This window comes from Anolis sagrei, chromosome 3 (genome assembly GCF_037176765.1).
Source record: "Anolis sagrei isolate rAnoSag1 chromosome 3, rAnoSag1.mat, whole genome shotgun sequence".
Lineage (NCBI taxonomy): Eukaryota > Metazoa > Chordata > Lepidosauria > Squamata > Dactyloidae > Anolis > Anolis sagrei.
This window is the reverse complement of record NC_090023.1, coordinates 88,813,185-88,957,363: the sequence shown is the minus strand read 5'-3', so window position 1 is coordinate 88,957,363 and position 144,179 is coordinate 88,813,185. Positions and strand designations below refer to the sequence as shown.

Here is a 144,179-nt window from a genome sequence, read left to right as displayed (position 1 = left end):
AAATGCGGGTTTGACTTGTCTTAGTTTCGGCCTTCCTTTGTACCTCAAATTGCAGGAGCACATGGTCACTTGCCCCTAAGGATCCTACCACTTCGACCGCATCGATCAGGTCCTCCGCATTTGTTAGGATGAGATCAAGAGTAGCCAATCCCCTTGTTGCCTCTTCTACCTTCTGGACCATGAAATTGTCTGCAAGGCTGAACTTTTGTTGTAGTTCAGCGTGTTAGTAGCGTTGCTACTCCTGGTAGGAGGGAGAAAAGGTCTGCACAGGAGACGGAGAGGGAACAGCAGCAAAAGCGCATTAGGGAGATAATTACGGCTCCAAATGATTCTGACACGTTTCAAGGCTTCTCTGATTGTTAAATGGGGGGTGGGGAGGAGAGCAGTGGTGTAAAGAGGGCTACTCGCGATCCGGAGTCTGACGAGGAGCTGGAGAGGAAGCGCATCCAGGAAATACTTGACAGAAGACAAGGATTTTATGGGGTTTGAAAAGAGTGATGGGTCTGGGAGTGAAATGGGAGAAGAGGATGAGCTGGATTGGACCCGTGTTCAACAGATTAGGGACATTTGTAACCAACCCACCTCCAGTGATGAATGTGAGGGGTTCACAGGGGATTGGCAGCCAGGGAGCTCTTGGCAAGATCTAAGTCTTAGCAGATGCTGGCAGAGGTGGAGAGATGAGCGCTCGGGTTCAGCTGCGGGACTGGAGGCAGCTGAGAGCGATGAGGAAAGGGTGAGGAGCTCATCAAGCTCTGATGAGGAACTTTGAGATAAAAGTGGGTTTTGTTTGCATGATACTTTGCAGAAGGCAAAGTGTCTTTATGGGACATAAATCTTTGTTACTGCCAACTCTCGAGCTTGGGTCCTTGGGCTGCAGCTTTGTGTTTTCCTGTGTTCCTGTATTGCTGAGATTCCTGCATTCCAGTGTTTGCATTCCAACGGCTTGACTACGGACCGGTTGGACTAGCGCTTTTGGCTTTCTGGACTTCAAACCTTGCTAACTTTGTGCTTGAACATTTCCTTGTTTTGGGACTTCGTTTTTCCATCTTCTGTGACTGAGTTTTTGTGCTGTGCCAATTTTCAAGAGGATTGCTGAACTTTGAGTTTAACCCGGATTTAAAGCAGCGTTATAATCCGGGTTATATTTTTGTTACTGGTATCGCTTTGTTTTTGATGCCAAATTGCTACTCTGACTCTTTGCACTGAAGTTAAGTGCTTTGAAAGACTATTTTTGTACAATAAAGCTGTGTTTGAATTCTCTGTCTTGTGTTTGGCTCTTTTTAAGGCTTCTGAGTCTTGACATCTTTTTTAAAGCAGTATTTGTAAACTTCCCTTCCAGTAGCATGTTTCAGAAGGGTTGATTCTCTTTCTTCAAGTTTTCTTCAAGGTCAATATTACTGATACTGAAGAATCATTATCAAATTATCTGACCACGGTCTGTGCTGGAAAGGGAAATACATTCCTGTGTCCAGAACAATAATTTTCTGGGTAGAGTACCATTGATCTGTGTAAAGAATTCCATTTATTCAATGAGAAACCTTGGTATACATTACTCTGTTGTTGCTGTTATTGTTTTGCACAGGCTTACATGGCAATCAATTGAAAACTGAGGAATACTTGTGCAACACACTAACTTCTGTGATCTCCCCAAAATATAAATAGGTGGCTTCAAAGGAAGAAAGGAATTGTGCATTGTGATTTGGTTACTGAAGAGCTTAAGGCCTTTGTGGGTGTGGTGGAATCAAAACAAATTGCAGACACTCTTCAGGTGGGTATGGCTAATGGAAGTGCTCAGACTTGTCTTGAAAAGGTTCCTGTATGTGTGTGTGCCTTGGCCATAGTCTCCATAGTAACTAACTTATTGTACATAAAGTTATGGTGCAAGCCAGCAGAGCCGTAATGAAGTACATTCCTTAGGATGAGTCAATATTCTTTCAGTGAAACTGAAACACACTTTTGGAGAAAGATATTTTACGATATTGGGGCTTTGGGTAGCAATTAAAAATTACTCAATGTGCCGTTGTTCCTTTGGATGACAACATTATGAATGTCATTTAACCCTGGATGCTTTCCTAATCCTCTTCTTTCTTAACTTGATAATACAGGGTTAGTCAAAATGCATAGGCCAAACATACATACAATTGTATGTATGTTTGGCCTATGCATTTTGACTAACCCTGTATATACAAACGGTATTAAATATAAGTAATCTTCGAGGGTAAATTGCTAAGTTTCATTTGTACAACGCAGTATAATATAACCAAGGATGAAGATTTTGGATGAAAGATTAGTTATTTCTCATCGACTTCTAATGTGTTTTATGAGGGAAATGAAATGAGAGACAATATGTCAGAGACTCCTGGGAACAAAACATTTTGATATCTAGCCTACAAGTTTCTCCTTTCTTCTCAAAAAGCTTAATCTTCACTGGCATTTCAAAAACAATGTCATCACCACATTTAGAAAAGAGCAGAGCAGTTTGCAAAACATTTCAAGTCAATGGGTGTTTGGATTTTGCAACAATTCAACTGCTAAGTGCCTTGCCAGTTTTGGATCTTTTGAACTGTGAGTTGCTAGTTTAAAAAATAGATTTTTTTTAAAAAAAAAGTACAGTTCTTTATCATTGGAAAACAAAGATGACAAAATCCATGTTTTGAATACATAACACCTAATGATTGGAAAATGTATGTTGCTGGCAGTAGCAAAACAGAATAATATAGGCTTAAAGCAAGGGTAGTTGCTAATTTTGAAAGAACCAATCTGAATTTGGAGACCCTCCAAGGACGGCTTTATCTCAATTCCCTCACCCTCCTAGACATATTTGATATCATATAAGAGAGCTTTCGTGATGATTACTCTGAAGACTCCCTCAAGAAGTTAGAGAGATTCTAGCACAGGCATGGGCAAACTTCAGCCCTCCATGTGTTTTGGACCTCAACTCCCACAATTCCTAACAGCTGCTGCTAGGAATTGTGGGAGATGAAATCCAAAACTCCTAAAAAGCTGAAGTTTGCCCATGCCTGCTCTAGAATCAACTCTTTGAGTTGGCAGGCAAAGGGTCCATGTACTCTAGAATTCATGCAATTTAACACCAATTTAACTGCCAAAGCTCAACACTATGGAATCCTAGGACTTGTAGTTTGGTGAAGCACCAGCACTCTCTGGAAGAGAATATTAAAGTCCTTGTAAAATGATACTCTTATGATCTCATAGCGTTGAGCCTAGTGCAGTGATTCCCAACCTGTGGCACATGGACCACCAGTCATCCACAATAACTAAAATATGGTCCGCGGCCTCACCAGAACTGCACCATTACTGCATCATTGCAACGAGAGAGCCAGGTCTCGCGAAATCCTTTTATAGTGTCAAGGCTTATTAAATAAGGTATGCAGATGGCAAATACTGGGTAGCATATGTTCTATATCAGAAACTAGAGCTGATGTGGTTCATCCAATGCAATTTTTTTGAATTAGCATCCCAAATAACCAAACTATATCTAAAGTTGACCAAAAACTGATTCGTAACCCTTTTGTTACTAATGTTGGAGAGTGGTCCCTGGTCAAAGTGGTCCCTGGTGAAGTGGTCCCTGGACAAAAAAGGTTGGTAATTACTAGACTAGTGACATCAAGCTACATTAATGCTACAGTGTAAGGGCACTCAAAGATCTTTCTTTTTATCCAGAATGCTAAGTGCTGTCTATTGCAGATCTTTTAGTTGGTGTATATTGTACCAAAGGTGACGGACATCCATCCAGTCGGTGAAAACGAGACCTGGGGCTGACTGTAGTTCAGATCATGAACTTCTTATTGCTCAATTTAGAATAAAACTAAAGAAATCAGGGAAAACACAGAGATCAGTTAGATATGATCTCACTAACATTCCTAGCGAATATGCAGTGGAAGTGAAAAACAGATTTAAAGCACTAGATTTAGTAAATAGAGTCCCAGAAGAACTATGGACAGAAGTTTGCGACATTGTTCAGGAGGCAGCAACAAAGTATGTCCCAAAGAAAAAGAAAACCAAGAAGGCAAGATGGTTGTCTGCTGAGACACTGGAAATAGCCCATGAAAGGAGGAAAGCAAAAGGAAACAGTGATAGGGGGAGATATGCCTAATTAAATGTGCAATTCCAGAGGTTAGCCAGAAGAGATAAGGAATTATTTTTAAACAAGCAATGCATGGAAGTGGAAGAAGACAACAGAATAGGAAGGAGAAGAGACCTCTTCCAGAAAATTAGAAACATTGGAGGTAAATTTCAGGCAAAAATTGGCATGATGAGAGACAAAATGGCAGGGGCCTAACAGAAGCTAAAGAGATCAAGAGAAGGTGGCGAGACTATACAGAAGATCTGTATAGGAAGGATAATAATATCGAGAATAGTTTTGATGTTGTGGTGAGGGAATTAGAAAAACATCTATTTCTGTCTTATTGACTGTTCTAAAGCCTTTGACTGTGTGGCTCATAATAAATTATGGCAGGTTCCTGGTGGTATGGGCATACCAAGCCACCTTGTCCCTCTCCTGAGGAATCTGTATAAGGACTAAGTAGCAACAGTCAGAACTGAGCAATGAACAACAGACTGGTTCAAGATTGGGAAAGGCATATGGCAGGGTTGTATACTCTCCCCCAACCTATTCAACTTGTATGCAGAACACATCATGCAATGTGCAGGGCTTGAGGAATGCAAGGCTGGGGTGAAAATTGCTGGAAGAAACATTAACAACCTTAGATATGCAGATGACATCACTTTGATGGCCGAAAGCGAGGAGGAGCTGAGGAGCCTTCAAGGTGAAAGAAGAAAGCACAAAAGCTGGGTTGCGGTTAAACATCAAAAAAACCAATATTGTGGCAACAAGAATGACTGACAATTGGGAAATAGAGGGAGAAAATGTGGAGGCAGTGACAGACTTTGTATTTTTAGGTGCAAAGATTACTGCAGATGCAGACTGCAGCCAGGAAATCAGGACACGCATACTTCTTGGGAGGAGAGCAATGACCAATCTTGATAAAATAGTGAAGAGTATACACATCACCCTGGCAACTAAGATCCACATAGTCAAAGCAATGGTATTCCCCATAGTCACCTATGGATGTGAGAGCTGGACCATAGGGAAGGTTGAGCGAAGGAAGATAGATGCTTTTGAACTGTGGTGTTGGAGGAAAGTTCTGAGAGTGCCTTGGACTGCGAAAAGATCCAACTGCTCATTGAAGGGAAGGATAGTAGAGGCCAAGATGAAGTACTTTGGTCACATCATGAGAAGAAAGGAAAGTTTAAAGAAGACAATTATACTGGGGAAAATGGAAGGAAAAAGGAAGAGGGGCCAACCAAGGGCAAGATGGATGGATAGTATCCTTGAAGTGACTGGCTTGACCTTGAAGGAGCTGGGGGTGGTGACGGCCAACAGGAAGCTCTGGTGTGGACTGGTCCATGAAGTCACGAAGAGTCAGAAGCGACTGAATGAATGAACAACAACAACAACATATTGTATAATATTTTGATCATTATTTTTAGATTTTAACAGTCTTTTAAAAACTGTTACTCTTTGGATTTAAACTCCTAGAATTCTCCACCCATCATGGCCAATGGATGTGAAGTTTTGGGAGTTGTCCAAACAAACCTACAGCTTTTCCAAGTTCTGCCATGGGTAGCTGATGTTTCCAAGTGTTGTGTAATCTAATGCAAGACTGTTTGAATGTTTGAATTACCAAGTCACTGAGCCACTGACCCTAGTACTGCACTGTTGCTCTCAGTTACTACAATAAACAAAGACAATCCACAAGAAAAATGAGATTGCTTGATAGTTGTACAGAGTACATGTAGAAATTTGTTGTCAAATTAGTTTTCAGCTTCATTGCCTTACTACATGCAATTTAAACTCTGGTTTTATACAGAATTGTTACTGTGTGAACTATTAAATTTTATTTTCTCTCATATTTTCCTTCATAAAAAATAAGCTGTAAGACTTCAAAAACAAAACCAGATGGTCAAATGTGCTTGCTTTTTATACTAGTCAAAGGCAACGTAAGCATAATTAGGCTTAAATTAGGAGTTTAATAGGAAGACATAAACTAGGCAGCAAGTGTTCTATTTCTGTCTGTGTTTATAACCCCTGGCAAATTTTAATTTATTTTTCTTTTAGTTATGGTAATAACACTTACATTTCCAAATATAACTCACTGGCAAGACTGAAAGCTTAGTTTCTTTCCATTACTAATAGGATTGATATGGATTGCTTGATTTTTGTAGAGGCTTTCAAGAGAACGTTAAAAGATTTTCCCATGGAACCTGGATCTTTGTTGACATTTTAAGGTTAAACAATCAATTAGCACACTAATTTACCTTTTTAATGAGATGGCTCAATCATTTCTGTAACTAAGGCACAGCAGGGGAACATTAAATTGGAGCCTGGCATGGCAAACTTTTTATGCATAGAAAGAGACAAGTTAAGGGCACAGCCTTGGACTAAATGCAATACCAGATGAAGACCTATAGTCAAAGCTTGGGGGTTTCACTATATAAAAAAAGAAAAAAGAAACTGCAATAAATCTGGCTTTATGGAAAGTAGGGTATTTCTGGTATTCTATAGGTGATCACTCGTGGCTGAGTATGATTGTCTTCCAGAAGTAGAGTCTTGCTGGTGGGTCCATAAGTAACTGTGGAGACCAATTCTTTTTCTGGATGGTTTGTCACACTGATGGTGTAAGTTTCCAAGTGAAAGGAGGTCATGACAAGGGTTTGTTTGATGCAACTTCCTCTTGACATGTTTTTCCCTTTTGCCTTCTATTCGTGTCTCCTCAAAATCCATTGCACTGCTAGTAACAGCTGGTCTCCAGTTAGAATGCTCCAGTGCCAGGGCTTCCCAGTTCTTGGTTTTTATGCCACATTTTTAAAGGTTAGCTTTGAGCCCATCTTTAAATTTGTTTTAGTAACATAAATAGTGATCCAACATGTTGTGAGATTCAGCATATAGATACTTTTCCAAGTTCTTTTTTGAAGTTTTGTCATTTGGGTGGTAAACATAGTAGATTACATAAAAATAAGTTCAACATTCAACAAAATAGGATATACAAACAGAATACATGAACTTCTTTCAGAAACAAGTTCTTTTTGCAACACAAATATTGTATGTCACTTCTGAGCCCAGCTCAACATTTTTGTATAACTTCACTTAGGTTAAAAAAAAAGTAATAGCATAATGACATATGTAGGATCGGCTTATATGACAGCAGTGTAGGCATATGCCAGACATTTTTGATAGTAACTCCATTGAAACATTGTATATTGCCCTCTACACATGGGAAGCAACAGATATATAGTGGAGAGCCTCTATTATCTTTCGAAGCTCTCCACATGAAATGTCAGTGTTCCTGTTCTTCAAGGCCCATTTACACTGCTATATAATGCAGATAGTAGTTGCATTGAGCCACATTATGAATCTACATTATGAATCCCTGGGCAAAATCAACTATGCTGCAAATGCTTACTTTGCGTAATGGGTTGAGCCGCCCCTGGGTGCATGTAAACATTACCCAGGTCTAGACCCAGTTCATATGTTTGATGTGTGATCAGATGCACATTCAAATCCCACCCTCCTCTGCAACTTTCATTCCAAATTAAGTGGTCAGTGTAAATGTGCCCACAATTCCTTTATCCTATAATGCTCAGAAAAGTGAATATAATGTCAAATCTCTATCATGGTTAAAAAGTTCAGTGGGCACATTATCAATAATAGTCAAGAAACTGCTATTAAACAGCAGACTTAGGGTGCATTCACGCTGTAGAATTAATGCAGTTTGGCACCACTTTAACTGCCATAGTTCGATGCTATGGAATCATGGGAGTTGTAGGTTTATAGGTTCTTTAGCCTCCGCTGCCACCAAACCGTAACTCCAGGATTCCATTGCATTGAGCCATGGCAGTTGAAGAGGTGTCAAACTGCATGAATAGAGGACCTCATCAGACAGGGCTTGGGAAGTGTCCTAGGATGCTTCTCCACCAGTCCAGTGGTGGATGGGCACACTGACCATCTCATGACGTCGCTGGACTTCTGGCAGAGGCACAGCACACAACTGGAGTGGAAGTGTCAGATGACTCTTTCCTCCCAACACAGGAGCCTGCCTGTGTTGTGCTGGCTCCAATGGCTCCATGGAGCCAGGATTGATCCTTGGCACTCAGAAAACACTTTCCCCATGCAGTGGGGGAAGTGTCGCCATAAGGGAGCAGCACACAAGATGACAGATTCACCCTGCTGCCCCTCTATTCGGCAACAAAGCAGGATGCTTTGTCTGGCTTATGTAATAAAGTCATCAGTAGTGTAGGTGCACCTATAGACATTGAATATTTCCTATAAAGATATTTTCCCTCTTAGAGCTGTATGGAAATCAAAACTTCCTTTTGAAAATGCAGCAGCATGATGAAAGCAATCAGAAGACAACTATCTATTTTTATACAACCCTCAAAGCTATCGGAAGCCAACAGCATGTGCACCACTCCGGGCAGACCAATGTAGCAGAATATTTATTAGCAACCATGGTATGAAATTCTGCTGAAGTAAGTCAACCAGGCTTTAAGCAGTGAATAATCACTTCCGTGGGCGAGAGCTGGGTTTTCCTCTCTGCGTGTCTTTTGGGTTAGTCCTGATGGACATGTTTCAAAAGGGGCAAGACTTAGCTAGAAACTGTCCCTTATTTTAACCAAATGAATAATTTATTCCTAGTATAATGTCTGGGAAAACTGTGGATCTGGAGGTAATTGGTTGAGTAATATATTCCAGACTTCTTGCAGGAATAATTTATACTCCTGAATTTTCTCAGATGTATATCCAAATGGAAGCTGTTTTCAGTGTGTTTTTTATATTATAAATCTTTCAGTTTTAGTGTAATATAAATAGTAACATTAGGAGCATTATCCAGATCATCATTGAAGATCTTGGCACCAAAAGATTTACTGCAGTACATAATTCAAGACAGCAATGAAAGCAACGCTTGCCTAAATCATAGAATATGAAACGGCTTTGAATTTGACATCTAGCCATTTCTGCGAATGTAAAATTATCCTACCCACTGTTGTCACATAAATCAATTTTTGTCTCAGGTTGACAATAATTCTATAGATGATATACAATCCCTCTCCCAATGTCTCACACACATGAAAAGGAGAGGAGGCATATTATATTGTACAGCTAGACTGCCACATTCATAGATTCTGCATCCATGCCTTGAAAATGTTTTTTTTTAACTGCAAAAAGAAAACCTTCATTTTACCTTTGTATTTAGGGGATACAGTTGTGCTACACTATGCCATTGCATACAAGAGAATGAGTATCTGTGGAGGATCTTGAAACCAAAGCCCAGGGGATACCACTGGCCCACTTTATATTATACTAGCTTGGGGACCCGGCGCTGCCCGGGTCATTCGAGAAAGTGGGTAATGGCGGTTCTGTATGCCAAGTTTGGTCTTTATTGGTCATTGGATAATGGCTGCATTGTTTTCAGGAAGTGAGTGAAGGAACTTGAAGTCCCATCATCCTTGGTCCACCCTCCTCCAAACAGCAGCAGGATATAGAGTGGGTCATGGGGGCTCTGTGTGCCAAATTTGGTCTTTATCAGTCATTGGATGAGGGTCGCACTGGTTTCAGTAAGTGAGTGAAGGTACTGCAAGTCCCATCATCCATCTCCAAATTTTTCCAAACGACACCAGGACATAAAGTGGGTCATGATGTTATTGAGCTCTTTTAGGGGGGCCCTCCAGGGAGGAAAGCCCAAGGACCGCACCAAAAAGGGCCCTGGATACCTTGGTGAGATTTTTCTGGAAGCCAATCCAAGAGAGCATTTAAAATCAAATAAGCTCACCAGAGGCAAAAGGAGTCCAGGATCGAGGCGTTTATTTGCGATTCAGCTGAATGGATGCGTTGCAGGAATCGTTCCACTGCAAGCATACAGCAGAAAGATTTTCTGGCATTTTTATACAGTTAGAACAAAGGAAAAACAGGTTGAAAATCCCGCCCACCCCCTGGCAGCCGGCTTCACGCTGATTGGCTGGCCCTGGAACAGCTGGGAGGAGGCTTGGCTGCATGCCCCGCCTCTCAACCAACCAGCAGGCGCTGCTGCCTCCAGGGGGCCAATCGGAGCCTTCCTAGCGCCTCCGGAGATGGTCCAATCAGAGGCCAGGAGGCGGGACGAAGTTTGACAGGGCAGGGGGAGCGGAGTGTCCAGGGGGCACTCGCCAGCTGATTTCCGAGCCTTTGTGTTTGCCAGCGGGGTGGCAGACAGGAGGAACAAAGAGCTTCCTGGTCCGATGATTGGATTTGTGAGGAAATATGAAAAGGGGCTGTTGATGGCATTTGGATCTCAAAACTCTGTAAACAAGGGGGCCCTGTAGACAAAGGAGCTTCACAAACACCAAAAGTTGAGTTAATCAGTCTTTTACCGGAGTTTCTGTTGACCTATCTCTCATCTCATTGTCTGCTCTGAAAATGAGCCTCGAGATAGGATCAATCATGGATCCATGCAGATGTAAATATGGACTGGTTTACTTGGAGGAAATAGGATTTCCTCTTGACAGTAACCTCAGGTCACATTCCTTTCTGAGGCGAAGTTCAGAGGGAAAAGGTGGGGAGGGGAATCAGGGTACATTTTATATGATATCCCACTATATACATCTTATATGCTTCATACACTCCATACATTTCATGAATGAATTCCCATCCCCATGCCAGAAAGGTTTATTAAAAACAATAAATGTATTTTGCTTTTTGTAGAAACCGTAGTCTTCTTGGTGAAGGCGCACGTAGGCTGGGGCTGCTTGTCCTTCCAGGCGAGCCTGGCTTGAGGCTTGTGTCCAAAAGTATGACAGGGAAACAGTCCAAGACAATAAGGCAGAAAGTCAATAAGAGAAGGCAGAAGAGTCCGAAGAGAATTTCCAAACTGCAAGTGGTGGGGCAATGTCCTTTGGGAAACTACATCTCCCTGATCAGGGGCCAGGGTCCATGCCTGGCCGCCTTTCCAGTACTCCTGCGAGTGGCCGCAGCGAGTCCCTGGCTGCTGGATCCAAACGGAGCGAGCGCTGCCAAAAAGAAGCGGAAAGCCTGGCTGGTTTGACAATCAGGAACTGCGGAACTCTCCGCTGCAGTGCAGGCCAGTCAATGGCGGGTCCCCCCCCCCCCGCCATCAATGAGAGGTCTATGTGCCAAGTTTGGTCTTGATCAGTCATTGGATGAGGTTCGCAGAGGTCTCAGAATGTGAGTGAAGGTACTGAAAGTCCCATGATCCATGGTCAACCCTCCTCCAAAACTGCAGCAATATGTAGAGTAGGTCATGGGGGCTCTGTGTGCCAAGTTTGGTTTTGATTGGTCATTAGATGAGGGTTGCAGCAGTTTTGGGGAGTGGAGGTACTTGAAGTCCCATCATCCATGGTCCATCCTCCTCGAAAGTGCACCAGGATGTAGAGTGGGTTATGGGGGCTTTGTGTGCCAATTTGGCCTTGATTGGTCATTGGATGAGGGTCGCAGTTGTTTCAGTAAATGAGTAAAGATACTGCAAATCCCATCATACATGGTCCATCCCCCTTAGAACTGCATCAGGATGTAGAGTGGGCCATGAGTACTCTGTGTGCCAAGTTTGGGCCTGGTCTGTGATTTGTAAGGGCTACAATGTTCTGTGGGAAGTGAATCGGGTGAAGGTACTGCAAATCCCATCATTAGTGGCCCATCCTGCCCTGAACTGCACTGGAAGTCCCATCATCCATCGTCCGTCCTTCTCCAAACAGCATCGGGATGTAGAGTGGGTCAAGGTGGCTCTGTGTGCCAAATTTGGTCTTGATCAGACATTAGTAAGGGTTGCAGCAGTCTTGGGAAGGGAGTGGAGGTACTTGAAGTCCCATCATCCATGGTCTGTCCTCCTCGAAAGTGCACCAGGATGTAGAGTGGGTCATGGGGACTCTGTGTGCCAAGTTTGGTCTTGATCAGTCATTGGCGAGGGTCTCAGTGGTCTCAGGAAGTGAGTGAAGTGACTGCAAGTCCCATCATCCATAGTCAAATTCTTCCAAACCGCACCAGGATGTAGAGTGGGTCATGCGGGCTCTCTGTGTAAATTGTGGTCCTGATCCATCATTGTTGGCAGTTGTATTGGTCTTAGGAAGGGAGTGCAGGTATTGCAAGTCCCATCATCCATGGTGCATCCTCCTCCAAACCGCACCAAGATGTAGAGTGCGTCATGGAGACTCAGTATGCCAAGTTTGGTCTTTATCGGTAATTGGATGAGGATTGCAGTGGTCTCAAGAATTGAGCAAAGGTACTGCAAGTCCCATAATCCATGGTCCATCCCCGGCCAAACCACACCAGGACGTAAAGTTGTTCATGAGAGGTCTATGTGCCAAGTTTGGTCCTGATCAGTCACTGGATGAGGTTAACAGCGGTCTCAGAATGTGAGTGATGGTACTGCAAGTCCCATCATCCATGGTTCATCCTCCTCCAAACTACAGTAGGATGTCGAGTGGGTCATGGGGGCTCTGTGTGCCAAGTCTGGTCTGTATTGGTAATTGTCTGACTCAGCCCCCTCTGGCCTTTCCTTTCCTCTGTTTGTCATCTCGGAATCTTGGAATTGAGGCTGGCCAATCAGAGACCATATGCAAATTTCCTTCTCATGTCCCCATTTCTGCCATGAACTCTTTTCTCCACCAGGGGCTCCTATTGAAGCTGGCCAATCAGAGACCATATGCAAATAGAACCACTGCGGCAGCCAATCAGAATGTTGGAACGTTCAGGCTGGCCAATCAAAACGCTGGCAAATACTCCTCCCGTCACACCGCCACACTTTTGTCCGCCGCATACAAACTTTCACCTTTTTTATATACATAGATTATATGATAATATCATCTTTTTCCTGTTTACAATCACAGGCAGACCCCAGTCACAAACATCTGACTTACAAACAACTCATAGTTAAGAACAGTGCTGAGACAGCAAGAGAGAAATCTAGCATTAGGAAGGGAAATTCACTCCTGAAAGAGTTATCATGGGGAAAAGGTGTCTCCACTGAAGCTTTCTCACCAATCCTGGTTTCCACAATAAGCTACTTTTTTTTTTCAAAATTCAATTCTCACAGGGACAGAAAGTGAGGTGAAATCTGGACACAGGCACATCAAAAGAAACACAGCAGGGTGTCAACTCTTCTCTATGTGATCCAAGTATGTGTGTGTGTGTGTGTGTGTGTATGACTGGAGATACACTTTAAAATGTATTTGTTCTGACTTTTACATACACATTCAACTTAAGAACAAACCTCCAGAACCTATCTTGTTCACAACTTTATGCCTTCCTGTACTATGAAATTATAAATCTTTAAGGTTTCCCTTGCTTTATATCAAATGATTCAAGATTAATCTGTACTAATCAGAAACACCTTCATATTTGCAAATTAATTGCATGGATGGTTATGCCATTAGATTGTATCTGCTGCTTTTTTGGGGGTTTGTAAACTGTGTCAAGGTCCAAGACGACTTGGGCCTCATCTACACTGTCATATACTGCAGTTTGAAACTGCATTATATGGCCAGTGTCAACTGATACGATACAGTTCAATGCCATTTAACTTTATTGTATAAGTCTGAACCAATAGTTCCCAAACTGTGCTCCTCAGAGGCATTAGGGCTCCGTGAAGTAAATTAAGGGGTTCCGTACTTTCCTCTTCTCCCCCCTCTTTCCCCCTCCAAGCCCCCATTGCCACCTAGACTCTTATTATTATTACAAAGGCTGGGTGGCCATCTGTTGGGGGTGCTTTGATTGTGCTTTTATTGCACGACAGAAGGGGGTTGGGTTGGATGGCTCCTGGGGTCTTCCACCATAATGCTGTAAAGCAGGGGTCCACAAACTTTTTAAACAGAGGGCAAGGTCATAGTCCCTCAAACGATTGGGAGGGCCGGATTATAATTTGAAAAAAAAAACATGAATTCCTATGCACTCTGCAAATATCTTATTTGTAGTGTAAAAAACACTTTAAAACAATACAATAATTAAAATGAGGGACAATGTTAACAAATATAAACTTATTAGTATTTTAATGGGAAGCATGGGCCTGCTTTTGGGTGATGATATAAGATTGATGTTGTTGTGTGCTTTCAAGCCATTTCAGACTTAGGTTCACCCTGAGCAAGGGCCGGATAAATGACCTTGGAGGGCTGCATCCAACCCTCAGGCCTCAGTTTGAGGACCCCTGCTGTAAAGTTTATATTGGTTAAAATTGTTCTTCATTTTAAATATTGTATTGTTCGTTCTTTCTTGCAGTACAAATAAGATAGGTATACATGTCCCAGTTTTCAGCAGTGAAATGTTGGAGTGTCAAATATTATCCAATCACAGATTTAAGACTGAAACCTGAGAGCTTACATTGCAAAAAATGTTTGGGGTTTGCTGTCATAGTTAAATATTGAAAATATGTAGGAAATATCAATTTGGATAAAATCTTATTAGGTACCCTCCAATAATGCCAACTAAAAGACACAACAGACTTATAAGGCTCCTGTATTAAAACCAAATATTGTTTTCATATTCACATTGTTCATTTTTCATACAGATATTCATATCGTGGATTAATTTTAAGGCCTCATCTTTCACCTGCCAGCTCTTTCTGTTAATATGTGTTTACTTTGCAACAATTATCTTCTAGTGTTTTAAAAACTGATATTTTTGAATCAATTATCAGCAGTCGACACATAAACTTTAACTAAATGAAATGGAAGGATGTCCACTCAAGGTACACCCACTCTAACACTTAACACTAAGAAATATATTAATAACATCTCTCCAAAAAACTGGGACAATCTTTTATTGTGCAATTATTAGAAAATAGGACGTGGCTCTGGTACATAAGGATGCTTGGACTGAATCGTATTTAGTTTTCCTGACTTACTTTTGTTTACCTCCCTTGAGCCTTCAAAGTGGGTGGAGAAGTTTCGATCTAAATCTTGATCTAATCTTACTGTGAAGGCTAGTCATTCCATTGTGCATAGTTTCCCATGTCTCTCTCAGCCTATGCTGAATTTTAGGATTCCTCCTCTCCCCAGAAGACACTACTGATCAAGCTACATGGCAAATCTGCTTCTCAATGTATTTGTCATGATCAAAATATAAACCATTATTTAGTCTGTGGTATAAGTCAGGATTATTTCCTTAAAGTCTACTTATTTACATTATATAACTTCCTTAAAGTTTTAACTACATTTTTAGTTCTTGTCTTTATATTGGTCTTCAAATTCAGCTAATTGTGTTGTCGTTTATAAGTGGGGGCTGCCTCAGTGATGGACAATGAATGTGAATTCCTAGGCCATATTTTCCTACAGTCTTTGATTCTGCTCTGTTACCTACTTTTCATTACAACCACACATGATGACCAACATGTTGGTATAGTGATAGATTGACTACCTCATCTCATGGATAAATTTGCCCATCCTATGACACTTTCACCTTAGTTTAGGAACTGAGCTGCAGGATCTCATCAAATGATGTACATCTACGTCCCGTGGGGCTCTGTCCCTGAACTGAGGTGAAAGTGTTGTAAGAAGGAAGGTTCCGGTGTTCTCATTGAGAAGAATGGGAAGAAGCTGGGTGGTGCCACTTCCCCATGTGGGATAGATAAGGGGCAATGCAGCATGCAGGGTGATGGGTTCCCTATGCTGCCTGCCGGATTTGCAACAAAGCATAGTGCAGTGGTTCTCAACCTGTGGGTCCCCAGGTGTTTTGGCCTACAACTCCCAGAAATCCCAGCTAGTTTACCAGCTGTTAGGATTCCTGGGAGTTGAAGGCCAAAACATCTGGGGACCCACAGGTTGAGAGCCAATGACACAGTGAATTCCCCCGCTATCACCCACCATGTGGGCCTCAATGTGATGAGGTGCTTAGTGTTCTTCCATGTTGTTGTTGTTGTTCATTCGTTCAGTAGTTTCCGATCCTTTGTGACTTCATGGACTAGCCCACGCCAGAGCTCCCTGTCGGCCGTCACCACCCCCAGCTCCTTCAAGGTCAAGCCAGTCACTTCAAGGATGCCATCCATCCATCTTGACCTTGGTCGGCCCCTCTTCCTTTTTCCTTTCATTTTCCCCAGCATCATTGTCTTCTCTAAGCTTTCCTTTCTTCTCATGATGTGACCAAAGTACTTCATCTTGGCCTCTAATATCCTTCCCTTCAATGAGCAGTCGGGCTTTATTTCCTGAAGTATGGACTGGTTGGATCTTTTCGCTGTCCAAGGCACTCTCAGAACTTTCCTCCAACACCACAGTTTGAAAGCATCTATCTTCCTTCGCTCAGCCTTCCCTATGGTCCAGCTCTCACATCCGTAGGTGACTATGCGGAATACCATTGCTTTAAGTATGCGGATCTTCATTGCCGATGTGATGTCTATACTCTTCAATATTTTATCGAGATTGGTCATTGCTCTCCTCCAAAGGTTCTTCCATACCGTTTCTCTAATATTTTATATTAACAGTCCATGGTTTGTGTCATAATTTACTTCTGATCTTATTTTGGCAAAATAATGGAGCTTCTCTATCTTTTGCTTTCAGTTATGTTGTTTAGTTGTCATTTTTGAAATTTTATTACTTTATCAATTGAATTTATTCGTAGGCGTAACCTATAAACAATGAGAGAAATATAACATGTCACACCCTTCAATTCACCAGACACTCCAAATTTTAGATAACGGTGATACAAAAAGCCACAAAAAAATCCATAGGAATTACCTCCTTGTGCCCATTCCTGGAAAGCTGGCACTTGGGGGCATGTTCTAGAACACAGAGGTTTGGCCCCGATTCCTGTGATTTCTTTTTCTGTCTTATTGCATCATCCCTATTTATTCTTCTGTAACCGATGAATTTGGTAAGAAATCTGAAATGTTATTATGGGCTGTTTTCCAAAACACAGATGTTTTGCAGGAAGGGGAAGTAGAACATTATTTTGAAGCAATTTCTGTGACTTTGTGGCATCAATCTCTTTTAATTTTGTTCATCTGCTGAATTTGGTGTCCTTGGCTTCCAGAAAAGTTGGCATCACTGGTTATTTTCTGAATGTTTTTACTGGAATGGGTTGAAAAAAGAAATATCTGAAAATTTTGTGGCATCTTTCTTAGATAGCTTTGCATGACTTGTGAATCTGCTGGGCAAGGACTATCTGGGAATGGTGTCATCAGTGTCAGATAATGTTAAATAACATTTCAATCTTTAAGCAACCACAAAACTTGTCATTTCATCCTGCAAAAGACTAACGTGACTAAGGCCCTGAAAAGTTATTTTCCTTTGTGCAAGAATGCATGTGTTCGCATACATACACACTCAGAGCAAGTAACAATCTAATGTGGCACATCTAATCCTATACTCCTATAGCTTCTGTTTCATTTTCTTGCTACGGAATATTTAAATAAGAGTTTCACGTTTCTGAGAAAAGGGGTCAAGCAACCATACCATACACCAAAGGCAAGGAAATGTGCAATTAGCCCTTCCCAAAAACTTCATTTATCATTTAAAACATCAGTATGATGGCACGCCCAAACCTTTGGGAAAACTATAGTGTCTGGCTTTACTCGGGGGCTATCATAAGGTAACTTAAAACAGTACATTACAAAAGGAGCCTTTGCTGGGTGAAGTCATTTCTCTGGGGTCTTCTGCCTCTGGTGCAAAGTGATAGTTATAAACTGTTGCTTATAAGCTGTCTCAATTTTCTTTCTTGTGAAGCTTAAGCTGATCAAAAACTTCTGTTGTCCTTTGGACTGATGTATGGATACTGCTGAATGCAGGTGCTAAGGACGTCTGTTTTTGAATTGCTTCGGCCTAGGATTTCCAGATAACGTCCCGAGCCTCCAGTGACTGTAGAAAAAGGAGGAGTCCAACAAGAGAGCTCTACACAGGGAAATGGAATAGACCAACTAAGGATGGCCTCGGGGGGGGGGGGGGGTGTTATGTACCATCCAAATACTAATACAAAGGAAAATATCTACCCTATGGTGAAAACCTATAAACTGGGGAAACTAAAGCAGTGAAGAGGAAAAGGGCAAAGCCAAGACTTCACAATCAGAATTAACAGGAATGAAACTACTATAGCTTTGATTCCAAAAGGAGTCATGGATATCACATTATTTCAAAACTATAGACCAATTTCATTGTTAAATGCAGATTACAGACTTTAAAAGATATTAAAAATCTGGATTCATGAAGATCAATCAGGATTTCTTCCTGATAGACAAATTAAATATAACATGAAAATAATTGAAAATGTAATTGAATATTTACATATTCATAAAGAACAACAAGGTGTGTTGATGTAATTGGACACAGAGAAAGCCTTTAATAACATTTATTGAACTTTTATAAATGAATTACTACTGGCAATAAACTGTGGAGGAAATTTTAGAAATGGAGTAAAGGCAATCTCTTCTCAACAACTTGCAAAAATACAAATAAATGATGACTTCACTAAAAAAAATAGAAATCCAACCATGGGTCAGACAAGGATGCCCATTCTTGCCTCTACTTTTTATACTAGCAGTGGAAGTATTGGTGAGGCAAATTCAATCAAACACCAATATGGAAGGCTTAACAATTAAGAAAGATAACTACAAGAGTCTTTGTAGATGACATTGTGATTTTGACACAAAATCCTCTACAGTATATTCCAAAAGCATTAGAAATAATAATGGAATTTGGAAATGTGGTGGAACTATCAATCAATTGAGACAAAACAAAACTCACAACTCATAATATGAATAAAGAGAACCAAGAGATGCTGAAATAAAAGACAAAAATCGATACTGCAACTAAAGTAAAATATCTGTAAATTCAACTGACAAATAATAACTGTGAACTATTCAAATATAATTATGGAAAATCATGGAAAGAAATAGAAAAAAAATTGCAAAGATGGAATAATTTGGACTTGGAAGAATATCAACAATTGAAATGACTGTATTTCCCAAAATGATATATCTGTTTCAAACAATTTCAATTTTGACAAATGATGCATATAGTTAGGAATAAGGATTTGGCAAAGATTATTTGGAAAAATATAAAACCTAAAATAAAAATGAAACACCTAAAAGATGTGAAATATAGAGGAGGGACTGCATTACCAAACATGAGATTGTATTATGTAGCAGCAGTATGGACACAGATTAAAGAACTGATTTATTTTTTAAAAAAACTCCAAAAGATTATTAACAATTGAAGGGATGGATTTAAAGTATAGTTGGCATGCATATTTGATGTATGACAAAATGAAATCGGACTTCGACTTTAATAAACACCAGATAATATGTTATAATATAATATATAATATATTGTGTATACATATAATATTTATAATATTGTAATGTAATGCAATATAATACTACTAATAATAATATGATATTATAATTATATATTTATAATACATGTAATATTACTAGTATAATTGATATAGTGCAATATAGCAATATTTAAAACTGATATTGTACTATGTTAATAATATATTGTATGTATATATACCTTGTAAGCCGCTCTGAGTCCCCTTCGGGGTGAGAAGGGCGGCATATAAATGTCGTAAATAAATAAATAATAAAGAACTCATGGATGAGAATATGGAATAAATATAAAATACTTTTAAATAATAAAATAGCGGAATGAACAAAACTACAAGAGGTGTTTCCACAATTAAGAACACCAAGAAGAGAATATTTATCTTATAAGGCTTAGCACAGTGGGCTAAACTGCTGTGCTGCAGAAAAATCCTGCTGGTGGGAAGGTCAGCAGTTTGAGCCCTGGTGGGGTGAGCATCAGCCATTAGCCTCAACTCACCTGTCCACCTAACAGGTCGAAAGCAGAAATGCAAGTAGATAAAATAGGTAGTGCTTTTAGTGGGGAGGTAATACAGGCGCCTCAAAAGGATATGATCGGAGGAAGCTCTTTGTCATGGAAGATGGAGTGACAGTCTCCCCCCCCCCCTCCCCCAGTGGCTGGACTCGAGCATAGCTTCCAAGATGCCAGAAATAAGATGGGAAAATCTGCCTTTATCTCTGTTGTGTTGTCTGTCCTTGTTAATTGTATTGTATAATTAGCACTGAATGTTTGCCGTACGTGTGTTCTGCAAGCCATTCAGAGTTCCCTAAAACATAAATCAGTTTTAAGGGTGTTCCTAGATTCTTGTTTGTATTCCTCTCCTCCAGGTTTTTTTAATTTTGAAAGGAAGGTGCAACCATCTCTGCTTCATCCCTCATCCTCTCCATCCTTTTCTGTCTTATTTGAGGAAATTTAGGAGTACAGGACTGACTTGAGGTGGATTGTAAGTGTTTCTCATGCTCTGATCATATTCTTAGCAGCTGAACACTGGCACCTTGGGAAGATGGGGAGCTGCCATTTCATCCCTTTATTTTGTGCATTCACTCCCACAAATAGCATTCTTTTTCCCAAGTGGAAGGCTCACCCTCTGCCACCCTTATTAGAATGGTATTGCATGTATTTATTATATAAATCAAAATTATATGGTTTTGAATGTCTAATGCTAACATAATAGATTCAATCTGAGGTGCATAATTAGCAACACATTGAACAGATTACATAGGGCACAATACACAAGTAACTGTTCATATATAGACCTCATTACACTTAATGAGAAGTTTCCAGCAGACTCTGCCTCTGGCCATCTGTTTGAATCATTCAGAATTTCTAAAAAGCCTCAATTTCTTTCCATATTCTATTTTTTTCCTCACCAAGAACGTTTGCTGCAACACAGATGCAAAGAGTTGCCCTTGTCCATTAAAGCTTCCCAAACATCTTTTTTTCCCTTTTGACAGGCATGTAGCCGGGTTCAGCCCCCCCCCCCCTCCCGAAATTCTCATGGTGGTTAGCGAAAAGGCCTTACTGGTGCATTATTTAAACTGTTATGTTTATTCATATCATGATCTGATCACCATACTCAATATATCCCATATGCATGGGGGTATTGGGGTAACGATACAAAAGGTTTGCTAGGGTAGATCCTCTCTCACTCAGACTCAGCCCCCCCCCCCCCCCCCCCCGAATCGAAATCCTGGCTACAGGCCTGCCTTTTGATTTCCCTTCTAAGAAACTTGAATGAAAACAATTTGATCTTTCTATGTGGAAGCAGTTCTGCTCTCTGTTTGCAGAAAATTCTTTTACCAATCCACAGGAACTTTAATATCAAGAGTCTCTGTAAAAGAAATACAGTATGAAATAAAGTATGAAAGTAGAAGTGTGTGAAAAGGGATATCTCCTCTCTCTCTCTCTCTCTCTCTCACGCACACACACACACACACACACTCAAATCAAGATTCTGCTTGTGCAATGATTTTGCTGAATCTAAACAAAAAGGGGGTCATTATGGAACAAATAATGCAGAAATCATACTCGCAAGATGTAATTTCTGATTTATGCATTGGCAGATTCCTCTTTTTTCCATTTTCTCAGCATTTAATAAGCTTGTTTCTCCTAGTTATGCAGAAATCTCAAAAATAAATTTCTCCAAACATACAATCGTTTGCCTATAAATATTTAACAGTGGAAAAAGACTGGGGTGTATGAACTTGCTTCCTGCTATCTCTCTCCAGCAAGTTAAGAAGGCCATTGCTTCGGTTGCTTTCCATTTCTGGATTTCTGAGCATGCCATCCTAATAAAATCTTTACAATAGTATATACTTCAAGTTTCCAGCCTTCACTTTTAAAGTTGTCTCTGCCTTTTTCCAGGTCTTTACTACCAAGAAAATCCCATAATAGGGTCACCTTAGGATCCCATTACTTGACTTGAAGGTACACAACAGCTATTAATTGTCTTTCTTTCATCCCACATCTGCTTCCAAATGTTTTGCTTTCTCTCACTCCCACCAATGATACTCCTTTTCCAGAGCAAAGACTGTAGTTTGTTCACTGCCGTATTTGTTTACCTGTTTGAAAAGTTGGAAGACAGTAAATGAGATCTGCAGTCAAAGGCTATTAATTTTCAGATAATGTAACTATTGTGAGCTATCTCATCTCTTAATAAGCCAAGACTTTGGACACCTGGAATACCCTGGAATCTCCTATTCTTTCAATAGTATTTGTGATCTTAAATTACCAACCTTGCATCAGTGTTGGATGAAATTCAAAATAACAATTTTCTCAAAGGCAAAGTATGACTCCTGTCAGTCTGTATTCATTTCCTCGTAAGTAATGAGTTCAGGGCACTTCATATTGCATGAAAAAGAAAGAAAACAGCAAACAAACAACATATTTCAATTGAAATCCTATACAAGCAGTCCTCGACTTACAAACAAACAACTTAAAAACAACTCATAGTTAAGGAAAAGGGTAAGACAACAGGTAGTGAAAGAAATCTACCCCTTGGGACATAAATTCACTCTTGAAAGAATTATCATTGGGAAAAGGTGTCTCTACTGAAGCTTTTCACCAATCCTTGTTTCCACAACAAGCTAAATTTTTAAAATCCAATTATCATATGGACAGAAAGTAAGATGAAATCTGCAGTCAGAGGCGCAGATAGCAAAACAAACACCACAAGGGTGTCAACACTTCTCTAAGTTATATATATGTGTGTGTGTGTGTGTGTATATGTGTGTGTGTATATATACATGTATACACACACGCACACACACATGGGGGTGACCGGTGGCACAGGAGATTAAAACACTGAGCTCCTAAACTGGCTAACCAAAAGGTCAATGGTTCGAATCTGGGGAGCGAGGAGCTCCCGTTGTTAGGTCCAGGTTCTGCCAACCTAGCAGTTTGAAAACATACAAATGTGTGTTGATCATTAGGTACCGCTCCAGCAGGAGGGCAGTGGAGCTCCATGCAGTCATGCTGGCCACATGTCCTTGGAAATGTCTATGGACAATGCTGGTTCTTCAGCTTAGAAATGGATTTGAGCACCATCCCCCAGAGCCGAACACAACTAGACTTAATGTCAGGGGAAACCTTTACCTTTATATGTATCTTGAGCTACACTCAATGTACCTACAGAACCTATGATTTTTGTAACTTGCAGACTACCTGTATACACCTCTTGTGGGCAAGTCTCATATTAGTGGACTTACAGCCAAGTAGTTACATATTACCTGCATGATTAATCTGCATTTATGGCAATGTATGTATGCACAGTCAGACTACTACAAATGGACTTAGATTGTCCCTGAAAGTTGTCATAAATTATAGTTTACTGATTATACATGTTTATTAGCCATGCAAAAGGTTATAGTTGACATTTCATCCTAGAGCTAGAGGATACCTCGAACCTGTGCTGATTAATTGTGACCCTGGATTTGGTAAACTGAATTGCTGAATTGCTGTATTTGAGGCTGAGTTAGGGGGTCATATCCAACGCAAATTAGGAGGCAAACTCCATATGCTAATAGATGTTTCATTTATTCTAAAACGTTGGCCTTCTTCTAGGATCACACTTTTCACAGACATTTCTGGAATTGTATAATGTACTGTCCAATGAAATGGACCATTAGGCAAAGAGAACTAGAATGTCAAACAATAGTATCATTCTCCATTTAAAAATAACAATAGAATACTAGGAATATTTTGAGTAGAATACTGCATTATGAGTATTCTTTGCAACTCTATTGCAAGTGAGTTGAGTCACCAGTTCAGTAAGCTATTGTGAGACCATTAACCTTTTTTTCCGGGGAGAACATAAGGCAGCTTTCCCAAATTTGATGTCTTCTAGACATGTTGAACTTCAGCTCCTACCATTCTGACTTGAGGTCATGGCAATTGTAGTGCAACACCTAGCATACAGGGACAGGTGGTTTTAGATGTAAGATGAAAATGCTCATTGCTGTTTGAATGCTCACCCATTGTGTATTTAAACAACACAGTTTAAAAGGTCAATATTTACAGATTCAATTGAATTAAAAAAGATGCAGTATGTTAAATAAAAACCACTTCATCTTTCATATGTACCAAACTATGTACAGCATGGAGACAAAATGCATTTTCCAGCATACTTGTGTATCAGGGATCACAATGGCAAAATAAATGTGTCAGAGGCAAGCTATCATATAATTAAATTTATTACCACAAAATGACTCATTACTCAAGAGAGGCTACATCTGGAGCAATTTATAATAGTCAGCGCCTCCTATTTACAAATAAAACAAGTTTGTTATATATTTTGAATATTTTTAAGGACACTTTGTTATTTTATTATGTAAACTAAATTGTAGGTCCCCCTCCTCTTCAGTTAAACCCTTTAATAAATATTTTTAAAATATTAATATTATGATATGACATACAATCTACACCCTCCCTCTTGCTTTCTTTTGTCCATATCCATGTTTATGCCATTGCTCAGACTGCTTTCCAGCATTTTTTAACATGACACTCTTCTCCATCGCTGCATCTTCAAAATATATTCATATGACACAAGTTACTCCTTTTAAACATAAACAAAATGAAATCAAGTCTTAGTATCAAGCTGCTCCTGTTTCTACCCAAATAACTGGGACTGTCTTTATATCTTGCTTTACAAAATATTGAAAAGGAGAAACAATCCTAGGTCCTTTGGTGCATGCCTGATAGAGTTATAGATAGCAAGATGCTAAGTGAAAAGGAGACAGGTGTTGATGAGAGTTCAGAATGCATGCCACTCCCCAGGCCTTTGGGCTTTCTCCATCCTCCCAGGCAGCTGGACGATTTGGCACATTGCTGTTTGATAGCTTCCTGCTTCTGCAAGCCTCTCCTCTCTTGGCCCACCCTACCTTCTCCCTACGCCAGGGCTAAGAGTTGCACAACAGTGACAGGGAGACAGGGATGAGGGCTATCAAAAAGGTAGATCTGAGGTCTGAGAAAGCCTGCTGTCGATTAGGTGTCAGCACTGGTATGACAAAGTGTCCAGACATGACCCACAAACCGCTCCGCTCCCTTGGTGTGGACCTTGGATTTCAAGTACTGTTTAGATGTGCATTTTGCACATGGGGACCCAATTGATAGCCTTCAGCCTTTTCTCGGTGTCACTGGCATAGGGAGAAGGCAGGCTTGTTAAGCAGCCACACACCACAATCTGTTATTAGCTCACAAACTCTGTTTCTCAGTTAACAAGCCATAGATAACATCGTTGTTATTTTTGCAGTGCTTCTTCAAATTGTCAAGTTTTCTTGGCAAGATTGTTTACAGAGGGGTTGCCACTGTCGTCCTATGAGGCTGAGAGAGTGTGACTTGCCCAAGGTCACCCAGTGGGTTTCCATGGCCAACCAAGAGTTCAAGCCCTAGTCTTCTAAATCATAGTCCAACACACAAAGCACTACACTATGCTGACTGTTGTAGGACCTCACAAGACCAAGTTCCATAGCTGGAGGACAGTGGGGGAATCCGTGGGGCAGCAGGAGAAAATGGGGCAGCACATTATTTTTTCCCCTTACCTTCACACAATGTTTTCCAGCTGCCACCGGCTTTCTCCCATGCTATCCCCAGATTGGTGAATGAGAACATGGGTAGTCACCTGTGTATTCAGGGCTGCCTATGACCACACTGCTGTCAGAGTTTTATATCAATTGAGTCATTTCTTAAGTGAAAAGGTGAGTAAGTATTTGTAAGGACCATGTCCAAGCATTGCATGGAGAGCAACTGTTAAGCCACCTGTGATAGATTAGATGCTACAAATTGGGACTAAGCACTGTGTGTTGTAGAGAAGAGAATGGAGAGAAGTGAATGCTGCTTTTATCTACTGCTGCTTTTATCTACTGCTGCTTTTTGCCCATATTTTACTGTTGCTCATGCGTGGGATTTTATTATTTGAATGTATCTCCAATAATACTTTAAATCACTAAGACAAATTGCAACCTATGCATTGGATAGCCTACAAGAGCACCAATTGTTGCTGCACAATCCACATAGCCCTGAATCTCCATCCTAACAATTAGATATTGCAGTTGGCACTGCATGACAGGAATGAAATGCAAATCTACTTAGCGACTGGATCTCCAGAAAAGAGAAATAAAACTAGTTTTACTATTTAACTATACTTCCCTGTGCCAAGAGGAAAACACACACACATATAACAGTAAATGGTCACTTCAGCTAAATGGCCACACCCTTTGTACTGAAACAAGTTTATTTTCTTATGGTCTAATTAATAATTCTGTAATAGCAGTTTTTCAAGTAACCAAGCAACATACAGCACATATACCACTGCTTTTACGATTAGCTGGTCTTGAAGAGAAATTCCTACTGGTGGAAGGAAAACTGTATTCCTTAAATCATAGCTCCCCCTTATGGCGTTCTTGATATGTTGTGTTCTCTGTGTGGATAGGGACTTTGTTTTTGGTTTTTTAAGGGGGAAAAAGATAAAAGATGTAGCATCTGAAGAATTTTTAGAACTCATGAAAGTTACTTCTTTTGGACTAGAGCTTGCCATAGCTATTATGACTAAAAATGTAACATTCTCAAGTTCCCATAATTTCTTCTGTGCAATTGGGCATGTCACCGTAATCCTTTCCTAATGTCGGTGTGTGAATGAATACTACATTCTTGTAATGAGGGATATTTGTTTTCCTCCCAACAAGCTGTTCACCAGACAGAACAATCCTGAACAACAAGCACAGGGCCACCCACAACAGTGAGCATAGGATTTGACCTTTGGTTAGAACAGGACAGAAGCTTTAAGGGACTTTGTTTTCAAAATCTGATGCAACTATTTCTGTGGACATGCCAAGATCTTTAGTAGTGTGTTTTTTAAAAAGACAGATTGTTTTATAATGAGGGCCAAGGGAAATCCGATCCCTTAAAAAAAAAGAAAGAAGAAGAATGAGGAATGAATTTTATGTTATTATGTGACAAGAAAATTAGGAGTCATACGGTCATCCAAAACATGATGATATTTTAAGTTCCCACCCAGGATTATTGAAAACATAGTCCTTTGGGTCTGTTAATTCCAAACTAACACAATGCAGATCTTATTACTCAATAATTAGATAATACACACAGAAATTAGATAAATTAGGGGAATTGTGAGGGACTCTTTGAAAAATATTCTACTGACAGTTTTTATTTCTCATTAACATTATATTCCTGGTTATTGGTAGTTAACACATATTTTTCAGTGTTTTGTTAAATGTTTCGGTAGTGATGACTGAATTTGAATATGGATATATATATATATATATACATATATATATATATACACATACATACACATACATACATACACACACATACATACATACATACCTTTTCCTGGCAGCTTCAGTCCTTTGAAGTGCCAGGTTAGGAACTAACGTGTAATTTAGAGCATTAATCCAGGACATGTTTATTGGAAAACTCACTCTTGACTTTGAAGGAGCTGGGGGTGACCACGGCCGACAGGGAGCTCTGGTGTGGGCTGGTCCATGAGTTCACAAAGAGTCAGAAGCGACTGAACGAATAAACAACAAATTCATAGGGGTAGCCTTGTTAGTCTGTTTTTCAGAAAACAACTAATAGATCAATTATTTCCCATCAAAGGGTCTTCAGAAAGATAGTAGGATGGTAGAGTGGGATGAGTCCAGCTATGCCCCAATACATTTCTGTGGGTGTAATTCTGTGTTCCTCCTTTCTAGTGCAGGAAATTAGGACTTGCGATTGGGGCATTTTGGTGAATAAGACAGCAATGAGCTTGGAAACAGCAGCTTGAAAGCCCTTTTGTCCACTGGGAATACGTTCACTGAGTTCTTCATAGAGAACCAGAGTTCATTTGAACCATTCCTAAGCGGATAGTATATTTTGTATATGCAGGTTGAATATCATTTATCCAGAAATCTATAATGTTCCAAAATCTGAAATTGTCCACATGGATGACTGAGATTGTATCACCTTTGTTTTCCAATGGCTCAATGTATATCAACTTGGTTTCATGCATTATTTAAAATATTTTGTATAAAATTATTTTCAGGCTATGTGCATAAAGTGTCTAAGAAGCATAAATGAATGTTGCTTTTAGGCAACATATCGCCAAGATATCTCATTAGTAGTAGTAGTAGTAGCAGTAGTAGTAAAGCAATAATAATCATACACCAATACTAAAAAAAAATAAAGTTAAAATTCATAGTTTAAAATTGACCGGATGGGCCTACCAGAAGAGAAAGGGCTTATTTAGTTGTCAGATTTAGTCCAACACTCAAAATATAACACAATGCTGACTTTCTCCTTATCTGCTACACTGACTGGTAAATGGGCCTAAGATAATCCCATAGAGCTGGGAAGGGGGTGGGGAGCATTTTTAATGGCCAGGCCAGCTACACAATGCACTCAGCAGCAGTTTCCCTAAGGCTCACATCCCATATGGCCATGCCTATAGAACACATGTACAGACTGGCCCAAAATTGCAGTATATTCTTCATCTGTATCCCATTAAATAACACATCAATTTGATGAATCTGTGATCAAAAACATGGACTTGTGCAACATAAGCAACGGATGAACCATAATTTCAAGTCATAACAGACAGGTTCTACTGCATTTGATGTTGGAAGTGTTACATTGTGTACTTCTGGGTGACTTCAGCATCCATTTCAGGGCTTTGGGGCCAGGTCTCCACAATCATCACAGGGTGTCTCAGATTATCATCTTTTGAGAATAAGCAATGTCATAAAACTGATCCTTATCTCAAGCCATTAGAGGTGTGATATGAAGCTTGCTGTTAGGAACAATCCATATTTCCAATCCTTTTCACTATTTGCAGACTCATACCCACTTTTTCTCTCCCATCAGTATGCAAATATACATATTTTCTGTTAAACAGAGGTGATATATTGATGTGTAAGTTCCTATGCACACACATCTTCTTTTTAAAAAATAGCTTGGGAAAGGACCACTTGTTGACGTGAATGCTCATCTCCTACTAACCAGTTTCACCCAGCACTAACTCTTCACCATTATAGTGTAGCAATGCTGCCTGGAGGGCTGGTTCCATGCTTTAAAGTAAAACGTTGGGGTAAAAGGCCAGGACTTTTAAAACAGATTAAAACCCAAAGAACCACATTGTAAAAGACATGGATGTTGTGTGCCAGCATGGGAATACGTTTTTTTTTTAGATGGTGTAGATGAGCTCCAGGATTTGGAAGGGCGGCTAAGAAGGAATTACCCAAGCTCCTGAAGTTTAAAGAATACTAAAGTGAAACTGATCCATGCCACTGTATTTCCAATTTCTATGTGCGGTTTGTGAAAGCTGGGCAGTGAGGGAAGCTAATAGGGAGAAAATCAACTCATTTGAAATGTGATGCTGGTGATAAGTTCTATGGATACCATGGGCTGCTAAAAATAAAAATAAATGGATCCTAGAACAAATCACGCCTCTCTAGAAGCCAAGCTGACTAAATTAAGACTGTTATACTTTGACCATTTCAGAAGAAGACATGACTCTCTAGAAAAAGAAAATAGTGCTTAGTGTAAGGCAGAAGCCACTAGGAAAAGAGGAAGATTTGAGAGGTACAGACTGAGCCCCCATCTACATTCATCATTTAACCAATTTCAAACTAGTATTGAAGAAAATGGTTTCACTGTGAGGATTACAGAGGAAATCCTGGTATCAGTTTTGAGACCAAGCGCGGAGCTCCCTGCCTTCAAGCTAATCTGACCTGCAGCAGGGAGTTCCACAGATCTACAATGCCCTGCTTGGGCCAACTGCATGAACGTGGCCACAGCAGCAGCTCCAACTCAGAAGCCTTCTCATTTATTTGCTTTTCCCCCTTCCTAACATTGTAACTAATCCCTCCAATAAAATGTATCAATTATTTGGAACTTTCCCCTCTCCATAGTGTTACATTGTGTCCTTTTACTGCCTCAAACTCTCTTTCCAATAAATCGTTCTTCTCCCAGGCTGCAGACGGCTACCAGCCCTCCTGGGATGTGATTTTCACATCCCAGGAAGGCCGAAACTGCGTTCCCTTAAACCGCAGGTACAGAAACCCTTCGGGCCCAAGTATCCGTGAGTTAACATATTGCTTCAAAAACGGTGCCAATCTTCTCTTGGGAGAATTCTAAGACTAATGGCTATCTCGGCTTCACTCCACTGCCCTTTCCACCCCGGGAATAACCCTTGTTGTCCCCCAAAACCATGCCATGGAGTCCAGATGTTTTTCCAAAGACGCTGCCTCACTGCCACCATTTTGTGGATATCTGAGGAGCCTGCTGATTCTGGGGGACTGTCGCGGTCAACCCATGGAACCCCTAAGATGTCGTTGGGCCACCTTGGTATGAAGGGATCTGTAGTTCTCCTCCAGATTTTGACCTTCTGCATTGGTGGACAGTTATAAGGACTCCATGGACACTTGGACATCTTTTCCACTTGCCCTTTTTCTGGATTTTACAACTTTGGACAACTTCCTTAAACTTTCAAGGAACTTTGCAAACTTCATGGAACTTTTCCCAAGCCCTATGGACTCCCTTCTCATGATCAAGGGATATTATGATTTTATGCTTATGGACTTTCTTTTCCCTTTGGACTCTGGTGGGTGGATGGGTATATGGAATTCCCTTTATATCGTATTATTCCCTATGTATCTCCTTGACCCCTGTGCATATGTCAACATATACAAATATAAGAAAGCCACCTTCTGTGATCTTCAGCATATCAATGACCTTGGGTAACCTTTTTCCAAGGCACTTCCCTATTGACTCTGGATCTAAACAAAGAACTAATTGCATGATAATACCTGGCCCACTTCAGTATCGGAGCAGGACCACTGAAGGGGACCATTTGGAAAGACAAGTCATTTTTAAAACAAAGGACACCCTGCTTTCAAAGGAGGCCAGGACGTTCCCATTTCCTTCCCTTTTGTCATTTCCCCCATGGACTGAGAGAACCATACGATTTCACAAAGGACTCATATCTGTGACCAGGAAAAACCGGGGCTGGCCATCATGCCAGCCACATCTGCATATCACATCCTTTCAAAAGATCAGGCCGCCTTTTGAGGAATCTTTTCATAGATTTATCGCCGGTCGTCTGGACAATAGAAATCAACCTAACTCAATCATCTGGACATTCTTTTCATTGTTCAGTCCAAAGACCGCCTCCTCCGCTCTCATTGGCTGCAGGCTGGAAGCAGTGCTGGCTTTCTAATTGGCAGGGGCGCAGTCAAGCCGGTCGTGCCTCCTCTCCAGCTGATGACACCAACCAATCAGGAATAAGCCGGCTGAAGGGCGGGGGCGGGAAATTTGAACTTTGAAAGCTCTGTTTCTCTATAAAAATGTATCTAAATGTACTGCATACATGTCTCTCCTGAATAACTATCGTGGTTTAACATCCTTTCCAGCTGGATCGCAATAAAGAACAACTCGGTGGCTTTTCTTCAACCTTGGTGAGATTTATTTGGGAAAAATCAGGGAAAATTCTGGGCTTCTTCCTCTTCACTTGCCAAGGGTTTGGATCCTTTTTAGTGGGTCTGAGGGCTCCTCTCTCCTGGGCAGGAGCCTCTAAATTCAAGCTCAATATCAGTTTGAGACATGGATGGTAAGGACACAAACCGTGGAGTACTGGTTTGCATAGAGAGTTTTCTTCTGCATGCTTTTGTGAGTTTGTTGTTTGGCCATCACAGTTTTGAAGGGCTGTTGACAATAGTAAGAACTGGGGTCCCCGTGCATAGAAATGGGCTTAGTTACAATAATAAAGAGTTGACCTTTTAACAGATGCGTAGAAAGGCAATAACATCCCCTTAGCCCCAACACCATTCAGCCTCCTCAAATAACCCTCCTGGATGACGATTTGATTGATATTGGAACCAAAGAGAGTGCCAAATGAATGACATTTAATGCGAGAATACCCTGACAAAGAGAAATAAATAACCACCCTCCCAGATCCCAAAAGAAAATTCACAACTATAACAAAATCAAAAATTATCAAAGTTAAACAAAATTAAGTGATAATACAATTAAATAAATAAATAACATAGGTGGGTATATAGATAAAATGATAGATAGATAGATAGATAGATAGATAGATAGATAGATAGATAGATGATAGATAGAATGATAGATAGATAGATAGATAGATAGTTGGGGTGGGTGGGTGGGTGGGTAGATAGAAGGGTGTCTGGATAGATGGATGGATAGAAAGATAGATTGGTAGGTGGGTGGATAGATAGAGAGAGAGAGAGAGAGATAGTGGGTGGGTAGATGGATGGATAGACAGATTAAATAGAGAGAGAGGGTGGGTGGGTGGGTAGATGGATGGATAGATTAGATAGAGAGGGTGGGTAGATGGATGGATAGGTAGATAGACTCCCTTTATTCAGCCCACTCAGCTCCCTTGATGTCTCATTATCTACCTCAACATTAGAATCACCCCCACCTAACGCCCAAGGGAGACTATTCCCCAGCCCAACTTCCTCCTCTGAGAGCTGACTAGATCACGGCCATGTAGGGGGGGGGGAGTTCCAGAGGAAGGGGGGGCATCCAAGACGTGTGGGGGAGGAGACTTGTGGGTCACAAACATCCCAGGGAGAAGCGCAACAGAGTCCTTGCGACCCTGGAAAAGGTGGGTAGTGGTAGGCTCCTTGGCAGCCCCCTTGGTCTTAAGGTCCTGCTGATTAATGCCAGATCCGTTAATGGTAAGACCGCGGCCATTCAAGACTTGATCCTGGATGAGAGGGCGGATCTGGCATGCATCACCGAGACCTGGCTGGACGAGCTGGGGGGTGTAAATCTCTCTCAGTTATGCCCACCAGGTTTTGGAGTGCATCAGCAGGCCAGACAAGGGGGGCGGGGAGGAGGGGTCGCAGTAGTCTTTCGGCAATCCATCGCCGTGATCAGATGCGCTGTCCCGCAGGCTTCCGGGTTTGAGTGTGTCCACTTGAAAGTGGGGAGCCGTGACAGTGTGGGGTTCCTGCTGGTGTACCGCCCACCCCGCGACCCAGCAGCTTCCCTGTCTGAGCTAGCGGAGGTGGTCTCTAATTCGGCCTTGGTCTCCCAACGCCTGGTGGTGCTGGGAGATTTTAACATTCACGCTGAGACCACCTTATCTGGCGCAGCTCAGGACTTTATGGCCACCATGACGACCATAGGACTGTCACAGATAATATCTGGCCCCACTCACCAAGCTGGACATACTCTTGACCTTGTCTTTGTGATGGACAACGAATTGATCAGAGTGGAAGATCAAAACATCCTTCCTGTGTCATGGTCTGACCATTATCTGATCACTTTTAGACTTGCTGCGACTCTTAACCTCCGCAGGGGTGGAGGACAAATTAAAATGGTCCGCCCTAGGAGACTGATGGATCCGGATGGATTCCTGAGGAATCTTGGGGTTCCTCCTGCCCTGGAGCTTGGCGATTCTATCGACGCCTTGGTAACTCTCTATAATGGGGAGATGTCCAGGGCATTAGATATGATCGCACCCGAACGTCCCATCTCGTTGCGTCGTGACAGGCCATCTCCTTGGTTCACCGAGGAGCTGGCTGTGATGAAGCATACGAGAAGGGGGCTAGAGCGCAAATGGAGGAAATCTCGAGCCGTCTCTGATCGAGCACGGGCTAAAGCCTCTCTTAAGGCATACTCCGTGGCTATATGGGGGGCCAGGAAATCGTTCACGACCTCCCGTATAGCGTCTGCTGCAAATAGATCATCGGAGCTGTTTCGGGTCGTGGGGGAACTCCTCCATCCTCCTGTGGTGGAGGAGGTCACTGATGACCCAGCAGCTAGGTGTCGCGATTTCGCACACCATTTTGCAGGTAAAGTCGCCCAGATACGCCTTGAGCTCGACTCCAATTCCATCGCAGTGCCAGAAGAGGTGACGGAGGCATCTGCTTGTCTGACTTTGTGGGATTCTTTTAGGCCTGTTCTTCCTGAAACCGTAGAGGAGATTCTTGGGGCTGTGAGGGCGACCACCTCATCTCTAGACCCATGCCCATCTTGGCTCATCAAATCAGCCAGGGAGGGGTTGCTTGATTGGTTTGTATTGATTATCAATGCATCGTTGGAGCAAGGGATTTTTCCATCTAATCTGAAGCAGGCTGTGGTTCAGCCACTCCTCAAAAAAGCTTCCCTTGACTCCACGGTGCTGAGTAACTACAGGCCAATCTCCAACCTCCCTTTTCTGGGTAAGGTGCTGGAGCGGGTGGTCGCCTCGCAGCTCCAGAGCTTCTTAGACGATACCAACTACCTAGATCGGTCACAGTCTGGCTTCAGGCCTGGTCATGGTACCGAGACAGCCTTGGTCGCCTTGGTGGATGACCTCCGCAGAGAACTGGACAGGGGGAGTGTGACTCTGCTGGTTCTCTTGGACATCTCAGCGGCTTTCGATACCATCGATCATGGTATCCTTCTGGGTCGTCTCTCTGGGATGGGCCTCGGGGGCGCGGTTCTGTCGTGGCTCCGGTCCTTCCTGGAGGGACGGACCCAGATGGTGAAGCTGGGAGACGCCTGCTCTGACCCCTGGCCTTTGACCTGTGGGGTCCCGCAAGGCTCCATTTTGTCGCCCATGCTTTTCAACATCTATGTGAAACCGCTGGGAGAGGTCATCCAGGGTTTTGGAGTTGGGTGCCATCTTTATGCGGATGACACACAACTCTACTACTCCTTTCCACCTAACTCCAAGGAGGCTTCTCGGGTGCTAGACGAGTGCCTGGCCGCTGTGTTGATCTGGATGAGGAAGAACAAGCTGAAGATCAATCCCGACAAGACAGAGGTCCTCCTGGTCGATCGTAAACCGGATCGGGGTATAGGATGGTTACCTGTGTTGGACGGGGTTACACTCCCCCTAAAGCCACAGGTCCGCAGTTTGGGTGTCCTCCTGGATTCTTCGCTCACACTTGAGGCTCAGGTGTCGGCGGTATCCGGGAGGGCCTTTGCGCAACTGAGACTTGTGCGCCAACTGCGACCATACCTCGTGAAGGCTGATCTGGCCGGCGTGGTCCACGCCTTGGTCACCTCTAGAATGGACTACTGCAATGCGCTCTACATGGGGCTGCCCCTGAAGATGGCTCGGAAACTTCAATTGGTCCAGCGGGCAGCTAGGATCCTAACTGGGGCTCCTTATCAAGAGAGGTCTACCCCTCTGTTTAAGGAGCTCCACTGGCTGCCATTTATTTTCCGAGCCCAATTCAAGGTGTAGGTGCTCACCTACAAAGCCCTAAACGGTTTGGGACCACCCTACCTGCGTGACCGCATCTCCATCTACGAACCCACACGCTCGCTTCGATCATCTGGGGAGACCCTACTCGTGATCCCACCTACGTCGCAAGCGCGCTTGGTGGGGACACAGGACAGGGCTTTCTCTGTGGCGGCCCCCCGACTTTGGAACGCCCTTCCAAAAGATCTCCGACAGGCCCCTACTCTAGCTGTTTTCAGAAGGAATTTAAAAACTTGGCTATTCCGTTGTGCCTTCTCAGACTAGGAATCCCCACCCCAAGTCCTAGTAGCACCTTAGCATAACTAATCGTCGCTGCACACCGCACTTCTAATCCTACGTGCCTCCTGCCATTTCAGCACTTTTAACCCTTGTACCCCATTGCGCCGGCCGAACCAGTTTTAATAATGTCTTGATGTACTGCCATTGTCGTTATTTTGCTTATTGTTTTGATTTGCTTTGTTATTGTTGTGCTATGTTTTCTATTGTATTGTGTTTTGAGGCTTCGGCCTGTGTAAGCCGCATCGAGTCCTTCGGGAGATGCTAGCGGGGTACAAATAAAGTTAATAATAATAATAATAATAATAATAATAATAGATAGAGATAGATGTATAGATGGTGGGTTAGGTAGACAGACAGACAGATAGTGGGTAGGTAGATGGATGGATGGATGGATAGATAGATTAGATAGAGAGAGGGGTGGGTAGATGAATGGATGGATAGATGGATGGATGTATAGATGATGGGTTAGGTAGACAGACAGATAGTTGGTAGGTAGATGGATGGATGGATACATTAGAGAGAGAGAGGGTGGGTAGATGGATGGATGGATGTATAGATGGATGTATAGGTGGTGGGTTAGGTAGACAGACAGACAGATAGTGGGTGGGTAGATGGATGGGTGGGTGGTGGATAGATAGATCGGTGGGTGGGTAGATGGATGGATGTGTGGGTGAATGGATGGATAGATAGATAAATAGATAGGTAGATAGACAGATAAATCGGTGGGTGGATAGATAGATGAATGGGTGGGTGGATGGATAGACAGACAGATCAGTGGAGGGAGGGAGGGAAGGAGAGAAAGAGAGAGAGCTATCTCGTCTCCAGAGGAGTCAGTCATTGTCGGCGGGCTCCGCCAGGGGGCAGTAGAGCGAGAGAGAGCGAGCGGAAGAGCGCCGCTGCCGACACTTCCTCCGCTGTCCTTCTGAGCGGAGCTCCTCGTCGGCCGGGTTTCCGCGGAGGAGGAGGAGGAGGAGGAGGAGGAGGAGGGGAGGAGGGAGGGAAGAAGAGGTTGAAGGAGACTCGGCGGCCTTGCCTTCCTTCCTTCCTCCGGTGCGCGGCGGGGCTGGGAGCAGCCGAGGGTAGAGCAGGCCGCGGCGTGTGTATGTGGCGGTGAGCGCCCTGCCCTCCATGCGCAAGATGCTGGCCGCCCTTTCCCGCCTGCTGCTGCTGCCCAAGGGCTCGGCTGCCCACAAACCGGTGAGTGAGCGGGGGGAGGCGGAGGGCAGAGGGCTCCCCGTGACTGACTGACTGACTGACTGACTGACTGCCTGCCTGCTTCCCAAGGCCACGTGCCAGGGGCGCGAGGCGAGGGGGAAACGGGCACTCCCGAGGGGGCGCGTGGCTGACAGCTGGGGTCGCGCGCACAACAACGGGGGGAGGGGCGACGCGGGGAGGTGAGGAGGGAGGAGGCCGCGCCCTGTAGAAGAGTTCTCTCCCTCAAGAGCTCTCTGCCCTCCTCTGAGGCAGGCTTGGGCCTTCAGTCGTTTCTGACCTATGGCGAGCGAACCCTCTCCTCCACCTTCCCCTCCTCCTCCTCCTTGGCAGAAAGGGGTTTGCCCTTGCCTGTCTCTGAGGCTGAGAGAGTGCGGCTTGCCCGAGGTCACCCGGTGTCTTTCCTTGGCTCCTCAGAGTGCCCTTGAGGTTTCTGCTTACACTGTCAGCGCTGTGGAGCCACGGGAGTTTTGGCTTGCGCTTTTTGAAAGGCAAGGCTCAAGGCCATGCAAAACGACCACCCCCAAGACGCCAGGGCAGTTAGGAATGGGGCCCAACTGGATTGGTTCTACAGTGAAGATGCACCTGTAGTCCAGCGCTCAAACTGGCGCCCATTTATTTATTTATTTGTCGTGTCAGGGCAACTGGTGCCCATAAGAACACACAGTCCCCTGGAAAAACCAACAATGCTTGGTTATTTAGAAAGCTGTACAGAAAAAAGGCAGATGCTGCAGACAGATAGATTGTTACTGCATAGAGTTACGACCGTGTTGGCTTCCCATCCAGCTACTAGCAGGGCCAACCCTGCTTACCTTCCAGTGGCTGCTGGATTTTTGTCATTATCTCCCATTAGGTTGTGTTGTCCAAAGCTTTCATAATCACTGGGTTGCTGTGAGTAAATGCCCAGTAGAGTTTTTTCTGCCAGCCATAAGTCAACCTAGTGGCAGGGTTGCTGCAAGTTTTCCGGGCTGTATGATCATGTTCAAGGAACATTCTCTCCTGATGTTTCACCCACATTATGGCAGGCATCCTCAGGGGTTTGAGGAGTCTGTTGGAAATGAGAATGCCTGCCATAGATGTGGGCGAAATGTCAGGAGATAATGCTTCTGGAAAATGGCCATACAACCTGGAAAACTCTCAGCAACCCTGCCATTAGGTTGACTTATGGCTGGCAGAAAAACTCTACTGGGCATTTACTGCTTAAGACATACTAAATATTTATAGACTTATTGTAAATCAACAGGTGACTAAAAGCACACAGAAATTACAGAATGGGAATGGAAGAAACAATATTCCTTCAACAATACATTGAGATTATTAAGAATAGTTTTGGCCATAACTTCATAACCACAGATGTATTAAGAATATTCTCCTTTCTAAAGCACAATAAGACCCTAAGCTCTTACAAAGAGCAGTACAAAATAAAACATTATACTAACACAATACAGATATGCCTACTTTGTACTATGCTTCTTGCAACACATTAATATTGCTTTGTGTCTGAGTCTCCAGTTTGTGCCAAAGGACATGGAAGTGGCTTTCTGGATAATCAGGCTGCCATATGGCATCACATGTTTAAGGGTAAAATAAAGGCAAACATTCCACACTACAGGAATAGTATTTCTTGTCTCAGAAAACCCTATGAAATTAATGGGGTTGCCATAAGTTGACAGACGGAGGCATACACACAGGTGACCAATATAAAGAGAGCACAGGTGTCTTCCCACTCCTTTCCATATTTGTGGAGAGGAAGCTGTCTCTTTTCAGGTATGTCTTTTTGCCCAGTTTCTGTTTTGATATAGTTGCAACACTGCTGCCCTACTTGTGTCTGTCTTATTTCAATGCAGTGGTTCACAACCTTTTTTTGACCACTCTCCAACAGTAGTACCAAATGGGTTACAAATCGGGTTTGGGTCAAGTGTAGATTTGGTTTGGTTATTTGGGGTACTAATTCAGAAAATTGCATTGGGCAGACCACATCAGCTCTAGCTTCTGATGCAAAACATATGTCATCCAGTAGTCACCATTTGCTTGCCCACAGAAAACCATATTTAATAATTTATTTATTTATTTATTATTTACTTTGCTTCTATACCGCTGTTCTCAGCCCGAAGGCGACTCACAGCGGTTCACAGTCAGTAAAAACAGCAATAATTCAATGCAACATATAACAACAATTAACAACTTAACACATTACCCGCTCAGTACACAATTACTACCATAACCAAACCCAATCGTCTTATCGTCAAAAACATAATCCAGATTCGTCATCCATTGTTCATTCCTATGTTCATTACCAATCATTGTACTAGTTATTCGAATGCCTGCACACACAGCCAGGTCTTCAGTTTTTAGGGAATACCATGAGAGATGGGGCCGATCTAATGTCCATGGGAAGGGCGTTCCACAGCCGAGGGGCCACCACCGAGAAGGCCCTATTTCTCGTCCCCACCAACCGTGCTTGAGAAGCCAGCGGGATCGAGAGCAGGGCCTCCCCAGAAGATCTCGAAGTCCTGGTGGGTTCATAGGCAGAGATGCGGTCGGAAAGGTATCTTGGGCCGGAACCGTTTAAGGCTTTATAGGCCAATGCCAGCACCTTGAATTGAGCCCGGTAGCTCATCTAGAGCTCATCTAGAGCTGATGTGGTAATAATAATCTTTCATGGGTAGTCAGCCTCTCCCCTCCCCATATCCCTGTTGCCTCTGCACTATAAGAGAGTTTCGCAGGACCAGTCACTCTCATTGTTGCGTGGCTTCGAGGCAACAGTGTAGTAAGTGAGACCACAGACCATATTTTCGTTCATGGGGACCACTGGTGGTTCATGGACCATAAATTAGGAATCGCTGCTCTAAGGTAATAATATTGGTAAGATGTAATAATGGCCACAAACCATATTTTCATTGTTGGGGACCATTGGTGGTCCATGGACCACAGGTTGGGAACCACTGTTCTAAAGAAATAATATAAGGTGAAATGTTGGCCACTATTTTTTTGTTTTTTATTGGGGGGTTTTGGGGGGGGGGGGCTGGGTGGTGGTGGTTGTAACCTAAACCATCAGGGAAAGAAAACAGTAACCCAAAACCTAGCATCAGAACCTAACATCAGGAATTTACACATTTACAGAGCACATTCACTCAGACAGAAACATGGCATTCCATGAAAACCCAAGGGCAGAATTAACATCGACTAAATGTTGAGTGAATACATTCAGCAAATGTGTAAATACCCCTTACTGTCAGATGACATTGGCTTTATGATAAAGCCTGACCAGTTTCAAAGAGCTCTGTGTGGCACACTGCACTTCTGACCCTTGATTGGAAAATAGGATAACCTTGCACACACAGACATTAGCCAGCCCCAATCCAATTTATAAGTGTGGTGGTGTGGTGGTTACATTGTATGCAATCTCATCTTTGTGGCAGAGCTATACAAGGTCATATCTTCTTTTCTTGAAGCAATTGTCCTAAGAGTGTATACTAAAAACATATTTTGTGAGTTCTGAATGGTGATTATTGTTTCCAACACTTAAATATACTAATTTATGGACAAAAAGAATTAAAAAGAGTAATGGTTCAATATATACATGTCTGTACATTGACTTGAGTGGGTTTTAATCCCAGATAGAATTTAAGTGAATTAATAACAGAGGGAAAAAGAGAAAGAAAGGCAAGTTTTTTAGTCATTCTCAATTAAGTTTCTGACAAATTTAATAGATTGCTCAGTAATCAGCCTATAGTGTTCTCTTTCTCTGCTTTTTGTCTGATCTATTTTCTTACTACAGTTGCCTCTCCATATACACAGATTCTGTATCCATAGTTGGAACCATCCAAGGCTTGAATGGTTGGATCTATAGAGAAGGTTGAAAGGAAACATTATTTCATTAGGAAGAAGGAGCAGGCTTGTTTTCTGCTGCTCTCGAGACTAGGACTCGGAGCAGTAGGTTTAAATTACAGAAAAGGAGTTTTTATCTGAACATTCGGAACAACTTCCTGACTGTAAGAGCTGTTTAGCAGTGGAACTCTCCATCTTGGAGTGTGGTGGAAGCTCCTTTCTTGGTACATTTTAAACAGTGGCTGGATGGCCATCTGTCGGGGGTGCTCTGATAGTGATTTTCCTGCATGCCATGGGGTTGGGCTAGATGGCTTATGTGGTCTCTTCCAACTCTGTTATTCTATTATTTATTCTATATACTACAAAATGAGAATTATTCATGTTACAGTTTCTCATGAACACACAAAGATTTCAAGATTAATACGTTATTACCATGCTAATTAAAAGTAGTCATAACATTCGGTTTATACTATTTATGAAGCAATTCAAAATTTAAACGACAGTTGATTTTCCTTTCTATCTTTTCCTCCCAATTTGCCTTCTGCAGGGAGCTGTTAGTGAGGTAAGGTCTTTGTTCATATATTGCATAATCTTTCCTTACTGCAAGTAATAATTCATAATTTGATGAAAAGACAGGCCTTGCCTATTTGTTTTCTTCTTATTACCAGTCACTTCATTTAGTTTTGCAAAACATATGGTATGTGGTTTCTTTGGAGAAAGTAAACTGTGGAATATCTTAAATTACTCAAGTCCTGTGTGTCTACACACACACACATGCTATCTTAAACATGACTTTATAGAAGTAACAATTTGGTCTTGTTCAAATAAAGATGGGAAAAGAGCTCATGTGACTACCGATAAATTGCAGCTTGAATAAGTTATTTTTGGATCATATTTTCCAGAATTTCCCAGCTATAAGTGCTGGTGGATTCTGGAGGTTGTGATCCCAAAGAGTAATTTTCCATGGTTGGGAGATGTTATTCCTTTCAGTTCTACTTAGCCAGAAAATTATGTCTTACGAAACATGAAATATATGGGCTAATGAGCATTTCCAATTTTTGTGTAAAATAAAGCAAGGCATTGCATGCTGTCTGATGTGGGAGGACCAGTAGTTGATTTCCTCTCCTCCAGATATAACTGGGACTATATTTGTGCACATTGGTTGCAATTGCTTCTTTTGATCTTGGAAACTGACCAGAAACAGGCAGCTGATGGCTTGGGAAGGGGCACCAATCCACGGATGACCACTCTTGAGGCTCCTTCCACACTGCCCTTATATCCCAGAATCTGATCCTAGATTATCTGCTTATCTCAGATTATATGGCAATGGAGACTCATATAATCCAGTTCAAAGCAGATAACCTAGGATCAGATCCTGAGATAGAAGGGTAGTGTAGAAGGGGCCTGATCTAAAGTAGTAACATTTTGGGAATCCTGAAGCACATTATCCTAATCATTTGTCAATTTAAGTAACATCATTTCTTTCCCCAGGATGTGTGATCCTGTTGCTTGCTCTGCTGTCATTTAATTCTACTGATGTAACTAAATGTAAATACTCTATTCCTTGCTTACCCAGTGTACTTAGCACATGATCCGAAGATGTCCAGTAACAACTATTTGCTTTTATATGTTGCATCACAATCATAATTGGTGGGAGCACTGGTGATACACAGAAAATTTTATCATTCTCTGAACTTTGTACAAGATTTAAAGTGATGCAGAGGTGGGAAGAATATTGATTGTTTTAGTATGTATGCCTTTGCTTCCTAATTATTTCTATATTACCCTAACTATTCAAATTGGACAATGACTTCTTTATTTGCATTTTAAAATACATTAAACGATATGCAGTAGATATTACGATGAGCGCCAGCATGGTGCAGTCATTTGAGTGTTGAAAATGAGCACACAAGTTTTAAAAATACAGGCAACCCATCCCATTTGCGGATTTAACTTTCACAGATTTGATTAGTCACAGATTTGATTAATATGGCTCCCTAAGTATCACTAGGTCCTCCATTGTGACTCCATGGTTGCCACAGAGTCTCACAGGAGAAACTAGAAATTCTCAAAGAGATGTTCTCTCCAATAAAAATAAAGGCTGTTTTTATTAGTGTTTTTTCCACTTACATGGTGGTTCTGCACCTCTAACCTCATTGCATGGATAGATTGACTCAGAATTTTGTGTTCTTTTCTATTGACTGAAAAGTGTGGTTGAAAGACAGTGACAAGGATCTTCATGTCTGAGCAAGGATTTGAAACTAGGATAATCAAATCTGTGAACTACTACATCATCCTGACACATTTTCCCTAACCCACAAGTTCTAACAATTAGTTGGAGGTATATTAAGAAACTGCTAGTGTTAAGTAATCTTCAGTATGTCCCTTATTCCACAAAGATTTATATAATTGCTTTAGTACGTTAATTCTTCCTTATCTGACCAATGACCATACTTTTTATTTGCCTTGTCAACCTATAACAGGACTGTCCCTTATGAAAAGCTTAATCCTGGCACTTGTTTTCTGTGAAGGTATTGCACACATTAGTAGTCTCTGTCCTTCACTTAGGATTTCTAAATTAGATTTTTTTTAAAAATTGAGGCACTGATACAGATGTTACTTGAAAAGTATATTTATTTATTTATTTATTTATTTACAGTATTTGTATACCGCTTTTCTCACCCCAAGGGGGACTCAAAGCGGTTTACACATAAGTAATGGCAAAAATTCAATGCCAGTACAAACAATTACAATTATACACTACAATTAGACACAAATTAAATTAAAAAATACATCCATGAGAAATAAAACAATCATTAAAACAATAAAACAGTCTCGTCCATCAAATCACCATTCCAGTCATTGTCTTTCTGAAATGCTGCATACATTTACTTCTACTGCCCAAAGGCCTGGTCCCAAAACCATGATTTTAGTTTTTTTCTAAAAGCCAGGAGGGAGGGAGTGGATCTTACCTCATTTGGGAGTGTGTTCCATAGGCGGGGGGCCACAGCCGAGAAGGCCCTGTCTCTCGTCCTCGCCAGGCGCATCTCTGCGGTTGACAGAAGCGAGAGCAGGGCCTCCCCGAATGATCTTAGATTACGAGGTGGGACGTAGGGGTGGATGCGTTCGGACAAGTAAGCTGGGCCATTTTTACTAAGTAGCCATTTTTACTGAGGAAGGTAGATCTGAAATCCACAGGTGCAACAAGATCTGGTATTCTGAATGGGCAATAGATAAGTAGTAGTTATGAGAGTCAGTGTAGTATAATAGTTCAGGTGTGACGTGCTCCTCACAAGAGCCATGACAGATGCTGACGACAGCTGGACAGACCACAGGCTAATCTGATCCATAATGGCTGTCAAGATTGCTCACAAGCGCAGACTCCAAGGAAGAAAGATAAGGCGCAAAATGAACACCCAAGCCCTTTAGGGAACCCTCCACACGAGCCTTTCTCCAAACAGCACTCAAGGACCATCTAGTGGTGGATAAATAACGTATAATACCATGAGCAGCATTCACTGGTTTTAAATTGTTGGGATGATGGTGGAATTTCCCTTCTCTCCTTTTTTCCCAAAAGGTTACCCGTGTGGTTGTTGCTTCTCGTAATTATGCAGATTTTGCAACAGAGGCTACATTCGAAGTTAAGGTAAGCACATCAATTTCTTCCAGGAAGGTAATGTTTGTTTATAGTGGATTTTGATACCATCGTATTCAAATAGAGCAAAAAATATTGTCTCCAGTATGCCTAGCCTAGATCTCCAGTGTGCAGATTTCAGAAAAAAGCATATACCTCTGATTGAAAAGTGCATGTAGTAAAGGCTGGGCTTTAGGTAATCATGAAATAGATATTCTCACAGCTTAATCTGGTACTTTTTTTTGTTGCTTTTTTGCACTTTCTTTCTGTGGAAATGGCCTTCAGTAATTCTGTGCTACCATGTTTAGCCAGGTATTCAGCTCACTGTTTTCTTAGCTGAAATGTTATACTTCCCTTGAACATAGAAGTTCCATTCACTCATTCATTCATTTAGGTCATATCACATCTTTCTTTGATGAATTTGGACACATGGACTCATATGTGTTGTGGGATTCCATTTAGCTGATAAATGGGACTGTGACTATTAAATATTTAAAGATAGCTAAATAAGTGGTTGTATTATCGGGAAAATTACTAATAAAATATCAATTAATTTTGTCTGTGCTACTGGTCAGCTTGTTTGGTTATACCATACTGCATTCACTTGTACAGACGTTTCTAACTAGTCTCTCTTGTTCTATGCACTGTCATGCCTATTTCATAACCCATTTCATTTTCTCCATTAGTATTTTCTTCAAAGATAACAGAAGGAGTGTTAGACTTTCTTTGTATTGCCCCCATGTGCACAGTAACTGAAGTTTATATTCTTTAAGAAAACCAGCCAAGGCAGCTATCAGCTAGATTGTATAGTGTGGACTGTTCACTCCCTGTGTTAGGGAGTGAACAGATTTTCTTAAGGATTATTCTACTACTTCAGTGCAGTCAAGTTTAAAGGACCACCTTGGTATGAACAAAGATACATGGCTATGTGACCTTGTTTCTTCAGAAACATGATATCCATCGTTTGGAGGAGGGCCCACCCACAACAGCTGTAATGACCCGAGAGGAGGGTCTGCAGTACTACAAGACTATGCAGACAATTCGGCGCATGGAGTTGAAAGCAGACCAGTTGTATAAACAGAAGATTATTCGAGGATTCTGTCATTTATATGATGGCCAGGTGGGTGGCTAACTTAAGAGACTATAATCTGAATTCTTTTGACTTCTGGTTCAATTTAATCAACTTGTTTTGAAAGCACATCTCTGAAAGGTCCATGTCCCTACTCTATGTATATAGATCAATAAAAGGATTCCCAAGGGAATAGGTAATTCTTCACTGCAGTGGACAACTTCAGTGGGTCTAGTGGGTAATTTTCTGCCTTTTGGAATTTTTGAGGGCCACGTGAAATTCTTAATGTAAAAGAATATGCTTTAGCACATTGTTTTACAGCTATTAAATGACACATGTACAAAAGAAAAGATAAGGAGACTAGTCTTGATCAAAAAAATCTATTTCTAATACTTAGTACTGTATTACTTAATACTCTGTGATAGATTTTTTTCAATTAATTTAAATTGTACAGATCTTTCACAGGTTGTTTTCCCTCTATTATTTGTATGAACATTCTTATGTCAACTCCATAACATTCCAAAATGTGATGAAGATAGCCATTTATGGCGTATGTATAAGTAGGATGGTAAATATCACACAAATCCCTCAATTGTCAGCATTTTGCTTTGCAATCATGTGATTGTGGTCTTCTCAATACAGATAACTTTTCTATTTCCTTTGTAAACATTGAGTATTTGGATTTTGCACACCATAAATTTCTTATTTCATGACATTTATATACCATTTTTGTTAACTGCATATCATAGGAAGCTTGCTGTGTTGGACTTGAGGCAGCCATAAACCAAACAGACCATTTGATCACGGCTTACCGGGCTCATGGCTTTACATACACGCGTGGTGTTTCAGTTCGTGAAATTCTTGCTGAGCTGACAGGTCTGTGCTTCATAAAAATAATGTGTATAATATTACAACAAATAGTACCACAATGGATAGGAACAGGATCAAATCTCTTCTCAGCTATGAAACCTCATGTAGTTTTTCTGTTAAATTTTCATTGAATCTGTTACATATATATTCTACCTGTATTCAGGGTCTTTGTTATCTAAATCTGGAGTTTCTCTATACCTTATTGCAGTAATGCCATGGTTTTAACATTTTTTGTTGACATGTAAACCAGTGACACTAGCATGCATGTTTTATCCTATATGTCCCCTTTTAAGAATGTTTGCTGTCAAAATTGATTTTAAGAATATATTTATTGTCCCTGAATCCTATTTAAATTAATGCATTTAGTTGGTAGACCACAAGCTTCATAACTATCTTTGGTATATGCCATATCAGATATAAAATATCAATTTTTAATTATTTCAGGTCGAATAGGTGGATGTGCTAAAGGCAAAGGAGGCTCAATGCATATGTATGCCAAAAATTTCTATGGTGGTAATGGTATTGTTGGTGCCCAGGTAAGAAAGACCCATACATAAAAACAGTCTTTTTTTCTTAGTGAAAGGGGTAAATAGTATAGATTACAATTTCATTATGCTCAGTGGATTAACACATCTACAGTTTTTGATCAGTACTGGTTTGTAGTCCAATAGTTAAGTAGTTTTTGCCATTTCACCTCAGTATAACCTAAATTGAATATAGCTGTGTGCTTTCCTTAATATAGCTAGTTATTTCAGTAAGTCGTTTGCCCTGGATTTGGGACTGAAAAATCCGAATAGTCCAGGAGCTTTGATGAGGGAGAGTCTAGCAAATATAATTTTGTTTATTCGTCTGAACCTCTGAGCACCTTTCAGTTTCATTGACTTTGTTATCTTTCTGAGCTGTTTGTCTAAATGGGATTCAGGTGTTAATAGTCTCTAAGAAACCTCATCTGTTAACTGAAGTCATAGTTTATTATTGCCAACTGTCTGTCATTGTTTTTCATAAAATGCTGGTGCTTGACTTATTTTGCATACAATCTGTTTAGGTTCCTTTGGGAGCTGGCATTGCATTGGCATGCAAATACTTTGGGAAAGATGAGATCTGTGTGACATTGTATGGCGATGGTGCTGCCAACCAAGTAAGCTTTCAAGGTTTATTCTGTGTAACCCAAATATATATATATTTAATTAGGCCCAGAGAAACTACAGGGAAAAAATGTATTGGGTATAATATTCTCTTAAATTCATTGTGTTTCTGAATATGGGTAGTGAGAATTCATATTCCGTGGACTGTCCTGCAAATATGTCACATTCTTTTCCCTGTGGGCAAGAAACACAGCTATGTTGTCCATGAGCAAAATCCAAAAACAAGGTTTTACAATGCCTTTATAGAATACTATAAAAGGGCACACTTTTGAGTCCTCCGGGATTATTTATCAGGTTGTGAAGTGGGGAGAATAGAGTAACCCAAAAATCATCCTGACTAGGTGATGAGGTGTCAAGTTCTTCAGTTAGACTAAAGCCCTAAAATTGAATTTGCAAAAGTAAAGAATTTATTTGAGGTGTGTTGCTCCCAATTTTCACCTATTGATGCAGAAACAATTGGCTTTTTCCATTTCCTTAGAGAAAGTCATGCCAGTCATTCAGTGAACTCCACATTGTCTTTTTTTGAAGCACGTGGCTCCTGTGTTGATTGGGATGAAAAGCACCAAGAAACATGGCAAGCTTCATATCAAAACAGCTGGGCACTAAATTTAGGTGGGCCAATAAACACAGTCAGCTGAAGCATGGCTAGAAGAAAGTGTCTTAACTATGGATTCTATATCTTCTACATCTAGTCAAGATGATATTTGGATCTTTCAGTTCTTCCTCATGCCTGGTGAAATCTTTGGGGGATCTCAAAAGCTTACCTCTTAATGATATCTTAGTTGCACAATATGAGTATCATTGAATCCTGTTTTTGGACTTACCTGTATAAAAACACACCAATGTACCAGTGTGATGAATAGCTGTAGTGAGGTTGACACTGGGATGCAGGAATAGAAGCTATAAGTCTTTGCTTTATGTAGATCAGGCATGGTCAAACATCAGCCCTCCGGGTGTTTTGGGCTTCAACTTCCACAATTCCTATGCCTGATCTAGATAAAAAGATTGTGTTTTGGTGTATCAACAATATGCAAGCAATAGATGTGATGAGTGAAGATTTCTGATCTCACTGTTCTTCTTTTGCATTTTATTTTCTCCTTTCTTCTTTTCATGATAATACTAATATCTTTAGCCTATCAAGTAAGACATTGCTATGAGGGACAAATATACACTTAGGACCTCACCACATTACAGAATTTTAGCATTCCAGGATGCTGGAAGGATAGAGCCTGCCAGAGCCCATCAGTTGGCATAGGGCTACTTCTGGCGGGCTCTGTGCTTCCAGCGTTCTGCAAGCATCATAGGATGCTTCCCAGAGAACATGAGAGGCAAGCATGGGGGGAAGTCAGGCAACGAATCTTCCCCCAATGGGATGGGTAAGGGACGCTGTGGAGCAACAGTTTCCCCTGCTGCTTGTCAGATCCCCCCACTATTGCGTACAAATTGGACATCAATGTAATGAGGTCCTAATTGAAGAAACAAGGAACACAGCAACTTCCCTTCATCTTACAAGTATACCCACTCAGCTCAAACGTCACAGGTTGGAATGCTTGTATTGTAAGCAGTTGGATTGTACTAATTTAGTAATCCACAGTGGCACCAGAACAGAGATGACAATAACGAGAGTATGGTGGCTTTGAGAAATCCTAGAGTAAGACAATGAATCTAATTGTAATCAAGGTTGGAAAGGATATATTCTCAGCTGTACCTTGCTTTACATTAGTTAAATGTGCCAACAGTAAGTGTATATATGTGTGCAGTTCAAATTCTATAGCCAAATGTCAGTACTCAAAACATACTAACCTTTTATTAATATTTTAGGGTCAAATATTTGAAACATTTAACATGGCAGCCTTGTGGAAATTGCCTTGCATTTTCATCTGTGAGAACAACCGATATGGAATGGGTACTTCTGTAGAAAGAGCTGCAGCCAGTACAGACTACTTTAAAAGGGGAGATTTTATTCCAGGTCTTAGGGTAAGAATAATTTGATTTTATATCTTTAAAAAAATAAAATAAGGGTTGATAAATTTGAAACAAGCCTTATACTTTTACCAACAGGTTGATGGTATGGATGTTCTTGCTGTCAGAGAAGCAGCAAAATTTGCTGCTGCCCACTGCAGATCAGGAAAAGTAAGTTGCAGTTTGCATGCATGTGTTTTGAATTTGTATTGCATAATGAACCAGATTAAGTACAGTGGAGAGTTTTAAAGTTGGAGTTTTGTTTTGTTTTTAAAAGAAGCATGGTTACTTGCACAGTGTGTGGGTGGTGCTCCTATTTCAGAAGCTACATGTGAATTACAAAATGAGCTTCCCGTATGCCTGTGCTTGGGTGAAAGAAAAAGCACAGTCTAATGACATGCAGAATTCAATACAGCCATTAAAGGGATCTTTGGTTTTTTCAAAACCACTTCATGCTTCTTTAGGACAATGATTTCAGTCCAGTTATCTTGGTGCCTACTTTCTCTTTTCTTTTTCTTGGGCATTTATTACATTCCTGCCAAGGTTTATTAATTTAGTTTCCCATTACAGCTGTAGTGAGAACCTTTTGTAAGAAACACTACTTTGTGAGCTAGTATTTGATTGGAATACTAGCTTGCAAGCTGTGATTGTATTAGGCCTTTAAGCACCGATTAATACATAATGGGAGACAGTGGATTAGCTAACCAAGAAATATTGCATTAAGTATTCCTTTCTTCAGTATTACTGAAGAAAGGAATATGGACGCAAAAAGCATTCCAACTTTACTTTAAGCCATGCCTGGTATAGGAACTGGACAAGAATAGGTCTCGAACTAAGTAGTAGAGGGCTGTTAAGAAGCTCAAGTTGCAAACAGAGAACTTGCTTCTCCTTTAAAGTATTTCCTGTTGCAACACAAATGTATATAAAAACAAGTGTGTCATCATATTCAAAAGTATGTATTTTATGCATAAGAAAGCTCACATAGATCTCACTAATTGATCAACTATATTTTATTGAAAAGCTCTAGGAGCCCCCGGTGGTGCAGTGGGTTAAACCCCTGTGCCGGCAGGACTGAAGACCGACAGGTTGCAGGTTCGAATCTGGGGAAAGGCGGATGAGCTCCCTCTATCAGCTCCAGCTCTTCATGCGGGGACATGAGAGAAGCCTCCCACAAGGATAATAAAAACATCCATTCATCCGGGCGTCCCCTGGGCAACGTCCTTGCAGACGGCCAATTCTCTCACACCACAAGCGACTTGCAATTTCTCAAGTCGCTCCTGACACGACAAAAAAAATATTGAAAAGCTCTTACAGCTACCAGATCACTTTATTTCTTCTTTTGTAATAAATTTACTGCAAAATATTTAAGTGCTTGAGGACAAGTGCAGATACCTGTATAGAAAAATGTTCAGAAGAGGAAGGATGGAGTTGCTTTAATCTAGCTATAGGTATATTAAATCAGCTGAAGTGCACGAGATGCATTGCATTAAATTAGACTCAGTTATGAATATTTACATTCTACAGTAGGTTAGACTTGAGCAATTTCTTTTCATAAGGAGAGAAGAGGCTAAATATTAATATCTGAAAATTAACCAAATGCCTGAAAAGAAATGGCTCATATCTCCCCAGTAACCTCAAATTTTGCTTCTCCTTATTAATCATAAACATTACAGATTATATGCTACTTTGTTTTTTGTTAGGACTGAGCTAAGGCAAAATATTGCAGGATGCAGACAAAAACAGTCCAGTGCACAGGTTATCATTCTACTGCATCTACATCACATCTACGTCAGTTAATGTAGTAAATATAATCCTAAATTGCAGACACATTTGTCATGACAACTTTATTAGTAAAATATAGTGAAAGCTATTAAAGCCTGTGACTTTTCGTTTTTCTAGGGTCCTATTGTGATGGAGCTACAAACATATCGTTATCATGGCCACAGTATGAGTGATCCTGGAGTCAGGTATACTCCTCTCCATATTTCAGACTGTTCTTAAGATAGAGGAAGAAAGGAATTTATTGTGCCTTTTGGTGTTTCAAAATACACTGGGACAAATGCCTACATTTTCATGCATTCCTGCCTTATTGCTTTTAGGCTTATGTATTATAAGCAGTTTTCAGTAAATCTCTGCCGTAAACCTTACAGTAAGTAGAAAAAAATGGCATTCGAAAGAAAAACTGAAGTTTCTTACTATGAATATATTTAGAGAGGTTGTAAAGTTCTAATCAAAAGTAATCTACCCTAACCCTAAGACTAACCCTTGCATTACTATTTTTCTGCTCATTGTCCTTTGGAGCAAGGATTATTACACGTCCTATTTATTAATTTGCACAGAGCAGTATGGAAGCAACAACAGAGTTCAGATGTTAGAATATGGCCAATTTCATGCTTTCACTTTCCCCCTTTCTCTACAAAAGAGAGAAGCCTCCTGTCCTGGAGGACTGAAGATCATAATTTGCAATTACCTGAATGTGAGAAAGCATTTTTGCCTTAAACCAGAACCCAAAACCAGTTTTCTGCTCAGCCAAGGAGAGGAGGAGGTCCTAACATGTATTTGGATCAGTGTTTATGGGATTGTCAATGCTAAGCATAATCCCCTGATGTTAGTGGAGGCAAGCCCAGAAATGTGAGTCACACAGAAACACAGAACATATGCTCTCTGATGGTGGGTGAGCCTTACTCCAAAATCAAGTAGGTTTAGGCAAGAGTGAAACGTGCCTTTTGTTGCTGTGGTGGCGCTTGTCATCATCATAATTTATTTATATAGTACAAGAAAAAAAAGCAACAAAAAGCAGTTGTCTGCTCTCAGACTTACAATCTAAAGAGACAAAACACAGGAAAACAGGGTGGCAGTGGAGGCGTAAATTGGGTCCAGCCTCTTCTCTCTCTCTTTGCTTTTTCAGTTCTGAATAAAATTGGTTGATGGCCTGAAGTTGATTCAATAACATTAATCCAGCTGTTTTTAGTCTTTGCTGGCACCGTAGAAACAGAAGAGGTACATTTGCCCCTCTTTGAGGGCAATACTAACTGTGGCACAGGAAATAATTTAAAACCTTTATTTGTAACTGGATTGTGTCACTAAACATCCGGAGCACATCATAATTCTGATATTCCAAATCTACAGGGTGAGGGTTTCATTAATTTTATTGGCATAGTGGACAATGCACATACCAAAAGACACTTAGCGGGAAAAGAAAGAATGGTCATTACATGTAAGCAACAACAACAAAAAATCACAGTTTCCACCTTTTGGACTAGTCAAATGGATTCAGTTCCAGCCTTTCCTTTTATTAATTACTGGAATAAGTACAGCTCTATTGCTGGATATCCTGGCCATTTGTCTTCATGTAAAGGGAGTGCTTGAGACACCTTTTCTAGAAGTGTGTGTGTTTCTAAATTTTTAAAACAAGTCCACCTGGAATTACCCAATTGCAGCAATAAGAGAAATATGAGTGTTGTCATTGGAGTACATATTCTTAAGAAAAACTGTCTGTTACACTGTTTATCATAGGCTTCCCTTTTTTGCAGTTACCGGACAAGAGAAGAGATTCAAGAAGTGAGAAGCAAGAGTGATCCTATTACTCTCCTGAAGGACAGAATGGTGAACAATAACTTAGCCAGCGTGGAAGAACTGAAGGTAGTAAGCCTTCATTCTGAATGTAGCAGTACAAATAGTTTAGCACATCTTAACTGAATCATTAGAATTCATTTGCCTTAAATAGTGTTCAGTTACACTAAGGGTGCTTCTACAGAGACTTTATAATGCAGTTCAAGGATAGGATGTCCATAAAACATACACTTCCAATATGTGCTGCAGGGCTCAACACTGAAGCACTTTAAAAACATCAAAATGCAGCTGGTCAGAAGGTCGACAGCTGTGAAGCCTTTGTTTCCCAAAGGGTACCATTTCCATCTGAACATATTTTACAGGAATAAAAAAAGAAGGCTGAGGGTATGTATTCTTTGGCCATGAAATGCAGTTTCCCAAGCCCTGTACCAAAACAATTTGATACAGTTTGATAGTTTCGATCTGTACACAATATTCTACTCCTAGCCAACAATGTGCTGCCAGCTATAACAGACTACCTCCAATTATCACAGAGCCCTCAGTGGTGCAATGTCATTCTTCTGTCCTGCCAGCCAATCAGACTGCATTTCTGCCTATGAATCTGCATGTTTGCTCCACCCACCTTTCTCCTTAACTTTTGCAAGCTGGGTCTATCTTTTACAACAACCCTTTAAGGTAGTCCAATCCATTACACCAGTTATAACCTTTTTTTCTAATTTTTCATGGGATTTGGTACTTTTTGGAAACAAACTCGATTGCTCCCCCCAGGAGAGGAAACTACATAATTCCTATGGAAACGCTGCACCTTTGTTCTTGTTTCCTTTGCCTTGGCACAGCCTTTCACTGATCCTGAACAAACATGGATATCAGCTCATCTCAGCTGATTGGATAAGGAAAAATACTCTGCTTTTTCTGGCGTCTGTGTAGATAAAGATACTGTGCTTCTTGGGTTTGGTTCTGAGCCACTTTTAGCAGATATTATAGCCACTGTCCCAGCTTCAAACTGGTTCCTGGAGAGTTTGTACCAAAATAGGTTTGTTTTAATCCACTTCCAAAATGGATTGTAGTGACCTCATGGAATTGCGTTAAACCAGAACTCATTTAATCACATTTTGGCATAGCATAAAATGGTCAGAATTGCCTATCAGAAGGCAATATCCATTTCTGAGTGCTATTTTTGTGTTGTCATTGATTTATTTGTGGAATTTGATCTTGTTTTTCCCCCTTGCTATGCCCAGGAATTGCCTGAGTTGTTCCTCACACCAACCCTTATATAAGGCTTGGGAGAATTTAGAATTGGTTTTTTAAATTAACTTCAAGGAGAGGAATGTGTGTCTCTGCACACAATTGGCTCTCTTGGCTAGGAGTGATAGGGGTTGGGTGCTGATGGAGGCCCACCAAATTGCCAGTAATGTTGTCACTGCAATGCTTGAATCTGTTGTTTGTGGTGTTCTGTCAGAAATAGCTACTCTGATATCACAGCTACTTTGGAGGTATTCATTTCAAACCTGAAAGAGGTTGCATATGAACAGTATGCTTGTAAATTGGGATTTCATCTTGGAAAGTTAGGACTTGATTTTTCCATGGCTGTATTACCAGCCTGAATACTCAAGTAATAAACAGTTTATTTGTATTGTGTGTACCAAAACACTAGGTGCTAAAGTAGTGGTGTGCAGATTTAGAGGGAGTCTGCCTTCTTGATCTGATGTTTTTTTTTCTCTTTTGTCTTGTAGGAAATTGATGTAGAAGTAAGGAAGGAGATAGAAGATGCCGCACAATTTGCCACAACTGACCCTGAACCACCTCTGGAAGACCTAGGCAATCATATCTATTATAAAGAACCACCCTTTGAGGTGCGTGGCCCAAATCAGTGGATTAGGTACAAATCTGTGGGCTAAATAATTTTGTACTCCAGTTACCATTTAAATTGGTGCTTTTTATAGTGAAGTTTAATTCTTCTCTTTATTTGAAGGCGTAAAAGTCCATTTGCCAGCAACATAGGCATTGTATTGTGGAGAAGACAGGGGAGAGGAGGGGGAAATATAATTCTGAAAGACACTTGTACAAGAAAGAACTAAATTTATTAATGTATATCAAAGCTTCAGTCTTTTTGGATTGCTGTATTTATGAAAGCTGTTCATCTAAAATCATATATGTATATTAAAAATGGCACATTAAAACTTCCTGAGTATTTCCCATGGAGTCTGTGTCTATCTTTCTCTACCTTTTCCCCAAGGAAAAGAAACTTGTTTTCAGCATGCCTATTTTTAACCTTAACCTTTCAAATGTGTTCTTCAGTTCAGTAGTTAATCCTTTTTTCCCCCAGAAGGCTTACACAAAGGTAGATACTTTGAGGGTTTTTCTTTAAAACTACATGTTGTACTGGCTTATATTAATCAGAAGGTGGCAGAAAGTTAGCAAAATGTGTTCAAGAGCCTTTGCTATTCATGAAACAGCTACTGTATTTGTAGTTAAATATTAGTAGTTAAAGTGCACAGGCTGATTTTCAATTCTAGATCTAAATCATTTTCCCCAGCTACTATAGCATATACCTATCAAAAATATATGATTAGGAGCAGTGTGTATTCTACTACATTTCAATATAATACAATATGGCTAACTTCAGAAGAGAAATTACAGCGCTATTTACAACAACATTGTGGTCCTTCTGTGTTTTAAATATAATACTTTCGTAGAAAGTCTGTTTAACATATATTTTGTGCAAAATATACAGGACCTCTATAAGACATATATACAAAAATAATAACTTAGTTGGAATGTGTCCCCATTTTTTTCTTTGGATTACCAGCCTTTGTCATTCAAGCGCTAACCTTCCACTTCCAGGGCTTTATTATAAAATTTTCTGTGCTTTAATACTGCATTCCAAATTCGGCAGAGAAGACCACCACTGTAGAAAAGGAACGTAATAATAATTTTAGTTTCAAAGTATATTGGAAAGCACCAACTTCTATAGTTATGCATGCAATAATTTTCTTACCGAAGTCTGAGGAATCTTAAATCATCCCTTGTAATATGGTTTAGAACATCACTGAGTGTATAATCTTCTTGAAGAAACTGAAAAACAAATCATTTCAGCTTTTTAAAATACTATCCAGAGAATAGTATCTGTGAGTTTTTCATCTATTTAATAATACCTTATCAATTGCTTCTGAATCAGCACTTTGTTCTTTTAACCATTCAATAAGTTCTTCGTCTACACTGTGGTCAAGAGAAGAAGGGGGTGGCTTCAGTCCTGAAACAATCCAATAAATAATTCCATTATAAAAAACCATACTATCTAAGCATCCTGTTTTCTTTTACCTCCTAAAACAAATAGAAGTCAAGGCATATTGCTTTGACTTCACAACCCAAAAATAAATATAAAGCACCTTTTTCATACCTACCAGTGGTTTTCAACTGTAACTGAAGGAGATGCAAGTCCTGAATTTTTTGGTCCAATGTTTGCCGTAAGAGTGTCTGATATTCGGCCTCTTTTTGTACCAGGCTTTCCAAGAGTCTGTACAATAAAACAGAGGTCAGTGTTGTATCTGATGGACTTTTTCCTTCTAGAAATCCTTATACTATAGATAGATATGATCCCTGTTTCAAATCATGTATCTCATGAATGTGCAATCGGGAATTAAATGCTTATAGTTCTCCCTACATATCCCTACCTTAGAAGCTATGTGTGGGCCATGAAGTCCACCAGTTTCCACTAATCTAGAGCAGCTGCTGCAATCGACAGGTCATTGTCTGCTCTATGCCACTCCTGAAAATGTTCAACATCTCTACCTAGTCTTGGCCTACCTAAAATGTTTAGGATTTATTTTTAATTTTACTTTTTAAACTTGCTGCTTCACTAGTAATTGGAAACTCATGTGTTCAAGCTTTCATAGCAGAGGCCAATTTCTATACAAAGTGCTATTTGTCATATAACCAGAGGTTTCTCTGCATGTCTCTAATGTGTCAACTCCTAAGGCTAAAAGAAAGGTTACAGTGCTAAGATGTAAATATTCAGAAGGGCAGAAGAAGTAATGCCAATGATAAATTAATATTGAATAAACAAACTAACTTAATGACAAATAACAACAAGCTAAGCAGCCACAATGCTTGGTAGTTTTGTAATTCCAGCTCCCAAGCAGTGCAAGCTCATCTGGTTGTAGCATACATATAAGAAAGACAGGAAAATCGATTAATAGTATTTCGAGCATAATTAAAATGCATATACAGACAAATTATGGGAGACCTGTTTACCTAATGGTTTCATGCTTCAGCTTGCTTAACTGCAAGCTGAGCTGCTGTTGAGTATCAAGAGGTGCAGAAGAAGGGGGCAGGGATGCTCCAGGTGCTACAACTGGTTCATGTTTTTTTTGCTCTGCTTCTGCTTGGTGGAAATCCTCCTCCACATCATCGGCATCTTTATCAACTCCTTCCGTTTCCGATGCTGGTTCAAAGTGAGCTTGGAGTTCTATGCAAAGGAGAATCACAAAGATTATGCTTTTACTATCATGCACCTTGCACCAAAACAGTGTTTTCTTTCTTGGTACCTCTATCTATATATTTTAAAATATTTGCAATGGCTTCCAAAATAACTACTGCACACTTTTCTCCACATTCTGCTAAAAAGTGAAATTGTTCATCTAAAGAATTAATGACAGCACCTGGTGGATGGTGATTTATGTAAAGAAGACATGGAAGGGTGGACTCTTCTCAAGCTCAACAAAATAAAATATTGAGTGATCTGATTGTAAACAGTAGGCCTGGGTAACAACGCAAAAATTTGTTTCTAAAATCGATTCATTTTTGGGGGGTTTTTGCATTTCGTTATTTAAAAGAATTACAAAATTTTCCTTTAAAAAAGTTCGGTATTTACGAAATTTCGTTAATATTAACGAATTGATTCGTTAAGATGGCGGCATGCGCAAATCACTTCCGAAACTTCGTTATTGATGCGGGGTCGATTCGTTAAGGTGGTAACGAATCGATTCGTTAAAATGGCGGACGCGATTTGCGCATGCGCAAAAATGACTTCCTAATTTCGTTATTAAATACAAATCGATTTTTTATTAATATAACGAATCGATTCGTTAAAATGGCGGATGCGATTGCGCAATGCTAAATGCTCTATAAACAAAATCATTTCATAAAATAAATCAAAAAAATCAAATAGAACAAGATATTAAGATAAAGATATTAAATAAAAAAGTAATAAGATAAAGTAGCCAAAACTGAGTCAATAATGAAAAAAACAATAATATAATAATAAAATTTAAATAAATAAAATATAAATAATAATAAATAATAATTTATAAATAATAAGAAATATAATAAATAATATAAAATTATATAATATATACAATATAAAATAAAATTATATAATATAATAATATATTATTATATATATTATATAAATGAAATAAATAATAATATAAATATTTAAATAAAATATAATTAAATTTACAAAATATTTATAAAATATAATTATAAATAATAATAAAAATAATATATAAAATTAAATTATAAATTATTAATATATAAAAAATAATGTTATTATAAAAACTTAGAAAGTAAATATAAGAAATAAATAAAGAAAAAGTAACAAAAAGTAACCAAAATTGCACTTTGAAAAATCTCTGAAAATTATCTGGGAAGTATTACATACTAAGGACCGCACTGGAACTACACAAATAATGAGCGAGCACTGTCTTATAGCACTTTGTGTTGGCCAAAGGAGCGCACTGGAACTACACAAATAATGAGCGAGCACTGTCTTATAGCACTTTGTGTTGGCCAAAGGAGCGCACTGGAACTACACAAATAATGAGCGAGCACTGTATTATAGCACTTTGTGTTGGCAAAAGGAGCGCACTGGAACTACACAAATAATGAGCGAGCACTGTCTTATAGCACTTTGTGTTGGCAAAAGGAGCGCACTGGAACTACACAAATAATGAGCGAGCACTGTCTTATAGCACTTTGTGTTGGCAAAAGGAGCGCACTGGAACTACACAAATAATGAGCGAGCACTGTATTATAGCACTTTGTGTTGGCAAAAGGAGCGCACTGGAACTACACAAATAATGAGCGAGCACTGTCTTATAGCACTTTCTGTTGGCAAAAGGACCGCACTGGTTGGAACTACACAAATGAAATGCTTGCCCTGTTGTGGAGCGAACACAGCCACAGGACAGGGACAAACGCACACGCAGGCACACAAGTTTCTTTTCTTTTTTTAGAATATTTTTTGAATTTTTTGAAGAATAAAAATATATTTTTCAGAAATATTTAAAAATGGAAAAATAGGGCGAAAACAGGGCAAAGCCTCCCCGCTGCTCCCAGCCCAGGGAATGAATGCAAGCAATGAATGAATGCAAGCAAGCCAAGCCTCCCTCCCGAACCTCCCGTCTCCTCGCCTTCCCCAGCAATGAGCAATGCGGCCACGCGGAGCCGCTTTTAAAGGGCAGCCCGCCCAATCACAATGAGCCACGGTGCTTGGGAGCACCGGATTGGCTCCCGGCGCACCCAGCATCCTCCATCCCTAAAACATCATTTCCGAAACGGGCGGAAGCTCGTAAAAAAGATGGAGGATGCCGTTTCAATATTTAAAAACACTTCCGGGTTTGAAAATAAGTTTTGTAATCGTTTTGTAATTGTTAAAAATAACGAATATTTAACGAATTACAAAATTAACGAACGAAACCGCCCAGGCCTAGTAAACAGACTGTTAACATGTAGCTTTCCCCACAACCATGGTCACCGGAATAGAAAACAGAAGGGAATACAAGCAGTCCCCAACTTACAAACAAGATAGGTTATGTTGGTTTGTTTTTAAGTTGAAGTTGTTTGTAAGTCAGAATAGGTACATTTTAAGTGTTACTCCAGCCTATCATCTGTCTGTCTGTCTGCCTATTGTTTTAGCTTTGGATAGCATAGGTGGTGTTTGTTTTGTTGTCTGTTCAGAAGATTTCACTGCACTTTCTGTTCCTGTGTATTTGGATTTTGAAAAAAAAAACTGGCTTGTGGAAACAAGGATTGATGATAAAGCTTCAGAAGAGACACATTTTCCCCATGACCTCTTTTCCAGAAGTGAATTTCCCTTCTTAGGAAGGTAGATTTCTGTCACTTCCTGTTGTTTCACCCCTTTTCTTAACCATTCGTTGTTTGCTTAAATACACTGCATTTCCTTTTATAGATTAAAGTGAGCAGCATAGATGTAAACATTACATGTATTTTAAAGCTAAACAAGCAGGCCAACCAAGCAGCCTATCAGATTTCAGAGTGATAAGAATAGTTTACTGACAGCAACATGACTTCTCCTCTGTCCAGTATGGCAAGGGCTGTCAGCAGCATTGGCACATAGATTTCACAGTGGTGTCACCATCTAGTTCTTTCCTTATTACCCAGGTCAGCAGGGATTCTAAAGTTTTAAGAATTAGAGGACAGGCACAATGCAGTTTTAAAACTGTTATCTTAGAGCAGAGGTTCCTAGCGTTTGGTCCTCCAGGTTTTGGACTTCAGTCTGCCAAGCTGGCTGGGGATGAAGTCCCAAACACCTGGAGGACAAAAGTTTGGGAACCACTATCTTAGCATACCTAAGCTTTAAGGGCTGTTTGCTCTTAGGAAGCCCACCTCCGACATATCAGTATCAGTCTGAGAACACATAAACTCTCTCGTTTCTTCATTTCAAGCCCCCAATGGCACAATGGGTTAAACCCCTGTGCCCGCAGGACTGAAGACTGATAGGTCACAGGTTTGAATCCAGGGAGAGTGTGGATGAGCCCCCTCTGTCAGCTCCAGTTCTTCATGCGGGGACATGAGAGAAGCCTCCCATAAGGATGGTAAAACGTCAAAAACATCCGAGCGTCTCCTGGGCAACATCCTTGCAGACAGCCAATTCTCTCACACCAGAAGTGACTTGCAGTTTCTCAAGTCACTCCTGACACGAAAAAAGAAATTCAAGACTGACCAAACACAGGGATGTAATAGCATTACTTATATCCAATGGAGGCTCCCTGGAAGGAGGCAAGGCTAGGGGAAAAAATAAAGCAAATAGCCTCCTCTACCTACAGATATTCAGGCTCAACCCTTTTAAAAATGAATCCCTTCACAACATATACTAACAATTGTCTTGTAAAACAGTTGCGTGTCTTGTCCCACCATTCCATGCATACCATATTTAACCATAACACTGAACTGTTCATTATTTTACTTTGACTTACCCGGAATAAGAATAGTGACAGCAGCTTGAACGGCACGTCGTATTATATTATCCATAGCAAACATCCAATGAGGCCTGATCAAATGGTTTCTTAATACTTTGTTCACCTGTAAGGAAAAATCAGACAGATTTGGATCAATCGTGATTTTCCATAGCTGGTAAATAGTACAGTATACAATTCTGTATTTCTCAATTTTCTAAGAAATACTATCGTTATTTACAGTGACATCACAGCACAGGCAAAGAAGACTGAATAATATATTTATATCAGAAATGCAGAAGAACCAGAGTCTTCCTTTCCTTTAGGTCTATACTGGATTTTGTTACATAGTACTGATATAACTCATTTTTGTGCTTTGGTGGGAATAAATCGTGTCTGGAGATTTGATTTTATCCATTCTGCCAGGTAACTTTGATTTTCTGCTATGAAAATGATGAGTGATGGGATTGCCAGGCAAGTCAGCAGCACTGCATGATGATCTCCTGTTCTGTTTTTTTCCTCCCCTGCCAACACTGAAATGTTGGTGTTACTTCACTGAACAGCAGCCAATTATTTAAAAAAGCATTCTCTAGCTCTAGAGTAGTGAATGATCCAGAGGAAGACTACTTCACAGGACTAAAACACATGTCTTTTCAACATTATAAAAATCCTTTATAGAACATACTGCATCTTGAAATCCAAACAACACTAGATGAATCTGATTGATGGAAGTACTGTCAAAATCAAGGTCCACTTTCAATTTGGATATTGTTGATGCCATCACTCTGGGTTCAGGAGAGCGTATGAAATCCCTCAGAATTCCAATTATCTGCTTGATGTGAGCAACTGAAAGATGGAGTTCTTCGGAGCTCTAGGGGGGAAAAGACACATGTGAAAAATTAAAAACAAGACAACCGTACATGAGTGAACCATATATTCCATGGATATAGTGCCAGTACCACCTACTTAGTTAACAAGATGACTAATTATTAATTACCACTATTTGGTCACAATTGTGACTATTTCCACATCTGCACGTGCCCCCTCCCCCATCCCCAAACTTCTTAATCAACCACCAGCTACATGGGTAGAAAAGCACAGTTTAAAAACACTTCTGTTAGAAGAGGTTATTTGAAGTATGCAGAGTCATCATCATGGTTGAGTATGATTGCCTTCTAAGTGTAGGGTCTTGGTGGTGCTCCGTAGCTAAGTAGTTATTATACAACACTAGCTAAGAACCTCTGCTTATCAGACAACCAGTAAACTTGAATCCCAGCATTGCGCCAAACTATCTGGAAACAGGGTATTTTACTTTTTACTCTTTGGAATCTCTTTGGTCATTTTTAATTTAAAGGAAGAGCTTTGTATATTTCGGCTTCCCAGACACCACCAGGTTCCTCAGATAAATCTCGAGCAGTGAAATCCTTCAAAACGTGGTCATTCTCAGGACAAAATTCAGTATTAGCTTCCTATTAATTGCAGTCAAGTTTGAAAGCTAGTTTTGGAAACATGTCTATTTTCCTTCCAAAGATTTTTCTACCAGTTTGAAATCTGGCCCGCCCTTTGTGTTTGATTTTTATTATGTTGTTTTGCACTGTTCATTTTATTTTGTTACTTCATGTATTTTGTTGTGATGTAATTTTTTTGTTTTTTTAGGTTTAACTGTGCTGTATTACTTTCGGACTTGGCCTCATGTTAGCCGCCCCAAGTCCCCTTCGGGGAGATGGTGGCGGGGTATATTATTATATAATATACTATATTATTATTATTATTATTATTATTATTATTATTATTATCGGGTTAGCCCTCATTACTCACTAAAATACCTGCCAAAAAGAATAGACAGTGTGGATGCAAAGATGACAACAACTGGCATAATCCAAGAAACTACATTAATGCTTCTTATCAATCTAGAACAGAGGTCCTCAAACTTTTTGAACAGAGGGCCAGGTCACGGTCCCTCAAACTATTGGAGGGCCGGATTATAATTTGAAAAAACCATGAATCATTTCCTATGCACATTGCACATATCTTATTTGTAGTGCAAAAAACAATATAATAATTAAAATGAAGAACATTTTTAACAAAAATTGGTGGAGGCTCCTTCTTTGGAAGCTTTTAAACAGAAGCTGGATAGCCATCTGTCAGGGGTGCTTTGAATGCAATTTTCCTGCTTCTTGGCAGGGGCTTGGACTGGATGGCCCATGGGGTCTCTTCCAATTCTATGAAATATAAATTTATTAGTATTTCAATGGGAAGTGTGGCATGCTTTTGGCTGATGAGATAGGATTGTTGTCATTGTTGTTGTGTGCTTTCAAGTCATTTCAGACTTAGGTTGACCTTGAGCGAGGGCCAGGTAAATGACCTTGGAGGGCCGTATCCAGCCCTTGGGCCTTAGTTTGAGGACCCCTGATCTAGAAGAACCCTAATCACAGGGTTTTTTTTTTTCTTTCAAACTTTTCTGGAAGACTTCTTTGCCATTTTGTCAGCTCGTGGTATGAACAACAGATGGCAGTCTTCCATTAAGCATGTCACAACTACTTTGATTCATGGATTAAATCAACCAAGAAGTAAATAGGCAGAGTAGAAGCGAAATTCAACAATTATGCAATCAAGCTCCAAGACTAAGTTTCAAGCAAAGTGTTTAAATTCATTTCAATTTCTTTGGTGTGGCTCGAACTGAACATGATGCCTTCCCACGTAAGAGCACCACCGTATTAAGCCTTTTAAAACAACTCAGAATTTCAGAGTTCCTAATATCAGAAAAGAGTATGGACAAAACAGAAATACATTCTATAGGCCAGGAGAATTAAAAGCTTATTTTGGGAATATTGGGGAAGCAGCTAATTGTTAAAATGTTGGTGTTACTAAGGAATGACATTCTCTGAAATCTGAGGAATTGATGTCTTAGAGCTGAAAATTGGCACACATAAATATTTAGTGCTCCTCCTCAACAATTTCCCTCACCAATGTAGCTTACAACATGAAAAATGTCCCAGAGAATAGAGGACAAATGTGGAGGAACTTCTATTCACAATATTGTAGCAAAGTGAAGAAACAAAGAACAACTGCCATCCTGTTATGATGTTATGAATTAGACTTCCAACCCCACTTACAGCTATGATCTTGGTATCATTGCTATGAAACCCATATTGAAAACAAGTCACCCCTCCCATACAACAGAATTCTGCAGCACTGGTGAGCACGATGCTACAGAAGGACATTTCATGACCTCCCCCAGAAGTGAATGAGGAACAGAAGAAGGGAGCTGTTGCAACTCTTCCCTATCCCATCTCTCGCATGATTAGGAGGCTGGTCATGTCACCTTGCAGTCCCCTGCTCACCAGAAGCACAGGACCTCAGGACAGCTCACTGGATATTAAAGTGGGGTTTAGGGATCATAGAAGGCAAGCCTCTGATTAAGGATCCAATACAGTCAATCCTACATATCCATTAATTCTGTAATCCATTGATATGTAGGACTGAAAATATTTTTTTAAAAAAAAATCAAACCTTCACTTTCCTGTTTTGCTATACCATTGTACAATGGGACCTGAGCATCCAAGGATTGTCATGTCTTCACGGGGTCCTGGAACAAACTCTAGCAGATACCAAGGGCTCACTGTATATTGCAAGAACTGGGAAACATGCATAATCCAAACTTAATGTATTGATGCATTATCGATTTTCATGGCCAGAATCACTGGGTTGTTGTAGGTTTTTCGGGCTATATAGCCATGTTTTAGAAGCATTCTCTCCTGACGTTTTGCCTGCATCTATGGCAGGCATCCTCAGAGGTTGTGAGGTCACCTACAACAACCCAGTTTCTGAGTATTTAACAAAAATCAGGAGCTGTAGTGGCACAATGGCTTAAACCCTTGTGCAGGCTGAACTGCTGAAGGTCAGCGGTTCGAATCTACGAGACAAGGTGAGCTCCTGTTTGTCAGCTCCAGCTTCCCACATGGGACATGACAGTAGTCTCCCACAGGCGTTTCCCTGGGCAATGTCTCTGCAGACAGTCAATTTTCTCACATCAGAAGTGACTTGCAGTTTCTCAAGGCGCTTCTGACACAATAAAAAAATTAACACAAGCATTTAATAATGCCGTTTGGTTTTACTAGCTGTAAGAAGAACTGCTGTGGCAAAACCACAGAAAGCCTTGACTGTTAATAAGACTCACTAGGGCATATGCAACAGTTATTTGGTATTAAAACCGAGCCTTTACATAAGTGTCTCACTTCCCCTTTCATTTTACATAGCACGCAGCATCCAGAGGGAACACTTGAGAACAACAGCAGGATGACATATTGACAGGGAAAAGTAGGAACAATAACAAAGAAGAAAAAGGTTGTCATCACAGGGCTCCAATTGGCAATCACACAAGACATCTCTGCTGCTGTGGCTGCATTTGGGGACTGCTCATATCCTGTGTTTGCCATGATCCTTTTTAATTAATCATATCAGGTATTGACTTCTTCCTGCTTCTTATATAGTCTCTTGCAGAAAGCTATTGGCACTGGGAATGGAAACAGCCTGTTACCATTAGACATTTATGTAGCTAGAAACACTAGCAAATGCTGCTTTCATTTGATTTCCAATGATCCTACTTGAGTTTTTGTTCCACAATGAATTACTTGGCTCATATTTTTCTATAAAAAAAAGTTATATTCTGTCTTACATTTGAATACCTCTCAACCAGTGGTTCCCAAACTTTTTTTGACCAAGAACCACTTGACTTGGGACCACTCACATTATTACCAAAAGGGTTACAAATCAGTTGTTGGTTAACTTTAAATTTGGTTTGGGTATTTGAGGTGCCGATTCAGAAAATTATAATGGATAGACCACATCAGCTCTAGTTCCTGATACAGAACATATGCCATCCAGTAGTCACCATCTGATCACCCACAGAAAACCATACTTAATAATCTGGAGCTGATGTGTTCTCTATCCAATGCAATTTTCTGAATCAGCACCCCAAATAACCCCAGGAACAGGCCTAAAAATGAAGACATAAAGGCTCTCCCACTTCCAGGTGTCACATGGAGAGGCACCTCCCTCCACTCAGAAGGAGGGAGAAGGAGTAGAAGCTGCAGTCAGGAGCCTTGTTGTCATGCCTTTTGTGGGTAGTCAGCCTCTCCCCTCCTAACATCTCTATTGCCTCAGCACTATAAGAGAGTTTCACGAGACCAGTCGCTCTCGTTGCAATGGTGTACTGGCAGTGAGTCCGCGGACCATATTTCAGTTGTTGGGGACCACTGGTACTCAATGGACCATAGGCTGGGAACCACTGCTCTAGAACCATCTGAATGGTCAGAAATGCCCCGGCTATGCATAATCTTATTTATGTTTATGTCTATGGGTAAAGAAGTCAATGCTGCTTCATTCACATATATGTGTGGCGTCTCCAAATGTAGCCATCGTCCACATAAAAGCATTTTATGTAGGTGAAAAATATATACTACCCTTTAGATCTTCACTTACAGCCACATCTCCAGAAGGAAACTTGATGAAGAAAGTGTTTTTTGGTCCAAAATAGTTTTGTTGGGGGAGGGGGGAGCACAGTTAACCCCCTAAATGCTATTTCTGGAATCCACACCAGTATATGGCAAGGAATTAGATTCAAAAGTGAGCATAATGGAATGTATGAAACACATGCTGGGCTAGAACAATGTGAATATTGCCTTCAGACCTTGAGTGAGTGTCCAGCCCGGTTCTAGAATAATAGAGCTGGAAGAGACCTCATGGGCTATCCATCCAACCCCATGCCAAAAAGAGGAAAACAGCATGCAAGGCACCCCTGACAGATGGCCACCCAGCTTCTGTTTAAAACCCTCCAAAGAAGAAGCCTCCTAAATTGTTAATATACTGCATATTCTATAAATTTCATTCTAACAATTATAAAAATATTCTATATGCTAAAATCTACATTCTAAACACACACACCAGACAAGAGCAAAATCCCAAAATAGGATCACCTGTGCTACACACTCTTGCAAATTGGAAGCAACTTGGTTCTGTTCTTCCTTGAGGATTTTGTAGAGAATTGCACGACGTTCACTGTCCTTTCGCAGTAAGAAAAGGCCAGAATCTCTTTCCTCAAGGGAAGGGGAAGAACTTCGCTCATCTGAAACTGAACTGTCATCAGGAATGCTAGAACAAAAAGTGGTAAAACAATTAGAATATGCAAATCACCTGCTTGGACTCACAAGGGCTCTTGCTTTCAGAGTCCTATACAAGCTTGAGTATACCTTATCCAAAGTGGTTTGGTTATCAGATTATATTTGGATTTTTGAATATCTATATTTGCATAAATGAACATAACAAGGTATCTTGGAGTGGGGCTCAAGCCTAAACAAAATTAATTTAGGTTTCATATACACCTTATGCTTATAGCCTGAAGGTAATTTTATGCAATATGTTTAATAATAATGCACACGAAAACACCTTTGAGTGTACTGAACTGTCAGAAAGCAAAGGTGTCACTATCTCTGTTACCCATGTGAGTGATTTTGAAGTATCTCAGGTTTTAAAATTCTGAATAAGGGATCTTCCACCTGTATGAACAATGAAAGCAACTGATACTTATATAGCACAACAAATTTAGCCTTTTAGAACATTACCATGAAGTGTAAATAGAATATGTTTTTGCTCTAAGATCTAAATAAGTAATTCTGCGTAAGTCAAGTTTTACCTTAGTAAAGGAGAAATGGGATTCTTGGCCTGGACCTCTGATACAGAGCGCTTTGCCTTTTCAAAGAACATGTCAGGCTGCATATCAGAGTCTGGGGAGACAGAGCCGTGTTCGCTGCTGCTGCTGCCAGCCTGCTCCCCTTGGACTGGCAGAGGGAGAGATGTGCTGCGGTTGTAATCTGGGACGCAAGATAAAAAAAGAGAATGAATAATCATGTCTGCCCATGTCTTAAGCAAATAAACTATAATCGATGTTGAATCAATGCTAACAACTAAAATGAAACTGCCAGACAAATGTAATTTTTTTTAGCATGTAACATTTTTCTCAAATGAATTAACCTTGCTAGTGAGCTAAAAGTGACTTTGTATCTGATATGCAGACACTGAAAGAATTACTTGTGATAAGCCATCTCCTGTTGTAACCTTGCTTGTTCCAGAATGGGGATTTGTGGAAGATTTCTCCTCTAATGAAGAAACATTCGTACTTTCTCTGCAGTGGTTTTTTAAATTAATGTTTGTGTTTTTTATATATGTATGTCTTCAAGTCACTTGTCAATTCATGATGACTTCAATAACTTCATACTTTTTTAAGGCAAGAAATGAACCATATTGGACATTAAATTGTCTGGGGAGGCCCTGCTCTCAATCCCACCCGTTGCTGGTGGGGACAAGAGACAGGGCCTTCTCATTGGTGGCCCCTCGGCTATGGTACTCCCTCCCCAGTGAAATTAGATCAGCCCCTCCCTCCTGACTTTCAGGAAAGAAGTTTAATCCTGGTTGTGGGACCAAGTGTTTGCACAGTGGCTCCAAGTGCAAAATTTGATATCTCATCGCAAAAATGAACAATACATTACATGGAAGGGCTCCTACATATGTTTTTGGATTCTGTGATTTTAACTAATTGTTTTGATATGCTTTAGTTAAGTGATTTTAATGTATATGTTGTTTTTATGATGATATGTGTTCAAGGCATCCATTCGTGTCTTTGTTGTGAACCACCATGAGTCCCCTCGAGTGAAATATAAATAAAATAAATAAACAAATAAATGGTCAGAGCTGCTTTTGCCAGTTCCATTCTCTCAGATATAGCCTACAGCACCTGGTATTCTTTGGCAGTCTCTCATCCAATTATTAAGCAGGACTAAAACTGCCTATCTTCCAAGATCAGACAGGATCTGGTGCCTTTAGATATTTGCCACATAGCCTAATATATTTTATGGGGTTTACGATGCACAGTATGTGACAACATATACTCAAAATATTATTTTATGGTAAAGCTGGACAGCTTGTTTTCAATCCCATCTTAGCTTGGGTTGATGGGAACTAGAGTCTAATTGTTATCCATAGGTTGCCACGCCTGTTTTATGTTTTCTGAAGTAAAAGTATTGGGAAATCTGGCCTCTAATTTTGTTATTTCTTTATTTAAAAAAAAGAAAAATATACTCAATTTCCCAGTTTGTTATTTCTTGAATTAACATTAGCATAAACATTCAGAAACTGTGTGGACTATTTGGCAAGTTGAAGGCCTGGCTTCTGATTTTCTTGGCATACTAAGCACCCAGAATTACAGAGAAGAATAATGATTAAAACCTCTTTACATAACCTTGGTTACAAGGTGTAGATATTTAGCCTGATAATTCCTTACCTGAAGGCTTGAATGCAATTTTGTTTTTCTTGCCCTTGTTCAGCTGTTTCAGGAATGGGTCTTTCAGTAAATCAGATGCCGTAACCCGCTTGTTTGGATCAGGTTCAAAGCAGAGCAAAATTAAAGCCCTGGCTTCAGCTGACAGTGATTCAGGGACTTCAGGGTGAATTTTAAACATACCAACCTGCAAGCAAGGAGATAGGTCACCATTATGTGAACAAGGAAGGTTAATTTGAAGTTCAATATCTCCAGTCTAAGAGGAAATATAACACCTCACAACTAAAACTATACGGCACAGTGCTGATGTACTTCTTTAACAAGAGAAGTAGGCATGCCGAGTCAAAAAGTCATTTTGGAGCACACCTGCCTCTATCTTAAACTGCAATCAACATTTTAGTTATTTCCAGTCATGTTTTACATTTATTTTTAGTTGTTCAAAGATGTAGAGACTACAGAAACAACTTTCAGGGGACTTTTTGGCAAATGCCTAGATCTAATTTTTGACAGAAAATAGCATTTTTCCCAATCATTTTTCTTGATATCTTGACAGATGGAATGGGTGCCTGGTTCTCTGTAATCATTTGTGCTCCAGGTTCAGGAGGATCCATTGGGCTCCACTGTTACAACCCTTAAAAGAAGTAAACGAAGGGAGAGACAGAGGGAGATATTTCATGGGCTAACAATCTATCGGAACATTGAGATAGTTTGTAGGTTCTCAACTTAGTCATAAGTAAAGGTAAAGGTTTCCCTTTGACATTAAGTCTAATTGAGTGGTGGGGGGTGGTGCTCATCTTCATTTCTAAGCCGAAAAGCCAGGATTATCCATCAACACCTCTTAGGTCATGTAGCCAACATGACTGTATGGAGCGCCATTACCTTCCCATTGGAGTGGTACCTATTGATCTACTCATATTTACATGTTTTCAAATTGCTAAGTTGGCAGAAGCTGGGGCTATCAATGGGAGCTCACCCTGCCCCGTGGATTCGAACCGTCGACCTTCTGGTCATCAAGTTCAGCAGCTCAGCGGTTTAACCCACTGTGACACCATGGCCCCTAACTTAATCATACATAGTATAATTATATTGAAATTGGTTGAGATCTTAAGTTAGCTATGATTAATGTTATTTATATTAAATTCATTTCATCATAATTCCTGCTAATAAAAAAAATCCTTGTATTTCTGCTCTGTGAACCCTGATTCTACTACAACATGGGAAGCATGTTGGAATTAGATTACATTTCATAAGATTAGGTATTATTATTTTACAAAGTTCATATTAAAACTTTTCATAAGCTTCTACTCTTTTCAGTCCTCTGTTGTTGTTCTATCTTATTTTTACAATGCCATGCTTTACTGTGACTGGTATGTTAAGAGTATTTGAAACTGTACCTAGATAAGCTGATTATATATTTTTAATTATAACTAAGCACTTTACAGGAATTTATTAAGATTCTGAACTTTCCTGTTCTGTCTTGATTACCATTTCTCGAGTAAAGATTGCATAAAAATTCTAAAACATAATCTCTTTTGTACATTCAATTCAGTATGCAAAAATAAAATATCATTTGGAAAACAAACAGAATTGTCCCAAAGCTGAAACTGACCAATGGGCCATGCTGATGCTACTTTTGTTATGTGCCTTCAATTATTTATCTATTTCCAGTATATATACCCCGCCCTTCTCACCCCGAAGGGGACTTAGATCGGCTTACAGAACACACATATGGCAAATATTCAATGCTGATTATACAAGTAACAAGGACAGACAAACAAAACAGAGGTAAAGGCAGTTTTCCTCATCTTATTTCCTGCATCTTGGAGGCTGTGCTCAACTCTGGCCACCGGGTGTGTGTGTGTGCTATCGCTCCATCTTCCATGCCTCCAACCGAAGTCTTTTTAAAGGCGACTTTATTATCTCCTCACTACATAATGGAACCTTTTTTATCTACTCACATTTCTGCTTTCGATCTGCTAGGTGGACAGGTGAGATGGGATGAACAGCAGGTGCTCACCTTGCCCAGGCTCAAACTGATGACCTTCCAATTGGCAGGATTTTTCTGCAGCACAGAGGTTTAGCCTGCTGTGCTAAGCCTGGCAATTTTGACCAATGGAAATTTGAAGGTGAACCTATCACTTGTTTTCTTGGGAAAATTTATTCAGAGGGGGTTTACCTTCGTCTGAATCTTAGAGAGTGTGGCAATGGATTTCCATGGCTGAGTGAAGATTTGGACCTTAGTCTACAGAATCATAGTCTAATACTCAGACCTCAAGACTAGGCTGGTTCCTACCAGTGGATTACAAGAGTAGCTAAGTGAATAAACAGGTGAAAAGAGCTTGCCAAAAATGATCAAGCATTTTGACTAGCATTGAGGCTGCTTGGAGCATTATACATCTACAACTCCAATTTTGCTTTCATCAACAAACAATCTGCTGTTTTTGTTGGCTGACAGAAAAATCATCAGATACTTCTATTGTTAAATGCTTAACAACAGAAGTATCTGAGTCACAACACCAGCTATTCGTTCATTAACTGTTACTAAACCGGGACTTTGACATAAATCCAGATTCCCATTTTCACTAGAAAGGGTTTCTACTTCCTGCAGTAGAGGAAGGGTCATACAGTTATACTAGATTAACAACTTTCTACCTACATCCTTATGGAAAAAGAAAAAAGGCAGCCTTTGGTTTCTGGCAAAGGTGTTAATAGTTATGCTTCACCAAATACTACACAGCAACTTAGTTACGGCTGCTCTTATCACTGGGATTGTTTAATTATCTATATGGAGCAGCTGGCTGACATTATTCCTGGTTTGGGAGTAAAGTGTCTTCAATATCCTGATGATGCCCAGATCTACATTTCAGGTACTGAACATCTGTGTAATGAAGTCCCTTCCTACATTTGGGCCATAAAAGCTGCAACCAGGGAGACAAGAACTAGCTGAGCTGATGCTTTTGGAGTTTGTTAGAATAAAGATTTGTTGAAATTGTATCCCCATTAGGATAGAGTCGCAACACAACTTTTTCTGAAAAGGACATTGCTACTGTAGCAACAGGTTCCTTCCATAGTAATGCAGGGCTTGTGTGATGACCTATGTGATTTAAAGAAGACTATGTCACAATCACTTTCTGGACTCCCCCTGTTCTCTCTAAATTGACTTGCAAACCATTCAATAGCTTTAACAGAAATTAGACTACAGCGCATTGTTATGCATTATGCTTTTGTGCAATGTAGGTTGATCTTAAATTATCAAAACACATTAACTTCACAAAAATAAGCACTCTTGGTAAGCAGTTTCTGCCCCTTTGGATCCTCCTTGAAGATGTTGTCATAGGAATTGCCACAATAAGAGTAGACTTCAAAATGTACCATTATACTAGAACTTTCACTCTGGGTTGTTGTAAGTTTTTCAGGCTGCATGGCCATGTCCTAGAAGCATTCTCTCCTGACATTTTGCCTGCATCTTTGGCAGGAATCCTCAGAGGTTGTAAGGTCATAACCTCTGAGAATGCCTGTCATAGATGCAGGCGAAACATCAGGAGAGAATGCTTCTAGAACATGGCCATACAGCCCGAAAAACCTACAACAACCCAGTGATTCCAGCCTTGGAAGCCTTCGACAAAACTTTCATTCTGCTTCATAATTGTATGGACAAAGGAGCTCTGGTAACATTAAGTCATGCTTTTGTAACCATCAGGCTTGTGTTTTGGTCTCTCCATGAACACAATTTAGAAGCTGCACCCCATTATATATGTCCAATGAGATCAAGGTGAGGTTATGGCCCACCTTCATCATACTCTATCCTCTCAAAGCCCCAAGCTGAGAGAGTGTCAGCCCAAGGCGATCCAGTGAGCATGCCGCAAATTGGTACTGGGCCGGGGGGGGGGGGGGATATTTTTTGTGTTTGTTTTTGCAGGAAGAAAGGTATGGCTCTCCAAGGTCTCCAGGTAGGAGTTAATGCAGGTCCCCACCCTCTGACATTTGTGCCCACCTAATGCAGAAAACTGTGTAGACTGTGGACAGTAGCCCTGTTCCCATCTTAACCCAAGGTACCACTCCTCTCCTTGCCACTTCTGAACTTCTACTTTGAGTGGAAAGGTCTATAATCTAAGGTCTCTCCAAAATCAACATTCCCAATTATGAAGAGTATTTTAATTCATTCTGCCAGATTCATATAATCAACAAGTTGTGTTGGAGGACATAAGGATGGAGGCATGGTACACACAGCTTGTGCATGTGCAACCCAAATACATTAAAAGACAGCATTTAAGCATATAGTTTATTAGACTACTGAAATCAGTGAACTAGGATTATAGCAATGAGTTTTATGTTTAAAAGTGCTCTATGTAGCTAACAACTTACTTTGAACATAGCTGCTTGTGGCTCCCCCAGTTCATGAAATGGCGGCTTCCCCGTTGCCATTTCGATGATTGTGCAGCCCAATGACCAAATGTCAGCTGGTGCACCATAACCTCGAGGCCCCTTATCAATGATCTCTGGTGCCATATACTGCAACGTACCTAAAAAAGAATGGGTAACAAAGTTACTTCTTTCCCCTACACTTGACCTGTCAGACTTCTCATGATGTGTTTTGCAACACATCATTAACTATGCAGATGGACTTAACAGATGGATACATGTCAATGCCACAAATTCACCACTGATAGAGTGCATTTCATCACTTTTTTCTAGATGGCTTCCTCTGCTTTTTTTTTCTAGACAACTGCCTCTGCTTATGCAATGGGTTTCATTTTTAAAAAAATGCATTTAGTGTATTTAACGAGATTGAAAAGATTACCTTTGACAATATTTTCCATTTTTTTTACACATGTGAAGGCTTGATTGTACAGATAGCAAGCTAGATATGATCTAATGATCATATGACACTAGGGTTCTTGGTATAACTAACTAATAAATAACTAGGTACTGGCTGTATGAAACAAACACGAAAAAGCTTGGTAAATGAGTATCTTGATTAAATAGAGAGCTACCAGGGGAGTCCCAAACCACTTTGTTGACCAGTTTTCAGAAGTATATAAGACTGGATGCCTCAATTTGTTGTTTGGAGGTACACATCCATTTTTACTTATTTACGCATAATTTAACTGTTATTTATTTGAATATTATTGGCACAAGGGATCCATACATAACGTTAGACTGGCCAATGCCTAGAAAACACTCTTTTGGAGATATGTGCATAAGATCAGTGGTGGCTAAAAATACTGTGGAAAGGGCACCACCAGTTGCTTAATATTTTTGAAATATACTATGTGCTGTCAATATGGGAGTGCTTTACAGTAGTGTTCTCAAGTGCCCACAGCCATTTCCCGTTTGGTTGCAGCTGAAGAGAAAAAAATAGAGAAAAAATCCACTTAAAATCTGGTTTCTGCCTCCTGCAGAATTCTGGGGTTTGTAGTTTAGGGAGGAGCCTTTAACAGCCTCACTAAACGTTTTTTTCATGTCAGGAGCGATTTCAGAAACTGCAAGTCACTTCTAGTGTGAGAGAATTGGCCATCTGCAAGGATACAGCCCAGGGGCTGCCCAGATGTTTTACCATCCTTTTGGAAGGCTTCTCTCATGTCTCCACATGGGGGGCTAGAGCTGACAGAGAGAACTCATCCGCACTCTCCCCGGATTTGAACCTGTGGCCTGTTGGTCTTCAGTCCTGCCAGCACAAGTTTAACCCAATGCGCCACCAGGGGCTTCCCTCACTAAACTACAACCCCCAGAATTTTGCAGGAGGCCGAAATCGGATTTTAAGTGGTTTTTTCTCTCTCTAGTGTGATAAAGTTAGAAAAAGAGGGCCTCACTAAACACAAGAACCCTTTGAAAATCTTAGATTAAAAAAGAACGCACGTTATGACAACCAGGGATGAACTTCACCTCAAAAAATATACCTCTCCATCTTCTCTCTCACACAAAAATCATTATAACAGTTAGTGTTTTCTTATGCTAAATTAAACTGATGATTTACAGATTATTTTGCAGGACCTGTAAAGTTCAAGCTAATTTTTAATAGGGTAGAAAGTGTTTCCAAAGCTTTTAACATTTCTCAGATTACAAACAGGAAATGTGCAGCCAAGCAACATCAGAATGTGGTCAAAAGGGTAAGACCAGTCAACAAGACCACAAACGTCATTAAAGAGTAAAACTACAATTTTAATAAGAGAAACCCTGGAGATTATGAACAAAGTTTAGCAAAGTCTGAGTCCTCTGAGAAGGGCAAGACTCCAGCCTTTTCTTCCTAGTAAGTTAACTGAAACTCCTTTGTACTTTGAAGCTAGTTTTCAACAGCTGAACTAAACAAGGAGAAAGAAGGGAAATAAGAGAAGAGTAAGAAGGCATTTTAAAAGCAGCTGAGAAAATGGGATGATAAGGGATTAACTGGGGTTGTTCCTGCCATAGTTGGAAGGTATGTGTTTCTAAAGCCTCCTTATACAAGTCAGGTCTGTGGCAGAAACAATCCATCCTAGGACATCAAAGAGGAATATATCATGTAGTTCTGACACTGTATCACTATCCTAGCAATCAAAAGTCTCCTATCGATTTTTTCTAGATCTCCAAAGAAATGAGAAAACAATAAAGACTCCAATAATAAGCTTCAACCACAGCAACTTTTTAACATTTTCTCGATTTACCTGTAAATGTCTCTGTACATGGATTGACTCCTGCAAGCCGTTTGGAGGTTCCAAAATCAGAAATTTTTACTACTCCACTGTATGTATTCACTAAGACATTGTCTCCCTAAAGAAAGACAAAATGAAGACATATGGGCAAGTACGCAAATCATGATAAATTTTGCCAAGCTTTGCCTGAATTTTACAGTTTATATTTGTTAATGGTTTTTAGAAGGGATTTTATTAAGAATCCATGAAAGAGTTCTTTGCATTTGAGATAGACTTTGCATTTCTGAAATGCACACATAGTATAACAAAGCATAGAAAATTCACCTTTATGTCTCTATGGACAATCTGGTTCTCATGGAGATACTTCAGGCCTTCCAAGATCTGTTTGGTATAAAACTTAATTGTGGGTTCTTTCATTGGGCCCCACTTTGATCTTAGGAGGGCAGAAAGACTTCCTGTGTTTAGGCAAAAAACAACAACAACATTATTTGATCTGGTTTATCCAGGGCCATGAAAATTAATCTCCACATATACAGTACTTCAAAATAAGAGTTGGAATCATCAAGCTGCCTAGATATCGGACTGCATGTCCCAGCAGTCTTAGCTAGCATAGCTAATTATAAGGAATGCTAAGAGATACTTCTGAGTCGACATACTGTGCTGCACTCTTTTCTTTACCAAAACTACTGTGTCCCACCTATCTCACATGCAGGTTATAGAACTAGAATACATAATTGTATGCACAGCGGGTTAAACCACTGAGCTCCTGAACTTGCTGATCGAAAGGTTGGTGGTTCGAATCTGGGGAACGGGGTGAACACCCGATGTTACGCCCAGCTTCAGCAAATCTAGCAGTTCGAAATCATGCAAGTGTGAGTAGATCAATAGGTACCGCTTTTGTGGGAAGGTAACGGCACTCCATGCAGCCATGCTGGCCACATGACCTTCGAGGTGTCTACGGACAACACTGGCTCTTTGGCTTAGAAATGGAGATTAGCACCACCCCCCAGAGTCAGATACAACTAGACTTAGTGTCAGGAGAAAGCTTTAACTTTATTATGCATATCACAAAAAAGATAATGTTGAACAGTTATGATAGGTTAATGTAGACATCACTCTGCCAGTCTAATAAGAGATTCCAGTTTGTTCTCTTAAAAGTGCAGAAAACCTTTGCTTGCATATGCAGAAAGTTGCATATACCCTATACTGAGTAAGCTCCCTGATCCACTTTCACTGATCACTGTGTCTTGCCAGGATTTCAGGAAAGAGATGTTTTGCATATGGCAAAAGAAAAGCATCACGTTTGCTTTGCTGCTTTACCAGGCATTTCCAGGGACTGAACTCTTGAGCTTTAACATGCCAGACTGATATCCTATCACTGTGATAAGGGCCCACCCACAGACACAGGCTACTACAACAAATTTCTTTAATCAAACTCTCGTGTTTGCTTGCTGCTATGTTTGATATTGGCAAATCCTAAGTCATAATTCTTGATACTCATATTCCTCATGATGGAGTTTATTGGATTATTTAAAAAACTGAAATGAGGACAGAATTATGAAGAAAATTTTGCCAAAAGTGCCTTTTAATGTGAGGTCAATTTGAGTTAAGACTCAAGGTATTGTCACGATCTGAATTCCTAGAAGAATTATCATTTTAGGGCAGTGAACGTCTTCTCTCAAACAACTGGGCTTCATTAAAATGTTGTAGGCCTGTAGCCTTCTGATCTGACTATCTAAATTTGAAATTGCAGTTTCTCTATTTTCCTTTGACATCCCTTTTTGCTTGTAGTTTCCTGCTTCTGGAATATCCTTCCATCTGTCATCTGACTCTAAGGAAGCACTTAAATTCAAGTGCCCCCTTAAGAAACATCTGTTTCTTGCAGTTTTCCTCAGTTAATTCTTCTCCCCCATTTTTTCCTCTTCTACCCCTTCTTGCCATGTGTGTGTGTGTGTGTTGTTGTTGTTGTTGTTGTAAAACTCAGGTTTAAAACCCTCAAAGAAAACCATGTGCTTTTGTTTTACATTTTGGTATAATTCCTTGCAATTTTATGCTTTCCTAAATTAATTATGATTAAAGGAATGGTGTGTGAGCATGGGGATGGGGGGGGGGGAGGTGAATGTTCCCAATACAGACCGCTCCCTCCAGAAAATTAATACGAGGGTGAAAAGAAATAGATGCCTTGTGTCTGAGCATTTAAGTCTAGCACCATGATCTAATTATCACCACATCTAAAAATAGCATTCATCTGATACTAGTTACACCAGAATGTGGATATACATGCTTGCTTCAACAAGTAATATATGTGTGAATTCCTTATCTGGATTATGTACATATTGATTTAAGTATAATAAGTTTAAAATAGTGGACCGATTTGAGAAATTATTCTCCATGACTCTTACATAAAGCAATGCCAGCATAATACAAACCTCCTGGGACCTGTTCCATGAAGATTTTAATGTATCCGTCTTCTGAAACCGAACCAAGATACTGAACAATGTTTCGATGTTTTAGATATTTGTGGAGAGCAATTTCTTCATGCAGCGGCTGAGAATACCTATCATAAACATATACAATGAAAAGTAGATGAAACTTGCAGTAGGAGAAATACCTACTACTCCAAAATATCTGTGTAGCTCACAGAAGGGCTGCATATATCTGGAATAATGTCACCAGATGGCTATGCAAAGGCCCTACAAAAATCCACACTTCCTCAGTGACAGCTCCAGTAATGAAAATATGTCATTAACTACTGCTGGGAGATAGAAAACTACAATAGCACATGCTACTCGTCACAGCAATGTACCAGGGTAGCTACAGTTGTTTCTTTGTCCCAACACCCAGGGAGGAAGTCACAAAATACATAATGCAGATTGTATAAAGGACCATAATTGTGCAGCAACTGATCCACAATTCATGTAACTAGTTAAATAGCTATAGCTGAGCATATAAATAGCATTTTTTTCACATATTCAATCAGTATGGATGTACCTGCAGCTAAGTCTTAGTGTCCCCTCCACCTACCTTGGTCAGATATCTGTGGTTCAAGCACTGAGAAAACTGTGATCTCATGCTTTGTCCCCCAATGTTACACCCTCTAAGACAAAGAGACAAGAGGCACATCCTGCAGGTTGCCTACAACCCCCCAAATTCTTTTGTGCTCTCCAGGGCATCCCTACAAGTTTAAAGAACTCTTATATTCTTTTTGAAGAACACCAACAGGGGCCAAAACACTGCAATTTCGTCTCCATTCTTCAACTATCCAAACACCCCCAAAAGACTGAAAAACAGAAATAGAGATGTGATACCATTTCCCTTCAAGTTTTAGAAGGGAATGGGGATTGGTAGACTGCCCAAATGATGAGCCCATGAAGGTGGGCTCTATAACCACAGTTCTTAAGTTGGTAAACTATTGCAGCTTAGCCATTTCGGTGCCTGAAAATACACAGCAATGAATCTTTAACTCTTCTTCACCTGCTAGTTGTTACTCTCTGACAAATATATGGCACCAAATTATACTGATTCTTTCTTTGTAGAGAGCAGAAGAGATTCCTACCCATTGATCATCACAGAAGGAGTTGCCCAGAAGACATAGTAGTACAATATGGGATCTCATTAAATGGACACATGTATGATTGAATCCTACTAGTTATTTCAATAAGTCCAATGCACCTTCTCTAATCTGGTGCTTGATTCTTACTCCTTTAACAGGACAGCAATGAAAGTTTTGCAAGTTGGCTTGTATTGTTTATTTGAGAAATCCTGTTCCTTTGTATTTAGCACAAAATATAAACAATGGGGATAAGTAGTGACAAAAGTCAGTAACTTCCTCAACTTCAGATAGCCTAATATAAATAGGCCTTTTATCTCTACCATTAAGACAAATTCCAAATACCATAGAGTTATTGAAGCAATCCACTATGGAAGCCCTGTGGGTAACTTTGGGCATGTCTCTGAGCCTCAGAGGAAGGCAAGGGACTTACCATTCCAGCAAATAATTTAATGGGTGACCTCTAGCTAGCTCTGACTGGGAACTAGATTTAGGCTTTAGCCATTGTGGAAGGTTCGTTACTTAAAGTTTTTAAAAAAGTATCTCTCTACTACATTAATTCATCTTTTCTCTACTCACTTTCTCTTCAAAACATTAAAAATAATACCAAAAGTGTTGTAAGACATTATCAATTAATATGCATGCCAAACATTTTTGGAAAGCTCTTCTGCACTTCTAATACCACAAAGTGTTTGGATAAGATTTATTGGAAACGAATTTTCCTTAAACTGAATCACAAATATACTTCCTGAATGCATTACAGAACTATGAAAGAAGATGGTTATATCTAACACCATAGAAATGAGATGCACATCAGGCCTTATAGGTAAGAAGGAGCAAAGATACGTGTCTGAAAAAAGAGGTGGGAATCATGTGCTTCCCAAAGCTGTTTCTGTACTCACAGGCTGTTCTGTGGCACCTGAGAGTGCATGCCTCAAATATATTTCTGACACATACCCCAAAATATATTCTGAAGTATAAAAAACTGTAAAAGAATCACACATCACAGAACTCTCTCCTAAAACAAAAAACAAAAAAGAATGAAAAGCCTCCTACAATTAACTTTCAGCTTCCCTAGAAGAGGTTGTTGTGGATTTTTTTTCTGTGTCAGAAGCGACTTAAGAAACTGCAAGTTGCTTCTGCTGTGAGAGAATTGGCCGTCTGCAGGGACGTTGGCCAGGGGATGCCCGGATGTTTTACCACCCTATGGGAGGCTTCTCTCATGTCCCTGCATGGGAAGCTGGAGCTGACAAATAGGAGCTCACCACATGTCACAGATTCGAAAGTGTCCCCAGCCTTTGCAAAGCCACCTGTACCTGCTGTCTCAAAGATTACAAGGAGTTACTTACTATTCAGCAATGTGTGGGAGAATAAAATATCAAGACTTACCTGCTGTCTCTCTCAGGTATCTCTTTGATGGCTATTCGGACCTGATTGCTAAGATCTCTTCCAGCATAAACTATTCCATAGGTTCCTTTGCCTAACACCACTCTTTCTCCATTTTCATCATAATCATATTCATACTGAAAGCAAAAAGGTGAAGGGGATAAAGAAGTGCACCAAACTGATCTTTCAGAAAGGAAGAATGAACACTGTCAAAGCATAAACACACCTGTAACATATAATATTAGTAATTTTTATCTTCTTGTATTGAAATGGGAAATTGGCCCAAAACCCTATTTTTGTCTGATAAAAGCAATAGTTATAAGCAGTCAGGTAGAATCAATGCAGCAAATAGTATTCATTTTTTACACTACATCAGCAGTTGCCCCTAATCATCGTACAGAATGTAAATGGAATCAGTTTCAGTTTCAGGTTTACTGATTATATGTTTTTATGGTTGTAAACCGGGCTGAGTCCCTCTAAGAGGTGAGAAGCTCGGTATAGAAAACTTTGAAATAAATAAATAAATAAATAATATATTATAGTAGAAGAGGAGGAGCTTTGATTGAGCGAAGAATGCAAGATAAGAACAGGTAGAGTAATACAAGAGCTAATATCAGTGGGCATAGAATGCCAAATGAAATAAGTTCTTTTAAAACAGTGGTTCTCAACCTTCCTAATGCTGCAACCCCTTATAGCACAGTCCCTCATGTTGTGGTGACCCCCCAACCATTATATTATTTTCGTTGCTACTTCATAACTGTCATTTTGCTACTGTTATGAATTGTAATGTAAATATCTGATATGCATGATGTACTTTCCTTCACTGAACCAAATTTGGTACAAAATACCAGATATGCCCAATTTTGAATAGTGGTGGGGTTGGGAGGGATTGATTTTGACATTTGGGAGTTGTAGTTGCTGGGATTTATAGTTAACTGACAATCAAATAGCATTCTGAACTCCACCAATGATAGAACTGAACCAAACTTGGCACACAGCACTCCCAAGACCAATGTAAAATACTGGAAGGGCATTGATCTTGAGTTTTGTAGCTCACCTATATCCAGAGAGCACTGTGGACTCAAAAAATGATGGATCTGGACCAAACTTGGCATGAATACTCAATAAGCCCAAATGTGAACACCGGTGGAGTTTGGGGAAAATAGACTTGACATTTGGGAGTTGTCGTTCCTGGAATTTATAGTTCACCTATAAAGAGCATTCTGAACCTCCCCAATGATAGAATTGGGCCAAACTTCCCACACAGAACCCCTATGACCAACAGAAAATACTGTGTTTTCTAATGGGCTTTGGCGACCCCACTGATAATCTCTTGCGACCCCCCCCCCCCCAGGGGTCCCAACCCCTAGGTTGGGAAACAGTGTTTTAAAACAACCTGGATTATAATGTGAACACATTCCAAAACATAGTTACTAAACAGACAGCTGTATAATTTCATAACATGCAAGACATTGGTTGTCACCACCTTATTTCTCAATATGCTTTTCTGCATCTCTTCATTGAGTAGTGAAAACCAGGCACCTACAAGTACCTCTCACTTCTGTGTAAATCTTCTGTCAGTATGTCCTTGAAATTTTCTCTAGTTCATTTTGAAAGTGATTGCCAGGCTCTCTGTTTTCATATAGTATGTATCAAGGCACACTTTGTATACCCTAACATGACCTCCTCAGCAAATGAGTTCACCTTTCAAACAGTTTCATTTTTCATGCTTCAGAACTTCACAGTCCATCGCACAGAGCTGTTATGTGATATGTCCTATTACCTAAATGACACAACACGGTAATGTTTCTCCAGCACACCCATATTTCATGGCTACAATGCTGCAGAAAACAGTGCCCAGAGAACAGCAACTGGGTTTAGTAAATGCCAACTCAGATATAATTTCAGTGTATTTCTATATAGAGCAAACCTCCAGATATCCTACTGAGTTCAATGGCTGACTCTCAAGGAAGTGTTCAAACAACGGCATTCTCATTATATGTAAAATATTACTGCTTTACATGTTAAAACCAGCACCATGAATTCAGATTGGAAACAAAATGGAAGTTTGACACAAGATTGGTAACAGGCAGTCCCAAAAATACACTTTGTAAAAATGGGGTTCCTACTATATTACAATCTGATTCGTGTTCTTCTTATAACACTATCTATATTATATGCATAGTTCTTACACATTTAAATGTTTTTGTTTCCTCAAAAAAATTACTTACTTCTAATGTGTCCCCATCAATCTCTCCTTCAAGTTCTAGGGAATTTCCCACACCATCCGTTAAAATCTCTTTAACCAAAGTGCAGAATCTGAAAACAATACATATCCCACATGAAATCAAGACCTGCTGTTGTGTTTTAATAATAAATGAATATAACAACAAACGTGCTTTCACTATTTCCTTTTTTAAATTGTTATTGCTTCAGTTTTCCATTTACTCCTTTCTGATAGACATCAAAATGCTCTGTACTTCAAAGTATTCACTAATCTATAAACCTGTCTGTGAAACAGTTTTGTTTGATTGGTATAATCACCTTAAATCAGTACTAGCCCCAGACATTTTCCTGTGTGAATCAAAGCCCAAATAGCAGCATAAAGACCTTGTGTGCATGCAGAGAGGAAGAGGCAGGTTGCTAGCTCTAAGGCAAACAATTTCAAACTCATGCTGAAAATAAAAGAGTCTCAGATAGGTGATTGAAATATGTACCTTCAAAATCAGATAATTTTTTTTAAAATGTTTGAGTGGGCACAGCTATCATTTTAATGCATGGAAAAATGATCCATTACTCATTGGCAAACCATGAAACTTTCAGAAATGTACAAAAATGAATTTATCAAGGTGATATGAATTTAAAGAATTTGGCTTGTGTAATGAATTTGAGTTATGAAATTAAAGTATCAGATAAATACATCCAGAAATAATATTCTGCTTCTTACACAAAAATAAACCAAAGTTTATAGAATACTCTTAGAGTGCTGTGTGATTTCTGAGTTATATGGCCATATGCTAACAGCATTTTCTGCTGACGTTTCACCTGCATCTGTGAAATGTTTCACCTGCATCTATTCTCTGATGATTCCAGCCACAGATGCAGGCAAAACATCAGAGCAGAAAATGCTGCTAGAACACGGCCATGCAACATGGAAACCACAGCACCCCAGTGATTCCAGCCATGAAAGCCCTCGACAATACACATAATACTTTTAATTTATATATGGTTTTAGCATTTGTGATAAAGAAAGTAAAATGGGTATCTTACCTACTACACTGGTTTTCTGTAGAAAAGTAGATTTGAAAATCATCAGAGTTGTCATGGACATACAGAAAACAACATCGTTCATCGAATTTAGATATACTACAAAAAGGCAAGTAAAAGCAAAGTTACGCAAGGCATGAACAGAGAGAGGTCCTATGAAAGTGGAGATGTTACATATTCACAGCCGTTTGAGATGACTTTAACAACTGTGGTCCCAACTTGGGAATCCTGGGATGTGTAGCTTAATGTAATATAATGATTACTTATATGAATGGGTTTCCTACTATGAATATGAAGAAAAAGGAAGAATGGAAGGAAAACTGCATAGTACAGAATGGCCATCCACATCTGCGGGACTGAAGTCATGGTTTCATTTATTAATATCTGACAAAGTATGTCCTTTCTAGGCATTTTCTTGGTCCCCCAAACTAACTTCATGGTATTTTTGGTCAGAAGGGGTTTTTTTTAATGCAATAGGTTCACTATTATCTGCAGTTTCACATATTCACATAAAGTTTGGGAATGTACGTGACGGTAGCAAAGGAAACCATAAAAACTTGCATGGTGGAATTCTGGAAAAGGAGAAGGATCTAAACACACTACACAGATTGAATAATCAGATACCCAAAATAATTCCCATGCTTTCATCCTAAGCCATCCTGCGATTTGTAGTTTGGTAAAGTATTTACAACCCTCTATTAGTCAGATGTCTCCTAGATTCTACTTTCCTGAACCACCACAGTTCTAACAGTTTTCCAATAATTGAGTCAAAGCATCTCAGTGAACTACAAATCCCAGGATTCCTTAGCATATCAGATTGCTATAATTGTACAGCACAGATACATTTCTTTGATATGTGACCTTCAAAGAAGAAAAATGTTGTAAACTACGATTTAGTTGCTTTTTCTGTCTCAAATATCTTTGTGTTACTAACCATCTTATAAAAACTCAGATCAAAAATCCAATGAAAGTAAAGGTATTTTTAGATTTACAGAATATATTCCAAGTGGTTATAAAAGGATATCATACAGAGCCAAAAAGCAGTGATCTCCACCCTTTCCCTTTCCAGAAGCACGGTTTTTCCTAAGACAAGTATAAACCTCTGCCATTCAAATGGCTGACGTTTGCAGACAATGTTTGTCTACTGCTATATGCATGAGGCAGATAAATCCATACCACACTCGATGAGCAAGAGGAGAAAGCAATGACAATTTTCAAAGGCTATGTAAGAAAAGCCAATCAATATCTATCAGACTTTCCAATTTGCTAGTCTAAATATAACATTTTGTACAGCAATGTACGTGGAAAGAAAGATTAAACAAATTCTTCCAGCAATGATAGTGTGAACTTGAGCAATGTAAGGAATATTTTATTTTTAAAGTAACGTAATGTAAAAGCATAAAAATGTCAATGTAATGGGAGGAGAGAGAACAAGAAAAAAAATCCCAAGGTAATAGTCTGAGCAATGATTAAAATATTAAACAGCCTTCATCTTATAATGTCTTCTTTTTAAAAATTGAAATGCTTTCCCTTAAGTGCTGAAAAAATATTTAACAGTTTAGTACTGAAAAAGATTAATCTGCTCGTTCAGTTTAGAAGGTTATGAAAATCTAAAACTAAATTGTTTTGTTCCTTTTAACAAAGGACGGGATCATTTAAGAAAACCATGGGAAGTGCTATAAATTCACCAACCATTAGTATAAAATGGTTATTTGGAAAATTTCTCCAAGGGGCCACTCCCTTGAACTAGCCATTTTTAAAAATGTCTCTTACTTCTTCATGGCACTAGAGAAGGAATCGACTTTAAATCCAGTTTCTGTCTCCTGCAGAATTCTGAGGTTTGTAGTTTAGTGAGGAGCTTTTAACAACCTCACTAAACTACAAACCCCAGAATTCTGCTGGAGGCAGAAACTGGATTTAAAGTGGATTTCATTCTCTACTGTGACAAAGTGTTTGTGGACCTTTTAAAAACATTTTTATTAATTGTAGACACAAATAAGAGTAATATAAATCTCGATAATGAAATTCCACTTACATTTTCACTAAATATAATGTATTTTATTTACTGAAGCATATCAATCCCAATTCCACCTTTATCACCCACTTGTGTCCAGCAGTTCCCCGCCTTCGCCTCCCACCCACTGGAAACAGTTGTATTTTCAATTCAAGTATTATTTTAATTGATCATTCGTGAGGAAAGCGTGATTTAGTTCTTTATATTTTTTTCTTTTACTCTAGCTATCAGAGTTCCCCATTTGAAGTCATATTTCTTCTTACAACAGAATGCTGTGTATTTCAATCTCCTTTCAAAAATATAATCCTGGAGCATACAGTCTGCTAAATATTCAAGCCATTTTTCCTGTTATTTCCACCTCAAGGCTACTGTTGCTTGGGCCGCTCCTATGTTTTGTGCTATAAGCCCATTTATTAGTACTACTCTTGCCATATATATTCTGAATTTAAAAATCCCTTTTATTCAGCTTTATTTTTTGCCCTAATCCTTCTTCCATCTTTCTTTAGTTTATTATAAGACTTTTGCATCTTGTCACAGTCCCAACACATATGCATAAAAGAGCCAATTTTGTTGCCAACATAGTTTTGACTATGTTATATGGGAATGGAGGAAGAACCACACTTCTATCTTTCTTGAACATAAACCACTGGCTGGTATCACCAGTTCTAAAATAGGTTATTATTGGTTGGATCCAAGTTCAGCAATGCTTAAAACTATAACAACTTAAAACCAGCAATGATAGTGTGAACTTGAGCAATGTAAGGAATACATAGCTGTTCTAGCCCTTGTCTGCTTGTAAACACAAGAAGAAGAAAAACTGCCATAAAATCCCAAGGTACAATAAAGGATGGAACAAACAAACAAACAAACGGCATCTTAATGATACTCACCTTATTCCTCTAACGGAGGAAGCTGTGAAATTCCACTCATGAATCTGTTTCTGCAAATTGATTTTGAAAAATTCAGCCAAATCAAAGACTCCTCCACAGTATTTTAAACCTTTGTTTTTAAATCTATCCCCACTGACATTCATCTGGTTCTCAGCATTTCTCAACTCCAGAAGCAGATTTTGAAGGAGTTAAATGATTTGCAATGGAAATAGAAACCCAATAAATTCTTCTTTTATTAATATAAAGTTTAAATTTATTTTTACTCGTGGAAAGAAAATAAGCATCCAAACAGTTTGTCTTGGGCCAACGGACCATGTTTTCCTGTACCTATTGGGTTTTTAAGGTTTACCACTTTACTGGTAGGATTAAATTAGTTTGAAGTAAAGTTTCCGAAACTACATAGGAACCAATGAATCCTGGAGAAACAGATACTTTCTAAAAATGAAATAGATAAAATATATGAATTCATTGGGTGAAATTGATCTGACTACCCCTGTAAGTACAAACATTCCGGTTATTGTATTTCTGGACATTGTTATCCCATTTTGGTTGATAGATTTAGTTGTGCACCTTGTTTGCTTATGCAATTTGAGAAAGAACCACTTTCAAATTGTGTGCTTTGAAGTTGTTCCCTTCTAAAACCATACTGGGCCTAAAATAAACTGTTTGTTACCAATGCATTTCCCTGCCCACCTCCTCTTAACACCCCAGTCTTCCCATCTGAGAAAATGGGAAGATATTCTCCATGCCACTTCTTGACAGAGAAGTCAGTGTGCGATTTCTTACAGTAAAGAAGTAAAGACAATTCAATGCCAAACTTACCACTTCAGTAGGAGACACATGCCAAAGGGAAACAGTTCTCTCCTCTGCTTCACTATTGATTGAAACGTATGCAGGCTGGTAGACCTTGGTTGGTTCTATTACTAAAACCTAAAGAAAGCACAGATTTGTTCACTGGAGTCTTACTCCAGCCACAGCATGAGACTTGAAGTATGAGCAGCAAGGTGATTAAAGCTGCTCCTAAACTTATTAAAGAGTAAGCCCCTTTACACTTAGTGGTATTGATTTTGAAATAAAGATACCAATTTATTTATAACAGATATATTTTCCCCTCCTTCATTAAAGGATCACTAAGTGGATAATTCATTATACTATACAAGCTTCATATAGCTTTTTGTACTGACTCCTTTTTTGTGTTTCTTGTATAATATATAATTCTGTAATTTATCACTACTTATAAATTACAAGGTACTGTCTTCCAGATATTGTTGAACTGCAGCTCCCAAACCCTCTCACCACTGGATATGCTGGGTAGGGCTTACAGATGTTTCCTCTTAACAACATCTAAAAGCCATACTTCCCACTTCTCATACACACACACACACAGCAAACTCAGTTCTCTGTGTGGTAATTATTATGTAGCCAAAATAGTTACTTCAGAAGGGAGGCATTAGCAGTAGTTGGAAATCCAGCAATACAAAAGTAAATATTTGGAAAAGTAACTGGCACCATTTTCCTGATAAAATACATTTCTGTGCAAAACAAATATGGATTTTTCTAAAGAATAAAACCCACATTGTAAATAATGTTTTTTAAAATGGCAGTATTCCATAACAGGGGAGACGAAATGCCTGTAAGAATACAATTTACCAAGATGTACATTTCCTCTCTCTCCCTTTCCCTCCTTGTAGCCTGTGGGAGGTGGAAGACGACAAAATTAAGTGATGGGCTCAAATTGATCTATTCATGTCCCTTTCAGAAAGAAGAACCTCCTTGCCTCAACCCCAGCTGCCCTGAGTGGCAGATGGAAGCAGTACCATCTATTTATCATGTCAGAAGCAAGTTGAGGGTACTGTTATAATGTATTTAAAACACAAACAGAGTTTAAAAACTTGGCATTATACTAAATGTACCTTCTACAAACTCTTCTACATTTCCCCTTTAAGTGTTCCCTCCTTGAGCCCTCCTTGGGAGTTCATTCATTTCAACAAAGGTGAAAGGGGAAGCTTTCTCATTCAGGTGAGCCATGACTTCACAACAAATATATATTTATTTATTATTTATTTCCTATATTTATACCTCACCCTTCTCCCCCCACGGGGGACTCAGGGCGGCCTCACAAAAACACCTTACAGTGTCATCACAATAAAACAATCAACAATACATTAAAATATAAAAGAAATTAACAATAATTAAAAAATTGATTGACACATGCCAATTAAAATCAGAGTCTAAATTCAGTCTGGGTCAAATCATTGCCATATAAAGAAAACCACAGTACAACCTAGTGCCTTCAAAATATTTTGGTCTACAAATTATCTCATCACTGACCATACTGACTGGGTTGATGAGTTATAGTAAAAAAAATATCTCTAGATATACTAGTTTTTCTAGCACTGATATAACTCATAAGTATGTCTACAACTCAATACTGTTAAACACTTCCTCTGCTTATATAAAATGCATCTGCTCCTTAGCAAGTTTAAATAATACTTTGGTGCAACTGTCATATGGCATAACATTTTTTTTATTCCTAGGAGATGATACTTCTCTAGCAATAAGTGGCATAAAGAAGATGGTGCCTATTGCTCACATGAGTTTGATGACAGACAACTACACACAGCTTTGGCAGTAAAAGACACAGCCATGACATGCCCACTGCTGTGAAGGCCCACTTTATTTGCCTGAAAACCAGGATATGGTCAACCAACTCTATTCTACTCAACAGGCAGGAGTGTATAAGACAGGTTTAGCTATCAATCTAATTTCTACCAACTAGTTGAGTGCTACTCAAAGTGGTGGACTCTGGACTGTTGCTGGTCAATGGCCCTCATGAGTTTCTATGAAACAAAATAACAATTGGAGCCAATGGACACTACTCAGTACAACTAGGCATGGGCAAAGTTGGGCCCTTCTACTGGCTGTTAGGAATTGTGAGAGTTGAAGTCCAAAACACCCAAGTTTGCCCATGCCTGGTATAACTGCTTGGTAAACTGAGGGGAAAGCAATGCCTGTTCTCCGTGGCAGATAGCCCACTGTAATGGTCCATGTGGTACACCACAATTTTCTTTTGTTTCTAATCCAACAGCAAAAACACACAATTCTATGCATATCTACTCAAAGTTCTCCCAGGAAAGAATATATATAATTACAGCCCAAGTCTACAAAATGCATATCAGCTTGTGAGTCTTACTGGGAATCGCAAGCCATTTGTTGTTTCTTTGGTTGCTTCAAAAATTATATCCAGCCAGAAATTCAATCTCTCTTGTCTAGGAGAATGCTCAATGGTGTATTTCTTGAAACGCTGAATCAACATCAGATTCTGCACTAAGGACTTCAAATACCTGAAATCACACATAAATTAATGGTAAAACAAGCCCTTTTGAGCAAATATCCATTAATCAAAATAGATGGATTAGTAAACCAATGGCTGTTTTGCTTTGTAAACACCTTCCAAGATGCTGTAACTTAGTTCTACCATCAGAATCACATATGTGTAAAAGTATTCTTCCAGCTTTAATTTGAAATTTAAAATCAGCTTGGTTGGCAGGTGAGCAACATCTCTATAGAAGCAGAAAAGATACATGGATTTATTATACATTTTCAAATTTAAAGTGTGACTTGTAGATTACATTCCTTGTAGATTCTTAACTGATGAATTATCATAGGCAATGTATCCCTTAGCCTTTCTTCTCAAAGCAAACAGCTACCTTGTGCAATATGAAACTTACATTGTTTCTTTTTGCAGAACGGTTACATAAACTGATGATTTGCCAAATATGACATTCAGGAATAAATAATACCAATTTTAGAGTTGTCAATACCATAGCCTATCAGATTTTTGTGGTTCTAATAGTTGTATAGAAATGGGTCCCTTAAAGATGTTAAATCTTATCATAGAACTAATGGGAGAAAGTGGAAGTAATGGCAGGAATAGAGTGAAGAGTTTCTCTATTAATACAGTAGTTTAAAGAAATATATGAATAAACAGAACAGGAACGCTTTCAGAATCTTGTCCCGAACATACTGATCATGTTAAGAAGCACGAATAGGAAGTCAGCTGATACTCTGAACAGATGTCCATGACAGGCACCACAATCTATTCCCATAAATGTTCTAGTACAGTTTGGGCTCCATTCACATTATCAAGTTATGTGGGCATGATTATTCATGGTTTTGATTAATATGGTCTCTCTGAAAATAACTAGGTCTTCAAGTGCAACTTTATGATCAACTTTTGTTCTTTCAAGTTAAAAAAAATATGATTTTTTTTATTCAGGGTTTTCCCACTTTCCCAGGAGTCTTGAGCATCTAACCCCATCATAGGAGATATATATGATTTGAAGACTTTATTGAAGAAAAGTACAGTATGATTCCAAAACAGAGCTTGGAAATGCAACTTTCATTGGATAACAACTACCAAAATTGCAGTCAGTATGGCTATTGCTCACACTGGCTGATAATTTTGGGAATTATAATTCAACTTCCTAACTGTGAGAGCTGTTCAGCAGTGGAACTCTCTGCCCTGGAGTGTGGTGGAGTCTCCTTTTTTGGAGGCTTTTAAACAGAGGTTGGATGGCCATCTGTTGGGGGTGCTTTGAATGTGATTTTCCTGCTTCTTGGCAAGGACTGGATGGCCCACAAGGTCTCTTCTAACTCTATGAACGTTTCCCAAGATGTGTTCTGAACTACTGACTTCCCATACAAACCACAGAGAATCACTGAAACAACCCAGCTTACATTTATTTCACTTTTGCATTTCCCAAGAATGCAAATATTGGCACTCTGCCATTATCATTGTCGTGCAATAAAGAATACTGAGCTCTGAGCTTTGGAAAATGTACAGCTTGAATTATGTGGTGATACATACCAAATAGGTGGTTTCAGCTTGAATAGCCTCTCTGCTGCTTGCACAGCTTTGCCAATGTCACTTGCCAACATGCTGACACTGAAGAACTGCCCAACATCCCAGTAATTGTTCATTTTTTCTAAGCTTCCTTTTCTTCCCAACAAACTGTTTAACCGCACACCTTGAAAAAAACAACATAATAAGAAAACAGTAGAGTAAGAAGAAAATAATCTGCAGCTAAAGACTGAAAGGAACATAGCAAACATTTTGAATCATGTGGAATATGACCTCAAGATTATTCACTGGAAGAATAGTTTTTCTGAAACACCTACCACTAAATTATCATGGGGAAAATAAAGCAGATGTAATTCTTCTTCATGCACTCCTTTTAAGAGCAAGGTAAAGGTAAAGGTTTCCCCTCAACATGAAGTCTAGTCAAGTCTGACTCGGGGGGGGGGGGGGTCCCATCTCCATTTCTAAGCCAAAGAGCCAGTGTTGTCCACAGACACCTCCAAGGTAATGTGGCCAGCATAACTGCATGGAGCGCTGTTATCTTCCCACCGAAGCGGTACCTATTGATCTACTCACATTTAAATGTTTTCAAACTGCTAGATTGAAACAGTGGGAGCTCACCCTGTCCCATGGATTCGAACAGCCAACCTTCCAGTTAGCAAATTCTGCAGTTTAGCAGTTTAAGAGCAAATCAGTCATTATATTTTCATGGTAAAAATAGGGCTAAGTCATTTTATGTTATTCATTGTCATAATGAATAATTTAATCAGTTTTCACCCCACTATATTAAGTGAAGGGGGAAGTCTCCAGCAGCAAGGATCTTACCAACAGGGGGTAAGCAAGCCAAGGCTGTGAGGGTAGATCTTTTCAGGATCCACTCCTGAATAGAGAAACACACATTATAAGGAACTTCCCCTGCACATCCACACCCCATCTGATCTCACGAGAGAAGGGAGGAAAGATTCAGTAAACTTTCATTTTCAAGGTATTCACTTAGCTTCTCCCTTTGTCAATGCCACATGACATCAGGTGGAAGACTGCTAAGGTTTGATAAGCTATAACCTTGTCATCAGTGATTTCCAATGGCTGGTTCATGAAAGCCCATATTTTCATCATGCACTGGATAATATAACGTAATGCACAACAATTATTTTTATGACTGGGGTTGTACCTGAGTGAGTCCAAGGAATGCGGAAAAATAAGAGAGGAGCTTGGAGATGAATATCCTTGCTAGCATTTGTCAATACTTGGAACATTCCTTCCTTGTTTTTCTCTTCCTCTTTTAAATGCCTTTATTCAATGGTTGATGCAGTTATCCCATCTTTAGGCTACTGCAAATATTTTCTTTGACACAATATTATTTATAGTGAGAGGGGATGATTTTAAGGAATTCATTATCTACAAGATCTTAAGATAGGCAGGGGAGAGCTAAAGAGGACTGTTGAAATAGGAATGTGTCCACAAGGGCATCTCTATTGATGCAGTACAGATGCCCTTGAACATTTTAATATTCTTTCCAGCCTAAGTCAGAGCCATTGAATACAGGAAACATCATTTTGCAAAAGTTAATACTAGAAATTTTAATACCTATGAGAAAACTTACAGCACAGATATACCTCAGCTGACAAAGTAAATTTGCATTACCAAATTTCTTTAACTGAATATTTGCTACAGAGAGAAAATGGGAACACATCCTAAAAGCATAAAAACAACTAGCAGTTTGATATGTTTCAGAAAAACTTCCATTCCATTGTGCACATGTATAATTTATACAAGAAGATCAGGTAAGCCTTGCATAAATAAACAAAGACATTGAATTTTCTATGAACTATGTTAGTGCTTCTTCAAAAATGCTTCTTAGGGTGAGGTTTTCCCCTTTCACCAGCCTCTATTTTTCTAGATAGATAGATAGATAGACAGACAGACAGACAGACAGACAGACAGACAGACAGACAGACAGACAGACAGACAGTCAGACAGACAGACATAGATATAGATATAGATATGTTTTGTGTGTGTGTGCAATTTTAAAAAAAAAATACACATACACACAAACATATATAATATATATATTTCAACAAGTTGGGCATAGTTGAGGAGGCAGGATTATCTGCTTTGTTTGCAGTTCACACATGCTATAGTCAGGAGGCAACTGTTGTGTGTATACATAGCTACAATGGGATGGCTAATGTAGAACGCTGCTCTTTCCCAGCTCAAGCTTTATTGCATTGTTGCCGGCAGACAGGTTACTACAACCCAACGCCACAAGTCAAGGTTTATTCAGCCCTCTTTCACTTTCCTCCCCGTTCTGATGCTCCTAAAACCCTTATAGCTGCATAAAGAATGAGGAGGAAAGGAGGTGAGCAGAGAAGACAGAAAAGGTCTTTTAAAAAGAGTTTTGTCCACAGAAGTTGTGTTCATTGAAGCATGTCTATACAGATAATGTTAGAATATTCCAATATACGTCACAATGGCTGCAACCATTATTGTTAAATATCCCAGTCAATGCACAACTATTCACGGGAGTGTATCAACATTTCAGTTTCATGACACAATGTCTAACCATTAACTGCATCTCTGTCATGTATTGTAGGCCTCAAATTTAAAGTTTCAGAGTTTCAGAGGAATAAATAACCCAAGAACAGCAACAGTATTATTAGAATAATATATTGTTCACCTATTTTTCTGAGTTCCATGGAGGTTTCAAACTGCTGCCCTGCAACAATCAGCAAGACTGCAAGGTTAATCCCAGAATACAGAGTTGACTGGAGCTCAAACCCTTTACGATACCTGCAGAAACAAGATTTAACAAACCAGAAACCAGTATTGCAAAGAAACCAACATCTCAGGTTTTTAAGTTCTTTGTAGGTTTTTCTATCCAGATTGCTTTGTTTTCTTAGTGGAGTGTTGTGTGGTTTCCAGGCTGTATGACTGTGTTCTAGCAGCACCTTCTCCTGACGTTTCACCTGAATATGTGGCTGGCATCTTCACAGGATCTCAGCCACAGATAACAGCCACAGATGCAGGTGAAATGTCAGGACAAAATGCTACTAGAACATGGCCATAGAACCCAGAAACCACACAACACTCCATTGATTCCAGCTGTGAAAGCCTTTAACAATACTTTGTTTTCTTATCTTGAAAAGATGAAAGCGGTGGATTAATCCACATATATGATTAAATGTTTTTTTTTTAAAAATGTTCTTACTATGTATGCTATACATTATTTTGTTACATGTCAATACAATGTGTTTGATCCATTCAGTTTCTCAATAATCTTAATTTTCACTTAGGAAATAGGAAGTCTCCCATAAAGAAGGTTCAACACACAAGATCAGCAATTCTATATACAGTTGCAGCGCAGTGAGTCCTATTATACTCTGCAATACCTATTCCTGAATTGCCTTACTTGGAAATTTTGCATTGCGAAATTATTTAACATCTTAAAAAGGCACTTCTTCCACAATTTATTCAAATCATCAACAACAAAAACATGAATAGAATGGCAAATACATCTGTGACACTTCAATATTATGAAGAAAAGCCTGCCAGTAAATGCTGCTTGACAATGGAATAGACTGTTTTGGACAGTGGTGGGCTCTCTTAAACCAGGATGCCCATACCTGAGAAGGGCTGCAGTGGCAGATTCCCTGAATCCTAGAAATACAGAGCTGGAAGATACCAAAAGAGACCATCCAGTCCAAACTTCTAGAATGGCAGGATTAGACTAGATGGCACTCACAGTCTCCTCCAGTGTTATAAACAAAGGAACGCTTATCAGAACTAGCCATACAATCCAGAGCATTCTAAAGATGTTTAGATAGGAAGATACAATGTTCTGTGCCTTAATGTTTTAGATTTCTGAACTAAAAGTCATACTTTGAACTGTGAGTTTCCTGAAAACACAGGGCATCTTATAGATTAGATCTAGGCTAACAATGTACATACAAATCCTTCTTATAATCTCTTCTGTTTTGTAAACTTTGGCTGACCATTGCTGGGACAGACAGAATTTAAGGGCCCAAATGCCACAGCTGCCAAATTTTCAGTCCCTCAGACCTCGGTGGGCTATACACACCTCTTTGGGGAAGGAGGAGGAAAGGGTATTCTAGGCCTAACAGAGATAGAGAGTAGTTTTAAAACATGTGATTACTTATTTTAGGTTGCTTTCATTTTTGGTGGAACAAGGTCAAAGATGGAGGTCTTTCAGTTAAATCCCAGAGATGCAGATTCGAATAACCACTAAGCCATACAATTTAATGGGGGCTTTTTGGCCACATAAAATGGAGGGCAAGTGAGCCATGTACACAACTATAAGTTCACTGGAAAAAAGATAGTACATACATTTAACCAATGCATATATGTGGCTTTTTAAACAAGCTTTTGAGAATGCGTAGTCTCTAGTTGCTCTGCGCAGTAGTCACACATTCTTGCACTTTATCCTATGCTTTCTCCCCATTGTTGCAACTTACACTTATTCCATTCCTATTGTTTACAGCTTGGCCATGTTTACAACAGCTTATCGCCACTTTTTGATGACCTCAGTTTTATTGAGTTTGAGTTGATGTTTTTATATGCATGTTTTATTTTATTGTATTTTATATCATGCTTCATTTTTATGTTTGTTTTTAGGCACTTTGTGCCATCTATACACTGCCCTGAGTCCCTTTGGGGAGATCGTCTCAGGATATAATAATAATAATAATAATAATAATAATAATAATAATAATAATAATGTAACAAATGCATAAAATAAATGAAATACAGTGTGGCCTTGTAACTGCAGAACCCATATGCACAGTTTCAGTTATCTCCACTCTTTTTTATGAGGTTTACTGCCATCCTAAAGTGGCTAATTGGTAAAGAATTCTGAACATTGTCCTGGAGTACTCTGATTTGCCTTTTCCTAATAACATGGAAACACTTAGCACACCATCATTTCTCTTACCATTCAATGGCCCTGTCCCGGCTACTGTTGTCTTTACAATCTGAATCAAGGAATATATCCTTATAGATCCTTCCACACAGACAGAACATGTCTGGTGCTGGGTGATCACATGTCTGCAGGACCTGTAGCAACACTTGTAGTGCCTTCCCCCTGTCACCAGCATTGTTCCTTCTGGAATTCAGGCAGAAAAGTATGTATGTTAGTTTGCTCATAGAAACCACAACCTAATGTATCTCATTTTTTCAATCTCAAAAATATACAGAAGTCTAATTGAAACCTAATGAGCAGAATGTTTAAAATAAAACTACCATATAAAAACAGCCATACTTTTAAAATACAAAGTCATTCACAAAAAATAAAAGGGCAACCAATACAGTCCACTAGAGATCTTTATGTATAGTCAGTTGTGAAATGCCTCATCAAATAAAATGATATTTCCATATGAAGTCTGCTTGACTCATAATATTTTTCCTTCAACTCCTTCAATTTAAAGAGCATAGAACCAAGTTCATATGCTGGGAAGCTATCATACATCAAAATTATTCACAGAATGTCTTTGCACTGACTTGAAAGTTAAGGTTGTTCATGGAGTTTATTTCAATGCTCCCTAAAATCTGATACTAGATTTGCCACCTTTAAATGAAACCTTTAAATGAAATATTTGTATTGAATTGGAAAAGTGTAAATAAATTATCAGCATTGTGCCATTCCTTACAGAAGAATGTCTGCAAAGATATTGGTGCAAAATACAAAACTAACCAACAGGCTGTTTTGTTTACTTAATACCTGGAATTTCAGTGGATATAAAATATTTTTCTGAACTAATGCAATGTAGGGAGTCATGAAGTTTTTGTTTAATGTACAACACTGTTATAATCATAAACAAAAAAACAAAGGATCTCACTAGGGTGAAAGTGACAAAGTTTTTTTCCATCACAAGTGTTACTTTAGGATCTCGAGCTAAATAAATGGAAAAGTCACTTTCCATGTTGACATAAAAATGATACCTTCCTGTGAACAGGAAAAAACAATTTGGAAGTAAAAAAGCAAACATTACTTTGTTGCTTAAAAGACACTTTAACAGACTCTGTTAATCTCCAGCAAAGTTTAAACAAATTATCTGATCTGTTGATGAGCTGCTGATACCAAGGTATCTAGGATAGAAGCTTATAAGACACGTGTAACTCAGTGGCACACAAACATCTCTAGTATTTTTTCCACTTTTGCCCTTGAAAAGGAAATGACTTATGTTGAACTCCCTCAGCTTCTGAATTAATCAAAAGATCATAAACATCACCATACAAAGGATTCTTCTATGCATGCTCAGGTGGTGAAATTATACCCACAAAGAAATATACCTATACAGGTTTCAAATATCTGTCTCATTTTGATGACAATCCATGACATTGTTATTTGCAAGTAGTCCACGATATTCAATCACTGGAAATTTATAGTTGTCCTGCACCAGATTATCTACAGGCAGGTGACTGAACATTATTCACTTTTAATGGAAGTAAGTGTACACATCGTCAAAGCAACACACAACTCCAATATCCACATAATATAATTGTAGACACACTGCTGAGGCACTTGGCCTTAAAGGATTGTGTGGCTTTATGGAGATGTAGTAAATGGCTGCCATGTTTTACAGACAAAGCCCAGCAAGACTTTTTGAGCATGCATTGAATCACAAACAGTGACTGTCACTGTGGACCCTGCAACAATTTTGGGATTCCATTTGGCAAGAAATGAGCTCCAACTATATTTACTGGCATGAAAGATCAATGTGTAGCCTACATGGACCCAGGACCCAGCTTATCGAAACCAATTCCCCTAGCCTGTTGTGGATGTGGAATGACAGATGTGAGACTATAAACGAGGCATGGGCAAACTTTGGCCCTCCAGGTATTTTGGACTTCAACTCCTATAATTCCTAACAGCCAGTAGGCTGTTAGTAATTGTGGAATTTGAAGTCCAAAACACCTGGAGGGTGGAATTTTGCTCATGTCTGTTATAAATGGATGGAGGCCATCATGCAGTTCCCCTACAATCTGGGAGTAATATGGAGCATCTCAACTGTGGTATAATCAGAATACAGGACTCACTTTCCAAAAACCCAGATATAGCCTGAAAGTCAAAGCTTCCCATTTGATTAATAAGGTGTGGCAAAAATCAAACTTGAAAGCACACACAGCCAGCCCCAATACTTGGGAGACCAGATCGGGAAAAGACTTCAAAGCTGACTGAGAGCCATTATTCTGGAGACTCAAGGAAGCTTTCAAATGTTTAACATTGGTACTCATCAACAACAGTTGTTACAGACTTGACTAAAGTTGGCAAAATCAAACTGAAAAAGAGTTGCAAGGTGTCAGTGAAACAAGGTAACAATTTTGTTAAGTGAAAAAAATAAGAGTAGACTACGGACAGATCAATTATATGGGATAGTGATCATGTTATTCTTCTGTAGCCAGTTTTAGAAATCAGATTATAAATAGCAATATAAAATGTGGCATTTAATGTTTCCATACAAGTTCTTTTTCAAGCAATTTGTTAACATACACACAGTTCATCCCCTTTCCATGGTCTATTACTGCTTCTCTTTCTATTTTACAAATAAAATCTAACACCTACTGAAAGATGCTAAATCTTTTACTTGAAGAAGAAAGTCCAAAATGTTATTTCTGATGAATATGTAACTATGTCATAATCTTATCTGACATTCTGGAGGATGTGGCAATGCATTTATTTGTGTGGACAGGGGAAATGCACAAAAGCAGTAAGTTTACCTGTGCAATTTTTATACAGAAAAAAAAACCAAATAAAACCCAAGCCTGGAAAAATGTGTGGAGCAGTACATGGCTCTGGGAACTGGACAAAGATTATTTCAGGGGAGCAAGAAACAAGAATGAAATTGAACACAAAGAGTAAAAAGATCTACCCTCAAAAACTCAGAAATAATTTCCCCTAAAATACAAGTTTTCAGAATAGTTTCAAAATGATTTGGATGGGAGTCTTAAAGAACTCTAAAACATTACTTGGTGTACACAATAATGTGAACATGGCACAAGTTGTCCTCTAGATCCTAAAATGTACCAAATACTTATTCTTATGAGTTTTGGTTAGAAATTCCTTTGTTTGGTAAACAGTCATAAGAACTAAATAATTATCTAATTCTTGATATAGTATCACTTCTGGGGTATTCTGGAACAGAATCATGAACCCCCCAGGACTTTAAGATCATCTGGGAAGGCCCTGCTCTCGGTCCTGCCTTTGTCACAAGTACAGCTGGCGGGGATGAGAGACCGGGCCTTCTCAGTGGTGGCCCCTCGGCTATGGAATGACCTCCCTAAGGATATCAGATTGGCCACCTCTTTTTTAACATTTTGAAAGAGAGTCAAGACTTGGCTCTTTGAGCAGGCATTTCCAAATACAGTGTAATAGACATAGGAAAATGGAATGGTTGAATGATGTGATTGGACAATGTTTTTAATAGGAGACTCTAATGTTCATGTTTGTCTTGATTTTGTTATGGTTTTATATACAATGGTTTTATTGTATTGAAATTGTATTTTATGGTCTTGGCACCAATTGTGAACCGTCCCGAGTCACTTGCGGGCTCAGAGGGACTGTATATAAATATAGTAAATAAATAATCATAGAATCGTAGAGTTGGAAGAGACCCATGTGCCATCTAGTCCAACCCCCTGCCATGCAGAATGGCTGAAAGGAACAAAAAGAAAAGCTCTACATTCAGCTGCACAAGCTGCAGGCTTAGCTGGTGGGTCAAAAATGTGGGATTTTCTGCCTTGATATTCTGGATTATATATGACTGTGTAGAAGGGCCCTAAAATATTACAAAACATTATAATTCACCAGCACCTTTTTTAATTGGAAAACAACTGACAAGGTATCCATAACATTACTTACTTACATATATAAGCAAACAACATAAGCAAACAGAGTTTTACTTTTGTTTTCTTTAGATTAAGAGCTTTATAGAGAAAGAAAGACAGTGTTTATATGTGCCTGTGTATCTTTAGATTGTGGTCTATTGTTTACTGTGCTTGTGGCCACCACAAGATAGTTGCACAATCTCACTAGTCAACACTTTCTGTTCTTAGAAATGACTAACAGCTGAAAGGGTCTCTGAGGTGTTGGGTTAAAGCATATGTATCTTGATAGTCCTTGCAGTCAATCTGGTCACCTTTTCATCAAGTTCCTCTACAGACAATATTAGCCTATGACTTCAGCCTCGAAACAGCTGTCACCAACAGTTTACTATCCAAGTTATCATTTACAAACAACATGACCTCAGTGTTAGTTTGCCGAGTAATGAAAATACAGGGCAGCTGAGCCTACAGCAAATATAACAAAAGTCATTCACGAAGTAAATGGTATTTCAGCACACACATGATTTTTATATTGTAGGACATGCTATCTAAAACAATTTGGTTTGGCCTTACAATTATGTTCTACTGTGATCAGGTACTGCAGGTATTTATTATTTAGTTTAAAAGCATTACTATAAAGCGTTTCAGAGAAGGAGCTTCCTATCTATCTTAAAATGAAAAAAACCTTTCTACCCATTTGGTTAATGAGCTGTCATGCAGTACCTGGGCCCACTACACATGTATTTTATTCCCTCCTCCTTCAAATATGGGTGATAATGTGCAGCACCTTTGCCACTCATTAGATTTTCCTGGAACAATAATGATTAATACCTCAAAGACTCCTCCATCCATTCAGAATTTTGCACTAAGACACACTGAATACAAATACAAATTGCCAATTCAACACTATGGGTTCCATGCATAATGTTTTATTGCTGTCTTTACATTTAAGCACCCATTATAAACCTATAATAAGTATTTAATAAATTGTAATTAATAATCATATTAAACGTGTAAGAATCCAAACTTGATTGATGTTAGGCATTGCCACAATTAAACTTCCCAGCATCTCATACTTCAGCTGTTTTATGTCTTCAAATCAGTTGCTATTCTGATTATTTCTTTGAAAAATAATATAATTTGAACTCAGGAAAGATACATAAAATGACAACAGACCAGAGCAAAGAAAGAAGGAATAATTCTGAAACAGAACTGTTCAATGAATATTCTTGTATAACTTGATATCAATTTCAATAATATTTAATAAAGATTTCCATTACACTGGAGACATAAAGCAGATCCAAGGAGCACTGGAAAAAGTGAATAATTATTATAATTATATAATTATTATAATTGAAGAAGAAGAAGAAGCCTGAAGCCCTGCAACAGAGAATTCAGGCCACAATTCCTTTATATCTCCCTCCAAATTTACTTTTGGACCAATTCAAAGCAGGTTATGTGTGCAAATGGAGCACTAGTACACATATGGATAGATAAAATTAGCAGCAGTCTAAAACAGCAGAATCATCCAAAATTCTGAACCTGGCTTACAAGGAGATAGCTGGCTGAAAGACCATCCTTGGTATTAGTCAATTTTATTTTAATAAGTCCAATAGGACCAAGGCTGCAAATACTCAGAATTTTTCACAGCCTTGTTAGAAAGATGATGTTCAACAGTTCAGTACATAAAAACTGTCTTTCTGTTACATCAAATAACACCTTGAAAGCTATACACATGAATACTATCACCCTAAAAGGTGGAATCCAGCCTAATAAAGTCTAGAGAAAAAGTTCAAATAGTTTTTTCTCGAGCAAAAAGGATTAAATGATATATGAGCAGTAGCTGCAAAGTTATCAATCTAAATAGAACGATGCTGAGAGCAGAGATGGACTTTTCAGCCGTTTCCCAAATAATAAATGTATCAATTTATGGTTGTAATTATTTCATAAATTGTAAATGCCATTGACTGATGAAGCAATTCCCCACTTCTCTTTATGAGAAATGCATGCATCAGAGTTTAATCTTACCGATTCAGTGCAAATGCATAGTGAAATTTGATATTGTGCTGATCTGCCAGATCACAGGTAGGAAGCATTTCAAGTGTCTCCACCAGCTTTACCATAGCATCATAGTCCTAAGAACATTTTGAAAGGGCAATTACAAAAGCACCAGTAAGCAAAATACAGCTATAACATAGTTTTCAGTGTCCTACTTTGCTAAAAATGATCATGAACAACTCTTAAGAAAGAGGTATATAGTTTTTACCCAGAGCTTCAAAAGTTTACTTTTTTTGGATGTTAATTCCCAGTGTCATAATGGACATTTTGGGTGGACATTTCTGGGAGCTGTAGTCCCAATAGTAATTCTAAGCACTTCCTTTCTCACGGATGATCACTTAAGCTTACAACAAAGACTGTGGGGAAAATACACTTTGTTTACAAAGTATGAACCCACCTCATCTGAGTGTGTGTACTTAAAGTTGGGTAACCAGGACAGAATAGGGATTATCTTGGTGTACTGCCCACACCAATGCTAATAGTCTCCCTTCTTGAGCTAGCTGGGGTGGTCTCGGGGTTGGCATTGGACTCTCAGAGGCTAATAGTACTGGGAGACTTCAACATTCATGCTGAGACTGCTTTGTCAGGAGTGACTCAGGACTTAATGGCCTCAGTGACAACCAGGGATCTGCCCCAAGTGGTGTCTTGGTAATGGACACACTTTGGAACTTGTTTTCTGTGCAGGCTGGGATGATGGTGATTGTGGTGTGGAGGAACTTGTTACAGTTCCAATGTCATGGACCGATAACTACCTGGTCAGGTTTACACTCGTTGGGACTCCAAATCTCCACAGGGGTAGGGGACCGATTAAGATGGTTCGCCTAAGGAAGCTTATGGATCCGGATGGATTCCTGACAACTCTTGGGGATTTTCCTGTCACCTTGGCAGACAATTCTGTTAAAACCTTGGTAGATTTCTGGAAATAGCCAGGGTTACACAATCACTCCTGAACATCCCCTCTCACAGAGCCACTTGGTTTTCCAAGGAGTTGGCAGCAATGAGGCAAGTATTATAAAGACTAGAGTGATGTCGATGGAGAACTTGAAGAAAATCTGACAGAGCATGGGCTAGAACATATTTGAAAGACTACTCCACAGCAATGGAAGCAGCAGAGAAATTCAGTTCTTGTGGGCTTTTTCGGGCTATATGGCCATGTTCTAGAGGCATTTCTCCTGACGTTTCGCCTGCATCTATGGCAAGCATTCTTGCTGCCACCACTGCATCTGCAAAGAACAGTCCAGCCAAGCTGTTTTAAGTGATCAGAGGGATATTACATACTGGTCCCTCAAGGAGAAATCTCTGACCATTCAGCAGTCCGCTGTGAAGAATTTGCAAGGCACTTTGCAGATAAAATCACTCAGATCCATTCCAACTTGGATGCTGTTATTGATACAGTTCCAGTGGATATAACTTTGGCTCCTGCTTGCCCAGTGTTGCTGGATATCTTTTAATTGCTAGGATGGGACTGGGAAGCACTGTCTTACATTGGCACTGGTCCTTCTTGGAGGGCCGTACCCAGAAGGTGGTGCTGGAAGACACCTGTTCTAACCCCTGGCCATTGGTCTGTGGGGTTCCTCAGGTTCTGTTTTGTCCCCTATGCTGTTTTAACATATACATGAAACAGAGTTTTGGAGTATGGCGCCACTTACATGCGGATGACACTCAACTCTACTACTCCTTTCCACCTAATGCCAAGGAAGCTGTCCTGACCCTAAACCAGTGCCTGACATTAGTAATGGACTGGATGAGGGCAAAAAAATTGAAACTTAATCCAGATAAGACAGAGGTACTCCTGGTCAGTCGTAAGGCAGACCAAGGAATAGGGATCCAGTCAGTACTGGATGGGGTCACACTCCCCCTGAAGACACTGGTTTGTGGTTTGGGGGTCCTCCTGGACTCAGTGCTAACCTGGAAGCCCAGGTATCTGCGGTAGCTAGGAGGGCCTTTGCACAATTAAAACTTGTGTGCCAACTGCGCCCGTTCCTTGAGAAGCCAGATCTGGTCATGGTGTTACATGCTTTAGTTACATCCTGTCTGGATTACTGTAATGCACTCTATGTGGGGCTTCATTTGAAGACTGCTCGGACACTTCAGCTGGTTCAAAGAGCCTCAGCCAAGTTGCAGCAACTCCACTGGTCACTAGTCTGTTTCCGGGCACAATTCAAAGTGCTGGTTATGACTTGTAAAGCCCTAGACAGTTCAGGTCCAGGCTATTTGGCTGACCGCATTCTCTTGTGCGAACCTGCCCAAGCCTGAGATCATCAAGAGAGGCCCTTCTCTCGGTACCACCTCCATCACAAGCTCTTCCTAGTTGGCTGACCCTTAACACCAAGGAAGCTAGAATGGCCACCTCCCTACTGTTCTTCTGGCAGCTGGCTAAAACCTTTTTATTGAGGCAGGCTTTTAAATATGAAGGTTTTAAAGATCAATTCAGAGGATGCTGTGGTTTTTAACTTTTAATATGTTTTAATGGTTTTTAACTGGGATTTTAAAAATACCGTTTACATTTAATCCTGTTTTAATGTTTGCATATTTGTATTTTTTAAACTGTGTACTAATGCTTTTATGTTAAGCTGGTTTGAGTCTCCTGCAGGAGAGATTAAGCAAGGTATAAAATATAATAATAATAATAATAATAATAATAATAATAATAATAATATACACAATCCAGGATATATAAACCAATGCAATCCTGAAAATCCTGTTGACATTTCTCTTCGAACATTATTCTGTTGCCAATTTGGAGCCAAGCTTACAGTGCAATTTTGGAATGCAACCTGACAGATAATCTCTTGGTTACAGTGTACATAATAATAAACTGAAGGGCACTCAGTAGGGGGAAATCTTTAAGTGAAACTCAGATTTGAGCAACGGAAAATAAGTAATTCATTTTGTCAATTTGTATGTGACATGATGTATATAATTTCTGTAAATTAATTTTCAATTTAAAAAAACCCTAAAGATCATCTACTGGAAAGATATTACCAGATAACATTAAGAAATAATTATTATGTATGTCATGGCAAAATAAAATACCTGAATATCTCGATAGGACAGAAGTAAGTTGATTACAATATCAGAAGTCAGAACTTCAGTATTATCCATGCGAAGTTTAATCCTTGCCAGTTCTTTGGCCAGTTCTTCTCCTTGGTACTTATCCCTTGCTTTTCTAATGTCATTTAGAAGAGTTTCCTTATAATATGTACTAAAAGTAGAGGAGGAAAAAAACACAGTTATCTAAAATGTTATTTAATTTAATTTAATTTCCATTGTATGATCACTGTTTTTGGGTGTCTGGAACGATGGCAAATACTGATATCAAAAATCATAACGCAATATTAGGACCACAGGGTTTCTGTGTCTTCCATCTGGCGACTTAAAGGATCTCTACAGAGAACATAAAAGCTACTATAAATGAATGGGGTGAACCGGAGATCAGTTATGCTTGGAGACCACAACTTGAGCTTGATCAACAAATGCATATAGAAAATACACACATACCGCTCAATGCAATTAAGGAATAGGCTATGATGAAAATAATGGTTGTGGTGATAACAGTAAAGGATGAAGGAACAACAGAGACTCTTCCAAAATATATTTTATTTTGTGACACTTGCTTGTTAAAGAGATATGTAACTAGCTAAAATTTCAATAGTACTACTCTGAAAATAAGTATGCAAAGGGATCTTGTTGTAACACTTCTGAGGATGTATAAAAGAATTTACAATTTACTTCTTCAGGTGCATCTGAAACAGTAGACTAAGCCAATGAAAACTTAGGCTAACAACTTTTCTTTCCCACAAATGTACACCGGTTACGGTCATACCTCGAAAAGTCTGATTTGGCCATGGTGGTCCATGCCTACGTTATATCCAGATTGGACTACTGTAATGCACTCTATGTGGGGCTGCCTTTGAAGATGGCTCAGAAGCTGAAATTTGTGCAAAGATCAGCAGCCAGGTTGCTAACTGGGGCTTACTTCAGGGAGCATACTATGCCCCTGTTAAAGCAGCTTCTGATAAGTTTCTGGATCCAATTCAAAGTGCAGGTTATTGTCTATAAAGTCTTACAGGCTTCAGGACCAACCCATCTTTGAGACTGTATCTCCTCCTATGAGCCAGCTCGGGCTCTGAGATCTGCCAGAGAGGCTCTTCTTTCAGTTCTCTCGGCTTCTTTGTAATTTGTTCCTTAAACAAAGCAGTTCCAGCACTCTGTCTAATGGCAGAGTGGGCTCTTCTAGAAAGTATAGGAAGTTTTTTTAAAGAAAGAAGCACCCACTTATTGAAAAGGAATTAAACTACAATGCAAATGTGTCTGACTAAACATTTAAACCTAGAATTAACTGAATAAAAAATCCAAGGTAAGTATAACATGATAAATATAACATGCATTAATTGCGGTATCGTTGCATATATGGTATATATGGTATATGGTGCACATGATTCCAACTTATCCTTTCTACCAAGATGTGATTTGTACATCCCTTTCTCTCATCAACCCTTCACTTCCTTGTCTCTTTAATGAGCATTTCAGCACCTTCAAATACACCATGTAACTAGCAATTAGTTTATACATAACAATTGATACTGGAAATAGGAAAGAGGAAGTCACGTACTAATGGCTGTGCGACAAGTGAAAGTACAGTTAGTTGTGCTATGGTTAAGTTACAGCCTGGCAGAACTAGCATACATGAGCTACTTGGAAAGATAGAAGTGTCAAAGCATCTTATTTCAACCATGGGCACTGAAATTCATATAAGGTTTATTTTTATCTCCATCTTCTCCCAAGGGTTAGTTTGGTGGCTGTGATGATCAGAAAATTATCATAACTCACATGGCGAGTTTATCACAACAGCTGCAAGAGCAAGATACAATTTGTTATGAAATTAAGATTGCACTGAATTTATTAGGCAGGAAAAGTAGAAGGTTGCTAGAGCCACTCAGGGTTCTTAACACATGCATGGTATAAGTACGAAAGTGGGGAAGGAGTTGTTGAAAATTACCATGATGTGACATGGATGTCCCTCAGAAGGCTGATAAATCTATCCACCAAGGGAACACATAGTGGCCCCAGTATAGTATCCCAGTTAGGTTGCATGTACTCAGAGGCTCTTCGCTGGGCATCGCTTTCACAGCAAAAATAATCAGCACAGGGTGTTACGATGTATGGAATGAAGTAATAATTGCCACTTGAAGCCTAAAGAAGACAAAATATCCAGCTATTAGAACAAAGCGACAATAAAACTCATGAAGCATGGAGCAAGCAACAGGCTACAACATATGCAGAAGTGCTGGCATACACAAACATTTCAAATGCTATGCATGATCTGCTCAGTTCCATGCAGGAAATCATATAAAGCTTGTGATTAATTTTAAAGAGAAAAGAGACCTAAAACACAAAATACTTATGCTGCAAAGCTCCATAGTTCCAAATCTGTGTGTGTACATGTCTTTTTAAGTTGTCTCTTGGGCTGGATCTATACTGCCAAATAATCCAGTTTCAGAATACAGATATAATCCAGCCTTTGAACTGGATTATATGAGTCTACATTGGATTGTATGGAGGGTTAATGGGGCCTTTATTTATGGTGACCACATAAAACTAAGTAATTGCACACCAATGCTGAATGATGAAATGGAAGGCAGAGAGACATATTCTTTCTGGCATATTTTGCAGTCAGTGGAATCAAACAGTTCAAATGCAATGTTATTTGGCTGAAATACTGCACACCAGGGATAAGAGAGCTATGGCCCCTTAGACATTATAGAACTGTGACTCCCATCATTCCACCCCATTGGCTAAACTGGGAAAACTGCAATTACGTTTCAGTAAAAACTAGATAGCCATTGCTTTCCCTTTCCTGCTATATGGTTTACCTGGAAGTAAATCCCACTAAATTTAGTGGGACTTGCTCCAGCACAGACATGCATAGAAATCCACTATTGATTCTTCAAGAATTAACTACCAGCAGTAGTGTACTACTTCCCAAGCCTTTTCCATCTTGTTCTTGATTCTCTTGTTACAGATCAATAAAAGATAGGAGAAAACAAAACAACACAAAAATTGGATATTTGAATTGTTTGGGGATCAAAAGCGCATCTCTATCCTTGATAAACCAGAACAATAAACCAGACACAAGGAATCAGTGGCCCTCCAAATGCTGAAGGATTACAGTTCCTGTCATTCCTTAACATTGCATATGCTAACTAGGGCTGCTAGGACTTGGATCCTTCTGATCTTCTGAAGTGCCACAAGTTTTGTTCTCTTGAATGAAACAGTAACTATTAGACTTCTTCTCCCAGACATAATTTTGATTTAAAGAACTGTGTTGCCTACTATTTATGAGGAGGACATGTCTATCTAAACCAGAATGGACAGCTACATAGTTAGCCTACATGTTCTGGTACCACATATCTTTTTGTGAGCCACTGTCACAATGAGTATTCAGCTTCTGATGTGGTGTCATAAGGGAAACAGATTCAGTCTTCTTCCCGATATATTAGATTCCCATGTGTTGAAAGCCATATAAGAAACTATGTTTAACACATGGCAGAAAGCATAAAAAACATTATAGTGCCATGAGAACAGTGCCACTTACTTTCTTTACAATCTACAGAATAATTCTGGTAAAACAGACAACTGCTAATAAGTAACCTCTGAACTGTTAGGTTGGTGTAACATCAACTACTACCAGGATAAGGTGAAGGCCACAAAAAGAAAGTAATTTTTCAGCAAGAAAAACTCTTCTTCACATCTTTTCGTTTCTGTTTTTTACTAGATAACTATTTTTGAGAAAAATATTTTATAGTGATGAACAAACTCAAGATAAAGTGTATACATCTTGCTACCTGGCCTTTACTCCCCCTGCAAATAATTTCAAAGCAGACTTGATGTTGGAAAGGAACTTTTAAATGTTACAGAATACAGTACACCTTCAGTTATTTTGTTCAGAAATTCAATCTAAGATTCTGCCAAGAATGATTCCTCCTGCAACAACATTGTGCAAACAAAGCATTGGCTCAGGCTCCTATCTCTGATCGGTGGTATCAAATTTTCCAACTTCTGATGTATATGAAATAAACTGCCCTATTTTTGGATAGGACCCTTGGTATCTTTTGGGGTTTGGATCCTGAAGCCCTTGCTGATACCAAAGTCCATGGATGCTCAAATCCCATTCTATATAGTGGAATAGTAAAATGGTGTCCCTTATTTAAAATGGCAATATCAGGATTTCTTTGGGGGCATTTTTAATGCTTTCAAGCCATATATAGTTCAATCCATACATCCATAGTGTGAAATATACTGAGAGGGAAAGTGTGAAGATACTTGTCTCATTCCAAACAAAGTTTCTGCTTCTGCCATCCATGAAGGGAGGATTATAAGGAGCCAGAATTTCTGATACATAATTTCTCATGAAAATATTCAGAAAATGAGATGGATAAGTCAGGAGCCCTTAAGCCACACAAGAGCAAGGGAGGGCCAAGTGCTATTCTTCCTCATCACCATATTACTTTCCCCTTTATGTAATTGGATGCATCTGAAGAGGAGATATTCCTGCTTGTATAGAGCTTTTGAAATGTGATGATGAATTCTGACTTCATACTGTTCTTGCAAACCTTGAGAACCTGCATGCAAACAGGATCATCTTCTTCATACATGACATCTTCCACATGATAAAAGCAACAGTGAAGGACCACGGAGCTAGATGTTTATTTTCTCTGAAGCAGAAAAATGTGGAATAACTGGCTGATGTTTCCAGTATTTAAAAAAATGGTTTTGCCAAAGTAACTAAATTCAGAATATACTGTACTAGTAGTTATATAAATTCAGAATCTATTATAGTATTGATGTTTTCAGCTTTTTTCCAACCTCACAAATTGGCAAAAACTTCCAATATCTCAAAAGCAACAGAACACTACAATTCCAACATTTTGAAGTTCATTTTGAAACAAAGAATTAAAATACTTAATTACAAATTTGATTAGCAAATTTGTAATAAATTCTTTAGCAGTAGATATCTTAATATACCTAAATGTACTAATTTTATAAGCAAGCAGAGTTTTCTAAAATGTATTTTAGTTTCCTCAAGCTTTTGATTTTTGCAAACACATCTCTACCTTTACTCTCCCAATTTGGGGGTGCTATGATCCATATACAGGCAGTCCCCAAGTTACAAATATCTGACTTACTTTTGTTCGTAACTTGGGGATTGCCTGCATACTGGTAAATATTGAGGGAGTATTGTGATAATATACTTGCATATCACTTGAGTTGGGAAACTGGAAGGAAAAATAGCTATGATAATTAGTATGCAAAGTCAACATCTGTTATAAACAACTCTGGTCAAAAATTATATGCATCTAAACTATTTCTCAAAAATAGACACAGATTATAGTGACAGTAGTGGTAAAATAATTCAGTTCTAGGGCACACAAATTTAATTAATTACTTTTTTAATGATGGCACCTATTCACTGATAAGACCTTGTACATGCTCATTCACATAGGTCTGACACTTTTTTGTCATCAAGTGAAGACGGTCTTTTAACTGATAGAGTCCTTCCAGAAATATTACATTTTGAGTCATATGGGGTGGCTAGGACAAAACAGCACTATCTTATACTACTGCCCTCATTAACCTGTTGCCCTACATATATTTTAACCTATATATCTCATGATCCTCATCCGGTGTGGTCACCATTCTGGGAATGCTAATTTATGTCCAAAATTTATTTTAACTTATTTAGGTTATTTTCCTCTGTTCTTCAGCTGTCAAGTCTCCCAAAGCAGGTCTGCCTGAAAACAATATCAATTAAGGAAACAAATAACAAATCAATAAAATAGTTATCAGCAGATTCTATAAAATAATACCACATTGGAATGCAGCATTGTGGTAAAATCTAAAATTCATCTGATTAATTAAAAACATACTGAAAAGCCAAAGCTAAGAAGAAAGTAAATGTGGTGCCTGGTAAACTTCTGAGGAGGCTCCATATATCAATTGAAAAAGCACCATGTTTCATCCTTATCCAATTTACTTCAGTTAAGGCAGTAGAGGGCTTCAGGGGGTATAGCTAGGCATGTCTATCAGGGGACAAGGTAATTGCTATAGGTAAGCCTTCATGGTAAATAAAGCCAAGAAGCTATCCTGAAAATAAAGCTTTCATGTTATTTTCCAGTAAGTATATGAAATCTCTGCAGTCCAAGCATAAATGATCCGCTCAGTACCAGAAGCAATCATGTTCAAAAGTTGGGAGATATCTGTGAAGGAAAGAGATGATCTATGGGCAGAGGCAGCTAATTCAACTCTCAGGGAGAACATTGTAATTCAAAGGTTTTACCTATTGTATTAACATAACACCATAAATAAAAAATAACTGCACAGCAGGGGCAAAGCGGACATCATCCATTAGAAATAACAGCAAAGCACAGACAAGTACCATTCTTTAAAACAACTTGCAGAGTTATCAAATGCATTACCTGTGGGAGCATGCTCAATATTTTAATTTATTGGTAGTGTTAAGGGCCAAGGAATGTTTCAATGCTGGATAAATTATGTTTGTTTTCAGTAAAACACATATAAATAAACTTGAATACGTGGCCACCTAAACATCTTAGTTATAGTTAACCTATCTTTTAGAAGTCTGCATATATTTATTACTAAATCAATGCAAAATAATTTAGTCCCTAATGTTACTCTGACAATATAGAGACATTCTAATATAATTTCTTATATTTTGGGGTCTTGCCTTCCTATATCAGTTGGGAAAGTATCAGCCTATAGAAATACTTGATGAAGGATTCTGGACATTATAGTCCCAAAAAGGAATATTTCCAAGTTCTTCAACACTGAGGAAAGATGCTGTATTAGAGAGGTCCTGAAGAGTGCAGATGAGAGTCTTTGACAAAGAATGATATATATCCCATTAGAAGATGAGAATCCAATTTGAAGATAATAACTCGTTGCTTACAGAGAGCTCTGCAACCTCCAACAAGTACTCATCTCCAACAGGACACAAGGAACCACCACAAACCAGATGCCAACTCTGTTTCCACATCTACCATGGCAGCAACATTATAGATCCTAACATCTTCACCCACAACATGAAGACTACTTGCACACTCCCCAGTAAAATCGATGCCGTCTTCTGAAAGCAATACCCTCTGCACTTTGCACCAGACAAAAAAGGACAGTTTGTATATAAGAGAACAAACGGGTCCAGATCTTCTATGAGAAATAGCAATATTCCCAAACCAGTGCCAGAACATTTAATCTTCCTGGATATGCAATCACTGACCTTCCAGTTGCCACTCCGGATTTTTTAAGTCAAAGGAAGATTAGGATCAAAATAGGTGAACTGAAATACAGCGATAAATTCCAATATATTTGCAGAGGTATGGACAGAGATAATCCTTTCTTGTCACTGTACATATATTAATATACTATCTTGGTGACATGGTGGTGCCCGGGTTATTTGAGAAAGGCATTGTTTGTTTTTAAAAGTTTGGTAATATCAGTTTGGTAATGTAGAACACTATAAGAAAAAAAGCCAGTCTTTCCTTTTGTTTTTTATGAATGCACCCATTAGAAAATGTGTAAGGATGTGGGTGAATTACAATTCCCAGAATCATGAGTCAATCTTTCCCAAACCCTGCCATTTTTCAAAGTTTGCCATGTTGGATCTGTGTGCCAAGTTTAGGCCAGAGAGCTGATATCAGTTAGGTTTAGTGCTCTCTGGATAAGGATGAATTACAACTCACAGATTTCTAGAGCAATCACCCTCAAACCCAGCCAGTATTCACAGTTGCAGTATGGTGTTTGCGGAGGACATTGGCAACATTAGAGCTACATGTTCATGGTGCTCACTATAACCTGCCTTTGAAGGCTTCTCAGCACTGGAACTATAGCCTGTTTGTGGAAGCCTGAGGTTGTCTGTGGACACCTCTGCCACATACAATTTTTTTCAATTTTATTATGTATATAGATAGTCTTTGCAATAAAAGAATCATTTTTTTTATTTTTTTCAAGGGAACTGACTTTGAAGGAAGCAGAATATATTGCTCCTTTTATACCTAGAATCATAGAATCATAGAATCAAAGAGTTGGAAGAGACCTCATGGGCCATCCAGTCCAACCCCCTGCCAAGAAGCAGGAATATTGCATTCAAATCACCCCTGACAGATGGCCATCCAGCCTCTGCTTAAAAGCTTCCAAAGAAGGAGCCTCCACCATACTCCGGGGCAACTGCTGAACGGCTCTCACAGTCATTAGGAAGTTTTTCCTAATGTTCAGATGGAATCTCCTCTCTTGTAGTTTGAAGACATTGTTCCACGTCCTAGTCTCCAAGGAAGTTGGCTCATGTTTAACTTGTTGTCCACGAGGACTCCAAGATCTTTTTCACACGTACTGCTCTCGAGCCAGGCATTGTCCCCCATTCTGTATCTTTGCATTTCATTTTTTCTGCCAAAGTGGAGTATCTTGCATTTGTCACTGTTGAATTTCATTTTGTTAGTTTTGGCCCATCTCTCTAATCTGTCAAGATCGTTTTGAATCCTGCTCCTGTCCTCTGGAGTATTGGCTATCCCTCCCAGTTTGGTGTCATCTGCAAACTTGATGATCATGCCTTCTAACCCTTCATCTAAGTCATCAATAAAGATGTTGAACAGGACCGGGCCCAGGACGGAACCCTGCGGCACTCCACTTGTCACTTCTTTCCAAGATGAAGAGGAAGCATTGGTGAGCACCCTTTGGGTTCGTCCATTTAACCAATTACAGATCCACCCCACTGTAGTCTTGCCTAGCCCACATTGGACTAGTTTCCTTGCCAGAAGGTCATGGGGGACCTTGTCGAAGGCCTTACTGAAATCCAGGTATGCTACATCCACGGCATTCCCCGCATCTACCCAGCTTGTAACTCTATCGAAAAAAGAGATCAGATTAGTCTGGCATGACTTGTTTTTGATAAATCCATGTTGACTATTAGCGATGACCGCATTTGTTTCTAAGTGTTTGCAGACCACTTCCTTAACTATCTTTTCCAGAATCTTGCCTGGTATCGACGTGAGGCTGACCGGATGGTAGTTGTTTGGGTCATCCTTTTTTCCCTTCTTGAAGATTGGGACCACATTGGCCCTCCTCCAATCTGCTAGAACTTCTCCCGTTCTCCAAGAACTCTCAAAGATGATTGCTAATGGTTCCGAAATGACTTCCGCTAGTTCCTTCAGTACTCTTGGGTGTAGTTGATCTGGCCCTGGGGACTTGAACTCATTTAGAGCGGCCAGGTATTCCTGGACGACTTGTTTCCCAATTTGGGGTTGGATGTCCTCCAATCCCTCCTCCACTCCATCTTGCTGAGGTTGAAGATGACTTTCTTTTTGAGAGAAGACCGAGGCAAAGAAGGCATTAAGTAGTTCTGCCTTTTCCCTATCCCCTGTCAGCATTGCCCCATCTTCTCCTCGAAGAGGTCCTATCGCCTCCTTGTTTTTCCTTTTTCTACTGACATATGAAAAGAAGCCCTTTTTATTGTTTTTAATGTCCCTGGCAAGTCTGAGCTCGTTTTGTGCTTTAGCCTTGCGGACCTTTTCCCTACAGGTGTTGGCTATTTGTTTGAATTCTTCTTTGGTGATTTCTCCCTTTTTCCACTTCTTGTGCATGTCTCTTTTGTGTCTTAGCACAGTTAGAAGTTCTTTGGACATCCATTCTGGCTTCTTTGCACTTGTCCTATTTTTTCTCTTTGTTGGCACGGTTTGCAATTGCACCTTGAGTATTTCACTCTTGAGAAATTCCCATCCATCCGTAACCCACTTGTCTTTTAGTATCTGTGTCCACGGAATGCTGCTCAGCATTTCCTTCATTTTTCGGAAATCAGCTCTCCTAAAGTCCAAAATGCGGGTTTGACTTGTCTTAGTTTCGGCCTTCCTTTGTACCTCAAATTGCAGGAGCACATGGTCACTTGCCCCTAAGGATCCGCCCACTTCAACCGCATCAATCAGGTCCTCCGCATTTGTTAGGATGACATCAAGAGTAGCCAATCCCCTTGTTGCCTCTTCTACCTTCTGGACCATGAAACTGTCTGCAAGGCAAACGAGGAATTTGTTGGACCTTGTACTCTTGGCCGAGTTTGTTTTCCAGCAAATATCAGGATAGTTGTAATCGCCCATGACTACTACATCTCTTCTCTGTGCCTGTTTGGTCAACTGTTGGCAAAAGACTTCATCAAGTTCTTCCTCCTGGCTTGGAGGTCTGTAGTAGACGTCTACAACGACATCTTTTTGAGTCCCAGTTCCCTTGATTCTTATCCAGATGCTTTCAAGCTGGTTTCCCGGATTGCTGTCTTGCATCTCTTCTGCAGTGTAACAGTTTTTGACATATAAGGCTACTCCGCCTCCTCTCCCCTTTGTTCGGTATCTGTGAAAGAGGTTATAGCCCTCGATGTCTACATTCCAGCGATAGGAGTCATCCCACCAGATTTCAGTGATGCCTATGATATCATATTTGTGGTGTTGTGCTAAAAGTTGGAGTTCGTCTTGTTTATTTCCCATGCTCTGTGCATTAGTGTAAAGACATGTGAGCCCCTGAGATCTTCCCTTGAGCTGTTTAATTGGGATTATTGTGCTTTCGGTACTTGGTCCTCGTTGTGTTTGTGCAGCCTTCCGTTTAGCCTTCTGGCGATTCCCAGACATTATGGGTAAAGTAGTGTTCGCAAGGCTGTTGTCCCCCTTCCCCGGTGGACCTAGTTTAAAGTGCGTCTAATGAGGTTTGCGAGTCTGTGAGCAAAAAGGTGTTTTCCTACTTGTGTGAGATGCACCCCATCCCTTGCCAATAGGCCATTCCTCCTGGAAAAGCAGGCCATGGTCGAGGAAGCCAAAGCGTTCCTCCTGACACCATTTTCTAAGCCGGTTATTGACCTGTACTATAACTGGCTTAGAAAATGGTGTCAGGAGGAACGCTTTGGCTTCCTGTGGAGTAACAGGGCAGACGCTTTCCAGATCTGTATCAACTTATAAAACTCTATGAAAGCTTTGTGGCTGGTTTCACAATTTGCATATTTCAGGCCTTGAATATATTCCCTATCCTCCCAAAACTGTGTAGTTGCTTAAATACCGAATGGTTTGACACTTTACTAAAGGAAGTAAATTTAGAGCTGCGAAATCTCATGCTAAAGTAGATCAGTTAATCTTAAAGGTGTAGCTAGATTGCTTCCTTGACCTTTCCTTTTTATGCTAAAACAGGTGAGCACAACTATCCATTTGATAACAAACAAGAAAGCTTGAAAGAGCATGAGAGAAAACGAAGCACAAAGCCACACTTACAAAACATCAAGTGGAATAAAAGAATGGTACATACTTTGCCCATTATACCACCACTGTTGTATTCTGGAGGTAATTGTAGTCGGAAAGCTTTGTGGTTGGCGGCCTACTCCAGATTGTAAGGGAACATTATGGAAAAAGGAAGATCACAGAAGTAGGCATATTTCAAAGAAAAGACACATAGAACAGGAAAAACACATTAAAGGAAGGTAACAGTGAAATATGAGTAAACACATGCAGCAAGAATACACTTGCAATAAAAATGTTTATGGCACTCATAATGAAACAGCAGAGACGCTCATTAGAAGCTCAGAGATAAAGCTTGTTGTTATCAAATCAGTATGCTCATGTGTTCATTACTGAGGGAACCTAAAGTATAACTAAATATCCAAATGAACCATTATAATAATTTGAAAAATTTACAGTTTGAGAGTAGCCAATAGATATCAGCCTATCATTTAGCACAAAATACATAATTTTTATTCTCCTGGCAAATCACAATTGCAATAAAAATGATAAAGATTTGAACAGAAATTATTGTGCTTTGTTACAAATAGTGTAATGGCTTTTTGTAATAAAACAAGACATAATAGACTTGTTAAAATAGTGATTATCTCTTCCTATAACCTTATCTAAATTCCACATGATAATACATACAGAATGCTACTTGTCATATATGACCTATGTGTAGGTCAAATTTAAGTACTTCTATTCTTTGCCTCAAACTGGAAAAAAAAGCCAAGGACGTTAAACTATTAATTCAACCTACAGAATTAGTTCATAGGGATATTTATATTGTTTTATTTTATTTAGTCTATATTTTAAAGGTTTTAATAAAATATCCAGAGAGAGAGAGAGAGAGAAAACCAGTAACCATTAATAGAAACATTTGCTTCAAACTGCAGCTTAAGTTTAGGTGGTCATGAGAAATTAGAAAATCTAATAGGATCTACCATGATAATATGTTAGACATACATTTCAGACATGAAGTTGACCCCCTAAAAATTCACAAGGCTGAAGAGTTGCAATTTATTTTGCAGATAAATGCTCTGACAGGCTCAGTAGAGTTGGCCATATACCATCATCACTAATTGAGATTGGCAGCTGGAGTTCAACTCTCCAAGGAGCTTCAGCAACATAAAGGGGCAAAGGAAACGGTGACCTTTAATTACATGCAAGACCAGTTCTGTTTTGAGAACTGAACTGGAGGATGTAAGAAGCAGCTCATAACTTCATAATGTAAGACTCTCAGTGGAGCAGTAAATTGGCAATACTGAATTTTAATTGTTTGCTTTGTGGGAGTCAAGGAGGATAACATCTCACCTTAATCTTATCGCACAACATTTCATCCCTGCAACAGCATAAAGGGGGAGTTAAAAACAGCAAAGGTCTTTGCCCTTGTGGAAGGGGTCAGAGTCTTATCATTTTGAGCACCTACAAAACTACCAAAGCATTTTCATTTTTAGCTTAGGCTCAAAGGTCATGTCCCAAACCATAAATTAATGCTTCCATTGCTTACTTGACTGTTGTTCTCAGCTTTATATTCTGCTTCCTCCTTCCTTTCAGAAATTACTTTTCTTTTTTAAGACATTATTTGGAGTGAGATGCTAACTTGTTATTCACACAGTAGATAAGAAAAACTGACCTTGATCCCTTTTGGCAATTGTTTTCTTCTTTTCGGGCTCTTGAACTGGTAGTACATGCATTTAAAAGAGAGCTAACGTGCATACAGCACTAGAGGATATCCAGGTGCTAAAAGCCATCTTAGCTGGACTCAAACTAATGTACAGATTCCCATGTTTTCAGATGGTTGCAATGTTTATTGAATATTGTGCCAGTTTTAATTGCTTAATTTGATTTTAGCAATGTTTATTAGGTCACCTGAGTGTATGTTTTTAAAATAGAAATATGCTGTGAAGACTGAATTAACCTTTATCCTAAACAGTGTTCTGCTGCTGTTTTCATTAGTGATTAGAAGTCCAGCTTCTCCATTTAATTTTTAAAAACTACCTATTTAAACAGCCATATGTGTGCACAAAGTACCATATCAGCTAATGTTTACACAACACTGAGAACACAAGTTTATAAATGACCTTACGGTGCCATACAAAGAACAGATCTATGTAGAGCTGTACATACATAATTAATAATTATATGGTCCTGTGGGCATCTACAGGGCTGAGTAGGGTAGAGGTTAATTGTGTCACTTGGCCCAGATAAAAATCACCTACTGAAGTAGTTGTTACTGTATCAAGTACCAGTGTAAACTGGGCTGTTTGAGGGACTCCTTGACCTTTTCTGAGAAAAAGGGAATTTGTTGAACTGAGCTCCTTTCTCTCTTTCCCCTGTACTTGCCAATCCTTACCACAGACATATGTACACAATTGTGTGCTGGCCATTGTATGAACCAGAATGAGTTGCATGCTTCTATCTATTCTTGGGTTAGGTAATCACTAGTGCTTCTGCCTATCTTTTGTAAGTTCTCTCTAAGGAATGTCTAGCTTCTTCAGTGCATCCTCATTCCTCAAGCCTAGAACAACCTATCAGGAGATGCAGAATGGAGAGTAGCATCTAAAAAAGCATAAAATAATATATACTTCTTAGTATATGGAAATGCTAGTGCAAGAGTGGCCCAGGAAGAAAGGGAGGTTGCCCCAGTGAGTGCCCTGCTAAGATATATATATATATATATACAGGGTTAGTCAAAATGCATAGGCCAATAAGCCATTCAATTGAATGGCTTATTGGCCTATGCATTTTGACTAACCCTGTGTGTGTATATATATATATATATATATATATATATATATATACACACACACACACACACACACACATACATACATATACATATACATATACATAGTCTATGGCACTTCAAAAAATATTGTGGCACCTCCACCTTCACTGGTGTTATGGGCACAGAGTCCTCCTGAAAGCAGAAAAATTGCATATTTTTTAAAAGGTATTTGTTTAACCTGAAAAACACCACTCTAGAAATCTCTAGGGCCTTCATAGTGACTCTGTGGTCAACGTCCAGCAAAAATTACCCAAAGGTAATTTGTGGATTTGATATTAAATTATCAAATCCACAAATTAAACCTGCAAATAAGGAGGGCTGATTGCAATCCACACTTCTCACAAGGTAACATTTGAATAATGCATATGTGATTTCTTATATCTTATTACTTTGATAGTAATAAAACAGGAGCTGGCTCAAAATCTCCAACTATGTTTCATAGTTCAACAGGCCAAATGTGACTTTCAGAAACTGCAAGATACTCTTTTACTCCTTTGATATCAAAAGCAGAACATAACAGGAACGAAATTCAAAGCGTCAAAAAGACTGGAGGAGATGTAAGTACTCTAGAGTTCCTAACATAAGACAGGAACTCCACTAATCACACCAGGTGTGCATAAAACAAAAAAATTAATTGTGACTATAAAAGTAATCCCCTATGATGGAAGGAGGGAAGGAAAAAGAAAAGCTGGCCACTACAAAGAGCAGCAGGGAATGCTCCCTTCAAAGTGGCACTAGGTTGCATTTCATACTAGATGCAGCTGGTGTAAAGCTGTGCCAGGAACAATGAAGAGAATGAGTTGATATAAAATTGCTGGCTCTTTACTGTAAGATGTGTAATGCCAATCAACTGACAAAAAGAGGTAAAATCCCCTTTGTGACTGAGAGGCCCTGCAACACTTTCAGATTTTGATGAGTTCCTGAATAAGATGCTCTCAGAGGGTGTCATCCATGCTGCTCATCCTGCGTGTCTTTCTTCTTATAGTCCAAGGTGTGCAAAGTGCATCATCAAAGACTATCTTTCAGACTTCCAAAGGCTCTCACTCCCTAAGGTTTTTTTCCCCTCAAGATGCCCAACACTGTTTCTCCAAACCTTGGAAAATAGCATTATTGGCTACTTTCCAAGGCTTTCAGACTTTTATGACACCTTTCTCACTTTTTTTAAAAAAGGCGGTCCCATTTTCAACATGTTCAGGCCCTTTCTTAAACAAATATTGCTCTAATGACAACCCTTGCAACTTCCCAGGAAAGATAAAGTGCATTGAGAATACTTCTCCTCCTTGCTGTTTTCACAGGACAACAAAACTGAAACAGAAAGGGAAGAAAGCAGAAGAGCCAGGGGACCCCAGGGACTGGCTGTGGACCTCTTGCACAGGACAAGGTGTGGGCCTGTACAAATCACCAGCAAAGCCATCCCATGCCGGGCTCTAGATTAGTGGTTCTCAAACTGTGGGTCCCCAGATGTTTTGGCCTTCAACTCCCAGAAATTCTAACAGCTGGTAAACCGGCTGAGATTTCTCGGAGTTGTAGGCCAAAACAACTGGTGACCCACGGGTTGAGAACCACTGCTCTATAGGAACTGGAAGTAAGAAAACACAAGGCTACTGACATTTGCATGAGATACAATAATAATAATGTTGAGACAAATGTTTTTAATGTTTATGTATGCATATAATGAATTCATGTCCTGGCATTCAACGTTTACCATATATATGCTGTGCTCTGCCCTGAGTCCCCTTCAGGGTGAGAAGGGAGAAATATAAATGTTATAAATAAATAAATAAAATATGTCAAAATCTGATCCAATTCACAGTTGCATGTGTTTGTGATTTGTATGTATTTACAATGTGCACCTGCAGGTAAGAAACTTCCCAGGATGCACACCGAACATTCAATGCAGTCCTAAACCCAAGGGAAGTCATCCAGCTTTGTTCTATTTCAGTCATTCTTGGTAACAGTGATATTTACAGAAACATAATATTTGTAAAACTAAAAACAGCACATATTTCCCTCGAAGAAGGACATAATTGATCTGTTACTATACAGGACACATTTTCTTTACCCACACTAGCTGTCCTTGTACATGGAATCCGTTTACTTTTTATAATCCATCTTTAGGAGTCAAAGTAGGTAGAAATAGTTTAAAGACCAAAAAAAATGTATAATCTGCATGATACATTTACTGTTTATTGAGAAGTTGAATGCTGAATCACTGCCTTCATCAAATTTCTAGCATTAAGCTTAAAGAAACCCTCTACCATGCACTGAATAACCAGCAGACATGTCCATTTGGTTTTTTTCCCCTATCCTGCAGTGTATCCAAAAAGAATCTAAACCCCTGTAGGCAAATGATCAGGAAAAATGTTGGCATTTCTGGGTGTGGTCATGAGGACTCCACTTGGAAATGAACTTGGAAGTGGCCCCCTTTATCTATTCTAGGGGAACATGGCAAAAGTTTTATAAAACAATTTATCATGCAGAGTTTAACAGAAAAACTCTCTCACAATATTAAGTTGGATTTTTCTCCATCTCTTAACTCTGTAATGCTAAAGGCTAATATCAGCGTTTTCAGATCATGTGTGTTTTCTATCTTTGGACAACATTTAATGTGAAAACAAGAAATCTATGGACAATTCACCTGTTACTATTTGGAAACACTTCAGTTCCATGGAGATAAAGAATGTTCTGGTTATATATTTTTTCTAGAATATTTTATTGTAAATATATGTAGCAACATGTTCCATAGACATCATATACACAAAGAAAGCGGAACGATTCTATTGAATGAAAATATGATCTGTTTAGTGAACAGAGCTTGGAAATAGCACCCAGGTAGAATAGTCAAGAGATATATTATCATACCAAGACCATAACCTGGCACTGTTGGCCCCATAAATACTGTGGCATACAGATACTGTGGCATATAGCCTTAGTGGAATTGAGAATTTAAACATATATATTTGTTCAATTGTCTATAAGCACTTTAGAAGTATTGTTCTGTGTACTATTGTGTGTGAAAAATACAGAGTATATGTGATAATTGGAAAGTACCAAATAAGTCATACAGACTCAGAAAAGCGAAGTTATTCAGATGAATTCTTTCACCTGTTAATAGATCCTTCCACCTAACAACTGAACTCAGGACCTTTGACATTTTACATTTGAGTAGCAATTAATGGTGGACATCCAATGGCAAAATGGTAGAATCCACTGAAATTGGGAGGAGATACAATCCCCTACGCACCCTTATAATGACTGAGACCGGCTAAAGACCAAAGTTATCGACCACATATACCGACTGAGTTGGACATGATTTCATCTTGGCGATTTGGCTTATATGTATTTTATTCTATATGTATTTTAATCTTTTGTTGTTGTATGATGTTTTAGACTGTATTATTAGAATTGAATCCTTGCTGTGAGCCGGTCTGAGTCCCTCTACAGAGGTAGAGAAGAGTGGGATACAAAAGTTTTAAATAAATAAATAAATAAATAAATAAATACTATTTCTGGACACTAGGAAACCTGGTTTGGTGGAGCTATGAAGGCTCTAGGACAGTGGGGGAGCAATTCCCAGTAAGACTGCCACCGCAACATTGGTTTTATACCTATATGCCCTACCACTCCACTGCAGTAGACTTCCTTTCTGGCTATAGTAAATATACAGCAGAAATAAGTCTCAAAGGGACCCAGGCTGAATAGCTTAATCCTGTCACTTGTGCTTGGTTTCCCACCATAAAATGTAAATCATCTAGTCCTCCTATATCTGAGAAAAACTTTTTTTCCTATTTGATAATCAAGTAGTCATGTCAAATTGCCTGTGCTTGATATTTGAGAAATAAATCAGTTACTGTACTAGAAAACATGCCTTGTGGAAGTTAGTTTGATGTTGAACACTTGATAACAAAATAGTAATCCCCTGTAGCAAACTGCATGTTTTTCTTATATTTCCATAATAGATTTCCTCTTTCTGCTCTTAGAGAAAGATGATAAAGATAGAACATAGAAGCTGACCCTTTTGAACACCAGAAATTATGCTCAATCTTTCTTATCCATGCTTTTAAATTTCATGGCCTAATCGTGCTTGTGTAACCTTATGGGCTACAAAATTGCCTTTTAAAAATGAAAATATAATTCAAAGCATAAACACTTCTACATTTTCACTCAGTGGAGCTGAATGACATGAGAGAACCTTATACAATTTTATTCTGTAAATGATATGGTTCTCAATTACCCTTTCATATCAGAAATTACATCTATCAACCATGTCTGTTTTTACTCATTGTCCCTTGAAGCTTATCTGTAGAAAACAAAGGTAAGACACATGTTCACATCTTCATTCTTGAAAGACAAGCTCTTTATGGGCTTTATTTAATCTTCTGTGTATAGACGTATAAATACAAAGTATTTTGGAAACTCTGTATTTCAAAAAGAAAGCTTTAAAATTGGTCTTGGATAAAATAGGACTACTTGAATGGCACCTTAAATCTAGAACCCAATGCATCTTACTATTTGTTGTTTATTCGTTCAGTCATTTCCGACTCTTTATGACCTCCTTGACCAGCCCATGCCAGAGCTCCTTGTTGGCCACCCTCAGCTCCTTCAAAGTCAAGCCAGTCACTTCAAGGATAATATCCATCCATCTTGCCCTTGGTTGGCCCATCTTCCTTTTTCTTTCCATTTTCCCCACCATCACTATCTTCTCCAAGCTTTCCTATCTACTCATTATGTGGCCAAAATACTTCATCTTTGCCTCTAATACCCTTCCCTCCAATGAACAGCCAGGCTTTATTTTTTGGAGTATGGACTGATTTGATCTTCTCGTGGTCCAAGGCACTCTCAGAACTTTCCTCCAAGACCACAGTTCAAAAGCATCTATCTTCATTTGCTCAGCCTTCCAGCTCTCACGTCCATAGGTTACTACAGGGAATACCACTGCTTTGACTATGCAGTTTTGCAAGTCACTCTTGATACAAAACACACACACACACACACACAAAATTATGCAGATCTTCATTGCCAGTGTGATGTCTATACTGTTAACTATTTTATTTCACCTTAAAGTACAATTCATAATTTATTTCATTTTTTTTTTGTCGTGTCAGGAGCAACTTGAGAAACTGCATGTCGCTCCTGGTGTGCGAGAATTGGCCGTCTGCAAGGACATTGCCCAGGGGACGGCTGGATGAATTGATGTTTTTTATCATCCTTGTGGGAGGCTTCTCTCATGTCCCCGCATGAGGAGCTGGAGCTGATAGAGGGATCTCATCCGCCTCTCCCCGGATTCGAACCTGTGACCTGTCGGTCTTCAGTCCTGCCAGCACAGGGTTTTAACCCACTGCACCACCAGGGGCTCCTATTTCATTTTGACACCCTTATATTAAAAGTTCAGAGTAGTTTACAAAAAAACCCTGATGTGGTGTAATATTTTTTTAAAAAAATTAGACTGATATTTGTTTCCTGGTCTTTCCAGAGCTCCTTGGTGACTGAATGAGATGTGTTATTTCCCTGTTTCAAAGTGCTGTGAAATAATCATAGAGTTGCAAAACCCATCTAGTCTAATCTACCACGCAGGCAAACACTACAGCACTCCCGAAAGATGCCCATCCAACCTGTTTAAAGACCTCAAAAAAGGAAACTCATTCTCTGCGGCAGTATATTTCACTGTCAAACAGCTCCTAAAATTAAGACACTCTTCATGTTGTGTTTGTACTTATTCAGGGCATTGAATGTTTGCCTTCTTTTGCGTGAAAACCATCCTGAGTCCCTTTGAGGAAAGAGAGTGGTCTAGAAATAAAGTTGATTGAGTACAGTGTGATGTGTGAGAGAGAAAATAATTGGCAAAGAGAATATAATACACAATAAGCACCAAGAGTAATTTTAATTATTTTACTTTTAGAAGTCTAATATGTCTTAGTGTGAGGGAAATGAGCTGACTCTCTTTCACATAAACACAGATAGAGAAAGATAGCAAATACTATTTAACAAGAAAATTGCTGAATATTTTGACTCACTTCTTTAGCTGGTACATTCATTAGCTCATATGAGACTTTCAAAGTTGCAATCAAAATGAAAATCATATCTGAAATACAACTCACTAAAGAGCAGCATTGTATAGCATTTTAGGAATGAGATTTCTTTCCATAAAATAGGATACAATTCAATGGAAATACAGGCTCAAAATTGCATGCACAGTTATACCCATAATTTGCAATATTACAAATTACACCATGGTGTCCTTGTCTCACAGACACTTTGTACTTCTGCGTACATTTCCTTTAAGGTTATGCCATACAATTCTCCCTGTTGTAAATCACAGGATTTTAAATACTTACTGTGTTTTTCTGAGACACCATGTCCTGCAAAAGATAGGGAAAAATGGGAAATGATATTGAAGTTGAAAAGGAAAATAATATGCATACTGCTGTCATATTTCCCAATGAAAAACATAGTTTCAAATTTTCAGTTTTGTCTAAAAACATGCAACACATTTTCTGGGTTGTGACTTATTGGTTTGGGGAAAAGCCATTACTAAAAGGGAAAGGGAAAGGTAAAAGTAAAGGTTTTCCCCAGTCCAGTTGTGTCCGACTCTGGGGGTTGGTGCTCGTCTCCATTTTTAAGCCGAAGAGCCAGCGTTGTCCGTAGACACCTCCAAGGTCATGCGGCCAGCATGACTGCATGGAGCACTGTTAGCTTCCTGCTGTACCTGTTGATCTACTCACATTTGCATGCTTTTTCTATAAAAGAAGACCGACCATCTAACTTTACAAATATTGTTAAACTGTTAACTCCCATCAACCCTTTCCAGAAAAGCCAATTGTAAAGAATGTAAATGATATGGTACTCCAAAAATATTTGGGCAGATAGGTTCAATATTTTATATAGGTACATTACACAGGTTGGTGCAGGAGTAAATCCAATTGGACATGTATCATATTTCCCTCATGTATCATTTAAAAAGGACAATGACTATATTTCTTCAGTTCTAAGATGTGCACACTCCATAAATATCTCTAAAAACAGGTGCATTTCTAATGCATATAAACAAAGTTTCTTTTCTCTTGGTGGTACTGAAATGACTGTCCAATCCATCTTACAATCAATGGTGTCTTAGAATCAAAGAAATGTGATACTTTGACTTTGGTTTCCATTTGGCAGATATAGGGTAGATATATGAAATTCCTGAGGTGATCCCAATGATAGTGTTATAACTTTTTTTCTAAGCCTATAATACTGAAATTGATGTAATCGGGATTTCTCTTATTTCTTGGGAAATTTGAATGTTCTGCCTCACTACGCAACCCATTTAATAAATGAATAGACTTCCAGGAAAATGCTCTCACAAAGTAGTGTGCGTAAGTGGGGAAAAACATCAGACACATCAGTATACATGAGACACATGATATAGCACTTTAGCTAAACCAAAATGATTCCTATACATCAAATACACTGCTGAGAATCTCAGAACAGCAGCTGCACAAAAACATTTTCAGGGAAAGGTAGCCTAGAAGAGATAAGTGTTTACATCTTCCTCTTTAGAGGCCTTCATTGTAAGGCAAAACGTAATTAATTCAGATGAGAAATCTATAATATGAGAAGTCATTACTGAGAAAGCCCCGTCTCTCATGCAAACTGATGGACTTCAAGACATCTTCCTGACCAATATTATTACCAGAAAAATCCATTACTCTCATTTTATTGGGAATATAAATAGCAAATGTCAAGTCAGAAAATTTAACACAATAAAATGGCAATAAATGTCAAGTTAGTCATGTACCGGCTGCAGCTTTCGTAAATACTTTCCAGATACACGACTAATTCACATTTGTCAACAGGTAATTCTTGAATGTTGAGTGCAGAAACAAGCAACCTAGATTGAATTCAGCAGGCTTAGCTTCTAAATTCACTTGCTACAGATGGACATATTGATCCAGTATTTGTTTAGCAAGGCTTCTACAGAAAGGATAATTCAATTTTCTCTCTCAAGCCAAAAATGTAAGAATCTTTCTGATTTATCCTAATAAAGAAAAACATAGAAATTTTAAACAAAGGTTCCACTAAGGTTGCCAGGTATAACAGAGATGGGATTATTAAACTACTCATGAGTCCTTTCTACCCAAGGAATTTTTACGTGACCCCCAAGTACTTTATAGATATATAAAATAGGTGTGAAAATCAAACATTTACTGATAACAAATCAGCATTTGCTCAACAGGCTGATTTTCTTTTTTATGAAGTACAGCTGAAGCGTCATCTGCAGAATTCACTATGAATACTGCCCAACAGATTCAGGTAAATGTGTCTAAAGCAGCCACTAAGTGATGTTCAGAAACGTTTTACTTTGCCAAACTTTTCAGATCCCAACAATGAGCAAAACGGACCACATTTGGGATTGGGACCCACAGTTTAAGAAGCAATGCAATAAAGTACAAGGGCCTTTGTCCCTTTAATGGTTTTGTAAAAGAAGGTGTGTCAGGAGATGTTGGTTGTAATACAAGAAACACCTGCTGAAATGCGGTCTTCTACGAAACCTAATAATAATAAACTAAACAAGCCAGACAAGCCCCTCTCACCATTAATGTCCTCCTCTCCAAAAAAGAAAAAGAAGAACAAAACAACAATAGTAACAACAATCTAGTAATCCCAGGCTCCAGATTATACTTCAATATGAGAACCATGGCAAAATAATGGTTGCACAAACAGTTGCCCCTTTTCAGAATTTGCATAACTGCACTTACCAAGTGCAGGTGGTCAATCTAGTAGCACACACACAGTTCTCTCCTGTAACATATGGGAAGCACATTTTTTTGCTTTTTGCAACCAAGAGGCTGGTGACGATTATTAAAAGGGAGGTTGCATGTTGTCTATCTTTTACTTAGTTATAGGAGCCCTTGGTGATGCAATGTGAAAAACCCTTATGCCGGCAGGCTGAAGACCGACAGGTCACAGGTTCGAATCCGGGAGAGCATGGATGAGCTCCCTCTGTCAGCTCCAGCTCCCCATGCAGGGACATGAGAGAAGCCTCCCACAAGGATGGTAAAAAATCAAAACATCTGGGCATCTCTTGGGCAATGTCCTTGCAGACAGCCAATTCTCTCACATCAGAAGTGACTTGCAGTTTATCAAGTTGCTCCTGATATGAAAAAAAAAAAAAAAAAACCTTAGTTGTACACTGACTCTCTACTTTTCTTACATACTTTGGCATTTTCTTACATAATTGGAAAATAACATAAAAGGCTACTTGTTATAGATCCTATAAAATTCAATATTTTGTGTGGAACAATGTATATGTACCCAACTTTGTTGTTTACAATTAAATTACTTCAGCCTATTCAAATGATATACCACCAACACAGCCCACAGAGTCTCCCTGTAAGACCTAGCAAATTCCTAGAGAGAATACCTCTGTAGGAATTTGTTAGGTCCTACAGGGTGACTCTATAGCAGTGGTTCTCAACCTGTGGGTCCCAAAGTGTTTTGGCCTACACCTTCCAGAAATCCGAGTTTACCAGCTGTTAGGATTTCTGGGAATTGAAGGCCAAAAGATATGGGGAACCACAGGTTGAGAACCACTACTCTATAGTAACTTCTGGCAGAAGTCATTCATTTCAATAGGGTTGGTTATCCATGGTTTCCTATTTTGACACTAAGAAATATATTCTTCTTAGATACAGGGATCAGACTGTAGTGTATCTACTCTTAATTTAACATTTAGTCATAAACACACTAATTTATATCTTCATTTCAATGCAAGAGAATACCCTGTACTACTCAGTAAGTAAAGCCATTAATAGCAATGCATTTAGTAGCAACCCTGATGCCCATCTCTCTGACATAATTAGGGAATAAATGACGCCATACCTTCAATGACTGAGCAGTATCAACATCAGTATCATGGTAGAGTATAACATTATTGGCCATATCAAAACTTTCTCGTACTCCAAGATGATAAAATAGTGATGGCTGTCTGGAAAAATCACTCATATCCACAACTGCTACATCTGTAATAAGAAAATTGGATGAAGATTAAAAGGGGAGAAACTATGCCGCATTCTCTCTCAAACAATCACCTTTTCTTATAAACAACACTGAAAATGTCACATCTTCCCTTTCAAAACCACATTCTTTTCCTGGAAAGATGAACAATTTACCTCAGTTATATACAAATCCACATAACAGAGAGAAAAATGTACCCAGTTTAGCAACACTGGAGGATGATCCCCAAATACTGCTATTAAATAAAGACGTGATTGTTTGGTGAGCCTACTACATGCCATGTGGATTTTATAACAGCATTTACATTTGGGTGATTTGGTTTTAGAATTTGGAAAAGTCTCTCTTTCAAACTCCCAGAAACCTATCAGTGGGAGAGCATTTTAGTTAGAAAAACAGAGCTCTAGGCTTTGTTCTATGGCAGGGCAATATTTAAGATTAAGATGTCAGAAGCTGAAGTTGTACCAGATCCACACTGTTATTCAATATTTTGCTGCAAATTGACTTGCACTGCCAAAGTTTGTCCACAGCCCATTGATCCACGTGATCTGTCTACACTGGTGCCAACCCACCATGATTTTTCCTGAAATTTTTTTCAGTTCAGTTCAGGGGGAAAACCCTTAAGTAGATTATAAATACACAACTATATTATTTATATGATGACCAAGAATAGCATAGTTGAAGGATTATTAGTGAATTCTGTAACAAATGGAAACAGCCTTGAGAATGATGGATGACAATGACGTAGGCATCTCAAGAACTGAAACAATAAACAGCTATATTTTCAGTTTTGTTAAACACCGTCAGATAAACTGTACAAAGATGTAAGCAATGTTAAAAGGTTCAAAAGTATCGTTCATTACCTAAATTGTGAGAGTTCACCCTCCCAAGTGATTACCTGCCCACTGCCTCTTTCAGGACTATTCTTCAGTCAGATATCATTCAATGATGTGACATAATCACTCAGAGAATTGTGTGTCAATCTTAGAAAACCAACTACTAGCCTAACTGTAAATGGGTAAATACTTTCATACAAATTCACAGCCACATAAAAAAATTGCCAACAAAGCAGTGCTTTCTGTGATGAGTCATGGTATTCATGAAAACTGTCTGCTGTTTTTGTCTCATTTCCAACAGCAAACCAGAATGAAATAATTTTGGGAGAACTGTGCTTTAAAACTGAAGTTTATGCAAGGTTCATGCCTTGCAAACTGTGGAAACACACAATACCATGCAATCAAAACTGTACTGAATTAGACTATAGCAATACAAATAGCTGAAACAGTATATAATAATATTAAATGTGTAAATGGTATCTCAATGTAACAACATCAAAAATGGAGAAATATACAAACACTAATAAAGCAAAAGTTAAACCGCTGAGCTGTTGAATCTGCTGACCAAAAGACTGGTGCTTCAAATCCGAGGAGCGGGGTGAGCTCCCACTGTCAGGCCCAGTTTCTGCCAAGCTAGCAGTTAAAAAATATGCAAATATGAGTTTTCTGTGGCAAGGTAATGGTGTTCCATGCAGTCATGCTGGCCGCATGACCTAGGAGGTGTCTACAGACAACAGTGGCTCTTCAGCTTAGAAATGGAGATGAGCACCACCCCTCAGAGTCAGACACAATTAGACTTAATGTCAGGGGAAACCTTTACCTTAACTAATAAAGCTACACAGTAAATACTCACGTCATATGAGTATTAAACTTGCAAATACTGGCCAGAATCCTACAAGTGAGTTATATTTTAATCAGTGGACCTATGTTTGCAAGAATGGGAATTGATCAGTTTTGTAACATCCATATGCATCAGAAAGCTGATGTTATATCACCGTGTAGCAGAGCCAGCAAAGTGCCTGATATGCAATACTCATTTATATGCTTTGCACTCTGATGCATATCACACTGTGCAAACTGAGGACTCTTCTCAGCTTCCCGATTTGAATCTTTGCAATTTACTATAATCTTTTCCTAGCTATTTAAATAACTAAACATAAAATTATGGTAAATAAAAGTGATTCAGGATTCCAGTGACAGCCAATAATGATGAGTGACAACTCCATAAAGACACTATAATTGTTAACTCACATCCATGTTAACACCAGTAAACACACTGAGCAAAGAGACAAGTTATAGCCTGTACAAATAACAAGTTAGTAATGGTTCACAACACAGAAATGCACGCCTTGAATGGAATTCCATCCAATCATAATATAGACAGTAGAAACACATAATAAAATACTCCAGCTACTCATAACATAAGACTGTTATGTATTATGTAGCAATACATAACAAAAATCAGATCTACATGAATACAGTCTAAGAAAGCTGACAAACATTTCCAAAAGATGTTAACAATCTATATCAGAAACGTAGAGTCATTTTGATAGTGTTCAGTTTTGTTTTGATATCATTGCATTGGGATACTTTTGATACAAAATGTATTTAATATAATATACATTGTTTTAATCATTTGGTTTTTTTTAATTTACCAGGGTCTTGTTTAGAGTGATTTCTAGTGTCTGAGGTGCTTCCCTTTTAGTTCTATTGATGCAATCAAAATCACCCTTTACATACATTTAGATAAATCCACAGTACATATGGCACAGTTGACGACTCATTAATGTTTTCAATGAAACAAGCTTTTTCTGTTTATTGGATAATTCCGCACAAAAAAATCCTCACCTCATTAATCAAGCAAATCTTTGTATTGTATAAATAGTCAATCATCCACATTTGCTGGTTAAGTATTTGCAAAATTTATCATTCATGGATTGTTGTATTTATCAATGACTGTGCTTCTGCCCTATTTGCAATGCAAAAGTATGTTTTCTCTAGGCATTTTAGGTCTTCCAATTCAATTCTATGGTAGTCACCAGATACTGACCACAGAATCATGCTGGAGGAACTTCAAATGCCTACAGAGAACATTTTCCTAACTTCTGGCAAACATGAAGGGACTACTGTATATGAAAACCATTTAATTTTCTAATTAATTCTCTAATTAATGGGGGGTAGCTCGTGCTTTAATATATTTATGGTCTCCAGTGTAAACCCTGACATTTCCAAAGAAACAAAGATCAAGATTGAAGAAACAGAGATCAGGGCAGACACCTGGTTAAGAGCTGAAACTGCCATAACCAGTTGGCCATAAAATATACTGGACTAGAAGCCTAGTCATCTGACTCAGTATAAATGTATTCTAATGGAACGAAATAACAACAATGTTGCTATGGCCTCTTCACTCCTTCTAAAGCAAAAGAAAATCGGGGTTCAAGACTAAACACAGGCTTTGCTTCCTTCTGGTGTCTGTTTTCTGGAAACATGTTATAGTTTTTTTGCAGAAGGGCAGCATATTGTTTACAGGCATTGAAATGACAAATCCATTTCCAAGCTACAAACAGTGAGTAGAAACCAAGACTAGTTGACAACATTCCTCCAAACCCAGATTAGGTTTGTCAGTATCTCTATCTTGTCCGAATTTAATTTCAGTTTGTTTTTCCTCACCCAGGTATTGTCTTCTCCAGGCATTCATTCAAAAGGAGCACACTATACTTAGCTGATGCCATTGAATAGATAAGTATATTTGTGTTATTGAAATTCATGACCTAGGAAAGGATGAACCCCTTAGCCCATGACTTCCTAAGGACTAATTAGAGAGCCCACATTGACCATTATTCCTAGTTTTGAGTTACCATTCACAGAACGCCCAATGAATGTTGTGCAAGTAGTATACATACCTCAGATAACAGGGGATGGCCACACATTAGTTAATATAATCCCTTCATAATAACCTGAGAAGACACACAGAACACACAATGGGTTTAAGAAAGACCCATGGGGTTCCCCCCCCCCCCCCCGGATATAATCTGATTTTATTGTTGGAAACATTTCCTCAAATTTACTGCCAAATCGGACCCCTGCCTTGGAGTCTCCATTGAATTTGTCCAACACCTTGACCACCCTTTTATTTACCTAACCGGCACCCATTGTACTGACCAGAGCAGAAATAAAAAGCCATTTCAACCCATTATCTCTTGCCTCACAACATTCCTTTCTGCTTGCACCCTTCTCCTTGGTTGACCAATAAACAGACACAAGCTTCAACATAATCCAACAACAGTTTATTAAATCGGCGATGGAGAAGGACGAGGCTCCTGACATATCAGGATGTGGATTGTAACCAGTAGTTCTTTAAACTAATCAGAAGTGTGCGCAGCAACATGCCTTTGTTTTGAATAGCTGTCAAAGTGAATAAATAAACATATGTTCACAATTGCAGTATGTCAGTCTTTGGAGTGCAGGCTCTGCTGACATCCACTTTGGTCAAGGTGAATAAATGCCTCTGTTTTTGCCTTCAACCAGGCCCGTAGCCAGGATCTTGATTCGGGGGGGGGGGGAGCTAAGTTTGATTCGGGGGGGGTGAGTTTGATTCGGGGGGGGGGGGGGCTGAGTCTGAGCGAAAGAGGGTCTACCCTAGCAAACCTTTTGTATCATTATCCCAATACCCCCATGCATATGGGATATATTGAGCATGGTGATCAGATCATGATATGAATAAACATAACAATTTAAGTAATGCACCAGTAAGGCCTTCTCGCGGACAACCATGAGAATTTGGGGGGGGGGGGGGGGCTGAAGCCCCCTAAGCCCCCCCCCCCCCCCCCCCCAGCTTCATGCCTGCCTTCAACCTGTCTTTGGCAGCTTGACACTCTGGGCACTGAAACCATGATTTTAGTGGAGCTGAAATCAATCAATGTTTGGGTGCCCGCACATAGTGATAGCACCCCACACCATTCTGCTGGATTCTCTCTCCCAGTGGTTTCAAGTAGATATTAAAGAGCATTGTAGATAGGATGACAACTCGTGATGTGCCACATAACAGCTCCTTTTTTGTGACACAGCTATCCTCAAGCACTATCATCTGGACGCTAATCAAGACATAGGACCAGAATCACTTAAGCACAGTGCGTCCCATTCCCAAACTTCTCAGGAATTCCAGGATACTATGGAAAATGACATCAAATGCTTTTGAGAGATCCAAAAGCACTAGCAAGATCACACTCTCTCTGTCACTCCTCAGGTAAAGATCATCCACTAAAGTAGCTATAGCTATCTCAACTCTTAATACTATTTGAAATGGGACTTGGAAGTGCATATCTTTCAAACCTGACTGGAAATAGAAAACAACCTTGCCCTGAAAAGGAAGAATATTGACCCACAGTTGGTAAATTTTAGTCAGGCTTTTACATTTATTATAGTTATTTAATTCATTACAGTCATGTAACCAGGACTGAGCTAAAATGTCTTCACCTAGGCCAGATTTTTGTAGCTTATACTTATCATAACAGTATTCCTATAACACCTAACATTTTATGTTATCTGGGCAGTTAAGAAAATATTTTAACCATAAAGCCTAAATAAATGGCAAATCAAAATAGAATAAAATCAACAGAGTCTACATACTGTAGATTTTCTGCATTGGGGTCCCCCATCCTGCAATTCTAGTTCCTGTTTTACTATATATTATCATGATAGAGTTCAGTGAAAGAAAACGTAATTGACCATGTGTATGATTTTTCTGCAAAGGCAACCTAAGGTAACTTGTTGCATTGACATCAAACATGATTTCTTCTAAATATAGATTAAGACTATGGTGTTGAGTTACAATTGTACCCCGGCACTGCATCTAGCATTCTCCTGAAATGCACATCATTGGCTAAAAATAGCAGTGCGGCTTATTTCCTATGTTGAGATATCAAGTGGATGGCATTTGCTTCCACAACTATTTGTTCCTATTAATACAGTATATAATTAGAAGGATATTTTGAAAATGGTCTCTCTTTGCTCCAAAAATTATCAACTGTATGTCTTTTGTGTAAAAATACAGAAGAAAAGCATCCACTATACCTTTGGATGCTTTAACTCCCATTTCACTAGACACCTAAAAATATGAAACAAGTACTAGAGCAGAATTTACTATTATAGAGTTTTCTTAATGCTCTGCTCAGGTCATTCGTGTACCAGAACAAATGTTATGAAAAGGCCTATAGCCTTATCCCTATTACGGACCACATTCTTGATAATATATATATACACACACACACCTAGCAGCCTTTGACATCTTCAAGCCCTTGGCAGTGGCAAAATGGACCAAATATTTATCTCTGTTTTTTTAAAAGCCATATCAGCTTTTTCCCAAACTCTGGTTTTATCTCTGCTTATTAATCATTATTAGAAACACCCAGGTCAATGCCCCATCAATCTGTAAGATTGATGGGGTAAAACCAAGGACCAGGAGCAAGCTCTCTCAATGTCATGGATAAGGATCTTTCAATATCATAAGAGAAAGAGGGTTCCTTAGGTTGCGAGATGAGCCAGAGGTGCTTCAAGTCTGCTGACTGTGGAAATTGAGACTTAGGCACCCAAGGTAAATTAGTCCAGAATGTGGCTGAAAAACAGCAAGCAAGATAATATGGCAGAACTGGTAGGTAAGGCACTTTAATAGAGTAAGGCAAGCAGAAAAATTGACTCAAAACTACAGTAGTTTCCACCAATCTGGCTAAGGCTCACTACCTTCATTGCCTTAGGAACAGCACATACAACAAGTGCGGAGATCTTCCAGGGCACTAGAGCTTCTGGAATGAGGCTCAGCACCAGGTTTTTACCCCATGCTCTTGCTGCTATGCAACAGAAAAGTCCACAAGATACTGGACTTTTCCTGCTTTGTTTTAAATAGCAGAATTGGAACATTTTTTGTTCCACTGATTTGTGAGAGTTCAAGGAATGATGAAATGCGTGGTGCTTGTGGTTTTTGCTAGTTTTTTTTAGTTGGTGGATCCTCTGGGATCTAGAAGAAAGAAGCACTGAATATTTGCTTAAGAAATGTGGACATTTTTACTTCCTTAGCCACGACTTGTTGTTATCACTTTCTCCACAACCCGCACTTTCTGCTATCACTTTCTTTGTTTTGGCTGACAGCCGAAAGAAAACAAAAGCACTCAACCATTTTTCATTTATCAGAACTTCCAAATGACTATACTGATCATCTGTAACTTTGCAGATTTCATGCTACGAACACATCTATGGCATATGCCATTTTCCAAACTACCGTATATACTAAAGTATAAGCTGATCTGAATATAAGCCGAGGCACCTAATTTTATCACACAAAAATGGGAAAAACTTATTGACTCAAATATAACCCAAGGGTGGGAAATGAAGCAGCTACTAGTAAATTTCAAAATAAAAATAGATACCAATAAAATTACATTGATTGAGTTATCGGTAGGTTAAATGTTTTTGAATATTTACCATATTTCAAATGAAAAACAGTAAACTAGCTCTGTAAGTGGAAAAGTAGGGTCAACAAAAGCAATATGGTATCAACAAATAAATAAATAATATTAATAATTTCTTTTATTTATTTATCGTGTCAGTAGCAACCAGACAATTGTATTACATTTTTGACGATTTTTTAACAAACAGACAAAACAGAGTTTGCAAGCTTGGTAGTTGATTAAATGTCCTTTGACCAGTAGCTGGCCACTTGGAGTGCCTCTGGTGTTGCTGCAAGGAGGTCCTCCATTGTGCACGTAGCAGGGCTCAGGTTGCATTGCAGCAGGAGGTCAGTGTTTAGGCCTGTTCTTCCCTAGGTTTAACTGGAAACTTGTTTCCCATATACTGTTTCCGATATATTGTTTTCAGTCTAGAAAACTGAGGGGGAGGGAGGATTTACTCTATTTCTATGATTCTCTGGCCCCTTCCACACAACTGAATAAAATATCATAATATCTGCTTTGAACTGGGCTATATGGCAGTGTGGACTCAGATATGGACTCAGATAACCCAGTTCAAGCCGATATTCTGTGCTATTCTGCCTTGATGTTCTGGGTTATATCGTTGTGTTGAAGGACCCTCTAATGCACTTTTCCCCATATAAAGAGCTCGAAAAATGGGGTGCATCTTTGACTCACCAGTGTTTATATATGTCTCTCTCTCTGTGTGTATGTATGTACAGTACATATATAAATTTCTTTTCTGTTAATGGTTTTGAATTTAGTTTGAATTTTACAATTCATGGCAACTTGCAAATACTGAGTGAGAGAGGATCTACCCTAGCAAACCTTTTGTATCGTTATCCCAATACATGCATATGGGATATACTGAGCATGGTGATCAGATCATGATATGAATAAACATACAGGACAGGCGGGGGTTGGGGGTAATTGACCTTGGATCTGGGAGTTGCAGTGCACCCTTATCCAGAGGGCATTGAACCAAGCCAATGCTGGATCTAGACTAAACTTGGCACATAGAGCCAATGTGCCCAACTGTGTATAGAGGCAGAGATTGGGGAATGATTGCCCTTTTTCAAATGGGAGTTTGTTTATTTTATTTATTTACGACATTTATATGAGTTGTTGTTTACCTGGATCCAGAGAGTCCCAGAAGGCAGCCGACAGGCTCAACGCACTCCACTCCCAGCCACGAATGTGGTGAGGCTTCAATGCACAGGCGTGAAGGCCTGCCGAGTGCATGGGCGCGAAGGCCTATTGTGGCCTCTGAATGGTCTGTGGTGCGGCGGCATCCTCTTTGGCGCCTAGGCTGTCGGCGCACTCCCCTTCCTCTCCCAGCACCGAAGGCCGAAACCAGGGGCACCGAAAAGGAAAGAGAGTGCACCGAGGGCCCAGGTGCGGACAAGAACGTCACATGCCATATACCAGTAAGGCCTTCTCATGGAATTTCGGGGGGGGGGGGGGAGGGGGCTGAAGGCCCTGAGAATTTGGGGGGGGGGGGGGCTGAAGCCTGTGTGTGTATGCATCCAAATGGTGTCACAGTGTATAACCACCACCACCTCCCCCCCCCCCACATACACACACACGCATACACATTTTCCTACTTCTACTTCTCAAGTAAAAAAAAGTTTTAAGAAAAGTAAAACAGCACATCCACACTGAGCCTTTTGCTTGGAAGCACTGGGAGCCACTGTCTGGATGCACTTCAGTTAAAAAAAACCTGTACCACCCACTTTGCTGTTTCCAATTACAATTTGAAGAAGGAAAAAATGACAATAAGGCTGCAGAAATGTCAACTTTCCCCCTCCTGATACCAAGGGTGGGAGATGTGACATCCTCCAGATAGTGTTGGACTACAATTCGCATCTGGCCTCACTCCTAGCTGTAGTGCCATGGAGCAGAAGGGAGTGGGAAGCAACAACAGGCGAAAGACCAGTCCTATCTTAATCTCCAGATGGGTTTAAGTTAGAAGCAAACATACTGGGTGAGTTGAATGTGAGTTGCACACATTGAGCAAAGAGCCCTGTCAGATGAAACAAACTTTTGAAAATCTCTTACACTGTTCAGGTCAGCTTCACGCAACTTCAAGCCATTACCTCAGAATAATGCATGAAACAACCAGTCCAAAAGAAACGGTATTGCTTCTGAACTTCTGTCATCTTAAGGGCTAACATATTTTATTATGGCATAAGTTTCCATGGAGACTCCACTGCACCCGATGCATGAAATGTTACTTCAGTGGACAGATGGGCATGAAAAAGGATGCTATAATCAAGAGTGTTAAAGCAACAAGCAGTACCCTTGATGCTTTGACTGCAACTGTGAAACACCTAGACAGGTAATATGGGGCTGCAGCACAGCTCACACATGTGATTTACTGTGGTTGCAAGCAATGCAGACCAGTCCCATATACTTTTAAGTGCTGTATTGAAAAATGGACTTCAAAAACTTGTTTTTAGCCTGCCCTTTCTTCCCAAAGGGACTCAGGACGGCTATGTCATCCTAAAGAAGTGCAATGCTGGGAGAAAAAGAAATGCTCCTGAAGAAATTCCCCACGCAGTGAATCACATGCCAACTTCCTTGTTTTGAGAAGCAGGGAGTTCCCTGTTGAACATAAAAAGCCCTTCTTCTCCAGCAACTTTGAAGAGAGGCCAGTTATACATCTACACTGTAGAATAAATACAGCTTGACACCACTCAATGGTATGGGATGCTGGGATTTGTAGCTCAGTGAAGCACCAGAACTCTTTTGGCAAAGAAGGCAAAATACCTTGTAAAATGACAACATTCAGGATCCCCTAGCATTTAGTCATGGCAATTAAAATGGTACCAAATCACATTCCTTGGACTGTATCTGCTGGAGTTTGGTTCCCGTGGAGTTGGAAGAGACCCCAAGGGCCATCCAGTCCAAGCCTATTCTGCCATGAAGGAGTATACAATCAAACCACCCCTGGCAGATGGCCATCCACTCTGCTAAAAAGCTTTCCACAGAAGGGAATTGCAAGGCAACCTATTCCACTGCTGAATAACTATTACAGTCAGGAGGTTCTTCCTAATGATTTGGTGGAATCGCTTTTCCTGCAATATGAATCCTATTTTTAAAAGGGGGAGGGAGTGGAGAAAAAGAAATCAAGGATCGTTTTTTGTAATTTTTAAAAAACAAAATTCCCAAGCATTGGCTGAGGAGGGATCCATCCATAGCCGAAGCTTAATCCAGACAAGATAGAGATCTTCCTGGTCAGTTGCGAGGCCGATTGGGGTGTCAGGTGGCAACCTGTGCTCGACAGGGTTACAATCCCGAGGACACAGGTGTGTAGTCTGGGGGGGTCCTCCTGCAGACACTTGAAGCTCAGGTGTTGCCGGTGGGTGGGAGAACATTCGTACAGTAAAGCTTCTGTGCCTGCTGCAACCGTACCTTGAGAAGCCTGACTTGGCCACAGTGGTCCATTCCTTTTTCAAATCTAGAATGGATTATTGCAATGCAGTCTATGTGGGGCTGCCTTTGAAGGTGGCTCGGAAACTGCAATTAGTGCAACACTCGGCAGCCAGGCTTCTAGTGGAGGCTAGCTATAGTGAGCATACCATGCTCCTATTAAAGCAGTCCCCTGGCTGCTGACAAGTTTCCGGTCCCAATTCAAAGTACAGGTCATTACCTCCAAAGCTCTACATGGTTCAGCCTATCTTCATGACTACATCCCCCCATATGAACCTGAGTGGCCTTTAAGATCTTTAAGATCTGCCGGAGAGGCCCTCCTCTAGGTCCCACCTCTGTCACAAGTGTGGCCGGTGAGAGAGGGGGCCTTCTCAGTGGTGACCCCACTGGCTTTAGAATGCCCTCCCAAGGGAAATTAGGCAAGCCCTACTCTGCAATAGTTTTGGAAGGAGATGAAAACATGGCTTTTCAAACAGGTCTTAAGCAATGCCAAAGACATCAGCTGAACAAATAAACTGACTCTGGCACGTTATGTCATTTGGAATTTAGTACTGTCCATTTTAATTGCTATCACTGCATTTTTATTGAATATTTTATCTAAATTGTGTTATTTTATCTAAATATTTTATCTAAATTGTGTTTTTGTAAGTACTGCTTATGTTTTGATATTGTGTTGTTACTAATGTTGATATTTTTCCTTGTATTTTATGTGCACTATATGTGCTGGGTTGCTGTGAGTTTTCCAGGCTGTATGGCCATGTTCCAGAGACATTCTCTCCTGTCGTTTTGCATGCATCTATGGCAGGCATCCTCAGAGGTTGTGAGACCTGTTGGAAACAGACCATTCAATGCTAATCAAGGTGGCCAATTGCAACGTTCACACTTGCCTCAAGCAGATAAGAGTTATTTCTCCCACCCTGGACATTATTCCACAGATATATAAACCCAATTTTCCTAGTTTCCAACAGACCTCACGACCTCTGAAAATGCCTGCCATAGATGCAGGTGAAACGTCAAGAGAGAATGCTTCAGAAACATGGCCATACAGCCCAGAAAACTCACAACTCAGTGATTCTGGCTATTAAAGCCTTTGACAATACTATATGTGCTTTTTTGTAAGCCGCCCTGAGTCCCTTTGGGACATGGTGGCGGGATATGAAACGATTCCATCAGCGTTGCCTCTGAAAAATCCTGAAAATCTCTTAGGAAGACAGGCAGACAAATGTCAGCATGCTGGAAGAAGCAAAGACCACCAGCACTGAAGTGATGATGCTGCTACACCATCAGCTCCCACTGCACTGGCCAGGTTGTCCAAATGTCCGATCTCCCAAAGCAGTTATTATACTCCCAACTCAAGAACGGAAAACGTAATGTTGGTGGACAGGAAAAAAGATTTAAAGACAAGCTTATAGCTAACCTTAAAAACTGTGGCACAGACCCTAAGAACTGGGAAGCCCTGGCCCTTGAGCACTCGGACTGGAGGTCAGCTGTGACCAGCAGTGCTGCAGAATTCAAAGAGGTGCAAATGGAGGGCAAAAGGAAGAAATATGCCAAGAGGAAGGCACATCATGGGAGAACAGGTGGGTCAGGCGGGAGAACTGTGGGAGAACAGGTGGGTCAAAAATACGGCTTCACAGCCACCTATGGACCCACTGCCAAGACACTTCACTTGGAAGACCATCATCCTCAAGTGGTGAGGTATTGCCTAAGTAAGGTAGTGGGATATAAATAAAGTTGTTATTATTATTATTATTATTATTATTATTATTAACCCATGAGTATAGGAGCCCCCGGTGGTGCAATGGGTTAAACCCTTGTGCTGGGAGGACTGAAGACCAACAGATTGAAGGTTTGAATCTGAAAACAGCATGGATGAGCTCCATCTGTCAGCTCCAGCTCCTCATGCGGAGACATGAGAGAAGCTTCCCACAAGGATGGCAAAACATGCTATTTTCTCTTGGCATGCAATTCTGACAAGAAACTGGCAGTCTTGCTACACATATTTGCTTTAAGAGGAATAGATGATTTTCTTCTATGTAGTTCAACCAATGACATGAGCTCAGAATCCGCGGATGCCGAGCCCGGCGGTGCTTTGGGAAAGGCAGCGTCAATCGCGGCGCTTTTGCAAAAAACTCAAGGCAACCAAGTAGCAGCCGTTTCCCTTTCCGAGGAGGAGCAAGAGGCCTGTCAAAAGCGCTCCGTGAACTTCCCTTCCGCAGCCTCTGGGCGCCCCAGGCCGCAGGAAAGGACCTTCCGGGGCCACACCTGCGGAACCAATGCAGTTTGACCCCGCTTTGGCGCGACGCCACGGGAGTTTCCCCTTCCCAGGATCTCATACGATGGCCGGGCAAAGGGGGCGGGGGGGGGGGGGCAGACTCACCGGCGTCGTAGAAGGCGTCGAGGACGGCGGTCTCTCCGAAGTCGAGCTCCCCGAAGTGGACGGTGTGGAGCTGGGCGGCCTCGGCCTCGCAGGCGCGGACCAGGCATTGGAGCGCGCCGCCCTCGGGGCCCCTGGCGCCCCCGGAGCCCGCCTTGGCCCCGCTCTCGTTCAGCACGTAGACGGCGCGCAGGCAGCGCGGGGCGCGCGAGGAGGAGGAGGAAGAGGGGGGAGCGGCGCCCACGCCCTCCGCGCCTTCCACGCCGCCGCCCTCGTGGACGGCGCCCAAGGGCGGCTCGGGCTCGCTAGGGGGGCTCGCCTGCTCGGGAGGCGCCCCCGGGACCGACCCGCCGCCGCTACTGCTGCTGCTCAAGGGGTTCTCCATCGGGAGAGAAAGAAGGAAGAAAGGGAGGGGGGGGGAAGAGCCCTTCTTCCCTCAGCCCTTGCACTGCCTGCCCTCGAAGAAGCGCTCGCGCCCGGCGTTTGTTGGCAAACAAGGCTCCTGCCCTGCAGCCAATGGGCGGGAGGGGAGGGGAGGGGAGGCCGGGGCCACGCCCCCTCTGGGCGCCCCTCCAAAGCTTCGCCAAGGCCGAGCCTCCCTCCCGGAGGGCCAGCTCTCGCCTGGCGTTGCTTCCTCGCCTTGGGCAACCCGAGAGGACCCGTCAAAAACTTTCCCGCCCTCAGCTCCACTGCCAGAGAACGGAGTTTGGGAACTCCCCTCTAGGGGCACCTCCTAACACTGATTTTTTTTTTGGGGGGGGGGGGACACCTTTTGGAGATCATAACTTTTTAGACCTTTCAGAGAAAAGCGAAAAACTCTTTAGAGTAGACTCTTTTCTTGTGGTATACAACCAGGTGTAATTATGCAAGGCAATGGTTTCAGTTATTAGACTGCATAACCTTTTGTCTTTGATCTCTTAGGAAAACAGAGATTTTGCCCGTGCATAAAAACAGTAGAGCTTTAGAAGTGTTTTTCAGTGCCCCGATGTATGGTGAAGGTGAAGGTTTTCCCCTAACATTAAGTTTAGTCATGTCCGACTCTGGGGGTTGGTGCTAATCTCCATTTCTAAGCTGAAAAGACAGCGTTGTCCATAGACACCTCCAACGTCATGTGGCAGTAGACCTATCGATCTACTCACATTTGCATGTTTTTGAACTGCTGGGTTAGCAGAAGCTGGGACTAAAGCGGGAGCACACACCGCTCCCTGGATTTGAACCTGTGATGTTTCAGTCAGCAAGTTCAGCACCACCAGGGGCTCTGCTCATAGATATAGATATAGATACACACACACA

The 144,179-nt window shown here is 39.7% G+C and overlaps 2 protein-coding genes across 4 annotated transcripts; one reads left to right on the top strand and one right to left on the bottom strand.

The window, feature by feature from the left end:
- Positions 1 to 36,314: 36,314 nt before the first annotated feature.
- Positions 36,315 to 54,846, top strand: PDHA1 (pyruvate dehydrogenase E1 subunit alpha 1). 2 transcript variants are annotated; one of them, XM_060770070.2, is made up of 12 exons: positions 36,315 to 36,553; positions 40,947 to 40,961; positions 43,977 to 44,045; positions 44,980 to 45,153; positions 45,852 to 45,978; positions 46,417 to 46,508; positions 47,018 to 47,110; positions 48,939 to 49,094; positions 49,179 to 49,250; positions 50,979 to 51,046; positions 52,613 to 52,721; positions 54,386 to 54,846. In XM_060770070.2, exons 1-12 carry the CDS (start codon positions 36,485 to 36,487, stop codon positions 54,548 to 54,550), a joined length of 1,209 nt encoding a protein of 402 aa, XP_060626053.1. In that variant the 5' UTR covers positions 36,315 to 36,484; the 3' UTR covers positions 54,551 to 54,846. The 2 variants fall into 2 exon arrangements, with proteins under 2 accessions (XP_060626053.1, XP_060626055.1); XM_060770072.2 differs by lacking the exon at positions 40,947 to 40,961 and having other exon boundaries at positions 36,316 to 36,553.
- On the bottom strand, positions 54,584 to 143,358 carry MAP3K15 (mitogen-activated protein kinase kinase kinase 15). 2 transcript variants are annotated; one of them, XM_060770068.2, is made up of 30 exons: positions 142,890 to 143,358; positions 129,649 to 129,788; positions 126,123 to 126,146; positions 117,025 to 117,093; positions 107,681 to 107,874; positions 105,715 to 105,883; positions 102,649 to 102,755; positions 96,731 to 96,901; positions 94,460 to 94,572; positions 91,792 to 91,951; positions 90,115 to 90,265; positions 87,744 to 87,851; positions 86,922 to 86,971; positions 84,021 to 84,116; positions 82,982 to 83,069; positions 80,754 to 80,887; positions 78,244 to 78,371; positions 76,139 to 76,269; positions 75,827 to 75,932; positions 73,551 to 73,708; positions 69,189 to 69,372; positions 67,545 to 67,722; positions 66,829 to 67,003; positions 61,536 to 61,721; positions 60,872 to 60,977; positions 56,907 to 57,120; positions 56,057 to 56,169; positions 55,808 to 55,905; positions 55,651 to 55,727; positions 54,584 to 55,560 (listed from the first exon to the last, which is right to left on the bottom strand). In XM_060770068.2, exons 1-30 carry the CDS (start codon positions 143,269 to 143,271, stop codon positions 55,479 to 55,481), a joined length of 4,092 nt encoding a protein of 1,363 aa, XP_060626051.2. In that variant the 5' UTR covers positions 143,272 to 143,358; the 3' UTR covers positions 54,584 to 55,478. The 2 variants fall into 2 exon arrangements, with proteins under 2 accessions (XP_060626051.2, XP_060626052.2); XM_060770069.2 differs by lacking the exon at positions 117,025 to 117,093 and having other exon boundaries at positions 142,890 to 143,357.
- Between the last annotated feature and the right edge of the window lie 821 nt (positions 143,359 to 144,179).

Bases quoted from the DNA above. Each gene is read 5' to 3' on its own strand.
- PDHA1 (XM_060770070.2), top strand. From the start codon at position 36,485: ATGCGCAAGATGCTGGCCGCCCTTTCCCGCCTGCTGCTGCTGCCCAAG. The intron at 46,509-47,017 runs GTAAGAAAGACC...CAATCTGTTTAG, and splicing joins ATGGTATTGTTGGTGCCCAG to GTTCCTTTGGGAGCTGGCAT. The intron at 51,047-52,612 runs GTATACTCCTCT...CCTTTTTTGCAG, and splicing joins ATGAGTGATCCTGGAGTCAG to TTACCGGACAAGAGAAGAGA.
- MAP3K15 (XM_060770068.2), bottom strand. From the start codon at position 143,271: ATGGAGAACCCCTTGAGCAGCAGCAGTAGCGGCGGCGGGTCGGTCCCG. The intron at 126,147-129,648 runs GTATGGCGTCAT...TATCTTTTGCAG, and splicing joins ATACTGCTCAGTCATTGAAG to GACATGGTGTCTCAGAAAAA. The intron at 117,094-126,122 runs GTAAGTATTTAA...AATCTGGAGTAG, and splicing joins TGGTGTCTCAGAAAAACACA to GCCGCCAACCACAAAGCTTT.